General features: G+C 35.0%; 4 protein-coding genes and 1 long non-coding RNA gene across 10 annotated transcripts; 1 reads left to right on the plus strand and 4 right to left on the minus strand.

Annotated features, from left to right (window-relative positions):
• Window positions 1-5512: 5512 nt before the first annotated feature.
• On the minus strand, window positions 5513-78987 carry dtnbb (dystrobrevin, beta b). 5 transcript variants are annotated; one of them, XM_051133089.1, is made up of 22 exons: window positions 78687-78985; window positions 77304-77358; window positions 74649-74701; window positions 74319-74386; window positions 69681-69761; window positions 69315-69528; window positions 65763-65848; window positions 64831-64985; window positions 64603-64708; window positions 64300-64466; window positions 57903-58027; window positions 38925-38999; window positions 24614-24704; window positions 24269-24354; window positions 21826-21939; window positions 20949-21045; window positions 20753-20773; window positions 16396-16555; window positions 11638-11727; window positions 11502-11555; window positions 10169-10202; window positions 5513-10057 (listed from the first exon to the last, which is right to left on the minus strand). In XM_051133089.1, the coding sequence occupies exons 4-21, from the start codon at window positions 74383-74385 to the stop codon at window positions 10189-10191; spliced, it is 1803 nt and encodes a 600-aa protein (XP_050989046.1). In that variant the 5' UTR covers window position 74386; window positions 74649-74701; window positions 77304-77358; window positions 78687-78985; the 3' UTR covers window positions 5513-10057; window positions 10169-10188. The 5 variants fall into 5 exon arrangements, with proteins under 5 accessions (XP_050989046.1, XP_050989045.1, XP_050989043.1 ...); XM_051133088.1 differs by lacking the exon at window positions 10169-10202 and having other exon boundaries at window positions 64603-64705; window positions 78687-78987; XM_051133086.1 differs by lacking the exon at window positions 10169-10202 and having other exon boundaries at window positions 78687-78986.
• Window positions 78988-86851: 7864 nt separating this feature from the next.
• On the minus strand, window positions 86852-112691 carry asxl2 (ASXL transcriptional regulator 2). Of its 2 annotated transcripts, XM_051133092.1 has the most exons (12): window positions 112472-112691; window positions 106493-106575; window positions 102360-102468; window positions 101835-101979; window positions 100054-100172; window positions 98576-98693; window positions 95569-95709; window positions 95329-95489; window positions 95140-95236; window positions 94512-94617; window positions 92325-92961; window positions 86852-89665 (listed from the first exon to the last, which is right to left on the minus strand). In XM_051133092.1, the coding sequence occupies exons 1-12, from the start codon at window positions 112526-112528 to the stop codon at window positions 87827-87829; spliced, it is 3612 nt and encodes a 1203-aa protein (XP_050989049.1). In that variant the 5' UTR covers window positions 112529-112691; the 3' UTR covers window positions 86852-87826. The 2 variants fall into 2 exon arrangements, with proteins under 2 accessions (XP_050989049.1, XP_050989050.1); XM_051133093.1 differs by lacking the exons at window positions 101835-101979; window positions 102360-102468; window positions 106493-106575; window positions 112472-112691 and adding an exon at window positions 100861-100981.
• Window positions 112692-113613: 922 nt separating this feature from the next.
• Window positions 113614-121859, minus strand: kif3cb (kinesin family member 3Cb). The gene is made up of 8 exons (XM_051134115.1): window positions 120117-121859; window positions 119932-120033; window positions 119701-119823; window positions 117668-117786; window positions 117441-117557; window positions 117245-117353; window positions 115995-116152; window positions 113614-115893 (listed from the first exon to the last, which is right to left on the minus strand). The coding sequence occupies exons 1-8, from the start codon at window positions 121554-121556 to the stop codon at window positions 115785-115787; spliced, it is 2277 nt and encodes a 758-aa protein (XP_050990072.1). The 5' UTR covers window positions 121557-121859; the 3' UTR covers window positions 113614-115784.
• Window positions 121860-128460: 6601 nt separating this feature from the next.
• Window positions 128461-129566, minus strand: LOC127179397 (uncharacterized). Its single transcript, XR_007829522.1, has 3 exons — window positions 129518-129566; window positions 128701-128783; window positions 128461-128517 (listed from the first exon to the last, which is right to left on the minus strand). It is a non-coding gene; the product is annotated as an uncharacterized LOC127179397 (long non-coding RNA).
• Window positions 129567-131942: 2376 nt separating this feature from the next.
• On the plus strand, window positions 131943-137071 carry slc30a1b (solute carrier family 30 member 1b). Its single transcript, XM_051132590.1, has 2 exons — window positions 131943-132878; window positions 135793-137071. Exons 1-2 carry the CDS (start codon window positions 132281-132283, stop codon window positions 136647-136649), a joined length of 1455 nt encoding a protein of 484 aa, XP_050988547.1. The 5' UTR covers window positions 131943-132280; the 3' UTR covers window positions 136650-137071.
• Window positions 137072-144179: the final 7108 nt, after the last annotated feature.

A 144179-nucleotide genomic window follows, 5' to 3' on the forward strand; every position in this document is an offset into this window, starting at 1 on the left:
CTAAGTTTTCACTGCTTTCCTACAATCTAAAAAATGCTGTGTTATTTTTTTTTAAACGCAAATGTTGGGTTCAGCCCTTTGGGTCATTTTATTGGGTTATTTATAATATTTTTACCCAGGTGCTGGTTTATTTTTATCTCAGATGCTGGGTTCAACTTGTTGGGTCATTTTATTGGATTATTTTTAATATTTTTAACTCAGGTAATGGGTAGTTTTTCCTGTAACTAAGTTGCTGGGTCATTTTTAAAGCTGGGTTATTTTTTTCTACCCAATCGCTGGAAACGCCTTTTGTCTTGCATAAAATTTTACATTTTGAGGTAAAAATAGAAACCATTGTGTAACTATGTGACGTCATTAAAATAATGGCACCCCCCATAGTTCAAACTTTTTGAAATAACATAAATCTACTACATATTTCAATAGGAGACATCATTTACATTATATTAAGCCATACAAGTCTTAAAACCTGGGGTTCCTTTAATAAACACAATCTGATAGGGAGCAAATTTAATTTATTATTTCATGGCGAGATGTAGCTGTATCCCTTATAGCCACAGCCATTTAGAGGTCGGGTTAAGGGTGGTCCTTCATAAAAATTCCTATGAATCTGCCACTTCATAAAATACATACGATCTTTAACACATTTGAATGAGTGCGGTCGTATGAATTTCACTCTGAGCTGTCGATATAAGACTCGGAATGCCTAAGTGGTAAATAAATGAATGTGCAGTGGTCATGTGGTCGAAGTCGTAGCTCTCAAAACATTCCCGATTGTACAAGGATGTTAATGTTTTAGTATTTGTTAATAGAAACAACATGTGGACAATGTCACAGTGTAGAATGTCACATGTTGTCATCTCAGTAATTACAGCTGTCCTTACAGTAGTGACGACATAATGTGAATGCAGTTACTTCCAATTCATTGTGACTTTGTCTTTTTGGGGGCTACTGTTACATATCATCATACATTAGCAGAATATGGTTGGCTTTTTAATATATGTCCACAGTTGCAGTTTTATAGAAGAAGTTAAAACTATGGAGACCTGGACAATAAGAAGTTATTATGGCCTTGAATTAAGGATTTATTTCTTCACTTAATTTGTTCCCTCATTTTAATTGAGTTAAAGTTAACTACGTTTAACTAAAACAAGGGCTCAAATTAATAAATTGGGGGAACAAATTAATACAACATGGCCATGATTTACTTAAGATGAGGGAACTAATTAATAAATCTTAGGAATTAATTAATGAATGGTGGGGCTCCGTACATCACCTTATTACACATAGCTGTAATAGCGCTAAATAATAGGCCTGAAATTTTTAAGTTTAGTTTGATTTGAGCTAAAGAAACAATTTATAGATGCAGCAGCTGGACTTGCATAACTAGCTGCCTGGGGACATTACAAAGATGGTCGCCAAGTTCATGGACTTGCCTTAAAGGGAAGCCTGGGTATTCAGACTCGTATGGCTTAATATAATGTAAATGATGTCTCTTACCCAAATATGTTGTAGAAAAAAAGGGCTGGGCGATATGGCCAAAAAATTGTCACGATAATTTTTTTCATATCAGTCAATATCAATAATTTTCACAATAAATGTCAATTATTTTCTTTCAAGTTTAAAGGCAGATTTTTGCTACAATGAGAAAGTTGTAAAAACCAGATGGTTAGTTGTGGCTTTAAACTATTGTTCATGGTAAGAACATGACAAACCCTTCATGTTTTTTGAATTCTTTACACTTTTTCCAGTCTTTTAACAAAATAAATATCTTAATAGAAAAAAATAATTTCTTAGATCTGCTTGTTTTAATGAGTAATATTGTTTCAAATCAAGAAACACGTTTGTGTTCCCTCATAATATTACTTTTTTTGTCTCTTAGAAATACACATTTGATAGTAGTTTGAGTTAGGATGTAGATTTATGTCCAATATCAAAATCAGTAATATCTGTAAAAATTGTAGCAACCTCATTTTTATATAGTGAAATTTAATTATTCTGAGTATTTATTTTATTTTTATTTTTTTAAATTAACCATTGCTTTTTCATAGTATCATCCATAGATCATGATAATAACAGTTAAAATCACAAATATAGCACCTCAATACCATGGTAAAAAATGTAATAGGGTTCCTAGGTATTTGTATGAAAAACAGTAGTCTAAATACATTTAGTATAAATGCATAAACGCTATAGTTTAATCATAAAAAAGCTGTAATTATATTCCACTACTCCTTCTTCAATACATTTAATACATGTCTAATGATATAATAAAATTCGACACAAATATACCCATATTTCTGACACAATACCTGTGTAGTTAGTGCTAAATCTATGGAAAATGATGGCGATTTGTAGATTAAAAATCCTTCTGACTGTATCATTGCGTACGGTCTTTCTCCTGTTTGTCAGTGCTGTTTCATCTGGCTATAAACCGAGTCATTTGTGTTCTTTACTGAATTCAAGCGTTTCACACTGGATCTCACAGTACTGTTTAGTGACCGACACTCATCAGCAAGTGAAAGTATCTGCTCTACACTGTAAAAAACAATTTGTTGAGTCAACTTAAAATAATTTGTAACCTGGCTGCCTTAAAATTTTAACTTCAGTCAACTCAAAAAAAGTTTATTCAACTTGAAATGTTAAATTATACTAAGTAACAACTTAGATATTTGAGTTGAATCAACTTAAAATTTTAAGGCAGCTGGGTTACTTACCCATCTGTTAAGTTTAGCAAACACAAATATCTAAGTTGTTACTTAGTACAACTTAACATTTCAAGTTGAATAAACTTATTTTAGTTGACTGAACTTAAAATTTTAAGGCAGCAAGGTAACACATTATTTTAAGCTGACTCAACAAATTGTGTTTTTTATTTTTTACAGTGTATAGTGAGTTCGCTCTGTGCAGCAGCGCTGCCTGTTGCTGTTTTTATCACAACACAACTTGAAAATAAAATACTTATACAATGACCACAGCTACTGAAGGAGCTTACAAGTGGTGATGGATATAAGCCTAGACTTAAACCAAATGGGGTACCATCAATTTTTCCCTACAAAGAGTATAAAAGCCACTGGACATTGAGTGAAATCCACACAGAGAAATTCCTTCAGTGTCTGCGGCGTCATGACAAGCATCAGCATGTTTATATCCTGCCAAGATGGCATCTAGCGTTTCTTGTCTCTGCCGTTTGTAAGCTCTTTCAATAGCTGTAGTCTACTAAAAGCCTCAAAGACATCTGAGCTAAAGTGGAGAGAACATATGCAGGAAAACGGTTTAGACTTACATCACTTCTCTTGTTGCCCTTCAGCTGAAAATGACAACCAAAAGTCGCACAGTGTGGTATGGTATTAGTATTTTATTTTCCAATTTGTGTTGTGGTAAAAATAGCAACAGGTAGCGATAGTAGCACACCAAGCACAACAATTTGACATCATCGAAATAATGGCGCCCCCCATAGTCCAAAATATGTATAAAACAATGTGGATTTTTTAATAAAAGACATCATTTATATTATTTTAAACCATATAAGTCTTAACACCCGGGGTTCCCTTTAAAAGTGCTTTACAAGGTCTTTTTTTGAAGTCCCTTGAAATTTCAGGACATTCTCAGGACAGCCTTATTTCAGTAAATGTACTAGACAACTACACTCTTAAAAATAAAGGTGCTTCAAAAGGTACTTCACAGTGATGCCATGAAGAACCATTTTTGGTTCCACAAAGAACCTTTCAGTCAAATGTTCTTTAAAGAACCATCTCTTTCATACCTTTTTATAATCTGAAGAACTGTCTTTCCACACAAAGAACCTTTTGTGAAACAGAAAGGTTCTTCAGATGTTAAAGGTTCTTTATAGAACCATTTAGACAAAAAGGTTCTTCTATGGCGTCGTGAAGCACCTTTATTTTTAAGAGTGAAGCACACTCAAAAAAATGATTCTACAACACTGTTCAGTTTATTTAAAATAATCATTTTCATTTAACACCGTTGTGTTAGGTTTCCCATTTAAACAATTGCATTGTGTCAAACTGACTTGAAACAGTTGCGTTTTGGTTCAACTCAATATTTTGATTTTGAAAAAAACATGTTTCAATTAAGGAGGCAAAAAATTGATTTTGATGCTTGTTTAATTTACATAAGTAAATTAAGTTAATCCACTTACAGCCACTTTACTTAATTAATTTGAGTTGAGAGTACATTAATTATTTTACTTGTGTAACTAGGAAGTGGATTTTCCCTTCCCATCATGCTTTGCACACGGTTGGATAAGGAGAGTAAATGTTGAAATAAAATGTTATTTATTAAGATGATAAAATTGGGAAACTTGTTCATGTTTAATGTTTTTTTATGTTTGTACTTAAAACAGTTTCTGGTATGTTAGTGTTTTTGGGGGTTACCATTTTGGTGAAGTGTAGAGCATGTGCTTGGGTTGAGGACCTCCTAACATGAGTTAAAGTTGTTTTAATAATAAAATAAACAACTACTTTGGGCATGCCATGGATATAACAAAGCCATTTTATGGCTAATGCCTGACAAGTTGGTTGCTAAGTTATTTGTTTACCAGTTTACCATGTTTTAGTTTGAGTTCAACAAGCATAAAATAATCACTTCATAAATGTATCAATTTCATTGAAACTATATTTGATCAAATTGAGTTGGCCCAACCTAATTACATTTTATTGCATGAATTTGTTTCTTATGAGTTGGGGTTACACATATTTATTGGATGGAAATCCTGCCCTCAATTAAATTGAGTTCATCTAATGAATTATTTTTCTGAGCGCACTCTGAATACAGCTAATATACAAATACAAATAAAAGTAGACCCTTTAGAGATTCTAATAATGTATTGCACTTCAAAAAGTTTAAGTTCCTTTAGACGTTATCGGGAAGAAATGCCACAAAACGCGCCAGCGTTTGTCAACCACAGAGGGTTAAGGGACAGTTCACCTAAAAATGAAAATTGTCATCATTTATTCTCTCTCAGATTGTTCCAAACCTGCATGAATGTCTTGCTTTTGTTGAACACAGAACAATACTATGGAATCAATAGCTACCGTCAACTGTTTGGTTAAAACATTCTTCAGAATATTCTTTTGTGTAGGTTGTGTTTGGAACAACTTGAGAGCGAGTAAATGATGACAGAATTTAACTTTTTTGGGTGAACTATCCCTTTAAAATGTCTCATGTTTTAAATGTTTTCATGCTGGGATCCGAAAACTCGTTTTTTGCACACAGTACAAGCATTTCTGCCTAACTTTTACTTCTCTGCTACGCTAAACACAGCAAGTCATATGCACTTGGAATGACCTGAGATTAAGGAGTTAGGAAAGGTACAATTTTCATGGTTGTTCATGACATAAAGGTAAATAACTCAAACGCTGATTCTGTAACTCAATCAGGGCTGCCATAATTCACTTTAAAATTGTATGGGTGGCCCCGTCATCACAGGATCCCCTTGATGACAGCCCTAATGTAGCTGTGATATATTCTCTGGACACACACACACACACAACACTCATTGTCCATATATTTTACCCTTTAATAGTATACAAAAAGACATAGGGGAGACGTAAACGCAAATATGGACGTAAACCATTGCAATCAGTGATTGTATACAGCAGCAAAACCATCAAATGAAATAATTAAACAACGTTTGTAGCTTCAACTGACAGTTTGGGTGTTTGAACACAATAAAATCACCAAAGAGTTGCCAAAGAAATGAAAACCTGATGGTACAGATTTCGTTTCTGAAATATTGTCTATTCGTCTAACTTTGAGGACATAGGAGGTCCTCCGTTGGAGGCCCATCTGTAACATATAAATTCGCAATGATGCTTGAAATTGATTTCAAGCAGGGTTCCTTCCGCTTAAACTGTATTGTGTTTCAACCATTTAAGGCACCCCGTTATTAGTTATCCTCTCGGTGGACTGCTTCGGTAAATTCATAATCAATAAATTGTGGTTTAACACGCACAAATACACAGAACGAATACCTAAAGGACACACTACAGGTTGGCAAACAGTTTGGCACAACTTTTAAAGGCAGAACAATATTTTTTTTTTCCAAAGATCACAGGTAAATAAAGACTGCATTCCGACTAAGTCACATACTAAAACTCCTATCTAAGGGCTGAAGAATATTTTATTTTATACAGCACTTTATACAGTACATCTAGGCACACACCTACATCAGAAGATTGCATTCATATTTGTAGCAAATGTTGGAACATAATCAAACGTTCAAACTTGCCATCTGAGAGTTTTCGTACGTTGTCGTCCAAGCTGCAAATTTAAGCAATGACAATATTTTCCCAACTACACTGAATATTCTTTCCTTCAACACAGAACAAGCATTATGATCATGTAAAATCTGATTTGAAAAGCAAATATACTGTATGATTGCTTTCACTATAACAGAAGCGACACTTTTTTCCAATGAGACCTCACTTGTTCGTACTGTAGCCATTCGAAAGACTCCCTAATGCAGAATTACAAGCATTTTAGAAAAGTAATAAACAGTGAATGAATCATTCGATCAAATGACCCTCATAAATATTAAAGAATCTTAATATTCTACATCAAAACTCACTTCAAACTGCTCAATGGATTTACAGTATCTAATTTAACATTCAAATGTTAGCAGTCATAAACAAAACTTTTTTTAAATAATGGATATTATTATTCCTTATTTAAAACCCATTTCTTATTTCAAAACCAAACTAACGAAGAACAAATCACGAGTGTAACACAAGTACGTACTTATAATCATTAGATAAATGTAATTATTGAACCTGAATTCCTTCTGATTCAAGTACAGTAAGTCAAACTGTCTTCCTCACGACAATAAAGCTTTAGACTCTAATCATGTCCTTTTCTTAACACCGCTTTTTCACGTCTGATACGCAACACTGTCACACAAGAAAAAAATCCTGCTTTTGTCAATCATGATTGTGACGTAAAAAGTGGAATCTATGATATGCTTAGTCATAATTATGATAAAAAGTCTAACTTTTGAGATAAAATTTATCAGTCATGAATTTTTTCTCATAAGTTTGACTGTCAGTTTCATCTTTGTAATAATCTGAACTATTTTCTTATAATTATGTCATAATTTAGACTTTTTTGTCAATTATAACTTCTCATAATTTTTTATGTTTTTTATTTTTATCTCGTAATTGTGACTTTATCTATGATTTATTTATCAATTTCTACTTTTTATGTCATTTGTTTTTTTTATGATATTATTGAGTTTTTATGGGGTATTTATGACTTTTTCATCTCACTTTTGACTTTTTGTCATAATTTTGACTGTCAATTTCAACTGTCATAATTTTGACTATCAATCTCAACTTAGTTTGAGTTTTGAACATTTTTTCTTATAATTATGACTTAATTTAATGTCATAATTTAGACTTTCTATCAATTATAACCTTATAATTTTGACTTTTTTCTCATAATTCTGAGTTTTTATCTACATGATTTATTTATGACCATTTAGCTTGCCAGTTTCTGCTCTTTTATGTCATTTATGTTTTTATGAGTTTTATGGGATAATTATGATTTTTTTTATCTTTTATCTTTTATCTCTTGATTTTTTTTTTTTTTTGACTTTTTTGTCATAATTTTGACTGTCAGTTTCTACTTTGTCATAATTTGAACTTTTTTGCCTATAATTATGACTTAGTAAGCCATAATTTAGACCTGTTGTCAATTATAACTTTTTTTTCTTGTGATTTTGACATTTTATCTATATGACTTACTCATGATCAATTTCTACCCTTTTATGTAATTTGTTTATGAGTTTTTATGGGATAATTATGCCTTTTTATCTCAATTTTGACTTTTTGTCAAATTATGATTTAGTATGTCATAATTTAGTTTTGTCTATTTTAACTTTGAATAATTTTGATTTTTTTTTAAATCTCATAATTGGGACTTATTCATGACTTCATGTCAATTTCTACCTTTTTGTCATTTAAGTTTTTTATGTTATGAGTTTTTATGGGATAATTATGACGTTTTTCATCTCTGTTTTGACTTTTTGTCATAATTTTGACTACCAGTTTCAACTTTGTCATAATTTAAACTTTTTTTCCTCAAAATTATGATTTAGTATGCCATAATTTAGACTTTTTGTCAGTTATACCTTCTCATAATTTCGATTTTTTATCTCATAATTTTGACAATTTAACTATATGACTTATGTCAGTTTTTATGTAATTTATGTTTTTGTCATAATTTTGACTGTCAATTTCAACTTTGTCATAATCTAAACTTTCTTTCAAATTATAACTTAGTTTGTCATAATTTAGACTTTAGGTAAATTATAACTTGTCAGAATTTTGATGTTTTAATGTCATAATTTTGACGTTTTATCTACAGTATATGATTTATGACTTAGTATGTCAATTTCTACCCTTTTTTCATAATTTATGTTTTTATGGGATAATTATGACTTTTTTAATCTAAATGTTTACTTTTTGTCATAATTTTGACTGTCAATTTCAACTTTGTCAATTTCAACTTTTCTCACAAATATGACTTAGTATGTCAGAATTTAGACCTTTTGTCAATTATAACCTCAATTTTGACTTTTCATATGACTTATTTATGACTTGGTATGTCTACCTCTTTATGTCGTTTTTTTTATGGTATTTATGGAGTTTTTCTGGCATAATTATGACTTTTTTTATTTCAAGTTGGACTTGTCATAACTATTTTTCTCAGAATTATGACTTAGTATGTCATAATTTAGACTTTTTGTCCTAATTTTGACTTCTCATGATGACTTAGTATGTCATAACTGCATCTTCTGTCCTAATTTTGACTTTTTTTGCTTTTATGGCATAATTATAATTTTTTTACCTACATTTCGACTATTTATTACACACTTTTGACTTTTTATCTTCTAGTTATGACTTAGTTTGTCCTAATTTCATGTTTTCATGTCTTAATTATAATTTACCAAAGCACTTTTTTTTCTTATGCGGCAGAGACGGACAATCCTGGTTTTCATCACTCAGTCGTTCCATAAAGTTTTTATGACCTGTGCTAATCTTTGACATTTGACCTTCGTGGTGTCAAAGTAAATTCCACTCATTTGTTCACAAGCGTTGCTACCGCATTCCTCTCTCAACAGTCCCTGAGCACTGGTTTCATTTATTTCACACAAGTATACACAAGAACTGAACTCAATAAAGCTTTTGAAGTAACTTTTACAGAGACGTGTGCACTCAAAGATGGCTGGCTAAGCTGGTTTATGGATGCACGGAATATATATCCGTGTTCCATTAAAGTCCCTTTATGCTCTCCAAAAATACAGAGAGATACATACTCTAAACTAAGAGGCGATACCAAAGCGCTAAAACAACGGTCACAGCGACGGGCTAAACTGAACACAGTAGCGGAAATCCCAGACAAACGGCGAGCTCTACGAGACGTCCCTGATATATGGTGGTTCTGATGCGTGTGATGCAGAAGCAGCAGTTTGATGATCAGAAGACTACAAGGAGCGACGGAGCAGGCATCACTCGAGTAGTTCGGAATGAATGTCACATGCAGAGCAAATACGAGCCCTCTCCACCCATCCAGGGATAGAGCCACTCCATGCATTAAAACACAAAAAATCATCACTAGTTATACAAAAAAGCTTCTTGTGTGGGGAAAAAATAGCTACAGCATAGATCGATTTGAGTGACGTCATGAAGATGCACAGTGCGTTCGTTTCGGAGAGTAGTAATCACAAATTCATAAAGGTTTTTAAGAAAGCACAAACAAGCCATTCTCATGGGCAACGTGATAACAATGGGTTTATACAGATAGACATAGAGCTATATTTATATATATATATATATGTATATATTTATATACTTCCTAATAAATACAACTTGCTCTGTGCAAGATGTGATGAAGAGTTTGTTTCACATAGTGAAACCCAGTTGGGGAAGAGCATGCATTTGTCAATGTGCGAATGCCAGGAGGTTCTGATGTCGCTGGTTCTTTCCTGGGGCTTAGAATGAAGGGGTGGAGTGCCTTTTCCCAGAATGCTTCAGCGATGACACTGGACAAAACACAAATTTAAGGTTAGGGGGTCATGATGGCTTCACGGTACACTGCACATTTAACTTTGGCATTAAGGGCATGACTAGACAATGTTCTCATGTATACTTACATGAAATATTCTATATTCTTTTACTCTGACTCAGCTAGAAGAAAGAAAAGAGGCCTCAATCAAACCGGGAAACTACGGTCAACTAATGACTACATTCTATAGGCTGGAAAGTGTGGAAGTTTAATATCTTTAATAATTAGGGATGCACTGATATTAAAATTCCAATAATAACAATAATTTTTTTTTTCCAAGAATCGATTAAATGGCCGATATTATGATTTATACTATTTATGCTACTTTGTCTATATAAATAGAAAATAAGTAAAAAATGTAACTGCTACAATTTAGGCAGTTTAATGTACAGTATGAAAACGGATATTAATTTTGCTGAAGATTAACAGTGTTTTTTATGTGTGTTTTTAATTTTTTTTTTTTTTTTTTTTTAAATAACCAGTATCAGCCAATGTGTTACTGTTCCAACGTTTTTGAATAATGTTTTAAATGCTTCATTTGTTTGAAAAATACGTTTAAAACAGTAATGCTGAATTGTGAAAAAGAAATTATATTTTAATGTGATTTATTACTCCAGTCTTCAGTGCCACATGATCCTTCAAAAATCATCACTAATATACTGATTTGGTGCTCAAAAACATTTCATGTTATTATTTATGTTTAAAACTGTTGTGATGCTTAATATTTTTGTGGAAATTTTTTTTTAGGATTATTTAATAAATAGAAATTAGAGCTGTCAAATGATTAATTACAATTACTCACATCCAAAATACATGTTTGTGTTTTCATATATATTTCGTATATATAAATACACACACATACACATATATATTTTTTCAAAATATTTATATGTGTAATATGTGTATAATATTTTATATATACATATGACATTTTTTCTTAAATATATATAACATGCATGTGTATGTATATTGTATATACATAATAAATATACACAGTGCACACACATATTAATTGCAATTAATTATTTGGCAGGCCTAATGGAAAGCGTAAAAAATGACACTGAAATCTTTTGCATCATTATAAATGTGTTTTGTCACTTTTGAGCAATTTGTGTCATTACAAAATTAATTACTTTAAAATTTAAATTAAATGTCTTTAAAATATTTCACCCGAAACTTTTTAATGGTGGTGAATGCAAAATGTATATCTATGTAAAATCACCAGTATCGGCTGAAAACATGTAAGGTACTGATATATCGTGCATCCCTATAAACAAAAGCTTGGAAGCTTATTACAAGAGAAATGGACTTTGGGCCTTTACTGTTTTAATGACTATATCAGTTGTCATTTTGAGAGAACAGAAGTAAAGTAAGAAGTAAGAAGTAAGGGTACAATGGAAAACAAGGACTTTGGGACTTACCCTTCTCTCTTCCGTTTCGCATGTTCTCCTCTTCATCATCCAAACCGTCGTCCACTGCAAAATTTACAAACATTACAATTACCATTGAAAGCATGAAGTGGGTACTTAGAGGACAGAAGTGAGTGTACAAGAGTACCTGAGTGAAGTTCTTTCACTAGTGACGACATAGTGTTTGTGATTGAGTCTGCAGCCACTAAAAGATCATTACGGAGATTTCTTGGTACACCTGGAAAAAAGAGAGTCGTTTTCAGATCACGATATACAGCTTAAAGGAATATAATAATCCAAAATTAATTTAGCAACTTAAATTTCAGTCTGTTCCTCACTCAGAACTATCACATGGCATTAGATGTTTTGGAATATAGTCAGTTGTAAAATAACAGTTATATAGACTACATTTACAGTATTTTTAGTGCTTAAAAGGGGCAGTCTTCATTTATGGAAAAAATCAGTTTGGACATTTTTCCCTTAAACATCTTCAAGTCTCTTGAAACTTGTTATCAACATCTTATAATCATCTAATGATATTCTAAACAATTTCTAAGCACCATCTAAACATACCTACTAAACATCTAATTATATTGTAAACATCTTTTAAACATATTCTAACCATCTTCAATCATCTTATAAACATGTTCTAAACATGTTCGAAACATCTTCTAATAATCTTCTAAACATCTTCTAATCATATTCTGAAAATGTTCCAATCTTCTTCTAAATATCATCTTCCAAACATCATCTAATGATATTTTAAACAAGTTCTAAGCACAGTCTAAACATATTCTACACATCTTCAAAATATGTCTTAAACATCTTTAATCATCTTCTAAACATCTTCTAACCATCTTTAAAAACAAGTTCTAAACATCTTTTATTCATCTTCTAAAGATCTTCTGATGATCTTTTAAACATCTTCTAATCATGTTCTAAACATTTTCTAACCTTCTTCTAAACAACTTCCAAACATCATCTCATCATATTCTGAAAATCTTATTCTAAATATCTTCTAATCATCTTCTAATGATATTCTATACATGTTCTAAGTACTGTTTAAACATATTCTACACATCAACTAAACATCTTCTAATCATCTTTAATCATCTTCTAAACATCTAATCATCTTGTCATCCAATCATCTAAACATGTTCTAATCATCTTCCAAACTTGTTCTAAACATTTTCTATACATGTTCTAGCCATCTTTAAAAACATGTTCTAAACATCTTTTATTTATCTTCTAAACAACTTCTAATCATCTTCTTATCATATTCTGAACATTTTCTCCCAGATAGCACATGTACGTCTGCAAGATGTCTTTTAAAGATCACTTGATCTGGAAAGCATCTGTTGCATGACAAACGTCTTTAAGATGTATTTTACATACATTCTAAGTCATACACATCTTAAAGACATCTAATAAACATCTATTTGACATCTGATAGAAAATATCCTATAGACGTATCCCAGATGAGCAAACACTCAAAAAAAAAGAAAAAATATGCCTTGCAGATGTAAATGCAGATGCTAAATAGACGTCTCTCTGTGATGTATGTGTGCTATCAGGGTTATCATCTTCTAAACATCTTTTAACCATCTTCTAAACATTTTCTAATCTTTTTCTAAACATCTTCTAATCATCTTCCAAACATCTTCTAAACACCTTCTTATCACATTCTAAACATCTTCTAAACCAGTGGTTCCCAACCTAGGGGTCGCTAGAGATTTTCAAGGGGTCGCCAAGCTCACTGTAATTTGGGGGTCACAAACAGGGCAGTTACAGTTTCACCATAACCAAGATGAAATTCCCAACAGTTAGTACCGTTTAATATAGGGTGACCACACATCCTCTTTTCCCCTGACATGTCCTCTTTTTGGACCTAAAAAAAAATGCGTCCAGCGCCCAAAATGTCCGGGATTCAGCTTTTGCTTTCTACAGTCTCCATTCATTGTGTGCGTTTTGTATGTGTGTGCCCTATGCAGGACTGTTTTCTTGATCCCACTCCCACTGAATTTCAGGCCATTAACGCCTCCTCACGCAATCATAATACTGAGTATAATTTTGCTGCATCAGGAAGCCGCTATCTTATGCAGAGTATTTAAATATCTTAATTATCATTATTTAAATCTCCCATTATCAGTTAAATATGATTCCTGAAGCTTGTGTTGGATGCAGGGTTTTCTGCATTTTTTGCATGGAATTGGGCTGATTTTAAACTGTTGTGAAGGGTTGATTTTCTACCGTGGGTTAAATGTTTGAAATATTGCACAAATTACATTTGACTGAAATGCTTGTATTGACACATTTTGCATTCTACCTGTGATAAATCTGAGCAAGATGTTAAGTTTTGTAATGGCCACTTGTAGAAAGCCTTTTATCTGTGTTTATGATCAATCTGCACAAGGGTGACTATAAAATGTACTACATTTTAGGTATGAAAATTAAATATTAAGTGTTGATATGGGATATGGTCATTATAAGTGTTGATATGGGATATGGTCATTGCCCTACTTTAGGGGCTTTTTAACCCCCCCTCATACATACATATATATATATTAGGGGTGTAACGGTTCACAAAAATCACGGTTCGGTTCGATACGACACAGTGGTGTCACGGTTCGGTATGTTTTCGATACAGCAAAAAAAAAAAAAAAATGCCAGATAATTTCTTTGATTTTTTTCACTTTTTTATTTATTAAAACATCAAAAAAGTATGATCTTGTTTTTTTCTTTTACTTTAAACAATGATGGAGCTATTCTTCACCCATCTTCTGGGGTTTCTTTTTAGCAGCATATAAAACAAAACCTCCTTTATAACCAAAACCAAAAAGCTCCTGATAAAAAAATTATTGTAATATTGTAGTAGTTATAAACTAATAGAAAGACGTCCAGCTGTCTGTTGTCAGAGCAATCGCTGGTGCTTCGGCCAACTGGTTCTGTATTTGGGCTTTTGTTTTTCTGTACAAAGCAGGAATTATTAGCCGCTTTTCCACTATCGGGCCGAACCGTTCTCTTCGCTTAACCGTTCCGTGCCGATCCGGGCCAGTCAGCACGGATACGGTTTCATTTTCCACTGTGGTGCTGATAACAGAACTCTTTGGAATGTAAATACAAATGCCTTAGTCGTTGCCTTGTTAATGCAATTGTAATATAAACAGAGATATGATAAGATATTTCTGTTTTTGGGACTTCGTTAAATAACAGAAAAAAAGGACACAACTATAAACAACGCAAAAAATAAAATAAACAGAAGGCGACGACAGGTATAACGTTACCAACAAATGCTGAGGGGATGTGCATGCCAACGGAGACAAACACAGAAGGTAAAACCTTTCTAAAAACTAACACATTTATTGACAGTATTAATGCATGAGCTATGAATGCAGCGTAACAGCTGTTTACTTGGCTGTTTGATCATACAGCGCGCTTTCGCTTAGCACTCACATTCTATCAGCACGGTTTGGCACGGTTGTCTATCTGTGGCGAGAATTCCGGGCCGAGAACAGTTTGTAATCGTGCCGTGCCGTACCAGGCTCAGGTGGAAACACAACTGGAACCGTACCTGACCGTTATAAGAACCGTTCGGCACGATAGTGGAAAAGCGGCTATATTACACACTTTATTCTCTTTTATTTTTTTCAAATATAAAAGTATTTTTCTGAATCGTTCGGTTCGTAATGCGTACCGAACCGAAAGCCTTGTACCGAACGGTTCAATACGAATACGCGTATCGTTACACCCCTAAAATATATATACGGTACACGGATGTCATGGTTTGGTACGTACCTCGGTTCAGGGGGTCACGGTTCGATACGATTTCGGTACAACAGAAAAAAAACCCTACTATACTAGGTTTCTTTTCATTTATTTTAAACAGACAGTGGTACAAATTACTATTTTTTCCACCTACATATGAAAATACTAAATATTATATCAAATTAATGTCATATATAGGCTATAAAATCTGCAGTGCATATATACATACAAGGAATAAATACTTGAAATATATTTAATTCAGTTAACTGTTAGATCAGGGAGAAAACTGTGCGACACGTAACGAAGCATATATTTGCTGAGTTTCAGTTCAGTTTTGTGACAGAAAGGAAACTCAAATGGCAGAAAGCGACATTCTATTTGTTTTTTGTTTAAGTTGATTTTGCTGGTATGAGGAAACTTGAAATAATTGCGCCGGCATACACAAACACAAAACATAACAGTTCCAGGCTTTGGACTTCATCAAACTAAAACACAGTGAACGAAACATCAGTGCGCCCGCCTCACCGTTAGAACGCGACTGAAGTACAAAGTCTATGTTACATAATAAATAATAGTTTAGCATTTGGATGCATCGCAAATATGGAAATATTATGGATTATTTAGATTTGTGCCGAATGAGAGAGGTAGGATACGAGAGCACAAAGCTCCATTTCGCAGACAGTTGAGTGCGCAAGCCTTTAATGTAACGTTATACTCCTTTGTCAGTGAGAGACGTGTTCAGAATCAGCACATGGTCACAGTCTAGTGGGCTTTGTTTTTTAAGTGCGTAATTCCTGGCATTCACTGTTCTGTTATCAAACAGAGTTGCATTACTGCCAGCGCCCCTTCTGGATTGAGGGTGAATTGCCTGTATTCGTTGTAAAGCCTCATGCACCGAACCGAGATGCCCATACCATGACGGTTCGGTACGAATACATGTATCGTTACACCCCTAATATATATATATATATATATATATATATGTATATGGGGTCATTGAAAATTTTGAACGTTAAAATAGTAAAAAAGGTTGGGAACCACTGTTCTAAACTTCTTCTAAACATCATCTAATCATCTTCCAAACATATTCTAAACATCTTGTGTGGGTCATAATGTCAATGCAAAGCTTCAGACTTCTCACCCTGAGAGAAGGCATCCAGCACGTCATCTCCGACCCCTGCCAGGCAGTCCTGTGGCGTGTGTGTGGGGGTTGAGCCGGCTGAGGTGGAGCGGATGGGCATAGGCATGGTGCAGCTGGCACTGTGGCTGGGAGATGAGTGGGGTGAACTCCCCGTTTGAGCCTGTAGGAGGGAGAAGAAAAATTACAATAAAAATGTACCAACCCGAACCTCCATCGGTCCCTCGCTCCCCAAGAAACACTCATAAAAACCCACTACTGCAGACACACCTATAGATATCTGATCTGTTTCTTTAGATTGTAGCGCATTCATTTTTGGCCTGAGAGCTCGCTGAGCAGCATGCAAGTGCCATTAGAGAAGCAAAAGGATGGTAGAAAAGGGCCACACTGTCCCACAGATTGATGCTGGGCCCAGGGCCTGTGGCCCACTGCCAGGCAGCAGATGGCTGGCCAGACTGCAGTCACATTAGACGTGAGGTGCTTAGCCCTGATGAAAGGAGAGCAGGTCTCTGATATTTGGCAGGGAGACATGCGGCTCGTGGTCCCTCCCTGGGTCACAGGAACAAAGCAGCGGGACTTAACTGGAAATGGGAGCTTCATGTCCTCGTTATGAGAAGCAGACGTGACAGAGATCGCCCACAGAGATAGTCTGCGATAAGCTCATGAGATATCCATGCTTTGTAGTTCTTATTAAGCAACTTTCACTTGTCAGTCATTTTTAAAGATTAGTAGTAGTAAATTATTGAACATTCTCTGTTAAAAAAAGAACAGCAGTTCTGTCAGCACTTACTCATCCTTATATAATTTCAAGCCTAAATGACTTTCTTTCTTTTGTGGAACACAATGGACTGATGCTCCAAAAATGACATAAAGAGTAGGGATGCACCACTGATGACCATTTTCCACAAGTTACAGTAGTATGATTTTTTAGGTCTTCATAAAATGTCTGCAAAATACTTTTGTTAAATTTCCTCAATGGTGATGTAAAACAACACCCTTTTTACAGGGTTTATACAGATACTGTAAAATGAAATTCCAGCACTTTTAAGGACTTTTCAAGCACTACTTCTTTGATTTTCAAGGACTTCAATCAGAGATCTCACTTTTTTAATACCTTATCTTTTAAATTCTAAAAAAAGATAACTGATTTGTCCCAAACTGAATCAAGTGATTTGCAAACCCATGCTGAAGTCACGTTCTAAATCCAATAATTCATGATCCATGCTCCGAATCTGAATAATTATATGTGAACCATTATTTCAATTCGAATCATTCAATTTGCAAAATGATTCACAAACCCAGTCTGAAGTTCTGATCTGAATCAAATGATTTGCAATACGAGTTCCAATCTAAATCAAATGATTCATGAAACAACTCTGAAGCCCTGATCTAAATCTAACGATTTGAAGATACGCAATAATATGCATTAATTGATTAATGATACACGATCTGACTGGAGCGTTTCGAAACAGTGAATCATTTTGCGATGGTTTAACTGATTCAGAGTTTTGAAAAGCTTCGTTTGACCCATCACTATACTTGCTTTGCGTATACTTACATTCTTTTTTCTTTGTTTTGTTTTACTCTACTGCCTTAATGGTTTATTGTTTTCTACTGTCTAATAAAAAAAGAAAAATAAATTTGCAAACCTGTTTCGAAATCCTGATCTGAAACAAATGATTCACAATGATGCATGATCTAAATCAAATGATTCGCGATTAATGTTCCGAAGTTCTGATCTGAATCAAATAATTTGCGATATGAGAAGTTACGATTTAAATCAAAGGATTTGTGAACCCACTCTGAAGTCCCGATCTAAATCAAATGATTGGAGCATTGCGAAACAGTGATGGTTGAACTGATTTGGAGTTTTAAAAACCTAGCAAACAAACAAACAAAAAAAAACACACTCCAAAATCCTGATCTGAAACAAATGATTTGCGATACATGCTCTGAAGTCACGTACTGAAACAAGTGATTTGCGAAGCTGCACCACAGTCCTGATCTGAATCAAATGATTCATGATTAATGCTCCGAAGTTACGATCTGAAACAAAAGATTTGAGTACTCACTCTGAAATTCCGATCTAAAATCCAATTATTCGCGATCTGCACTCCGATCTGAAAAGTCCCATCTGAATAATGATTCGCTAACCATCAGCGTTTTGAAATCCCGGTCTGAATCATTTGATTCATGATATGTGATCTGATTGGAGTGAATCATTTTGCGACGGTTTAACTGATTCTGAGTTTTGAAAAGCTTGGTTTGACCCATCACTTTGTGAATACTTTCATTCTTTCTGCTTTGTTTTGTTTTTAAAAATGAACTGCCTTAATGGGTTATTTTTTTCTACTGTCCAATGAAAAAAAACTGTTCAGAAATCCTGATCTGAAACAAATGATTTTTTGTGATACGCCCTCCAAAGTACCGAACTGAGCAGCAAAGTCCCATCTAAAAAGGTTCACTAACTATCATTTCAGGATCAGTGCAGATTGTGAATTATTCAATTTGCGATCTGAGTCAAACGATTCGCAATACAAGAAGTTCCGATCTAAATCAAATGATTCGCGACACGCGATTTGAAATCCCGATCTGAATCTAGTGATTCACGATACGAGAAGCCCCGATCTTAATCAAATGATTCGCGACGCGCGATTTGAAATCCCGATCTGAATCTAGTGATTCACGATACGAGAAGCCCCGATCTAAATCAAATGATTCGCGACGCGCGATTTGAAATCCCGATCTGAATCTAGCGATTCACGATACGAGAAGCCCCGATCTAAATCAAATGAATCGCGACGCGCGATTTGAAATCCCGATCTGAATCTAGCGATTCACGATACGAGAAGCCCCGATCTAAATCAAATGAATCGCGACGCGCGATTTGAAATCCCGATCTGAATCTAGCGATTCACGATACGAGAAGCCCCGATCTAAATCAAATGAATCGCGACGCGCGATTTGAAATCCCGATCTGAATCTAGCGATTCACGATACGAGAAGCCCCGATCTAAATCAAATGAATCGCGACGCGCGATTTGAAATCCCGATCTGAATCTAGCGATTCACGATACGAGAAGCCCCGATCTAAATCAAATGAATCGCGACGCGCGATTTGAAATCCCGATCTGAATCTAGCGATTCACGATACGAGAAGCCCCGATCTAAATCAAATGAATCGCGACGCGCGATTTGAAATCCCGATCTGAATCTAGCGATTCACGATACGAGAAGCCCCGATCTAAATCAAATGAATCGCGACACGCGATTTGAAATCCCGATCTGAATCTAGCGATTCACGATACGAGAAGCCCCGATCTAAATCAAATGAATCGCGACACGCGATTTGAAATCCCGATCTGAATCTAGTGATTCACGATACGAGAAGCCCCGATCTAAATCAAATGATTTGGGACACGCGATTTGAAATCCTGATCTGAATGTGCGATCCGATTGGAGCGCTTCAAAACAGTGAATCATTTTGTGACGCAATGTTTTTTGACATTAACTGATTCAGAGTTTAAAAAAAAATTGTTTGACCCATCACTATACATGCTTTTTTTAAAATCATTACTAGCCAAAATTAGATAATAAATGTCTCTTTTAATTTTATCTGATTTTTGCTAGTGAATTGCCTGAAATGAATCATTGAGTCTGAATCAGTCTGGGAGAGGTTCCAGCGTGAATGCATTACTCAACTGATTCGGTTCATCTGTTCCTCTTTTCATGTCTTCGGCCATGTTTACACAACACAGTCAGTACTACTACTGGTTTAGCTCGCTAGTTTTATCTCATTAACTGAAATAAGCAAAAAAAATATTTCTTGTATATATTGCTGTATTGAATATTGCTATTTTCAAGCATTTTCCAAGTCTACATCAAGTACTTTAGGCACCTTGTACGAACCTTGTTTTTACCTTTGTTTACAGTGACCTATTTTGGTGCATGTCTCTTTAAATGATAATGAGCTACTGCTCACTTTACCCCCTCTTCCTTTATTTTGTGTATCTGCGGCACGTTACCTTCAAAAACAAAACTAATAAAGACTTTTATGTTTATTTTTACATCCAGCTACAAAACACTGGCATTGCTCATGCTACAGCTGCTCGAGTGCGGAGAAAATGGCGGACAGCGTCCAACTGGCTGAGGGTGGAAATATGCTAATACGGTAGTCCGTCAGCATTTGTGGGCGAAGATCAAAGTGGCTTGATAATTAAGGCTGTTTAGGTTTTTTGGGGATTAAAAAGAAAGGAGTGAATGTCTGTATTTTGCCACACATATGCTAGATCAAACTTTTGCAGCCGTGACCCAACGTGTTTACTCCAGAATTTCTGAGCTGTATTAAAGGAACACTTACTGCCTGTTTCTGCTCTTCATCCTGTCAGCCAGAAGATGAGAGATGACAGTGAGCAAAAGCAGACAAGTCAGAGAGACAGCGGTGGGAGAGAGAAAGGTGAAGGAAAAAAAGTGAGCATACAGCGAGAAAACAAATGAAGGTTTCATACATGCCGTGGGAAATGAAAAGCCAAATTGTTGCCCAACAAGTTTCGTACCTTCAGCAGCCTCATGAGACCTTCCAGCTGGACCATGAGCTCTCTCCTGCTCTCCTGCAGGGCCGACATGCGCCTCTCCAGCTCGTCTTTTCTGTGCCTGAACCAAACGACAAACAAAATGAATAAATGAATCACCATATGAATCATAAAAATCAATGACTGCCAAATATACGCGACTTAAAGGGCACATATGATGGAAAACAGGATTTTCTCTGCTCTTCTGAAATAAAAAGCTCCTTGTACTACATTCATAATGCAAAGATCCCTCCACAACCCACTCATACAATTTATAAAAACTAAGTGGGAAAATGTTAAGATGGTATTGAACAACAAGTGGAGAATATTCGCATATACTATTCTTAAAGGTACAGAACAGAAACATAGATTTTAAGGATTAAAATGATGCTGGAAAATGATAAAATGTAAAAGTAAATTAAAAAATCTTGACAAATGTGTAAAATACGACCCCTTTCAACATAGCACTGCTCCGAAATGCACTAAATGTGGCTAAATCTCCATGAAACTAAAACAAAGAGAGTAAAAACAGCTCATAATGGAAATATGCACATTGACTCTAATGAGAGCAACTTATTATTATGAAAACTAATTTGGCTCCTACATGCCCTCTGGTGCCCATGAAAGGTACTCCGTTTAAATGACTTGAACAATGACTACGGGGAGTGAAATCCCACTCAGTCCATTCAAAGCTTGTTATGTTTCTAACAACCTCAGATGTTCTGAAACGCTCCGGTTAATTGAAGTTATGGGTAATTTAAAGTTGAATTTTTCCTCTTTACAGGTCTGATTAACACTACATCTGTTCTACTGTTTTCTGTGTGTGCGTGTATAAAGGCTGTGCGTGAATGTGTCTGTGTACCGTAGCAGTCGCAGCTCTGCCAGTAGAGTGGGGTTTTGCTGTGCTTTCTCAGGAGTGGGTTGAGAAGCCTGTTCATGCTCTAGACGTAGACGCTGGATTTCCTGCAGTATCTCCCTGTAAACACCAAACACAGGAAACAAAATGAGCTTCACCGGCACCTATTGAAAACACTCAATTCTAATGTAAAACAGACTCTGTAATCACTCTTGCCCTTAATAATAGTAATAATAATTAGTAGCAGTAGTAAAACATTAAATATTTAAATATACTATATAATGTCAGGGTTTGAACTTTTGTTCCCATGTTTTCCCTCCAGCCTTAGTTCCTGTTTTCCTTATTTGGTCATTTTCCTGTTCTTGTTTAGTTTGATTGTTAATTAGCCCCGCACCTGTGTCTGTTTTCACTGATTACACTCCAATCTTTATAAGCCTTGTGTTTTCCTCTGTTCCTTTGTCTCACGTTGATGTCAGTGTCACCTCTGTTTATTTACCTGTTGTATTTTCCGTGGATTATATTAAAGTTATTGTCTTCCTTGGACTACCCGTGACATATAACTATATAATAATAATAATAATAATAATAATACTAATAACAGACACTGAAATCACTCAATTCTACTGTAACGGTCTCTGTAATCACTCTTGTCTTTTATAATTATAATAATAATAATAATAATAACAATTATAATTATAATAATATTTGTATTATTATGTATAGTAAAACACGAAATATTTTAAAGTTATATTAAATTATATTATATTACATATATTTAAATATATTAAAGTTAAATAATAAACTGCATAGCTATAAAATAACAACAATAATAATAATTAAATAAATAATAATTATTATTATTTATAGAAAAAACTAAAAATGTAAATTAAGAAAATAATATACTATATAACTACAATAATAACAACAATAATAATAATAATAATAATAATAATTAGTAGTAGTAGTAAAACATTAATAATTATTTAAATATACTATATAACTATATAATAATAGACAATGAAAGCACCCAATTCTAATGTAACAGTCTCTGTAATCACTCCTGTCTTTTATAATAATAATAATAATATGATTAATATATTTATAATAATTAATACAAATATTTTATTTGCATTATGATTATTATTATTTATAGTAAAACTTGACATATTTTAAATTAATAATATACTATATAACTATAAAATAATAATAATAATAATAATAATAATAATAATAGTTAAAAATACATAATAATAATAATAATAATAATACTATTTGTAGTAAAACATTTTAAATTAATAATATACTAACTATAATAATAATAAATTTATATTATTGTTATTATTATAATTTATATTATTGTTATTATTACTATATAATAACAATAATAATAACAATAATAATAATTAATAACAATAATAATAGACACTGAAAACACTCAATTCTATTGTAACAGTCTCTGTAATCACTCGTCTTTAATAATAATAATAATCATTGTCATCATCATTAATAAAACAATAAATATTTAAATAATACACTACATAACTATATATACATATATATATATAAAAGATTCATTTTTTATTGTAACAGTCTCTGTAATCTCTTGTCTTTAATAATAATAATAATAATAACAATAATTAAAAAACATTAATTTTAAATTTTATTTAAATTAATAATACACTAAATAACTATACATATACTATACAATAATATTAATTATATATATTACTTATAATTATAATTATTAATAAAAGATTAAATATTTAAATTAATAATACACCAAATAACTATACATATACTATATAATAACAATAGTAATTATTATTATTATTAGTATTATTATTATTATTAATAATAATAATAAAACATTGAAGATTTAAATTAATAATACATTATATAACTATACATATACTACATAATAATAATAATAACAATAATAATAATAATAATAATAATAATAATAACTAACTAACTATTAACTCTGACGTTCGCCTCAATAAACTCCTGATTACTGCTTATTAATAGTTAGTGAGGTAGTTGTTAAGTTTAGGTATTGGGTAGAATTTAGGATGTAGAATATGGTAGAATATGTGCTTTATTAGTACTAATAAACAGGCAATATGCTAGTAATATGCATGCTTAATAAACAACTAGTTGATAATGAGATTTGGTCCCTATAAGTGTTACCATAATAGTTATAATAATTTGAAATTTAATATTTCATTTCATTTTTGATTAAATTGAATATATTACAATAATAATAATAATACTGCTATTACTATAGAATTTAATTAACTGTTTATTAAAATTAAATATTGAATATTTGTATTGGTTGAATAATTAAATAAATATTATTACAGCATTTCAATTATGGTTATTCGTTTACGGGACAGTAAACATGAATACATAATGACTATACTAAGAAATATCCAACTGTTCAAAACCGCACCTGTTTTTATTCTCCAGTTCTGCGATGAGCTGCCTCTGTTGCTTATTAGCATCAAAGTTGAAACTCAGATCAGTTGGAGGGCATTGCTGAAAGACAAAATAATTAGTATTACTGATTATGCACAAAACTAATTAGAAAGATGCCGATAAATGAACACATAAAAAAAAAATATGTTGCCTAGTTATAGAGAATAAAAGCCAGATGTACACCACAATGAACATAAACTAAACATGCTGTTGATTTTCAATAAATTCCACACAAAAAGTGTCCTCTGAAAACTTCACAAACAAGGCGTTTTTTCTTTCTTGAGGTGTAGTTTGAGTGTGTTTGTGAATAGAGTCTCACGGTGGAGTTGCTGGCCTCCGCCGCCAGACGAGCAGCGTATCGAGCGATAAGACGATGCTCTTCATCCAGTCTGCTGGGACTCTCAAGGGTGCTGCAGTCCAGACAGACAGACAGAATAAGAAGAAATACATAGAGCAGAAAGAAGAGAGGCAAAGAGCGTGATGAAGCATGAGACGGATGATGGCAGATGTGAACTCCAGAAATCACCATGAGTAATGAAACATCTGAGATGATAGATGAGCATCAGGAAACAGTTTGGGGAAGATACTCCAAAACGTGGCTGCGCGAGCTACAAGCTACTCATTGTTCAAAGCAGCGTAACTATAGCCATGATACATCATTTATTATAACACTATTAAACTTCACTACTAATAATATAATATAATATAATAATAATATAATATAATATTAACCTTTACTACTAATAATATAATATAATATAATATATTAAACTTTACTACTAATAATGCAATATAATATAATATGTTAAACTTTACTAACAATATAATATAATAATCACAAAGATACTCTAAAATCATGACTTCCAAAGCTACAGGCTACTTTTAATCTTCAGGTTATGATACATAATATGTGACCCTGCACCACAAAACCAGTAACAAGGGTAAATTTTGTGAAATTGAGATTTACACAACATTTGAAACATTTGATCTGGAATCTGAGGGTGCAAAAAAAAAAGAAAAAAAAAAAAAATCGAAATATTGAGAAAATCACATTTAAAGTCTAATCTGATTTATTTATTCAAATTTTGTAAGAAATTTCAAGTAAATTATTTTTTTATTAATTTCAGCAGCTGTATATTTATTTATTACACACAAAGTATAATAATAGAATATTTAACATTTTTGTATTTAATTTCAGCAAATATTTTGAAAATGTAATTTTATTTTATTTTTTATTTTTTTGAAAATGCAATTTAATTATGGCAATTTTATATAGATTTGTTACACACAAAGATATATAATATAATATAATATAATATAATATAACATAACATAATATAATATAATAATGCATTTTTTTTAATAATTTGTAAATGTTAATTTAACAAATTTTATATACATTTACTGTAAAAAAAAGTAGATATAATATAATATAATATAAATTTGAGTCAATATTTTGTAAATGTTTAATAGCTGCAATTTTATATACATTTGTTACACACAAAATCAAGAAATAATATAATAATATAATATCATATAATAATGCATTTTCCAAATTTTTGTAGTGAATTTTGAGTAAATATTTTGCACGTTATTTATTGTGAACAAAGTTAAGATATATAATATTTAAAAAATCTAATTTTTGCTGTGAATTTTTAGTATTTTATTTCGTGTTAACTTACTTTAAGCAATGTATATAAATATGTATATTATACACATATAATATAAAGCATTTTCCAAAATTTTTGTAGTAAATTGAGCAAAAATTTGCATGTTTTTTTATTGTAAACAAAGTGAAGAAATATAATAAGCAGTGTATATAAATACGTATATTATAATATAGTATATATAATATAATGCATTTTCCAAATTTTTTAGTGAATTTTGAGTAAATGTTTTTTATTGTAAACAAAGTCAAGATATATAACATTTATATATATATATATATATTTTAAAATTAATATAACATTTCTAAAATATTTAAAATATTTCTATTATATTACATATTATATTAATTTGAGTAAATATTTTTGTTTTCTACATTTTTTGTAGTGAATTTTGAGGAAATATTTTGAAAATGTTTATTTAATTACAGCAATTTTATGTATAGTTATTGTAAACAAAGTCCAGATCTATAATAGAATACAGATATCTTTTCAGATATATAATTTTATTTAAGTTTTCACTTACTTTAAGTAATATATATATATATATAAATATAGTTTATTTTACACAAAGTCAATATAATACAATGTAAAATAATATAATGTAATTTTTAGATTTTAGACATTAGATTATTTATCTAATGATTTATCTAATTAAGGATTATTAATATATCAGTCTCAGGTATGTTGTGTCTGAATGGACGTGTGCAGTGAATGCATAGGCTGTGGTAGAGTGTCTGGCTCTTATGTTATAGGGTTTGGCATATGGCTGGAGCAGATGATGGAGCATATGTTTTCCTTCCTCATTAAGTGCTCTACAATTAGGAGTGAATCACGTGTGCATATGTGTGAATGTGTATGTTCTGTGACTCAGACACCACACACACCGGTCAAAACGCATGCACCGCATTCATCAATCAAACTTAACACAAATATTATATTAGTGTGATAATACAATAGGATAACAAATGAGTGTAGCGCTGTGTCAGTCCCTGCGGCCCCGCCGCCGTGACCTGCCTGAACTCTCACGCTCTCAGCGGAGCGATTCATTAAGAGGCTTGTTTTCATGCCAGACGTCTCACAGACACACATGCTGTTTATAATAATCAGTGTCACGCTGAGATTGATCCACTGGAATCCACTTATTGATATGGCACCCTGACAGCGACTCTTAGACCCTTATATTGACACTTAAAGGTGCTCTGGCTAATTTTTTCTCATTAAAAAGCTTTACACAAAGAAATGAGGAGCACTTTAGACAAATATGTTTAAAATTATGTGCACTTATTCAAGATAAATACCAGTGCATAGCAAGGGACAAAAAAAACCCTCACTAGGCAGAAAAGCTAAGGGTGAATAACTATGTCCTAGGAGAAACAAAGTGGTCTTCCTAAAACTATTATTTAATAAATAAATAAATCATTTATTATTTTGATAATTACATTACAACAATATTCAATTATTAAAAATAATATTTAATTACATTAAACTGCATTCAAAATTTTAAACATTACTAAAATTAAAAGAATAAAATATAATTATTATTCATTATTATTTCAACAACACAGTAATATGCAATTATTCAAATGTTATTCAGAATATGTACATTTTTATTCTAAATATTAAACTACAAAAATTAAAATAAATTAATAATAATAATAATAATAATTAATTAATTAATTAATTTGTATTATCACATTACAGCAATGTTCAGTTATTACAAATAATGATATTTAATTGTTAAACTGTATTTGAAACTGTAAACAATGCTAAAATTAAAATAATAATATTAAAATGATTAATATTCATTATTAGAACAGCATTACATGTAATATTAGAGTAATATGTAGTTATTCAAATGTTATTCCGAATATGTATATTTTATTCAAAACATAGAACTACTAAAATTAATAATTATAGTTATTCATAGTCATCAATTTTATTCCAAATATTGATTTACTTAAATTATATTATTATTATTATTAATTATAATAATATTTTATTATTTTTATTTTTACATTACAACAATATTTTTTAAAATAAAATTATTAAAAATAAAATTATTCAATTACATTAAATTGTATTAGAAATTTTAAACACTACTAAAATGTAGATAATAATAATTATTACATTACAACAATATTCAATTATTACAATTGCCAGTTTACAAATAATATTATATATAATATTATAATAACAATAATAACAACAACAATAATAAAAACATTACATGTAACATGTAAATTATGTACACTTTATTCCAAGTATCAAATTACCAAAATTCAAGTTATTGTAAATAAATATGATAATAATAATGATGATGATGATGATATTTAATTTTTTTAAAAGTGCATTTGAAATATTACAAATTACTAAAATTAAAATGATATTAATAATTATAATTCTTTATTATTATCAATAACAATATTACATTTAACATTGCAACTTGTTAGCACTTTCCTATGCTTATATTGCATCCAAACAAAACAAAGCAACCCAAACAATACAATAACAAAAAACAATCTAAATTTTATAGACTGACCATAACAATGGAGTCCCGTGTGTGAACCACCAGCCACACAACGAGAACAAGAAAATACAAACTGTTAGAAACATGCTCCAAACATGCAGTCTCTTGTGGAAAATTAAAGATCAGTTGAACATAGCTTCCATGCCTCCTCTTTACAGTCCAAAACAAGGAAAAATACCATCAAAAACAGATCACACCACCTCAAATTTACTACCAAAACAAAATTATATATGGTTGCTAGAAGCAAAGTGAGAACATCTGCCATTCATAATAAATATTAACAAAAAAAACACTTTATATCCTAAGCGTCAAAGAGAGGATAGACAATAGCCATTAAAAAAAATGTCATCATTTTACATTCTAAATGGACGTGAAGGAAAAAAAAAAAGTAAAATAAAAATAAAAAGTACACTCTGACCCTTTCCAACGCAAAAGTCAATAAAGGACATGGAGAGCATATCAGCACTCTCTGTACGGCGAGACTGTGATAGAGGTGGAGTCTATGATTTCATATCCAGTGACAGGTGGTCAATACTCACTTAACTTCGAATTAAAAACTCATTCGGAGCAAATGGAAAATGATATTTCTGTTCTGGCAGCAAGACTGGCCATGACCCAGCAGACGATAAATTCTACACAAGGCCACTTGTCCTTGAAGGCCCGACCCGGTAAATGAACGCGTGCCTGAGAGGTGCACTGTCAGCAAAGAGACTCGTTCGTGCTCATTGTCCCACCTACAGCTCTGATGTTCCTACAAGGCCATGCAATTACACCCAAAATGAGTTAGAGAGAGAAGTTGAAAGAGAGAAGTAAAAACGTCTTATGAAGGTTCATAAGGCACAGAATCTTGCTGCTGATGTTTTGAAATCAAGGGCCTCTTGTAATATATTTATTTATTTACGCATGTATGTATTTATATATTCAGGGCTCAACGCTAAGGATTTTTTCTGCTGGCCCGGTCGGGTCAGTGGTTCAAATTTTTGCTTGCCCGCTCAAAATTTTCACTGGCCCTGCCACAAAAAAATAAAATAGTTGTTTTTAGCATTATTTTTGACCCATGTTATCTTTTATTTTAATAAATAAACTTATTTGACACCAAAATTTTACATATCAATTAAATTGTACAATTTTCAATTCCTATTTTGATACCACAGCAAAACCTACTAGCCTAACAACTATAAAGTTCAAACATTGTTTGTTTGTTTGTTAAAAAAATCTTTAATTATTATTAATATTTTATTACAAATGAAAAGATGATTTAGGGAAAAACAGCACAGACTGAAAGAATGCAAACTCAGCAGGTGGCGCTAATGGAAAAATAGTGATATTACGTTTCCTTGATTACCAATGTAAACAAAGCAGCGCTGTGCTTATGAACACTACTTTAAATGCATTAAAAGAGAAGGCCACATCCAGAACAACAATTCACAAATAATTTACTCACCCTCTTGTCATCCAAGATGTTCATGTCTTTGTCTTCAATCGTGAAGAAATTATGGTATTTGAGGAAAACATTTCAAGATTTTTCTACATAAATGGACTTCAGTGGTGCCCCGAATTTGAACTTCCAAAATGTTGTTTAAATGCAGCTTCAAAGGGCTCTAAATGATCCCAGCCAAGGAAGAAGGGTCTTATCTAGTGAAACGATTGGTCATTTTTTTCAGAAAATAAAAATTTGTATACTTTTTAAGCGCAAAAGCTCGTGTAGCACAGGCTCTGGGATGCGCATTCATGTACTATTAAATCACGTCTAAAGGTCACGCCGAACGTAGGCGGAACTACAGACCCAGTGTTTACAAAGTGAACGCGCAAAGACTAAGAAAGTGCAAGTAAGTCAAACGCTGTTTACAAACAAAAAGCTACAACGATGTCGGACGATTCTGAAGTTGTAGGAGAAAATAACACGGAATTTTTCGACATACTCTACCTTTTTGAGCCGGAGTACACAGACGATGTGTGATTCAAAGACGTGATTCGTAGTAGTGATGGGAAGTTCAGATCATTTTACAGACTCGGACCTTTGAGTCTCATTCAGCAAAATGAACGAATCTTTTTTTCGAGTCATTTCGTTCATTTTAGCAAAATCAGCATCATGTGACAGCCCCATAAGATGAACGAACGACTCGAAAAACCCAAAGACTCGAAACAGGTGAACTACTTAGTACTGTACTGTACTGCGCAACTGAACGAATCACTCCTCGAGACGACTCGTTCTTCCCAAGTCAAAATGAATGAATCTTTCAAGAACGACCTGTGGACTCGCATTCCAGAGCCTGTGCTACACGAGCTTTTGTGCTTAAAAAGTATACAATTTTTTATTTTTTGAAAACAATGACTGATCGTTTTGTTAGATAAGACCCTTCTTCCTCTGCTGGGATCATTTAGAGCCCTTTGAAGCTGCATTTAAACTACATTTTGGAAGTTTAAATTCGGGGCACCACTGAAGTCCATTTATGTAGAAAAATCCTGAAATGTTTTCCTCAAAAACCATAATTTCTTTACGACTGAAGATAGAAAGACATGAACATCTTGGATGACAAGGGGGTGAGTAAATTATTTGTAAATTGGTTTTCTTGGAAGTGGACTTCCCCTTTAAACAGAGGCAAATGAAAAGAAAACAACATGTAAACTTTTCTTAAAACAGTCAGTTCCTCTCAGAGATACATTCATATAAACCCCCGTTTCAATATTTAGAATAATATTCCCAGTATTTCGCGCATTGTGAACCGTGATCTTGCTCTGCCTGCTACATTATTTTTTCCTATTTGCGTTCGTCTTTAGCGTCTCTTGGCTCTGTTAACTATTGTGTAAAGAGTTCATAATATTTACGCACATGACATTTTTAAAAATGATTACTTGCAGTTCGTGTGCAAACCTGGAAAAGAAATCGGTTGAAATATGTCAGTTCGATCAATGCATCTGTACTCCACTGTATGAATTAAATATAGGTTCATCATTGTTAAAGCCACAAAGTTACTCGTCAAGACGGGTATTTTGACATTCTGTTGTAGGCTATTTGTCCGTCAGAGTCTCTATGTGATCGCTTGAAATGTTAAATTAACAAGGCTTAAAAACACATGCAAAAGATAAACTTTCGTGACAACGCGGCAATGGCCCGATTGGGCCAGTGACCAATTCGTCAACTGTCCTGAGCGTCTTTCACACTGGCCCTGGCCCATCAGGCACTTTTTATTGACAAGCCCTGATATTTATACCACAGTTCTTTCTGGTCCTTGAATCTGATTGGCTGAGAGGAGTGCAATATTCTAGTGATAACAGAATTCCAACCATTTCACTGTTTGTATCACTCCATTTGCGGTATTTCTCGAGTGTCATGGCGGATGCCCAAATCCGCTATAATTTTATAAATTATACTGTTTTTGTATTATGGAATGTAGTTTTAAAAGTTTTTAGGTGAGAATGTACTTGTTTAGACTCCAACTATGCAGTTTGTTGATAAAGATAGCGTCTATATGAAAATTTGCTTCGATGTTTTCATAGATGTGAGCTCCAGGGCATCAGTGGCTGTTCAGCGCTCAAGAACCCGTCGAGAGCAGCCTCACCTCAACCAGATATTCTGAAATCTGCCGCTGGCTCTGATGTCTCTATAGTGGTTAAATAATTCATTTCTAACAGGCAGTCTTTGGTCTCGTTAATCTATTTATCGAAAATAAAAACTACTGCAGTTATTTCTCTTGTGCCTTCTCTTTAATCGGGCTGTTAGATTGAGAATTGTCCATAAGGTTTATAGATGTGGCTGTCTGCCACTTGTGTGCCACCCAGATCACGTCCCAGGTTTGTACCAAGTGTCACTACTGAAGTGGAACAGGATGATTATTTTGTAACAGTGTGCAAGAGTACATAAAGCTGTCTGTTTTATAAATTGCATGAGCAATGTCATTTTGGAAAGTCATCTTCATCAAGCTATAATACACAGCATTACTGTCCAAACAAAATCATCACGGCTTACAAAACAGCAGACATCAGCAATGTCAAAAGTTCTGGTACTTCAGTACTTAGATAATATAATTAAAAGAAAAAAAATTAAAAAACAAACTTTGGTAATACAGAGGCTCATTTTTCACAGCCAAGCACAGGCAGACAGCTACTTTCCAAAGCTGTATTTCTTTGTCATTTATTACCATTCAAAAGTTTGGGGTCAGAAACTTTTTTTTTAGGAATCTGATACTTTTATTCAGCAAGGACACATTAAAAATATTTAGAAGTTACAGTAAAGATATTTCCAATGATTTCTATTTCAAATAAATACTGTTTAACTTGCTATTCTTTAAAAATCCTGAGAAATAGTGTATCAAGGTTTCCACAAAAATATTTAAAGGACTCACCCTCATGTCAATCCAAGATATATACAATTAAGAAGTTTTCTTTGCGCACAGAAAGTATTCTCATAGCTTCATAAAATGATGGTTGTGTTGCTGTCTGTGCAGGGTCAGAAAGCTCTTGGATTTCATCAAAAATATCTTAATTTGTGTTCTGAAGATGAACGATGGTCTAACCCTAACCCTAAGCTTTGTAATGACATGAGGTTGAGTAATTAATGACAGAATTTTCATTTTTGGGTGATCTATCCCTTTAAGTAGCACAACAGTTTACAATTCATGTTTTTCAATTCTTTACACTTTTTCAAGTCATTTTTCCTTAACAAAATAAATATCTTTATAGAAAAAAAAAAAATTTCTTAGTTCTGCATGTTTTAACGAGTAATGTTATTTCAAATCAAGAAACAGGTTTGTGTTACCTAATAATATTAATAATAATATAACATTTTTTTTGTCTCTTAGTAGCTTGAGTTAGGATGCAGATGTAGATTTATGTTCATTATCAAAATCAGTAATATCTGTAAAAATTGCAGCAACTTCATTTTTATATGGTGAAATTTAATTATTCTGGCTGGTTGAGGATTTTTATCTATTTATTTTTTTTAATTAACCATTGGTCTTCCATACATTTAGATCATGATAATAATGGTTAAAACCACAAATATAGCACCTCAATACCATGGTAAAAATGTAATATGGTTATTTGTATGAAAAACAGTAGTTTAAATACATTTAGCATAAATGCTATAGCTTAAACACACACACACACAAAAAAAAAAAAAAACACTGTAATTATATTCCATTACTCCTCCTTCAATACATTTAAAGTGGGTCATCAGATGCCCATTTTCCACAAGTTGATATGATTCTTTAGGGTCTTAATGAAAAGTCTATAATATACTTTGGTTAAAAATTCTCAATGGTTGTGTAAAACAACACTCTTTTTACCTTGTCAAAATGAACTCTGTAAAAATCATCCCATTCTAAGGGATGGTTCCTTTAAATGCAAATGAGCTCTGCTCGCCCCGCCCCTCTCTTCTCTCTGCTGCTCTGAGAGATTGTTTACTTTAGCCACGTTTAGCGCGTTTAGCCGTGAAACTTGCTAACTAGCATGCTATTAGGAAAGGTGCAGAGATTCATAAAAAAAACCCTTACACTCACTTCTGCTGTAGATGAAGCTGGATCATGAATGATTTGCATGAACATAGACACGTTTATGTAGATCGGGAGGAGCATTCCCTTCACAAACAAACGTAATCCACTGCATCTTCAGCGGCTCAGATGTCGGGAATAAATAACCACCACTATGTTAATTATTACATCCAGCAACACAACACTTCAACTGATCACAATGGACTTCAAAACAATGGAGGTCGGACTGTTACAGCTGATCTGAGGTAAGACGCTCATGTCAATCAACTGTCATGGGAGCGGGTGAACTTTGCTTCCGATGACCACCTTAATACATGTCTACATTAACAATATAGTAAAATTCGACACAAATACCCACATTTCTGACACAATACTACTGTGCAGTTGGTGCTAATACAGTAAATCCATGGTAAATTATGGTGATTTGTAGATTAAAAAGCCTTTAGACTGTATTGTTGCGCACAGTGTTTCTCCTGCTAGTCAGCGCTGTTTCATCTGGCTTTAAACCAAGTCATTTGTGTTCTTAACTGAATTCAAGCGCTTCACACTGGATCTCACAGCATTATTTAGTGAGACTCATCAGCGAATAAACGCATCTGCTCTAGTAAGTTTGTGCACATCGCCGTTTGAACTTTAATCACAGCGGATAAACGGTCCGAGTGGCGCGCTTGACTAGCGCTCTTTCGTTCCGCCTTTGTCGCATAAACATTGTATCGAACATCTATCGAAATTTATATCACGTGATAATTATCGTTACTGATTTATCGTCCAGCCATCTGGAAGTGAACTTCTTTAATAATAACCGTTTTAAATCCGTGGAAGAAAAAAGCTAACTAGAATTGTGAAAATCTACTCGTGTTGATATAAAATTGTAGGTTAATCACTAACCACCCACAATCTAACTGAACCTGTTGCTAAATGGACTGAAATAGTGCTGGAGTCCCAGTAAAGTGTTATTTGCCAGATCACAGTCTGCTGCATCTTCCATATAACAAACTATTTATATCCAGCCTGAAAAACGGGAATTGCATTCATACAGATTTTGTTGATGCACTTGCAGCTTCACTTGATTTGCATAATTCATTCAGCGAACGAGGTGCTAAAACAAGGCAGATAGCACGTACAAATAAACCATCACTGGATCACCTTGGGCTGTAACCCAGCCTGAGATGCACCAAGGGTTCACAGACAGCAGCCAATTTCTCGACTGAATGCTTTTAGTAATCCACGTAATTTCACCGGTATTGGTATCGACTACTGAAAATCATCACGACCCTAACAGACGTAATCAAGTGTGGCGGGTTAAACCTGGCATAATTACATAAGAATGCTAAGGAGCACTTCTTGCATCCCTAACATCTCCATTTTGGCAGACTCCAGTAAGCAAGAGTCGAGACAAGAATTAAGTGCATTGTAATTCCGCATAAATTTTTGGCGCCGCAGGCATTACCAGCACTTGACATTGTACTCACACAAACAGTGTGTTGTAACGTAAGACTGTGATGTTGGGTGAAAGGTTCAAGCAGAGAGACTGACAGTCTGTGTCCTTGATTTCATAACCAGTGGCGCGTTATTGATGGAAGCGGAGATGAAACTAACATCTACAATCTCCCTCGACCACAGACCTCATTTAAATGCGTCGCTTCTGCGATCGCCTGAGGTTAAAGAGTCGAGTAAAGTCAGCTCCTTTTAGATTGACTCGTGAGGGACTTTATGTAGGGTGAAGTGTTTACCCGTCCACTAGTCCTGCCTCGACGCTAGGCTATATTTAGAGCAGAATACACACAAACCAACCGATCTCTGCGCAAAACATGCCACATCTGGTGCATTTAAGTGATTTGCCATCACGACACGAGTCGCTGTGAGACTCAATACGTTTTTTAGTATTCACCCGATATTAAGTACTGTCAGCGCCCTGACACAACGACAACAAATGTAACAACTTACTTTCCAATATGTGTTCAAATGAAGGTGTGCGGCACAAGAAATCCTGTGAGGAATGGCTGCTTTGGCAGCGGCTGTAAATAAACGGCGAATGGTGGATCTTATAAAAAGTGGGACTGAGATTTTCGGCTGATGGAGATGTTTGCACCAGAGTGCACCAGTGTAATAAAATACAAATTGTTGCGCAATAAAGCGTGGGTTTCTGCAAGCATTTTTCTGAAAGAAATTCATCAAACCAGGGTGCGAATTATGAGTTTGGAGGGTCTGGTCCCCCTGAGCAAGGTTTGAACACAGAAGACGTTGAAATAAAAGGCAAGGTTATTATAGTTAATAAAAATTAAAGCCATAAAAACATGTTACTTGAAATCAAATAAGTTTTAAATGATATAAAATTTCAAAATTGTTTCATTTCTGCTAGTTGGCAAGGAAACATCTCATTTTCATTTAGTTTAGCTTGATTAAAATAACTAAAACTAAAACTTCGAAAAAAAATAAATAAAAACTGTATAAAAACAGAACAGTGAATAAAATAGTGAATAAATATGACAAAAACAGCAAAATTACTAAACATTTTACAAAAATTAAAAAGAAAATGGAAAATGGAAAAATAAAAACGAATGAATTAAGTCATTAAGTCAATGATACTAAAATAACCCTGAAAAACTGGTTAAATTTTTTTTCCCACATACAAGTGTACTGTATATTTTTTTCAACAAAGTGTCAGAATGTACAACAGACATCAAACTATAAACAGTAGTTTTTCAAGTTTCATCTCTGTAGCTCAAAAAGTAGAGTACAGCTCTAGCAATGCCAAGGTCATGGGTCTATTCCCAGGAATTGCATGAATTGATCAAATATATACAGTTGAGGTCAAAACTTTACATACACCTTGCAGAATCTGCAAAATGTTAATTATTTTACCGAAATGAGAGGGATCATACAAAATGTATGCTATTTTTTATTCAGCACAGACCTGAATAATATATTCATCATAAAAGATGTTTACATATAGTCCACAAGAGAACATAACAGTTTAATTTACAAAAATGACCCTGTTCAAAAGTTTACATACGCTTGATTTATTTGTACATTTGATCAGTGATAGTCGTTAATGAGTCCCTTGTTTGTCCTGAACAGTTAAACTGCCTGCAGTTCTTCAGAAAAGTCTTTCAGGTCCCACAAATTCTTTGGCTTTTCAGCATTTTTGTGTCCTTTTTGTGTCCATTTTTTGTATCCTTTCCAACAATGACTATATGATTTTGAGATCCATCTTTTCACACCGAGGACAACTGAGGGACTCATATGCAACTATTACAGAACGGCTGAGGGGTGAAAACTTTTGAACAGAATGAAAAAGTGTACATTTTTCTTTTTTTGCCTAAATATCATATTTTTTCCATTTATTACAGCCCTTCAGAAGCTACAGAAGATAATTACATGCTTCCCAAAAGACAAAATAAGCCATATTTACCCTGATCCTCACATTCAAAAAGTTTTCACCCCCCGGCACTTAATGCATTGTGTTTTCCTCTGAAGCATCAATGAGCATCTGAACCTTCTGTAATAGTTGCATATGAGTCCCTCAGTTGTCCTCAGTGAGAAAAGATGGATCTCAAATCATACAGTCATTGTTGGAAAGGGTTCAAATACACAAAAATGCTGAAAAATCAAAGAATTCGTGGGACCTTCAGGACAAACAAGGGACTCATGAACAACTATCACTAAACAAAAAAACACAGCTGTGGATCATTCAGGTAACAACACGGTATTAAGAATTTTTGAACAGGGTAATTTTTTTATAAATTAAACTATAATTTTCTTCTTATTGTATTCAGGTCAGTACTAAATAAAAAATAACATGCATTTTGTATGATCCCTCTTATTTTGGTAAAATAACTAACATTTTGCAGATTCTGAAAATTCTATGTAAACTTTTGACCTCAACTGTACCTATAATGCAATGCAAGTCACTTCGGTTAAAAACATTTACCCAAATGTCCAAATATAAATCATAAACGTAATTTAGTTTAACAGTAAAACAGCTTACAGTGCTAGGGACAATTTTGGTTGTGCAGGAAACTTCTGCCAAAACTCTGAAGTCAATCCCTCTGAAAGTTTTGTTGTAATTCACACACTGCATCAAACCATCTCTTATAAATGTCATGTTATGAAATACTGCTGGAGTGACGGCATGATCATTTTTCAGCTGCTGAAAACCTTTGTGTGAGAACTTGCCACAAGAATGTAAAACAAACTCATAACTGCTGTACATTTTTTGCCACCACGTTCATCTAACCATCGTTTTCTTCATAAATCATCACATAAATTAAATGAACCACTGATGTCACATGGACTATTTTATCGATGTCCTTACTACCTTTCTGGGCCTTGAACGTATCAGTTGTGTTGCTGTCTATGCAGGGTCAGAAAGCTCTTGGAATTCTTCAAAAATATCTTAATTTGTGTTCTGAAGATGAACGAAGGTCTTACAGGTTTGGAACGACATAATGGTGAGTAATTAATGACAGAATTTTCATTTTTGGGTGAACTACCCCTTTAAGTGACTACAAGCAAAAGCATTTATCTTGGGAATCCGGGTTAATGTCAACAGCACAAAACTGAAAAAGCCAACCTGACTAACTCTTTATTTACAAGATAAGGCTCTGGTTCCATCAGAGTTTATCTTCCGGATCACCTTGGGCTGCAGCCCAGCCCGGGAAGCGCAGAGGGTTCGGAGACAGCAGGCCAATTTCTCGATTCAGTGCTTTTAGTCATCTGCTTTTGAAAGGCAAACATTCAACCTAATTCTGCAGCGATGCAATAAACATGGAAAATATTCCGCCCAGAGAAAGATGCTACAATCTTCTACTCATCCGCGCGCAGCATAATTTCAAAACAAGCCATTTTACATAACAGGCTTAAGTGGAGGAGCTTAAAAACACACACACACACACACACACACAATCAGCATGCAGACAGAAGTCTGTGTGGAACGCTTACCTTTTTGAAGGCGTGGGCGCCCCGGAGGAAATGAGAACGGTATCGTTCATGTCGTTGGCCACTGGCCTCAGCTGACTGCGAAATCACAGAGTTTTGAGTCAAGCCTAGACACAAACCTACGGTTGACGCTCTAAGCTTTTCAGAGGGACATCAAACCGCTCTAAGGAGCGATGTTATTTTTGAAGTACACCGTTTGAGCGCACATTAAACTTCCTCGTCATAATCGCCTTCCAGATGTACGCGTTTTAATTTAATGCTATTTGCTCAAACTTAATTAAGTTGACAAGACGACAAAAGGGTCTGGAGAAATTCTAATTAAAGCTGCAGAAATCTGAGAAGGTTGGGAGAAACGGGAGGGGGTGACATTGCAGGAGGTAATTTGTGTGAGTAAACAGTGCCGCGGGATCCATCTGGACTTGATGCCCGCCAGTCCTGATGGACACACGTTACAGAACTTTTCGCTTCATTTGATAAGGGTACTTTCAAATTTTGGCGTTATACACCGTTTTTTGCCGACTCATTATTTTTGGTTTTTGCAAACTGGTCATTAATTCCTATTAATTCACAACATCCCATCTTTCAATTTTGCTTATGCAAATCTGCTTATGACCCACTGAGGGTTAGGTGTTGACCTTCATGCTTATTTAATTTCTTTAAAATTTGATGTATCATTCAATGTGTTACTTACAGTTTCTTTGTAATTACTTAACTGAATTGAATTAATTGGAAACTGTCTATACCTTTTTAAAATATTTTTTGTCTAGTTCCAACTTTTTAGCTCTGGTTTAATACATTTTTTATAATTTTCCTATCATTTCTCTAGTTATTTTTAATTAACAAATAGGGATTTTAAGATCCCTAAGCGCAACTAGAAAAATCTATATTAAAAACTTTTTAGTCTGAAAATCATCATTTCAAAATTCCCTGACATTTTCAGGTTTTTCATGACTCTGGGATGGAAATCACATTCAGTGTGTTACTTATTTTCTTTGTAATTAATTGTGGAATTTGCTTGCAATTTCTGAGTTAAAACTGTTTCTATACCAACATTTGTTAGTCTAGTTTTTTCATGTTTATTTTTCTATCTATTTTTACATCGTTTAATAAATGTTCATATTTTTTCCATAATTTTTCTAGTTATTTATAAATTATAAATACGGGGTTTTAAAACCTGAAATTTACAGTTCAGCACAACTAGAAAAAATGTATATTAACAATAGGAATTTCCATAACTTTTCAGTGACCTTTTTAGTTTGAAAATCATAATTTCAAAATTCCCTGCTATTCCCAGGATTTCCCGACTCTGGGATTGAAATCCGAGACTAACAAAGACTAAAAAATAAAACAAAGTAAAAAAAAAAAAAATAAAAAAAAACACATTTTAGTAGAAAATACAATTTCATTCTTTCTACTTTAACATTTGATGTATAATTCAATGTGAAATTTGCTAGCAACTTCTGAGTGAAAACCATTTTTTAGTCTAGTTATTATTTTTTTTACCTCATTTAATAAATTTCCACACATTTTCCATTATTTTCTAGTTATTTATACATAATGAATAGGTTTTTTTTTTTTAAATCTGGAATTTAAGCTCAGCACAACTAGAAAAATATGTATTAACAATAGAAATGTCCATATCTTTTCAGTGACCTTTTATTTTGAAAATCATAATTTAACAATTCCCTAATATTCCTAGGTTTTCCATGACTCTGGGATTGAAATCCGAGGCGTTTGTCTACTACAATCTAAAATACTGAAAGTACAATTTTGTACTTTTGATAAAAAAAAAAAAAAAAACTCTAAATAAAACAAAGATTATTGGAGTACATTTGACAAGAAAATACAATTTAATGTTTATACTTTAAATAATTCAATATGTTAATTACAGTTTCATTGTAAGTTTTCATTGTTAATGGTGAAATTTGCTAATCTGAGTGAAAACTGTCTAGTTCGTTCCTATTTTTTACCTTATCTTTAATAAATTTTCATAGTTTTCCCTTTGTTTTGTTATTTATGATTAATTAATAAAGATTCTTTTAAAATCTAAAATTAGAGTTCAGCACAACTAGAAAAATCTATATTAATGATAAAAATTCAACTTTTCGTGGACTTTTTAGTCTGAAAATTATCATTTTAATATTCTCTGACATTCCGAGGTTTTCCATGTCTGTGGGATGGAAATCCGAAGCGTTTGTCTACTACGATCCAAAACAAAATCTCTTCAAATGAAAGGAATCATCCAAAGAATGTGGTTTCTTAGTTCAGTCGCTCAGAGGTTCGGCGCATTTGCATTTCTGAGACGTCCTAATGTTAATGTTCCCCAAGGCTGCTAGCATCATGTCACACGACTCGTGAAACGCCGTCATATTGCAATCCGAGCAGCCGAGCTGTGGCATCCTTCTGAGACCTTGAAGGAAACAGTTACCAGGATCGAGCAAAGTGATCCAACACATGGCCAGAAAATCCCCAACAACATGCTAGACGTTTACTACAACTGCACGTTAAAAACACAAAAGACTCATTTTTGAATGAGCAAAGCGCTTCTGTTCTATGCAATCACTCACTCACCTCCCGCAAGGCAAAGAGTGGCCGTCTGTCAAGCGCTGAGACGTAAGCGGTGACCGCTCTGTCCAGCTGCCTGTCCTGTTCTGTGCTCAACTGAAGGAGCATCTCAATGCACAACACTGCTGCTGTCTCCAAGGAAACCTGACAGTCACGTGACACGGTGACGATCCAGACACACTCTTACTCTCTCCTCTCTCTCTTTCTCTCTTTCAGGCTCGCGGCTCCTCGGTTGAGACGCACGTACAGTACTTTCAGCCACTCAGAAATACATGCTATATTCTTCCCTTTAGATTTCTTCAATCTTTGTTTCCAGCCACCCACATTAGTCATAATCCAGAGCAAACAATCCTCCCTTTCCCTTCATTTACAACACAATTACTATACACAATGCAGCTTACACACAAACAATAGTCTAATACTTTCCATGCAAATCTACATATTTTCAAGACTGACTAGTTGGAAGTTTGTCTGAATTAGTTCTGTAAAATTAGACAGGTTTCACACAGCCATTTCCACACACTTTTCAGCCAATTACAACGTTTTGAAAGAGCTGATGCAGATACTCCGTGTGAACCTGTGAAAATGCGATAATCTACGCTGTGGAAAGAAATGTTACCAAAATAACCAGACGCTTAATGGTACAACTGTTTAAAGGTCATTTCCGGCTAATGACATTTTGGCGCTGATGTGTGAATGGAAGCAATACAAGTAAAGAACGGAAAGCCATTGTGGGTGTGAATAGCAATGTACTACATTTACCGGATGAGGCAATCTTGCATACTTACTAAATATAATGGGTTTCATGTGTGAAAAGAGCTGGTAGTAAATGTCCTGAAATGTGTGTTGAGGAGGTGGTGGTGCAAAAACAGTTGTTTCTAGGGATAAATTCAGAAATGTTAGAGAGAGTTGGTGTCACAGCTTGGTTATTAAAAGTGCACAAAAAGAAGATTCCAGAAGAAGTGCTCCTATTATGCCATTTTAAAGGTTGCTAATATTGTTTTACGAGACTACTAAAACAGGTTTACATGTATGCAAGGTCAAAAATCACTTTAGTCTTCTCCAAAAAATAGATTTAATTTTACCTCATTTCTAAATGATTCATAAACGACTCTGAAGCAGTTCGAAGAATCAGTCTCTCTAAACCCCTCCTTTCCGTGAGCCCTCACTGCTGTGATTGGTCAGATGGCGCAGTCCTGGATGACTGATTTACCGCGTACAGCACGTGTCGGAAAACGAAACGCCCATTGCCATAACTGATTGACAGGCCTGGATACTTGTCAATACATAGAAAAGATGGTATCGATTTGACCTTACCAATTCGAGCCGGAGTCTGACGATGAAACGGCTGAAGTGGCTGATCGACAAGTTAGCACGGACTACTGTGGAAAGTGCTCGCAATTTGCTTATGTAAGTGAACCGGGCACACCTCTATGTTGTAAACTTCAACACTGTATAATGCATTAAGGCAACTTTCATACCGAACGCGGAAAGTTCAACTCATTTGAACTGGCGGCATGCGCGCCAGTGGTGCGCTCCGTTGTGCGTGCGCTTTGGTCAACGCAGAAACAAGCCGTCCTCACGCGGTGCAAACAATTGAAATGAATGGGTTTCATAGTGCAGAGCTTTCCACATCCGTTGTGAAAGCCGCTTCGTGCGCCATCCTTTATCATTACTCCAACTTATGAGACAGAGAGACAGTCAAGCTGCATCAGTCACAAATTGTCAGACTACAGTGGGTCCAGCCGAACAACAGAACTACAGAAGCATTAGTTAGCTGGTTAGCAAGACGTGTGCAGGATTGTTACACAACATAACATACACAACTATGTATTTTGATAGATCGCTAGAAAATACAATCTTTGTAGATTCATCTTTTGGAAGTGAATATAAAACAAATTTACTCTCACAGCGTAGGATACAGCGTCTTCTCGACATGATGTAAACCACATGGAAATTTTACTGTGTTTGTGGGCGGGCAAGTTGTTTGCTACGTAGAACGTGGGCGGACATTATGCAAATGTGTTACTTTGTGACGTATAACCGTAACAGAATAAGATTCAAATTCCTGACGACTCGTTGAGGCGATTGTGAGCCGACTCTTTTTTTATTGATACACAATAACTTTATTTATTGTGCACTGTCGGCTTCACAACTTTGCAGATAGTTTATGTTCACATACAGCTACATGACACACTGCACGAAAGGTCATATTTGAAAAGGCATAAAAGGAGCACTTTAAAGATCCACACTGAAGGGAATCCAAACAAACCGAACGCAACCATAACACTGACAGGACCAGACAAATGAAGGCTTAGTCCACGAGTGTTTTATAAACAGAGTTTTTCCTCTTTAATACATCACTGAGACGTCTATTTGACGTCTGCATTTACATCTGGTAGACATTTGCTCATGTTGCTCATCTGCAATATATCTATAGGATGTTTCCTATCAGATGTCAAACAGATGTCTATTAGATGTCTTTAAGATGATTTAGAATGGATGTAAAACTGACATCTTACAGACGTCAGTCAGATGTTTGTACAAAGCAGATGCTTTCCAGATCAAGTGATCTTTAACAGACATCTTGCAGACGTACGTGTGCTATCTGGGACAAATCTCAACCAAATAAAAACCCTGATAGCACACGTACATCACGGAGACGTCTATTTGACGTCTGCATTTACATCTACAAGATGTATTTTTTAGATTGTTTGCTCATCTGCAATACATCTATAGGACGTTTCCTATGAGATGTCAAAAAGACGTCTATTAGATGTCTTTAAGATGTTTATAATTTAGATCTTACAGACGTCAGTCAGATGCTTGTACGCAGCAAATGCTTTCCAGATCAATTGCTCTTTAACAGACATCTTGCAGACATACGTGTGCTATCTGGGACAAATCTCGACCACATGAAAACCCTGATAGCACATGTACATCTCGGAGACGTCTATGTGACCATGGCCATGTTGGCCAATCAGAAGCCTGAAAAAAAACGCACACTCCGACGTCACAAGCCAAAATCTCTGGTTTCAATGGCTACATGACAACACTGCAACCAGAGTGTCTGTTTCGTTTCAATGACCTTATACTGCCTTTGATTGTAGGCGAACGATTTCAGATACAGCCCATGTCAACTAAATACTGGCGGGAACTAGAACCAATGAAAAGCAAACTAAATCAAAACAAACTAAAAGTATGTTAAATTAATCCAAGACAAAAATTAACTGAATATCGGTAACAGCTGGGTTCATTCACAGACATAAAAAAATACAAATCAATTGCAATTAACATGTTTATGTTTATTCAGTTATGTGTTTACTGAACTATACATAATTTATACATCTAACATTAATAGCAAGTAGAAAAAGATACATTGTGAACTTCAGTGAGCATCGCCGCATTTGTGTGTGTGGCTGACAGGACAGGAAAATTAGTTTTTAGTGAAATATGGCCCCACAACATCTCATCTCACCACAGTTCACTGTTATTCTACTGTAGCTCCCTCATCATCTGTACCTTTGCCACACTCGTTTGACTAGGGCCTGGTGCTGAAATAAAGTTGTAGTGCACGTCTGAAAACTCTCCCATTTGATGTGGTCATAAAGATGTTCTGCATCTACAGTCATGGCCAAAAATATCGGCACCCTTGCAATTCTGTCAGAAATTGCAACCCTTCTCTCAGAAAATTGATGCAAATGTTTTGGTATTCACATGTATATTTATCTTGTTTGCATTGGAACATTACCCCTTGCAACACCCTTGCATTGGTAGCATCCCCTTTGGAAAAAAATAACTGAAATCAATTGCTTCCTGTAACCATGAATGAGTTTCCTCTCTCCTGGAATTTTGGACGAGTCTTCTTTTGCAAACTGCTCCAGTTCATTCAGATTTGAAGGATGCCTTCTCCCAACTGCTGTTTTGAGATCTCTCCACAGGTGTTCTAGGGGAATCAGATCTGGACTCATTGCTGGCCATTTCAGAACTCTCCAGTGCTTTGTTTGTAACCATTTCTGAGTGCTTTTTGAAGTGTGTTTTGGGTAATTGTCCTGCCGGAACACCCATGACCTCTGGTGGAGACGCAGCTTTCAGACACTGGCCACTATGTTGCGCCCCAACATTCTTTGGTAATCATCAGATTTCATGGTACTGTTCACACAGTCAAGACATCCAGTGCCAGAAGCAGCAAAGAAACCCCAAAACATCTTTGAACCGCCACCATGTTTGACTGTAGGGATTGTGTTTTTTTCTTTGAAGCCCTTATTTCTTTTTGTGTAAACAATGCCATGATCTCCTTTACCAAAAAGCTCTACTTTTGTCTCATCTGTCCACAGTACGTTCTCCCAGAAAGATTGTGGTTTTGTCACAGAAGTTTTGGCAAACACCAGTCTTGCTTTTTTATGCCTTTGTGTCAGCAGTGGTGTCCTCCTGGGTCTCCTACCATAGCGTCCCTTTTCATTCAGATGGTGACGGATAGTGCGAGCTGACACTGTTGTACCCTGCGTCTGCAAATCAGCTTGAATTTGTTTGAAAGTTAATTCTTTATCCACCATTCGAACAATCCTTTGTTGTAATTTTTCATTAATTTTGCTCTTCCGTCCACGTCCAGGGAAGTTAGGTACGGTGCTATAGGCTGTAAACCTCTCGATGATATCGCGCACAGTGGACACAGGAACATTAAGATCTCTGGAGATGGACTTTTAGCCTTGAGATTTTCCGTGTTTTTCCACAATTTTTTTCCCTCAAACCCACAGACAACTCTTTACACTTCTTTCTTTTCTCCATGCTGTGTGATACACAACACAAAGGTTGAGTTGTCTTTTCTCCATTTTAACTGGTTGCAAATTATTTCTTACAATTTTGACAAGGTGCCAATAATTTTGTCCAGTCCATTTTTGAGTTCTGTGAAATTTTATCAAGTTTGACTTTTCTTCTCTGTTTTTTTGTGTTGTTGCAGTGCAGACAAAAACAATAATCATGTGAATAACAAAACATTTGCAATTGGAACAATTTTCTGAGAAAAGTGTTGCATTTTCTGACAGAATTGCAAGGGTGCTCATATTTTTGGCCATGACTGTAAATAAATGTAATTCTTGACAGAAGCAGCAGTTGTCAGTGGGGTTGGCTAATCATAGCCCCGCTGTTTTTTAACGCTGTTAAAATGGAAAAATTAACATGGTTATTTTGACCAGTCAAAATTGTTTCAACACTACACAGTTTGTTGTCAGACGACAAATCATCTGTCCTAACCTGTCCCACATAAGCACAGTCACTAAAGAGAGCTGTAAACTACTGTATTCCTCCATGCTAGATTTATGCGATAACTTGAGAAACTCTGATGCCTTTCTAGTTAGATGTATCTCTATAATCAATGTGCATATGGTGCAATATGATCCTAAAATGTAACCCACTGCTAGCAGGTGCCACCCAATCACTTCCATCAGTCTTTGGATCCGGATTCTTCAGCTCTAATTTGAACCTCAAATGCTACATTTTAGCTAATCTTCAACCACTCAAATTCGTCAAGCAGATCAAACCAGGATGAAACCGTCTCCTAAACTTTGATTAGCAAACTCCTCTAGATTCAAAGCCGGAGAGTGACAAGTCTTAGATGTCGGACGTGCTACGAATGTAGATTTATTCATCCCGATGTTCAGAGAGGAAGGCGAAAATCACGCTCACATCTTTTTTATGAGGTCAAATGAATTACATCGAGGGCCGTTCACAGGCGCTCTTCTCCTCTGGTTAATTACAGTGAAGTGAGTACTTTCACAGAGCCCGAGCGGGAGAAATATGGAGCATCTAATATCCCGTCTCAGCTGAAAGTTATCAATGCATGTCCTGCCTTCCACCCGGTTTATGCCTCTGGTGCCTCTGGTTCTGGGCCCATGCTGCACATCTGCAGTGAACACATTAGTGTTATATGACCTTGGCTGTTTTTAACAGTCACTGTCTATTTCAGCTACATTACATTGATTCATACTGATTAAGCAAAAAGATAGAGGAATGGCATATGCACATTTGGTAAACAAGTTTCTAATTAAATAAACATGAAATCACAATCGACCTTATTGACTTTCTACATCCCTGCTCTTATTTTTCATGACTCATTTTATTCCAAACAAGGTTTAGTATTAGTATTAGTATTAGTATTAGTGCTGTCAAAACGATTAATCGTGATTAATCACATCCAAAATAAAAGTTTGTGTTTACATTATATGTTTGTGTACGGTGTATATATATATATATATATATATACACATATAGATTATATAAAATACACACACGTACATATTTATGAAATATTTACATGCATATATATTCATATTTATATGATTTAGATTATATACATTTGTATATATATATAAATATATATAAATATATATTTCATATATTTCTTAAACATGTATTCTTAAATGTATGTGTGTATATATACAAATAAATATACACAATACACACACATAAATTACGTAAACACAAACTTTTATTTTTGATGCAATTAATCACGATTAATCGATTTGACAGCACTAATTGGTATATTTCATTTTTCAAAATTTTATTTTTCTAAACCATAGTTAAAACAGGAACAATTGTATTTCGGTCAATGACATCTTAATAAATTATATATACTTATTATTTATTTATTTATTTATGCATTTTTTTCTTTAAACAAATATAATGAATTCATAAATATGAATTATTAAAAAAGTATTTCAATGCTTTTAATATTATAAACATTTTTTCACATATTTACATAACATATTTCACATATTGTTTTTACATATTAATACATTTTTGATATATTATGGATAAAAATAAAGAATAAATAAAGACTATAACACTACTTTTTAGAATAATTACTTGCTCTTAATTATAGGGCAGTTGTATCAATTTTCTGACAAGATTATTGGAGTATGTTTTACAAGAAAATACAGTTTCAGTTTCATTTATATATTAATATATATTATATATTTTTCAAAATAATAATTATATATATATATATATATATATATACACATATATATATATATATATATATAATTCATATAATCAATAAATTAAAATTGTTCATATTAACATATCTCACACATCACATATTAATAACAGATTTTACATATTTTAGTTTTTCTACTTTTTACTTCTACTACTACTTCTACTTTTTTCATTTAATGTTTAATTCAGTTTGTTACTTGCCATTTCTTTGTACTTGTTTGTCAAATGCACTAGAAATTTCTGAGCTTTTTCAAAGTTTTTCAGTTTTTTCATGCCCTCCAAAATATCACAATGATTTTTAGTCCAGAAATAAGAAGAGTTTCATCATACAAGACGTGTAATCAAGTCATTTTACGTATGTATGTATTTTTGAATGATTTAACAGATCTTAAGTGTTAGTCACTGACCTATTTAACATACATACAACCCACAAACATTCTGTCTGTGGATCAAGAAACGATATGCTTTGTGCCATTTGTTTCATTTATATCCACTGCAAATTAGTCACAGACATCTGTCCCTGCCTATGGTTCAGCATGTCCTAAAGAACTCCATCTGTCAAACAGAAAAAGATCTGAAAGGCATGCCTTCACATGCCATCAGCTGTCAGATAAAAACAACACTCCAGTAGTTCATCAGAGAAATTCATCTCACTTTAAACAACAACAACAATTCTGTCCACAGAGTTCTTATGTCCGTCTGATTCATGGGGCTGAGTAGACACGATTTTCCATTTCTCTGACTCTGCCACGAGGCCCACGACCAATCAGAACGAGGCGGCCTGCAGCTTGTGACAGTGGGATGTAGAGGATCATGTTGATGGATGTCACCTAGAGGTCAAAGCCAACAGGAACACTATGCTGACCAATTGTGAGGGACAGTAACGGGCAGTCAGACATGTTTACGCTGATCTGCCAGCTACCCAAGAGATGGTCATGATGGGGCAGAGCTCTAATAATAAGGATGCTGATTTGTATGATCTTCTGTTCCTAACCAAAACTGATGCAACCGATGGCAGTATCAAATAACAGAAATCATGAGATTAGATATATGCACATTTTGTGACAAGGTGAAATCCAGTCCAATTAGTGGTAATGTCGCACCACACAAATGTGAGTGACACAAGTGTAAGATTTATTATGTGGTCACTATTTCTTTGTCTGTTATTACAGATCATTTGATATGTCCTGAGTATTTATGTGTTTTTAACCTAAATCATAGCAGTGTCCATCTGTGAAGGATGTAGGCTGTCAAACATATGCAACTGTTAGCCAATCATAGCAGTGGGTGTTTACTTCTGAGTTTACAATCAGCCATGACTATTTAAACAGAGCGTTCTAATGAGAGGAGTTAAAAACAGGACAGAAAATAGCCTGTGACCACCTAAACAAACCCTAACAGTGTTAACAAAAGCAAACATGAGTCTAAACACATTTTCTGAAGAAATCATCCCTTTTTAATCTTCCTTCAAGTCTTTGAGTCCTTTCTTTAGTGACTCATGACTCTGCATAGCAAATGCAAAGCTGTACCAGGTGCGCTACCAAGCAAGTTTACTGTTTACAGTAGGCGTTTATTTCCGAGTCTACAATCCACCATGCCTATTCAAACAGAGCGTTCTGATGAGGGGGTCAAAATAGGACAGAAAACAGCCTATTACTTCTAAATTATGATGTTTTCAGTGTAAAAACCTTGATAACATTATTAGGGCTGTGAATTGACAAGAATCTGGAGATACGATACGTATCACGATACAGGGGTTGTGATACGATATGTTACGATACTGTAAACAAGGTGATATATTGGGACATTTCTTATTCTATGAATAGGACATCATTTTAGGAAAGCTGTAATTAAGAATACAACCATATGCAAACCATTCAATGTTATTGAATCATATTTTGTGTAGTACGAGTAAAGGGGGAAAATAATGTGCTCAAAATGAAGCTCAAAATGAAGCAACTGTCATGAATAAATATCGATAAATATCGATATTCCATTTTTGAGAATCGATACAGTATCGCCAAACAAAATATCGCAATACAGACGTGTACCGATATTTTCTTACACCCCTAAACATTGTAAGTGGATCTCAGAGAACAGTACAAAATACAAAAAAAACAAAGGCAGTTCATTACTGCTTTAATGCTCTGTCGCATGAAAACAACCACCTACCGCCTCCACAAAACCTAGCAGATAGTGTCAACAAAAGCAAACGTGAATCAAAAAAACATTTGCTGAAGAAACCAAGCATTTTTATCTTGCTTTAAGTCTTTGAGACCTTTCTTTAGTGACTCATGACTCTGCATAGCAAATGCAAAGCTGTACCAGGTGCGCTACCGAGCAAGTTTACCGTGTCAGAATAGTATTATACATAAAGCTGGTTATGTGATGCAAATGTCAAAATTATTTAATTTACAAATTAAGCACCAAGGTCAAAGTATTTAGGTGTATAAAAGATTGAAAGTAAAAGATGATGCTGTGCCGACTACACTGAATCTGACAGTAATTTCACACAAAATGTGAGTAACTGTTTTCATTATGTGGCCACTATTGCTTTGTCTGTTATGACAGATTGTTTAATATATACTGAGCATTTATGCATTTTTAACTTAAATCACAGTAGCATCCATTTGTATAGGATGTAGGCTGTTAAACATATACAACTGTTAGCCAATCACAGTAGTGGACATTTATTTCCAAGTCTACAATCCACCATGCCTATTCAAACAGAGCGTTCTGATGACAGGGCTTAAAAACAGAACAGAAAATAACCTATTACTTCTAAATTATGATGTTTTTATGTAAAAACCTTGATAACATTCTAAAAGTGGACATTAGAGAACAGTACAAAATACATAAAGACAGTTCATGGCTGTGTTAATGCCCTGTTGCTTGAAAACAACTACTTACCACCTAAACAAAACCCGACAGATAGTGTTTACAAAAGCAAACGTGAGTCAAAAACACATTTTCTGAAGAAACCATCCCTTTTTAATCTTGCTTCAAGTCTTTGAGCCTTTTCTTTATTGACTCATGACTCTGCATAGCAAAAGCAATGCTGTACCAGGTGCGCTAATGAGCAAGTTTACTTTGTCAGAAAAGGCCATTTACTTCAAAGTCTACAACAGCACAGAAAATAGTTTATTACTTGTAAACTATGATGTTTTTGATGTAAAAATCTTCATAACATTATACATTATAAGTGGACCTCGAAGAACAAAATAATAAAAAAGGCAGTCAAAAAAAGTCCACTTACCACCTAAACTAAACCTAACAGACAGTGTTAACAAAAGCAAATGTGAGTTAAAAGCATTTGCTGAAGAAACCAAGATTCTTTTATCTTGCTTTACGTCTTTGAGACGTTATTTAGTAACTCATGACAGTGCATAGCAAATGCAGTGCTGTATCAAGGTGCATTACCAAGCAGAAAAGCCATATATATGGAGCTGGTTATGTGATGCAAATGTCAAAATTATTTAATTTACAAATTATGCACCAAATTCAAAGTGTTTAAGAGTATTTTCAGAAAGACTGAAACTAAAAGACAATGCAGTGCCGACTATATTGGATCCAACATTAAAGTCGCACCACACAAGTGTAAATAACTTTTTATTACTGTATGTGGTCACTATTGCTTTGTCTGTTACTACAGATCATTTAATATGTACTGAGTATTTATGCGTTTTTAACCTAAATCACAGCAGTGTCCATCTATGAAGGATGTAGGCTGTCAAACATACACAACTGTTAGCCAATCATACCAGAGGGCATTCACTTCGAAGTCTACAACAGAGCGTTCAGATGAGGGGGGTCAAAACAGGACAGAAAATAGCTTATTACTTGTAAATTTTGATGTTTTTGATGTAAAAATCTAGATAACATTATACATTATAAGTGAACCTCAAAGAACAGTACAAAATAATAAAAAAGGCAGTTTTATGCTCTGTCGCATTTAAAAACAAACACTTACCACTTAAACTAAACCTAAAAGATAGTGTTAACAAAAGCAAAAGTGAATCAAAAACACATTTGCAAAAGAAATCATCCCTTTCTGATCTTGATTCAAGTCTTTAAGACCTTTCTTTAGTGACTTATGCCTCTGTATAGCAAATGCAGTGGTGTACTAGGTGCGCTACCGAGCAAGTTTACCATGTAAGAAAAGCCATAAATGGAGCTGGTTATGTGATGCAAATGTCAAAATTATTTAATTTACAAATTATGCACCAAGGTCAGTGTTTTGAGGTCATAACATAATATTTTGCAGGGTCTTTATTAATTGATACTTTATTAATTATGACCTCTAGTCATAATTTGTGTAAAAAGGAATAAAATCTGTTTATTTCAGCTACGTTTTCTGCCAAAATGTTTAGGTGTAATGCAGATGGTGTGTTATTTTAAAATGTCACGGAGCATTAGAGTTCCAGCGCCACTCAAGAGACATTTCAAGTCAGAACTGTGGAGACACGTACAAAACCAACATCACATAAAACGTAACATATGTCTCAAGAAAAAAAACACTCCTTAAGTGGACATTTCACATTGAATATGTCACGAAACATACATGTCGGTATGTATTTTGCATCTTGCGTAAAAAGTTCCCAGAGGTACAGAACATCTTTGTCATGAGATCAGGTTGGTATTTCCAGCCTAGGTTGGTAATATGTGCATTAGCAAGTATAACTAATAATATAATATGACTACTGATGAGATTTATCACAACAGAACCACTTTCTTCAATACTCATTATATGAATGCATAATTCTCTATCTGTGCTGAGGAAGACGAATGAAACAGACTAATAATATCTGTTAGACTCCATAAAAGTGGCATTGTTACATTCCAGAGTCATAGTAAACAGAAAACGCTGGAGGCTTGAGATTGATTTAGCACTAAAGAGATGGAGTGGCCCACAGGCAGATCAAACTGCATTTAGATAAGTTGAGAAGACAATCTGTGACAGAAGGGGAGGAGTCAAACAGCTGAGTATTCATGTTTAATGCACTCTTTTTATTACACGTTAACGCTCTTATTGTAAATGATTTATCTGTGCACATTAAAGAAGAAAAATGTATGTCTTTGTAGTCTTTAATCAAAATGCGCTAACTTGCTCAACCTCTGAAATGATTTTCCCTGTCACTTACAAAATTTTCTCATTTAAATCCTGATTGATTCTGAAACATGTCATATTAGAGAAGTTAAATGGGTTGTGAATGGCATTTCATGTCTTTAAATGTGTGAAAATGTGCTTTGCATTGTAATCAAGGTCTGATATTCATCTATTCCAATTCAGCTCTTTCATTTCTCGAATTGTTGCGTGGCCAATTAAAGAAAGCATTACGAAAGCCTCTTGCTCTCTTTATCCATAAATAGGAAGTGCTATTTGAAAATAAATTTCTACAAGTCTTTCACACGAGGACTATTTGAAGCTGATGCTATTCGAGTGGTACAAAGGGATATTTCAAGAGCAGTTTTAATTGCTTAGCAATCTGAATTTGGGAACTAAAAATAGATGATGCTGGCAGCAGAACACGAGCTGGCAAATGTGCCCTTCGGTCACAGTGAGTTCAGGGGCAATTTCATCATTAAGTCTGAATCTATTCTAGGTGGGAATAAGACGGTAAAATTTAAACACTCTTTCATAAGATGTATTATTTCAGCATTAATTTACACGCAAAACTGCATTTAGAATTCAATTTCTAGGGAAACATTTAAATACATATTTGATCTTAAATACATCTTAACAGCATGTTTTAAAAACAAATGGAGTTTAGCTGTTGAACACAAAGCACAAAATCTGCATGTATTAATAAACCAACATGAAAAGCAAAGATTAATCATGTGGAGCCTTTGAAATTGGCAACTTAAAGATATTCAGAAAATATACAAGCTAAATATCTATAACCTTTCATTGCACAAAACCAAAGTCAACACAAAAAAAATTAAATGCTACACTTTATGCCCACACTACCAGTAAAACATTTTTGAACAGTACGATTTTTAATGTTGTTAAATAATTATTTATTTGATCCAAAGTACAGCAAAAACTAAAAAATGTTACTATTTAAAATAACTGTTTTCTATTTGAATATTTTCAAAACGTAATTTATTCCTGTGGTCAAAGCTAAATTTTCAGCATCATTACACCAGTCTTCAGTGTCACATGATCCTTCATAAATCATTCTAATATGCTGAGTTATTGTTCAAGAATCATTTTTTATTATCATTATTATCAATATTCACAGTTGAGTTCTTTTTTTTCCCAGTATTTTTTGGTGAATAAAAAGATTCAAAGATCAGCATTTATCCGAAATAAAATCTTTCATAACATTATGCACTATACCATTCAAAAGCATAGAGTGTGTGTATATATATATATATATATATATATATTATAGTAGTTAATACTTTTTATAGAAAGGATGCTTTAAATTGATCAGAAGTGATGATGAAGACATTTATAATGTTACAAAAGATTTCTATTTCAAAAAAAGCTGTTCTTCTGAACTTTTTGTTCAACAAAGAAACCCAAAAAAATTCTGCTCAGATGTTTTCAACATAATAATTATAAATGTTTTTGAGCAGCAAATCTGAATATTAGAATGATTTCTGAAGGATCATGTGACTGGAGTAATGATGCTAAAAATTCAGCTTTGAAATCACAGGAATAAATTACATTTTACAATATATTAAAATAGAAAACCGTTATTTAAAATAGTAAAAATATTTCAAAATGTTACTGTTTTTGCTGTACTTTGGATCAAATAAATGCAGACTTGGTGAGCAGAAGAGACTTCTTTAAAAAACATTAAAAATCTTACTGTTCAAAAACTTTTGACTGGTAGAGTATAATAGGAATAATAATAGCAAACAACTTAAAATCTGGCATTAATTGACTTGAAATTTATTGTTGAAGCCAGTGAATGTTACTCAAGTGCTGCCTTTTGTGTAAGTGCAACTGTCTCTTAAATTGGATGAATTTATAAACATCTTTATAAGAGTTTTTCTGCACTGAACACAGTACACTTTTCTCTGCAAAGCTGCATTTCTTAATGTATTCCCTTTAGGGCACTGTCAATAAAAATATTAAAGCTAAAATAATGTAAAAATAAAATCAATAGTTTCTTCAATAAGTAAATACAACTAGAAATCCAAAAACTTGGGAAACTGTGATTTTACCTCCAGGTGTCAGTATAAAGCCCAAGATCATTGTTTATCAGGCAGCGATGAATTATTGCAGTTTTAATGTGTATAGTTGCCTCTGTAGATAACATGTTGCATCATTCGCAGCATATTTATTTTTATAATGTGGCATAATGAATGAAACAGGACAAAATGACATACTGTGCTTAATTTTATCCATCAGAAATTGATTGGATTGTTAAAGTATGCATTTTATACCAGAACGATGATTGGAGACTGGGGGGAGAAAGTTAAAAAATAAGTATTTATGACATCAGTTAAAAACTAAAGTCATTTAAGAGGCAGAGAAAATTATTACATTTAAAGGATTTCAAAGACAAACATTAAAAAATAAATAAATAATGTGCGACCTCGTTCAATAAGACCAGGAATGTTATGTGCACTAAAAAAATAATCAATTTTGGTATGGATTAAGGTGACTCAAATGTTGAAAAAGTCCAAAAATATGTTAAGTTGTTTCAGAGGCAGTCATCCACCATCCTTTGCTTCAGACAAAAAAGGGTCAGAGGGAATGTCTGAGAGAAGCATTTGGTTTTAAAAAGCTTGTATATCTCTATAAAGATACAGAGCGGGATCCCCGAGGGTATGTGCCTCAGGTACTATCAGCGGCCTCCATTAAATTTAAAACTCCATCAGTTTTAGTGCAGTTATTCTCTGCCAACTCAGAAATGCCACTGGAGCATGACTGTGCACTTCAGCTATTATTTTAGTTCCCACAGGAGACTGTCTGTCTGCATGGAATCTAAGGACCGGTAAATCTTATTTTTTATATCACATTTTTTCACTTCATAAACAGCACAATGCACTTTGTTTTGACTGCCGTGATCCCGGTGACACATCTTCCTCCTCAAGGTCAGATTTTAATGCTGATCATCAATGCACAATACTGAAGTCCAGGAATTAAACGGATTAACTGACAATTTTTAGCATGTAAAATAAAATATTACTTGTTTTTTTGTTGCTGTTGTTGTTTTATAAAAATAATATTTCAAAATGTCATTTAATTGTGCGATCAAAGCTGAATTTTCAGCATCATTAATGTCTCATAATCGTTTAGAAATAATTTTAATATGCAGATTAAAGCTTAAGAAATATTTCTCATTATCACTGCTAAAAGCAGTTGTGCTGCTTAATGTTATTGTGTAAACCGTGATGATTTTTCCAGGATTATTTGATGAAAACAAAGATCAAAGGACCAAAAAAAATATTTGAAGCATAAATCTGCAATATTATACATGTCTTTACTGTCACTGTTGATCAATTTAGTGCATCAGCATTGAATAAAGTATTATTTCTTTCTATAAACATACATTATTTTAAATGTATTGTTTATTAATTTTTTAATATTTGGTTATTTTGAACATTTTCAGTCATTAAAAGTATATGTCATGAAAATCAAGACTAAAATTGATGAATGAAACAAAATACTGACTAAATTAAAACAACAATCCCATCAAAAGACTATGACTAAAATTAATTTTCAAAAGATGCAGTCTTACATTCATATTGAAACATGCTTTACTGCGGTTCATTTTCCTCACCCACACTTCAAACGCTATAAGCATGATGATATACAATCATGCAACTGTTTTCCGAGCTGTTAATACTTTATCTGGTTCATAATCAAATAACGCTGGTTTTTTATTAGAAAAATAAATTAACACAGTAAATCTGCTACACTTTCCCTCCAGTGGAGGGCACATATGTTCAGCAATTTTATGGTCTTCATCAATCCCCGAGTTCATGTGTCAGTTAATAAAAGTACTGATAGACCAGGGCCTGTTCCTTAGAGCGAAGGTCTGGCAAGATTGATTCAGCTCCCAGATATTTATAATTCAGTAAATGAGAAAACTGTACCCATATATTTTTACACACAATATCTTTCTTCTTGGCATTTCCTAATTACATTTCTTTCCCATGACAGATCTGCAGATCAATATTCGCTCTCGCTATAGAAATAAGAAACAAATACTGTGCAATTTCAGACAAGAGGACGTGATTACAATTACAACCTGACTGTTATATAAATTTAAAACGTTCATAGTCTTATGAAGTAACAGACCTGTCTGGATTAACTTTGCGTTCTTATAATGTAGCAAATGCGAGCTGTTTGTTCAAAACTACTCAGAAATGAGGTGAATGAATGGTTTAAGATGGGTATGTCATAGAGCTGAGATAGCAGTGAGAAAAACGATTGGATAAGCAATCCAGAGGACTTACGTGGTGTGTGCGAGGTCCTGAGGTCTTTCCGCTGCCTCTGGAAACACAGGGTGAGGCGGCTCTCCGATCGGCATGCAGCCCAGAGATTTACTGATGGCATGGCTGAGCTTCTTTGCTGGAGACTTCTGTAAAACGAGTAAAAAAAAAATCTGAGAAGTTAAAAATAAGTACAAAATACAACCCCAAAATACCTTACATGTACTTAAATGTATTACTGAAATCAAATGTAATTCAAATACAGTCATGGCCAAAAATATCGGCACCCTTGCAATTCTGTCAGAAAATGCAACACTTCTCTCAGAAAATTGTTCCAATTGCAAATGTTTTGGTATTCACGTATTGGTACTGTTTTTGTTTGCACTGCAACAATACAAAAAACTTAATAAAATTTCACACAGAACTCAAAAATGGACTGGACAAAATTATTGGCACCTTGTCAAAACTGTAAGAAATAATTGCTTGTCAAGCATGTGATGCTCCTGTAATTTGTATTTAGACACACCTGTGGCAAGTAAGAGGTGTGGGCAATATAGTAATCACACTTGCAACCAGTTAAAATGGAGAAAAGTTCTGTTGTGTGTCACACTGAGCATGGAGCAAAGAAAGAAGTGTAAAGAGTTGTCTGTGGATTTAAGAGAATGTGGAAAAAACGTGGACAATATCAAAGCTACAAGTCCATCTCCAGAGATCTTAATGTTTCTGTGTCCACTGTGCTCAATATCATCAAAAGGTTTACAGCCCACGGCACTGTAGCTAACCTCCCTGGACGTGGACGGAAGAGGAAAATTAATAAAAAATTACAACGAAGGATTGTTTGAATGGTGGATAAAGAACCCCAAATAACTTTCAAACAAATTCAAGCTGATCTGCAGACACAGGGTACAACAGTGTCAGCTCACACTATCCTACACCATCTGAATGAAAAGGGACACTATGGTAGGAGACCCAGGAGGACACCACTGCTGACACAAAGGCATAAAAAAGCAAGACTGGAGTTTGCCAAAACTTATGTGACAAAACCACACTCCTTCTGGGAGAACGTACTGTGGACAGATGAGACAAAAGTAGAGCTTTTTGGTAAAGGACATCATGGCACTGTTTACAGAAAAAGAAATGAAGCCTTCAAAGAAAAGAGCACAGTCCCTACAGTCAAACATGGTGGAGGTTCAAAGATGTTTTGGGGTTTCTTTGCTGCTTCTGGCACTGGATGTCTTGACTGTGTGAACGGTATCATGAAATCTGATGATTACCACAGAATTTTGGGGCTCAACATAGTAGTCAGTATCAGAAAGCAGCATCTCTATCAGAGGTCATGGGTCTTCCAGCAGGACAATTACCCAAAACACACTTCAAAAAGCACTCAGAAATGGTTACAAACAAAGCGCTGGAGAGTTCTGAAATGGCCAACAATGAGTCCAGATCTGATTCCCCTAGAACACCTGTGGAGAGATCTCAAAACAGCAGTTGGGAGAAGGCATCCTTCAAATCTGAATGGCCTGGAGCAGTTTGCAAAAGAAGACTCGTCCAAAATTCCAGTAGAGAGGAAACTCATTCATGGTTACAGGAAGCGATTGATTTCAGTTATTTTTTCCAAAGAGGGTGCTACCAAATACTAAGTTAAGGGTGCCAATAATTTTGTCCAGTACATTTTTAGAGTTCTGTGTGGAATTGTATCAGATTTGACTTTTCTTCTCTGTTCTTTGTGTTGTTCCAATGCAAACAAAAAAAATATAAACATGTAAGAACCAAAACATTTTCTGAGAGAAGGGTTGCATTTTCTGACAGAATTGCAAGGGTGCCGATATTTTTGGCCATGACTGTAGATGCAGTTTGTGGCATAATTGGGAATGAATGCACATTTGATCTGTACATAAAAGTTGCCTTGACTTACTTCCCATGTAAAGCTGGAACATTTCATGCAATTTAATGTAGATGTATAAGTGATATGTTTCATTTAAAGTTAATGAAAAATTCTCTTTGATTCAGCAAAATCCTTGCTCTGTGGTTGGAAAAAAAAAAAATCTTTATCGAGGTGGTGAGAATGAGGGGGAAAAACTCTTATAATTGGATTTGGGAGGCTGTGTGAAATCGTTTCCCAAGCTGTAATTTTCAGCAGTGTGACTGAGCTTTGGAACAACGTTTGAGTAATAAAATTTAATCAATATAACTCATTTGCTGAAAAACACCAACCCCTTGAAATCCTGAATTAGAGACGAATGACGTTTAACGGGAAACAAAACACTTGCTGCTCATCCATCCCTCACCCACTGACAAACAATTTTGCTATAAACAAGTACACTACTATTTAAACGTTTGAGGTCCCCCCACCCCTTTTTTTTAAAATAATTATGTTTATTCAGCAAGGATGCATTAAATTGATCAAAAGTGTCAGTAAAGACATTTATACGTTACAAAACATTCCTCTTTCAAATAAATGATGTTCTTTTGAATTTTTATAATCATCAAAGGATCTACCAACCCAGAAATCATCAAGAATTATAACCCAGTAACTTTGTTTTGGTAATCCTTTTGCTGCAAGCATTTGAAAAAATTAGCGTGTCAGATTTCGCTCCACTGTGACGTAGTAAGGGGAACTTATCATAATATTATTGCCTCTTAATGTGCATGTTTCCACCCATAGTGACGTCATTTTTTTGGTGTACCAGTTCTAACGCCATTGCGAAAGTTCACCTTTCTGTTTAACTGTTCTGTCTTTGGCTGCACAGACAAGCACAGAACATTATTTAGAGTCCCAGCCTCAGAGGAGACAAGAGAACAATAGATTTACTGTATATTACACTTCTTCCGCACAGATCTAATATAAAGATCCAATTTCTTTCCCAGCTGTTTACCTTCAAAGACATAACTGACTATTTCTGCAACTGGTGTGTTTTTAACATAACTTGTGTGTATTTGACAGTTTAAGCGCAATAAGACATGAAAGAGAACTAGTACTCACATGACTAACTCAAAGAGTTTAGTACTCACGTGGCATGTGACAGCCGCTTTCTGTGTGCATGCTTTGGAAGTGTGTGCTCAGAAAACCTTATATCAGAACTTTAAATTAATATGCTTTAAAAGCATGATTTCAGCACACTAAACAAACAGATGTATTTTAGCAGAGTATCTGAGGTACCAGTTGTAAAAGCAGAGTTCTATTCTGGAAAAGGAGGCGGGGAGCAGCAGCTCATTTGCATTTAAAGAGACATGCACGAAAACAGTGTTTCTGCTTCCACTCAAAACAGGCTTTTTAAAAATGATATAATAAATTATCTGTGGGCTATTTTGAGCTGAAACTTCACAGACACATTCTGGGGACACCTGAGACTTATATATCATATTGTAAAATGGGGCATAATAGGTGCCCTTAACACTGATAATAATAAGAAATGTTATATATATATATGTCAGCATATGAGAATGATTTCTGAAGGATCATGTGACACTGAAGTCACAGGAATAAATTACATTTTTAAGAAAAAAAAAGCTATTTAAAATTATAATAATATAATATTAATAATAAATAATAATAAAATAATATATTATATAAAATAATATTATATAATATATCATAAATAATATTTCACATTACATTATTTCATTAAAAATACAGTATTCTTCAGTAGACTTCATTACTCAAGACTCATTTTTGAATAGCAGTATGTAAATATTTATACATTTCTACCTAGTATTATTATATTATTAAATAAAATGTCATGTTTCTGATCTGTTTTCTGTTCTATCGTGTCGTCTGTTTCTCTATCATTTGACCTAGTTTTCCTGTGCGCCTAGTTAATCGATTCGTTCTCACCTGTTCCCATTCAGTAAATATCTGTCCATGCATTTAAGCCCTGTGTTTCCTGCAAAGTTTGCTTCTGTGGTTGTATTGCATTAGCTCCTAATATCTCCAGTGTATTCCTGTTTGATTTATTATTAAAGAAAGATTGCTTAGATTCTTCTGTCTTGTGCACTTTATCCAGCACATAACAGTAAAGCAGTATATAAATTATTAACAATATGTATAAGTAATATTAATATTAATTAATATTTAAAATGTGTCTAGTTCTAAACAAATTTTAATCAGTGTTTCCCCTAGGTTTACGGCCCCTAAAGGCTTTTTACCTTTTATAGGCATTTTTACCTTTATAAAGCCATTTTTTCTTAAAGTTTGCATCATCTTTTGAGTCAAATTTTTACATTTAACCAGTCAGTTAGAATAATAAGACATTTGGGCTGTTACTAAACAAATTCTATCAGTATCAACAAAATTAATCTGTGCAATGCAGAGGAAACACAGAGGCTGCATCTGAAGTGGCATTTAGATGTATTTACACAGTGTTTAATACAGCTCAGAGAGACATGTAATGCTTTAACCTGTAGTTACAAATGCATAAATAATGTTTAGATATTTTAAACATATTTGAAATTGTTTAAAAATGAAAAGAAAGGCTACTTTAAATGTGAAATTAAAACCGCCAATAAGTGGCAGCAAATCGTTGTTAAGTGAGTCACTGCGATTGAAGCGAATCATTTAAACGATTGATTCATTCAGGAACGAAACACGTCATGTTGCTCAGAGACACAAAACAGTGCTGTGGCTGTGTTTGGAATGATTTTAGTTGGCAAAATTGAGCAAAAACAGGAAATATGCTGTCTAAAACGTAAGTCTCTTAATATTAACATCTTGTTTATTGAACTGTTGTATACAATATATTCATGTAGAGACAGAAATGCCGTTGTGTAAATAAGATAAATAACACTATTTAGTGTTATTTATCTTATTTAAGACTATTTAGTGTGTTTAATAAAAGAACAAGGTATGGACCTGTTCTATAGGAAAGGTGACCTTAAATGAACTGTTGTGATCTGGTGCTATGTATAAAATAAAATGAATTAAAATTAACTTAACCTTCAATAGGGGTGCGGGGCGCCCCCCTAATATAATGGTAGGGGAAACATTGCTAATATAAAAAGATCATTTTGGCTCTTGGAGAAGAATTTAGCTTTTAATGCAGAACTATATCAAACCTTACAGGGATAGTTTACCCAAAAATTAAAATTCTTTCATTAATCACTCACCCTCATGTCGTTCCAAACCCATGAAACCTTTGTCCATCTTCAGAACACAAATTAAGATATTTTTGATGAAATCCAACATTTTTCTGAGCCTGCATAGACAACAATGCAACTGACACGTTCAAGGCCCAGAAAGGTAGTAAAGACAAAGAAATTGTTAAATAAAGTCATTATTTTTGTTTTCTTTGGACACAAAAAGTATTCTTGTAGCTTCATAATATTAAAGTTGAACCACTGATGTCACATGGACTGTTTTAACGATGTCCTTACTACCTGTGCTTACTACAGTTGTGTTGCTGTCTGTTCAGGGGTAGAAAGTTTGTATTTCTTCAAAAATATCCTAAATTGCATTCTGAAGATGAACAAAGTTCTTATGGGTTTGTAAGGACATGAGGGTGAGTAATTAATGACTGAATTTTCATTTTTGGGTGAACTATCCCTTTAAACTGCATAACTTAGATCTGTTGTGATTAATGACTTCAATGTACCTCACTGTTTCCCCTGCTATTATATTAGGGGGCACCCATTTCATGTGAATTTTACCGTTTTATTTGAGAAAAATAGCATCATATCATACTGTATACACACAGAAACTCCACGGCAACCCGTCAAAATAAAAGTACAGTTTAACGTGTAACAGAAATATATTACTCTTGTATTACTTTTGTACAGTATAATGTAAGTCTTTATATATTTCTATTTCTGGCCAATTTAAATAAAACAATTAAATGATAAAAAATAAATATTACAACCAGATTAACCTCTTAATTGTAGAAAAATTCTACAATTATTATTAAAACTTTTTTAACAGAATATTCACACAAAATTTCTTCCATGTATTAATTTTAACAGTAAACCTCTGTTTGTTTGCCAAAAAAAATAATAGGGTTTAATTTTCATTTGATTAAAAATAAATTAATTAATTGCCTTCATTTGATTATCAGAAAAATTAAAACACAAAAATTTCTGAAAAAAAAAGAAAGAAAAAGACTGTATGATGAAAAATGTTGAAATTGAGATTTTTGGACCTTTTTTTTCACTGAAATAAATGTTTTTGTTATTATACAGGGAGTAAAGTACCGAAAAAGGTGTGCACCTAGGGGAAATACTGTACCTTTAATGATTAATGTACCTTTATAGTATATTTTTGTTATTTTAGAGTATTTTAAATCACAATTCACTATGATTATAAGCTAAATAAACAGCTTGGATATTTCACATAACATCTTTTGCATTTCATTGAACTGTATTTTTTGGAACAACATTAGGGTGAGTAAATGAAGGCTAAATTTTCATTTTTGGGTGAACTAACGCTACATACCCATGAGGAGTGCTCCTTCATCTGGTGCTGGTTGCTATGGGGACCGCTGGCATGACCACGCCAGAAGCAGCTCTGACAAAGCTGGTAGCCATGGCACTGCTGGCAGCGGTACCGGAAACCCATCATGCTCTCACTCCGGCAATACGAACATTCCACTGGATGGAAGACTGTGGGACGGCAGCACAAAGGGTTTCAGACACTCGCAAACCTTGAGCCGTATTTTGTAAGTGAGGTGTCCAGACGGAGTGGGCGACGGGAAACGAGATATAAAAAACCCACGTACAATCCGCTCGCAGCACGTACCATTCTCTACATTAGCGAGTCGGTGCATGAGAGGTAGCCATACGAGGCACTGCGGGGGTGGATCTGCCATCAACACATCCAAAAACGTATTCAGCAAGATCTTCTTCTGGCAAAGCACAGATAAGACACTCTTAGTGAAAGCCTCTAAGAGTCCGAGACAGGTTGAACGAGATCCTGATCGTTTTAAAGGGACTCTCGCTGCTATTTGAAGCAGATTAGTGTACTCACCTGCTGAGGGAAGCATGTTCTCACAGAGTGCTCGGTGTAGCCGAAGGACGGGCCCTCGAACACTGCCGTGGGGAGCTTCAACACTTCCCTCAGGAACTGGTCAAATTTGGCAAAGACCATCACCCCATTTGAGTCTGATATCTGGGAAAATATATCTTAAAGAGACAGAAGTGATTTTGAGTTATGACATGTCATGGATACTTTTTAAAGAACAAAAAATTCAGAATCAGTGCTTAATTTACATGTTATTTACAATGCATGAGGATTTATAATAATTTGCATTAGTCTTTTTTTATTATAATAATAAGAATGATAAAATGATACTCATAGCTGTGAATGTGGAGTGATAGAAATGATAAATTTGCACCATTTAAATATACAATATGTAACTATTCGAAAAAACTAAATCTGTGAAATGGAACAATTATCTTGGTAAAATTAATTATTATTTCACACACACACAAAAAAATCAAGATAATGTGAAGAACTGCACTTTTGATGACAGAATTCTGACCAAACCTGTACATAGAGCTAAAAGGCACTTGTGGGATGAAAACAAACCTTTATTGTTATTATTAAACTGTAATGTAATTTTAAGTTCAGTACAGAAGGGGGAGCCAAACTCTCAGTGAAACTTTTTTTCGCCATAAAAGCCCTTTCTGTGTATTATTTTAAAATAAAGCCTGTGGATTTCACTCCAGCAGACTTGTTTTATATCACATAACATTTAAACTGAGTAATACTGATAGTTTAGCAGAGAGAACTGTAAAAATTTAGCAAAAAGAAGAGCTCAAAATGACTACTTAGATTCAGTGCTAATAAACAACAGTTTTGCCTTTTACAGCATATGAACTTCTCCTTATGATGGAAAATATCTATTTTGTCTTTGTGAAATAACTGCTCAATTGCTGTATAATAAGCATTATACTTACAACGTAATTTGTCCAGTATTTTACCGCCACACATTGTAGCTAGCATTGCCTTCATAGCAAACACTGTAAGTTTCCCATGGCCTTCACTGAAACACAAACAACACATTATCAGAAGAAGTTCTGTTATAGCAATCCTAAGATTCTTTAAATTACATTTAGTGTTTGGATTACACCAAATTTCATACTTTTCTAGGCAGTATGTTGGAAATATATGTGTAAACAAAATATGTTTGACTACATAATGTTGATAGTGTTAGAAGGCCCACAACCATATAGCCAAAACATCCTATTAGTACTTTTCTCTGTTTTGTTAACTTTTAAAGTAAGTAGATACTACATTCCGTTTTCTGTAGCTGTTTTTGTATACATTTTTCAGTTGATAGCTACTTTTTCCAACAGGCAGAAGTGTAGCATTACAAAAATCTACATCACCCTTTTTGTCATGTTGTACAGGAAGCTAAAATGTCCTCTAGCTCAGTGGTTCTCAACTCCAGTCTTTGAGACTGCTCTGCACATTTTGTATGTTTCTGAATCTGACATACCCAGTTCAGTTCATGGATCTTTCTCCTAACGAGCTGATGATCTGAATCAGGTGCGTTACATGAGGGAGACATACAAAATGTGCAGAGCAGTGAGCCCAGAGGACCTGAGAACCACTGCTCTAGCTCATTTGCAGTGTTGAAAAGTCTGATTCATTTTAGTGAATTGGTTCGTTTGAATGATTCATGTAAATGAACCAGTTCAAAAACGACTCACCAAATCAGTTCATTCATTCAGTCCCTGTGCACCATCTTCTTTTCTTGTGTGTGTGTGAGTGTGTGTGTGTGTGTTTAACAGTTTGTTACTTCTTGACTTTCATTAGGTGTTAGCTGTGTTTAGCGAAAAATATTAAAATATTGGTGCAGCCAATCATAACTGAGATCGCTTTGGAGCCATCGTATTTACATCTATGACAGTGATGCTAACCTAAATGCTTAATTTTCAAAAGTATTTGAAGTTTATGCAATACATTTTTGTTTGAATTGTTTGAGTAAACGTTGGAGTAAACTTAAATTATTGTTTTATTGGTTTCACACTGATGTTATTGTAGGGACAATGACTTGACATAATGCCCTCCTAGGCGGCCCTTAGCCAATGAAATCTGCGATGGAGTACAGACATGCAGAAGCGACATTCATCTGCTCTTGACACAGCAACACACTCTGACCTCTTAAAATCATCAAATCAATGAGTTTAGATGCAACCCTAATTAAACACACCTGATCCAACTAATCAAGTCCTTAAGGCTTAATTGAAAACTGCATAGTATGTGTGTTGGAGCAAGGATGGAACAAAACTCTGCAGGGCTGCGGCCCTCAAGGAACTGAGTTTAACACCCATGGCTTATACTGTAAGTGACCAATCTAATACACTCTACATAGGCAGCAACACTAATGCAAGAAGAACATTTGGGGGGAAATAGTCAATAATTTTAAACTATTTTAATCACTGCCTGCCAGTACTAAATCAATTGGAAGCATATTTAACTTTTTCTTCTTTTTTTTCAGTTAGATATGAAAGCCTCTTTCCACCACTTAACAAAACATTTTTTAAAAAAGGTAATTGCAACTTTTTATTTCACAATTCAGACTTTTTTCTAGCAATTGCAAGTTCATATCCTGCAGTTCTGACTTTTTTATCAGAATTGCAAGCTATAAAGTCAGAACTGCAAGTTATAAAATCAGTATTATGAGATATAAAGTCAAAATTGTGGGATATAAATTCACAATTGTGAGTTATAAATCAGAATTATGAGTTTATATTGCAATTCTGAAAAAACAAAAGGCAGAATTGCGAGATAGAAACTTGGAATTGAGAAATTCTGACTTTATAGCTTGCAAATTTGATTTTATATCATGCAATTCTGAGAAAAAAGTACAAATTGCAAGTTTTTATTATATTTATAGGATATAAACTTGCAATTGCAGTTTATAACTCATAATTCTGAGAAAAAAGAATTGCGAGATATAAACTCTGAACAGATTCTGACTTTATAACTTGCAATTGTGAGTTTATATCAGGCAATTCTGAGAAAAAAAGTACAAACTGCAAGTTTATATCTTGCAATTCTGACTTTATAACTCGTAATTGTGAGTTTATACCATGAAATTCTGAAGAAAAAAAGCCAGAATTGCGAGATGTAAAGTCAGAATTGCCGAATATAAACTCGCAATTGCAAATTATAAAGTTAGAACTGAGGGGTAGATTTAGAATTTAGAATTCCGAGATAAAAATTTAGAACAGATTCTGACTTTATAACTTGCAATTGTGATTTTATATCAAGCAATTCTGAGACAAAAAGTACAAACTGCAAGTTTATATCTCACAATTCTGACTTTATAACTCGCAATTGCGAGTTTATATAGTGACTCTGAGAAAAAATCAAAATTGCAGGACATAAATTTGCAATTGTGAGTTATAAAGTCAGAATTGTGAGTTTATATCTCGTAATTCTGAGAAAAGGTTAGAATTGCGAGATATAAACTCAAAATAAATTCTGATATTATATCTCGCAATTATGAGTTTATATCATGCAGTTCTGAGAAAAAGTACATACTGCAAGTTTATATCTTGCAATTCTGACTTTATAATGTGTAATTGCGAGTTTATATCATACAATTCTGAGAAAAAAAGTTTTGCGAGATATACAGTAAAGTCAGAATTGCATGATATAAACTCCCAATTGCAAGTTATAAACTCAGAAATGTGAGTTTATATCTTGTAATTCTGAGAAAGTCAAAATTGGAACATAAACTCGCACTTGCGAGATTCTGATATTATAACTCACAAATGCGAGTTCATATCATGCAATTTTGAGAAAAAAATCTGAACTGCAAGTTTATATCTCACAATTCTAACTTCATTTCTCAGAATTTTGGGTTAATGTTCTGACTTTATAACTCACAATTGTTAGTTTATATTACAAAATTCAGAGAAAAAAGTCGGTTTGTATTATGCAATTCTGAGAAAAAAAAAAATTCAAAATGTAACTTCGCAACAGTGAGAAAAAAAGTTGCAATTACCTTTTTTATTCAGTGACAGAAACGGGCTTACATCACAATGCATATTAGCAAAATTTTGACAAAATCTTGCATGCATTGTCTACTGTCAATAGTATAGCTATGTATGCAGCACAAAATCTGCATGGGGAAATCTTTCACCTTCAATCGAAATTCCAGACTGAGTGGATCTCCATTTAACTGTCTGGATTTTGCTTGTGAAATTTCACCAAACAATGTTAAATGTGATTGCACTTTTAGAATTTTGCCAAAATGAAGTGTGGTATCTTAATAAGCAATATAATTAGGTTGCCTTCACCTTGGCAGTGTATTCACAATGTCTTGAAATGCTGCCTCCGTAGGCAGCCCACTATGTTTTGGAACAGAGCCTATGCCATCCTAACACTCACTCTTGTCACGATGCATATGACTCACAGTCCATCAGGTTTGCAGGGACATACTGCCACAAGGGACCCCCTGAGAGAAAAACAAATCTCCTGCACTAACAACACACCTGTCATAAGTGGCCACGATGAAGTTGAGCAGCAGGCCGATGGACTGCTCCACGTTTATCTGGTGGGTGGTGGGCAGCCGCTTGTTGAGCTGGTAGAAGATGGAGGACAAAATGGTCTCCAGGCGTGACACATTAATCTCCGCGTTGTGGTCTAGTGTGCTCAACCCATTGTCACGGAAAGCTTCGATCATGTTCCACACGTCCACTAAATGAACTACGATAGGAAAAGTACACCAGTGAGATCATTAAAAATAATGGAAATGTTTTTCATATACAAGAAGAAAATTTACATGATATACAACCAAACTGACTTTGTACGTCACAAAATGTTTTTTTTAAAATAAGTAGCATGGAGACAGGACTTACGGTTGCATCGTTTCTGAACAAATCGTAGCTTACATGCCGTCCTATATGTTGAGAGACGAATAACATCAAAGTTTTGTGCCCCTGGAGAAAATAAAATGCATCAGTTTTGTTACTTTCACATTTTCAGTTCCCTTTAACTAAATGTTTGCCCTAAAATTAAAATTCTGTCATTATTTACTAGGGGTGGACTCACAGTCTGATTCAATTCTGATTCTGGGAATCACAATCTGATTCCAAAATAATTCTTGGATTTAATTGTGCATTTTTATTAAATTACTTAATGTAAGTACATTTACATTTACATTTAAATGCAATATAAATACTAGTCTACAGTATAATATTCCTGCTGTCTGTCATTCATGTTAATCAAACAACAAAAGAGAAAATCTCTTACTGCTCTTGACTAAATTAGAAAAAATATTTACTTTACACAGTGAATAAAATGCAGTGTTTTAATTCATTTGATTACTTTATACAATGTATGTAGCATTTCTTTTTTATTTGTTCTAATGTAGTTTTTTTTTGTTGTTGTTTGTCCTGTTGCTTATAATTAGTTTCTTATTCTTATCTAATAAGTTAGTAAACTAACTGTTTAATACTAATTAACTTGTCTTCAGTGAGCTTGAGTTTTTACGTTGTTTTTTTAGGCTAGTATTAGTTTTTTTTTGTGATATTGACAAGAATTGTGAAATTTCTATGGTATCAAAAACTATGATATCATAAAGACCTTATTTTTGGTCATATTGCCCACCCCTAAGTGCAAGATACAAGTGCACTGAGTTGTACTGAATTTATATTGCATTCCAAAAAGCAAAAATGATGCCTTCATAGAGCATTTGGAAGAGAAACCGATGAGATACCACTGAGTGAAACCGCATACTGTCAAGCAAAGTACACATCCTATAATAATCGCAATATATCTGAGAATCGATTTTTTTCTCCCACCCATATTATTTACTTAGCCTCATGTTGTTCCAAACCTGTATGACGTTCTTTTTTAAATGGAACACAGAAATGTTAAAGAATGCACTGTCTGCTCATGTAAAGAACATTTTAAAGGAGTCATGACATGAGAAAACAAATTTGCCTTGATCATTTGGCATATAAGAGGTCTTTGTGCCATTAAAACATCCTTCAAGTTTCATAGCTTAAAACATATTCTCAATATAAACAAAGCATTCATTTAATCAAGCTCTAAAAACGGCTTGTTTTGGATCTGAGGGGCAAGGTGACGTCTCTTGTCTTATTTGTTTTGGACAGATATCAGAAGGATTCCAGCATCAGGAACAAGCTGATAGATTATTTTTAATGACATCCCAGATCATGTCAGAGCATTGTTCTGAGCTTTTTGTTTTGTAAACGAGGCACAGTGTCATGGAGATTTGTTGAAAGATGAAGCGGTACTAGATCTGACCGCAGCTGCATCACAAATCGTAAGTAAATGATTTCATACTGCTTTGTCTGGAAATGTCCATTTATTTTGATTTTGTTGTCAAAACACTCACATGTAATAGCGAGGGGACGTTGATACGGTTTCCTATGCAACGATGTTAGCAAATCATAACAGTGGCCAATTACTGAGAAGCCTTAAAGGACAAGCCCCTTAAAAACAAGTTGTTTCAGACAGAGGGTCAGAATAAGGGTTGAAATAATAATTTTTCCATATGTTTATTTATTATTATTATTATTATTCTAAGTAAAACTCAAGTATCCTATTCAAATATTTTTTTAAATCCAAGTCATGACCTCTCTAATAATCTGAAGAACCTTTTTGTATAAAGAACCTGTACTATGAAGAAGTTTCCTTGTATGTTAAAGGTTTATCTTTAAGAATGTAGGGATCCAAGCTGTCGAGATCTAAAATGACAGAAATCCCTCACTAAAAAGGGTGTCACATTTAGTCACATTAACAAATTTTTGTGGCCAAAACATATTCATGATTTATTGTCAGTAGTGTAATGATATATGAAGCACATCTTACACAGAAGTCCCTGCAAACCAAGCAGCGTTCTGTTGGTCAATGCACGACCTAGCAGTCGACCGTTTATCGGCCTGGCAGACTATCGGTGTCAATGTTGGAGATGCGCCGATCGATCGGCCAGGCATCGGAATAAGCCGCCACTCAAGCATAGACTCAAGCCGCCTTTCCACTGCACACGACATTCGGACACAACTGTCGCATTTCTCCCCCAGATGAAGCTTGTGCAGCTTAAAATGAGTATGTGAGAGAGACTCGTGCAGAAATCAAAACATATGAGTGCAACAGCACTCACAGAAAGTTATAGATACTGCAGTAGAAAAAACGTATTTATAATATGATTTAGGTACCCAACATTGCATGACCAATATGATCCCTAAATATTAACATGACTGCAATGTGACACTGATTTTATACCATAGTAGTTCAATAAACAAGAAGTTTAAATTAAGTGACTTACATTTTAGACACAATATTGAATGTTTTTGCTCAATTTCGTTGCAGAAAATAGTTCCAGTCAAAGCCACAGCAAAATTGCTGCATGTCTCCGAGCAACACAGAGGTGTTTACATTTTTTGGCATTGGAAAAAAATATATATTTGTGTTTGTATATGCTGTCAATTATACTTCTTAGAAAGAAAATCAGTATCGGCAGGTCACACTTACAAAAAAATCGGCCAAGAAAACTGCAATCGGTGCATCTCTAATATTAAGCATTTGTACAGTTGTCGGTATTGGTCATTTTAAAAACCGATTTGCAGATAAAATAATTAAGTATTTAAAGTAAAATAAGTATTTAAAGTAGAGATTGACTGATGTATCAATTCACTGATCATTTTCCCAATATTTAAGCATTTTACCATAATCGGATATCGGTTTCGTAATATTGGATTCACCGATAAACACCGCCATCTTGTGGGTGTTGCGCGCAGAATCGCCATTGCAGCTCATCTGAGGGGAGATGAGATATAAACAATGGCGTTCACAAGTAAAGTATACTTATTTGCTTTGCTGTAATTAGTAAACTTTTTTTAACATAACAGTTATTAATGCACCAATTAGATGTGTTACATAAATGCCTGATATGTAGGCTAGTTTATGCAGCTTGTCTTCTAAGAAATAGAGAACTCACAGAGCCACAAAAGCTAAGATAATCAAGTCCCAATAAAGACATGACTTTACATTAATTAAATAATACAGCCATGAATGAGCTCATGTTGGAAATTAAAGCGCTTAATATGATTTTTAAGTCACTTTCATTTTGCTGTTCACTCACCGAGTTGATGCTCAGGAAATGCACCAGCACGGCCACCGCATGTAACTTTTAACAAGGTTCACTAAATTCTATTTACTATATAACCATTATTTCGCTAATAAGCATCTAAATAAATACAACTCAATGGAAATTAATTATTATCTCCATGAATGATTGCAGTTTGAATATAGTTCTGTGTAAATGCATAGTAAACAGTGCTTTGTCAACAGGCGTTTCATAATTTAGAACTAGAAAAACATTGTTAATAATTCTTATATAGCATACCAGTTGAGAAATGCAATAAAATCTGATGTTTTGTTTGTTATATTCCAATAATCCAGCAAATATTATTCAGTTAATTAACATTATCCTGCAAATTATTTTTCACTCTTTAGCCTATTAAAGTGCTTATAAATCTACTAAAACTGTAGTTTAAAATGAAGTATTACATTTCTGCAAAGTTGATATGACTCCCCTGTCCTTTATTTTCTCCACTTGAAAACCTTAGACAGTCTACATTTATTTTGCTTATTGTTAATAGTGTTGCTGCTGATGCTTTTTATAAATATGTTTTTGTATGCAATGAGGGAGTGATTGTTATAAATAAAATGGTTTGTTCAGTTCAGTGGTGTTGTAATCATTGTGTCAAAAACAGAAGTATAACAATAAATACTGTAAATATCGGATATCGGGCACATAAACATGCAACTTATTGGTATCGATTATAAAAAAATCAATATTAGTCGATCAATAATTTAAAAGAACATTTTTTTGCCAGAGACCTTGTTATTCTTAATTTTGACAATCATTTTCATTTTTACAGCAGACATATATCGGTTCAAAATATCGGTTATCGGTTTACTTGATCTGTAATAATCGGGCTCTGAAAAACACATATCCGTCGACCCCTATTTGTCACCAACTTGAACATGAGCAAAATCTGCTTGTGAAACTTTTTTGCCCTCACGCGAAACTCCTGGTTCCACAGATTCCTATAGAAATGACCAGATTTCACCCATGAAAAGCTAAAACAGTGACCTTCAAACTTTCATAAAACCATGATTTGTACACCATTTGTGTCCCATAAAAGAAAAAATACAACACAGGTTTGGAACAACATCAGGGTGAGTATTTTTGAGTTAACTACACCTTTTAAGAATGTATAATCTATGACATGCACAAAAATACTCTGAATATATAAAGCAACTATGTGACATTCACACAGCAGTTTTACTTGGACCATCAGCCTGATTCTCAAAATCAGTTTTGCCTTCCAACTCGAGACACTAGTTTGTGCCACTCTACTGCCCTGTGGCAGTGAAGAGCGAATAGATTTCGACAAGGCCTTTGTGTATGTGTGTGGCTCATTGTGCAGGAAATGTTGTTAACTCTGAAAGCAACTCACTCATCTCCATGAAGAGCTGCCTCTTCTCCACCATGGACTTGCTGCTTTTACTTCCCTCTTCAATCATTCTACACAACACAAAAAGGTCCATTTAATACCACAGCTTACCCACGGCCACATTAAGACGACACAACTCATAATATCCGCAAAAAATCACAAGATTTTGCAAATATTTCATAAAGAAATTGATAGAGAAATTACAACAGCTGTCTATCTATATATGTGTATATTCCACATTCCTTTAATCAACAGACTTTCAGAACGATCTTTTGCAAACTCATGGTGCATATCTTCAATCCACAGGAAACTCCTTAAGACTCTATTACTCACCTGTCAGGTTGGCTGGGACTCAGATAAGGTGATGCAAAGGGACCAGGAAGCTCCTACGAAAGGAAAAACATTTTGATGTTGACATCTGGGGAAATACCCCTCCCCCCAATCCAGCCCACACACAAATACAAAAATAAACCCTGGAATAAATCCCCCGTTCACAAAAGGCCATTTGAGTTCGCTTGCTCTGTGCTAGCGCTGATTATGTGTGACAACAGTGTCTGCACAGACTGCATCCTGCGAGCTAATGAAACAAGAGCCGCTAAGGAGCCACTTAATAGTGACAAGAAGAGAATGAAGACGCTGTGAAGGAAGAATTCTGAGTATGATGACACATGCATATTATACATTAAAATGAGTAAAAATAACGTGCAGGGACAAAAGACAATGAAGACAATGAAAGAAGAATTATGAGTTTAAAAATATATACATAATACTTGATATTATAGCAATGTGTAGAGTTATTACTGTTGTGCAACTGTAGTTCTTACATCATCACCATTAAACATTACATCAGCTGTCAACAAATCACTTCACTGAGATGATCTCTTCTGATTCATTCACTGATTCAGTGACCTTTTCTGCAGGTTACAACGTTATAAATTGTTATGCAGCAAGCTGTGAGTGATTCATTACAGATAAAAACACCAGAATAATCCACAAGTAATCCATATGACTCCAGTCCATCAATTAATTTCTTAAGACGTGAAAAGCTGCGTGTTTGTACAAAATGAATCCATCATCAAGGGATATTGACATTAAACCATCACTTAATCCATAATAATGCTTTCTCTAGTGAAAAAGCTCATCCACTGTTGTCCTCTCACATCAAAATCCACTGACCTATTTGTTTTGATTTGTGAATATTTCTCACCTTATTCAGGTGAGACGACTTATTGTGTTTTCTATTCACTGCAGAGGATCCACTGATGTTGCCCTCAACTAAAGATAATTCTGGTCGACTTGTAGTCGTTCATTTTAAGCATTTTACTCGGCTATTATGTATATTAATAAACCATATAAATTATAATAATGAGTCTTTAATTGTCTACATAGCCTAATAAGCGCTCAAGCGAATGCAACAAAAGCTTGCCACAGCGGACAGGCAGATATAACAATTATGAATGTGTCAGGTAAAAACAGTAAGTAGCATTTATTTACGTTTTAATAATTTATTGATAAACTAGTGCTTTCTTTGTTTTCAGTTTAAGAGACTAAGTCGGCGACACTGACTCGTCATCTCTGCATCTATGCGCCTATATGCATGTTTTATACAGATTACATAATCTGAGAATATTTGTTTTCTATTTGAATCAGTTCATTTAAAAGTAGACATTTCATTCTCTATAGATACATTTTGCAAGTCTGTAAGTACAGGCAAGGCAAGTACGCACAGAGTTTCGAAGTTTCACACTTAAGTTCACAGAGATCGAGACGGCAGAAAGCACATGCTTTCTTTATTTTACAAAAGCACAACGTTTCGTTGTTATTCTGAGTGCACACAAATAAACAGAGTCTTTGCAGATTCAAAAGATGTATTACTTTTATCTGCATGAGCAAAAATGACTAGAGCGAGTGACCGCACTGGTGCTTCCATCTGTTATGCAGTGAGCACGCTACTATTCAGCTTCCACACTCCGCACAGACACTTGAATAGCGCACATTTTTCTAGGTTAACATTAGATTGAGCTGCCATGTAAAGTTGCTACTATATATATCTTTTAGATGAAAAGCCATATTTGAGGTCGATGAATGATAGGTGAGCGTTTGGATGTCCTGCCAGATCTACTATATTACCACATAGACCAGCCGTTAATGATCTATCCGTCACATCCTGTGGATTTTTTTTTTTTTTTTTGCTCTGACTAAGCGACTAATAAAATTTTGATCGACCAAGCCTCTTCTCATCGACTAACGCTAAGTCGACTATTAGGGGGCAGCCCTAATTTTTAGAAAAGAAACTTTAAAAAACAAAAAAGAAAAATTAGGGAGAATAAATGAATTATAAATAATCTGCCACTGTATGAATAATATGTAATATGTAATCATGTAATCCATAAAAAAGTAACTGTAATCTGATGAGCATTTTAAAATGTAATATGTAATTACAAGTACTTTTGAAATCTGATTACGTAATCCAAATTACAAGTAATCGGTTACTACCCAGCACTGTTTGTTTTAATGAAGAAACAAACTTTACATCTTTGTATGATCTGAGGCTGAGTAAATTTTTTTGGGCTGAACTACTTATTTAATCATTCACTCGACAATTTAGTAATAAACAAGCTGTTTATGACCTAAACTTGACTTTTTATACTTTTTAAATGTTTGTGTCTGATCTAAAAAGAGATTTGTAGAAAAGAGTGAGACAAATATTACAGACTGCAGATCTTTTTTCCAAAACTGCAGAGCATTACTCAAATCAGATGACTGATTTAGTGATTTTTCCATACATTTTTACCATTGGGATTTTAAAAAAGTCTATATTAAAGCATTTTAAGCCACAAACAAAGACAAATAGCTACAAGGTGAATCATAACATTATAAACTTTTACTTCAAGTATTGAAGACTTAACGGTTTTAGTGAAAAAATAGCTAAAATCCCAAGATGTATTGCGAACATAATCAAATGAAAAACAATGGTGAAATATCCACCTTTTTCCTCAATGTGGAAGTATGCCTATGGATGAGACTTCCGGATCATAAGCCGCTATAGGGAAAAAACGAGAAGAATAACATTGTGCAGTAAACGGTAAAATTGTTTGCACTACAAACCAAAGTGTTCATAATTAAGATAACACATTAAAATAATATGGTAAGACACATCAATTTGCAATATCAAGCAGCAAAACAAGATGTTTTGTAGAGCTAAAAATAGCTGGACGCGGGTGAGACCGGAAGCCACACCCATAAAATTTACAAATGGTCGCACCTCACTCACAGGAAGAATAAGGTGGATAAAATTCTGCATTTAAAGTTGTTGAGGGTGTTCCCTGCAGAGATCTTTTGGCCCACTTTGATTCTCTAATTGGTGGAAATTCATCTTGGTTAATGTAGTTTCCCATCACAAATTCAGCTGTTAACCATTTATTTTAAAAATAAGTTTTAAACAAATGCACATGCCATTGATTAACAACGTCGAAGCTCACAAACTTCGTACGTTATTGTTAAAAATCAATTTCCCAATTGAATTTTACTTCCGTAACCCAACTGTTGCACATCAAAAATTAGGCCTAACTAGTTTTATTCAGGTCACAAATATTATTTCACATGACTGAACCAACCTATATGCATTAATTTACTCAAATACTAAATGTAAAAGATGAAATCAGGTGGAGAGGCAAAAACTGCTGGTTTTTACAGTGCTAATCCGAATTTAGCTAGAAGCTTGTTTTGATAAACTGACTAATTTGTTTATTAACGAACCGTTCTTCACAGGACGCCCTCAAATGCTGGGCCTATTGGATCTTAATGACTGAAAGGCAGCGGGAGGCACTTCAGTGAACCAAAAAATACGAGTCAGTGAACAAGATTCGTTCACTTAAAAAAAGATTCGCTCAAAAGCATTGATTCGAAACACCACTAGAAAGCATTATGTCATTCCTGCCCGTTAAAGACAGTGCTGACGTTATGACTTCTGGCTTCAAATTCGTTTTGCTAATCTAGTCGCATGTTGCAGGGTTACTACTAAGTGAACATAAGGCCCACTAAGGTAGAACCTTAGTATAATGACTCGCGTTTGACGTGACTCAACGTGAGGATTTTTTTACTAACCAAAGGAAATACACACTGTGCAAACACTCCCGTGTTTAAACCAGTATGCGTTTATATGACAGCGTCTTATCTTAATGCATACGGCCATATTATCTTTATTTAACTCCCTATGTACCTGGTGTGTTAAATAAATAAGATGCTACATGATGCACAAAACAGTTGGATCCGTAAGATGATATTCTGAGGACATGTTTGCTTGTGCGCCCTTTGCTTGTGTTTGCATTTGCATGTGAATGTGAAAGCATCATTAGCGGATGATCTTACCAGCGGGAGGAAATCACGCAGGTTGCGCGACCATCATCAGCATCTGATGAGAGCGATCAACGATCTCGCACTCGATTCCTGGCGTATCATCATCATCTTCATCACAGCTCTCTTTCGTTTCACTTTTTTAATACAGGCTGACAAATACCGAGCCAATAATCCGCAGTTTGCTAGCGCTGCGCTCCCCCATCGTCATATTTGTGCCGTGGTTACCGTTCCGTTTGATTCGGTCTTGTAAGAACTGCAGTACGAGCGCTTCTCTGAGCATCAGCCAACAGCAGAGGACAGCAGAGCACTCCTGCCTTTCCCATCACTGAGCAGCACTATTGCTCTTCATGTGCACGATTATTACCAAGCCATTAAAAGACTGCTAGTTTAATGTAATGCAGTGCAATATGCTTGAATATGCTGAGTAACTGTTCATATAGTATGTCGAAAATGCATAAAGGCGTTTATTATTTATTTTGCATTTCAACATTAACATTATAGGCTAACATAAGTAAAACTGTAAGTCCATACAATCTGAAATATACTTAATAATACAAAGTGCATTAGAGAAACAAAAAGCAAAAGTAAGAAATAGATTCTTAAAAGATTACATTTTGAACAAGTCAAGCAAATCTTATTTTAAGGCCCCAGTATACAGGGCTAGATGCTTATAATATATATATATAAACATAGATAGATAAAAAAATATCTGTGGTTCTTTTATGTGTGTCACACCATAGGACATTAGGTCACACTAAAGGACAGAAATGGTAGCTATTAAAGTATTTCTATTTAATTTAACAAAATTCTGTCTCATTCAATCGGTATGCTACTGAAAATCTTCTACTCTTCTGTAAAAACATCAGAAAATAGTTTAATGTAATTATTGCATTTGAGAACACTGAAAATAATAATAATAATAATAATAATAATAATAATAATAATAATAAAGGAGTTAACAAATTTTACTTAATTGTTTAAAATGCTTCTTCAAGAAACCTTGTCCACTGGTGTGACATTTTTTGTCCTATGTGGTGTGACAGTACAGGCGTCACACCATAGGACATTTTAGCCTTTTGTGTCAATTATTAATCTTGCTATTTCAAGCTAACCTGTTATTAGCAGTTAGCAAGACACATTTGCATAATTTTCCATTATTATGTCGTTTAACATACTTTTTTTTTTTTTTATTAAAAAATATAATTTAGGGGTGTCACACTAAAGGGACAACAAAGCATAACGGTTTTGTAGTGGTTTCAAAAAAGTTAAATATTTGAACAATTGTGAGACAAAAAGTGGCCATGTGCACACGTCATGGGGTTGACAGAGGAATAGCAGATTTAGAATCAGGATATGGTGTCACACCAGAGACAAAATGTATTAAGTTCCTACACTTTTTACTCAAAAATTATTGCCATTTACTAAAATAGACACTTGTACAATTATTCTGGATGTATTTATTAACATTTTTATGCTTTTCCGATTTATAAAAGTTGTAATTTACTGAACCATGCTTGAGACAGTCAAAAAATAAAAAAAATCAAATAACATTGCAGCTTTTTTAACAACAGTTCCATGTAGGATGAAAAATGTTAAACAATTAACAGAATTTTAAATAACGACAATATTAAGTATATTCATTTTTATCTTGTGGGACAGTGAAAATGTCATGTCATGTAAATGAAAATGTCATGTCACATCAACAACCCATATATATATATATATATATATATATATATATATATATATATACATATATATATATATATATATATATATATATATATATATTTATATATATCCAATTAAATATCTAGGTTCAAATTTACATGAAAAAAAAAAAAACCCTCATTATTACATATCAATCTTATAAACTCCTTAGCTGGGTAAATATATCATTTTAAATTGCACTTATTTACATTTTGCTGCAAGGATAAGTGAACAGAATAAAAAAAAATCTTTAAAATTTTATTCAAAATACCATATACACACACACACATATTCACACATATATATAGCAATATACTGTATAACATATGAGGAGGCAAAGTCCTCCAAGTTGTTGTATTTATGATCATCAGTCATCAAAGCAGACAGAGATTTACTTTAAATTACTCACTAAAAACTCCCACAGATCATGTTTTCATGGCATTTTAAGTAATTTTGATGTAACAAAGTGTTTATATTTAAGTGTGTGACTAGTTTACTTACTTTTTTTTAAAGGGGTGCTATTATGCTTTTTCACTTTTTGAACTTTAGTCAGTATGTGGTTTGTATCTTTGGGTATAAAAAAGATCTACGAAGTTACATTTATTCATCATACAGTGTAGATAGGTTCACTTATAACGTGAGTTTTTTTTTAAATACATGAACTTGCACTAGAATAGGCTAGGCTAATCATTGATGATGTTTTTTGATAATGTTAGGCTGCTTTTAGCCTTATTCTGGAGCTGCTTTCGGGCAATGAAACTAAGTATGTAAATAATTAAATACATAAGCACGATATTATCATGTATTGGTGATCTCACAGGCTGACAACAGGACCCAACACTACTGTAGCCTATTATTTACTCACCCTCCATGCGTCCTAGGTGTATATGACTTTGTTCTTTCGGAGTTATATTAAAATTGACCCCTTCAATCAGAGTTATATTAAAATTTATCCTGGCACTCCCAAGCTTTAGAACGGCATAGACGGGTGTTTCTCCTCATCAGTCCAAAACAAGTCCAATAATGTGCATCAATCCATAATAAAAAATGCCTCACACGGCTCCGGGGGGGTTAATAAAGGACTCCTGTAGCGAATCGATGTATTTTTGTAGGAAAAATTTCCATTTAAAACGTAAGAATCACTTTAATCTAGCTTGCGCTAACAGTTGTACACGGAACTTGCGTCTTCAACAAGGGGCGTGGCAGTACTGAAACACCATCTAAGCCGTTCGCCAATCGCAATGCAGTGGGACAGCTAACCAATCACAACACATTTCGTTTTTCGGAAGGCGGGCCTTCATTAAACCCGGAACTAATCGAGCCTTATGTGCCAGGCTGGGAGAAATGTATTGTACTAATGTAAATTATATTAAAAATAATGCGTTTTTTTCGAACCACCAAGCATGAAAGCATGTTCTAGTACACCCCCAAAACAAAATCAAGACTTTGTAAAAGAGCATCATAGGACCCCTCAAATGAGTCTTCCCGTTAACACCATTACATTGTTCATTCATACTGATTCGCGAACACAAGAGGCGGGATTTATTGCATGAACCAGTCACAGCGGAACATAACCAGTCATATCCAATCATATCGTGATGGAGGCATTGCCTCCTATCACATGTTTCCTCATAGAGACAGAGCACATTTAGGCCACGCCCACACCAGGGTGGAAAGCAATCCAACGCTTTCTATTGACTTTGTATTGCGGGACAATAACAAAAAACAGAACAATGTCTAAAAGCTGCTATGTGACAAGGTGTACAGTAAACAAGCTAAAAACCCAGAACTATGTTTTTATAAGTTGTCTAACCCAAAAAACGAGTGTTTAAGGACACAAATAGTTGATGTCAGGGTATTTCACATTGGGCCATTCAGTTGAGTAAAAAAAAGGAGCACTGACATAGACCAATAAAATTTAGTTTCTCAATATATCTCTTCCTCTCAGGTTTACATAGGATGGTGAAATAATCCTTTAAAGTGGTTAAAAATAATGATTGTTTCCTGTCGCGATTAAGTTTTCCTCCAGTGGGCGTAGTTCTTAGAGTAATATGATACTTGAGTTCTACTTTTGTCCTTAAATACTCATTTTAAGGACAAAATTATTTTTTGGGGGGGGGAACAGCTTATAAAAACATAGTTCTGTTTTTTTTTTAGCTTGTTTACTGTACACCTTTGTCACATAGCAGCTTTTAGACATTGTTCTGTTTTTGTTATAAGACAGAAATGACAAGGAGGCAGCTTCCCGCAATACAAAGTCAATGGAAAGCGTTGGATTGCCACCGGTGGGCGTGGTTTTCAGATTATGACGCATGTCGCTCGGTCTCTATTCATTCTCATTTACCCCCACCAAACTCACCACTTGCTTTTATGATGACGTGCAATTGCCTTATAGTATGTTGGATGTAAATGGATGCTATAACTGGGTTTATAGTTCCAGTCCTGGCTTCAGAATGGTCAATACAGTGCTCCATTGCTTAAAAATTCAGCTATGATGCAAACACCTGTTCACCTTTTCAAAAACAGCCCACAGCAGATCACTTTTGTTGCATAGCAACATTCCGTCATGGTGAAAATTTGAACTCTTAATTTTTTAATACGTAGTAAAAGCCGTGTATCACTAGTTTTATTTATTTAAATAATTAGATGAAATCAACTGAGTTATATAAAAAACACCTCATCACTGCATTTGTTTGACTGCGTTTTATTCATACTGTTTCTTGATAAAATACACTTTTGCTTACAAGTGCTGATTACAATTACTATATTACATTCACCTTTATTTTACATAAAGTATTTGACTTTTAAAACAGAAAACAACACAAATTGTGGAAGCCACTCTAAGTTCTGGAATACCAACACCTCCTGCACTAAGCCTTCCGGAGGGGAAAACATCGCCTCATTAATTAAAAATCCAAGTGTTTTGTAAAATGTCACAGGCATATAAGGTTGGCGATAGAGAGGCAGTGGTAGGTCATGCGTTGCAACTCTATCAAAGGAAACAAAAGCAGTAAATAACCAACAACAGTTAACCGCTGCTCTTTACAGCTCTGACAAATTAAAACATTTCCAAGAACTGAGTTAATCCAAATATCATTTTTTAAATTCAAATTCTAAGGCCCGATATAAAAAGTACAATGGAGGTATCACAGTTATATTCTACGAGTCTCTTGTATGTTTAAATGCTGCATATGTATATGTATGTAAATGAAAGCGACAGTTTACCCATGACAAAAGTCAATGAAAGCCATTTACCTTGAAAACAACCTCTCACCCAAAGACATTCAGCACAACCCAACCACCACGCTAGTTAATTTTATTCATACAACACAAACACTATAACCTGATGGGTTTTGTTTTCCTGTCAGAAGCTAGACTTTCAGTAATCAATAAAGTGAGCTGCAAGTTTCACACAGATATTATTAGTCAATTAAAAATCCACTGAGGACACATCAATTCATCGCAGGCAAAACTAGCCACACAAAAAGATCAACAGATCAGATCACAAGGGCCCTGGTACGAAAAAAAGGTGTAAAAAGTTTATGTACACCTTAGACAAAGGTATACCAAAATGGGACAGCCAATATAAAGATAGTAAATACCCTGTTTCTTAAATGTTTTGTAAAATGATTTGTAAATAGACTTCTTTTTATTAAAATATATTACTTAAAATATATTACTTTGCTTAACTAGACAGACATTAAAAACAAAATCTGATTATCTAGTCCCCATAAATCGACTTTGGTATATTACCAAGCAAATATCTAATTTTTTTTAACATTTCTATTGCCTGGAAGGCAGATGATTAAAAAAAAAGACTAATTCAGAATGCAACTATCGGTATCAAAATGTTTAGCAGAATTGTTTCAGGACAGAAATTAAGCCACGACATGATTAAAATTGATGTGCTGGACAGTATTTCACAAATAAAAACCTTTAGTTATCAGACAATTGGATATGTTTAGGCAAGATACAAGAATGCTTTGTAGAAATTTTTGTACATCTAAAAGAAAGTCAGTATTTACAATACTAAACAAAACAGTATCTTCATAAAATCTCCCTTCTGAGTGTTTAACTTCATTGCTCATATAGTTTTGCTGTTGATACTCTGCGTTATTTTTCCTATTCCTAAAAGCTAAGGTTACACAGAGTATCTGCTATTCCAATTAGAGGCAATGTGGCGTAAACGACTCGAATGATTAGACACAGGCTATTGAAATGATTAAGACCTGGTTTTGCTCCTGAGAGGGTATACAATAGATTGTTTAAGAAGTGCTTTAATTCTTTCATCCTTAAAAATCATAATTTTTTAAGATATAGATCATTAGCAAAGTCATTTTCCGAACATAAAAAAGTGCAACCCTAATAAATCCTTTTTTTTTTTTTTGAAGAAAAATGAGATGTAAGGGACTAATGCTCAATTTTATAAATATTGTAAATATACAAATTATTGCCATTATCAGTATAAACCTGTTCTTACATTCTTCTCTCAAGTAAAACCCACCAATCTAAGAGAAGTGCTAGCCTGTTAACATATTTGACAAAACTCCCTTAAATCCCATAAATAACTTTGAACAGTACCATATAAACCTAGTAACAAGGCAGGTTAACGTTTTAGGTTTACATATTCACAGTAATTCTGCAAAGTAATTGGTATTTCAGTTGTGTGGTTCTTTGCTTGTGTCACAAAGGCTTAAACCAACCAACAAATAGCTTTGCAGGATATGCAAAGACTAAATATTGATGTTATCTCTTTCTAATCCAGCAAACTAATATAGAAGCCTTTTTCCACCACTAAATAAATAACAGAAAAAGGTAATAGTGACTTTTTATCCCACAATTCTGACTTTTTTTCTCGATTTACATCTTGCAAAAACTTGCAATTCTGACTATTTCTCGCAACTCAGTTTATTTCCCGCTATTCTGACTTTATAACTCACAATTGCTGGTTTATATCACGCAATTCTGAGGAAAAAAAGGAATTGCGAGTATATATCTCGTAATTCTGACTTTATAGCTCGTAATTGCGAGTTCATACCACGCAATTGTGAAAAAAAAAAGTCAGAATTGACATAATTCCAATTTTTATTAACAGAAATGAATGAAATAAACTCGCAGTTGTGAGTTATAAAGTCAGTATTGCGTGACACATATTCGCATTTGCAAGAAAAAAATCAGAATTGCGAGATTTCAACTTGCAATTCTGAGAAATAAAGTCACAATTCTGAGAAATTTTAGAAAACTCGCAATTCTGACTTTCTAGCATTTGTGAGTTTATATCCCGCTATTCTGACTTTATAACATGCATTTGTGGGTTATATCATGTAATTCTGAAAAAAAAGTTAGAATTTGGAGTATATCTCGCAATTCTGACTTAATTTCTCAGAATTACGCGTTTATATCTTGCAATTTTGACTTTATAGCTCGCAATTGTGAGTTTATATCATTCTATTCTGAGAAAAAAAGTCATTTGACATAATTCTGGCTTTTCTCAGAAATGCATGATATAAACTCGCAGTTGTGAGTTCTAAAGTCAGTATTGCATGATACTGACTTGAAATTGCAAGAGAAAATCAGAATTGCGAGATTTAAACACATTTCTGAGAAATAAAATTGCAACTATGAAATTTTTTTTATTCAAAAACTTGCAATTCTAAATATTTCTTGCAACTGCGAGTTTATATTCCTCTACTCTGATTTTATAACTCGTAATTGTGGGTTTATATCATGCAATTCTGAGGAAAAAAGGGAATTGTGAGTATATAGCTTGTAATTATAAGTTTGTATCATACAATTCTGAGAAAAAAAGTCATAACTGATATAATTCCAATTTTTTTCTCAGAATTGCAGGATATAAACTCACAGTTGCAAGTTATAAAGTCAGTATTGCGTAACATATACTCGAAATTGCAACTCGCGATTCTTAGAAATAAAGTCGCATTTCTGAGAAATTTCAAAAACATGCAATTCTGACTTTCGCGCTATTGCGAGTATATATCCCGCTATTCTGCCTTTATAACTCGCATTTGTGGGTTAATATCATGCAATTTGGAGAAAAAAAAGTCAGAACTGGGAGTGTATATCTCTCAATTCTAACTCTTTTTTTCAGAATTATGCATTTAGATCTCGCAATTCAGACTTTATAGCTCTTTTTATAGAGTTTATAGAGTGTGTCAAGGTATTCTGAAAAAAAGTCACAACTGCGAGTTTGTATTACGCAATTCTGAGAAAACAGAATTGTGAGATGTAAACTCGCAATTGCAAGAAAAAGTCAGTATTGCGTTATATAAACTCACAACTGTGAAAAAAAAACTTGCAATCCTGAGAAATAAAGTCGCAATTCTGAGAAATAAAGTCAAAATTGTGAAATATAAACACACAATTCCGACTTTGTTCCCTCAGAATTGTGAGTTTATATCCCGCTATTCTGACTTCAGAGCTCGCAACTGCAAGTTTATATCATGCGATTCTAAAAAAAAAAAGTCATAATTGTAATATGTAAACTTGCAATTGCGAGAAATAAAAGTCAGAATTATCAGATAAAAACTCGCAACTACCTTTTTTATTTTTATTCAGTGGTGGAAACGAGCTTCCATAAACTAATGTGAGTTACGTGTAAAAGATCCAAAATTTGAAGGGTGGGGGAATCATGATTTTTAACATCTACAAAAATAGTAGTATATTCATTTCCATTTCTAAAATTATATTAAAAAAATAGAACAGAAATAGAACAAGCCTTAAATATTGCCACTATTCAATATTGAGTCTTGAGTCTAAAACAAGGTGCTCAATAAACGAGAGGAAGTATTACTCGGCATTGCACGTTTTTCATACCTCATCTTCTAGCATGTTATTTGTTTGTGCTGTAAGAAAAACAAAGGGGCGAATTCACTAAACAGTTGCACGCTGCAATTTAGCGCAAAACCCTTCGGCGTCTTCACTAAGCACCCGCAATCCAGTTTAACCAGGCGCTTAAAGCGCAGAAACTGCAAATGATAAAGAAAAGCACGGCACATATCCAGACATACAGTGTAGTCGAGCGCAATTTCGGCACTTTAAAGAGCCAAAGTCTGGATTGCATTAGCACAGCCATACTGAACAGTCCCAGTAAAGTATGCCAGATAACGGTAGTCTGCTGTATTCGCCACAACTAAGTACTAAGAACTGCAAGAATAACATAGACTTGCAGGCCATGTAACCTGATTTGCATAACTCCTGAATAGGCCGCTAAAACAAAGCAGAAGGTACGTGCAAATAAACAGCACTATTAGCGGGCACAATTCATTCTTAGTGAATTCCCCCATATAGCAACAGCGTGCCGCTCAAATGACAACGGATACATGAACAGTCACCACAGCGACCGTGTCACTGTTGTACTCTCTGCAGCGATTGCTTCCTTTTGAATGAATGAATGAACAAGTCTCAGTTTATCCTCATGACCATTATCGTACCACCAAACACGAGACACACAGTTTGGATGGACCAATGCAATCATCGTGACAGAATGCGCCACAACCCTTGCACATAATCATGGCCTTCAGCCGACAGTAGCACTTTGATTGGACGTCCTCCATCCCAGAGGTTTCCATGAAGGCTTGCTCAGGTGAGTTTTCACCCTGACTGTTTTGATCCAGCAGGTGACCGGCAGGTATGGCAGTGACGGTGACGGAAAAAGACATCACACCTCCAGCAGTTTCACCATCACCGCTGCAGGACACAGTGGGAGACGTCGGAGTGTCAGCCAGTGCATGAGGGACAGACATGCTGATAGTGCCACCATACTGAGGTCCATTATGGGCTTTCTGAGACAAGAACGTGCGCTGGTGACAGTCACCTAATTGATATGGCTCTGTTTTACCCTGTATACTGTTGCACATATCAAGCTGCGCTCTTGAGCATGTTTCTTTGGTTCTAATAGAAGTGCTGCCTTCGTCTTTGCTGGACAGACAACTCAGCAATTGAGATTCAGACTTTATAGCAGAGCAGGGTTGGGGTGTCAAACCATCATCTGGTTTATTTATGACACATCCCTGCTGTTCTACTTTGACCCTTGGGAAATCCGGATGTCCTTGAGACCCTGCAAGTGATTCCATCTTCCCTTTCACACTCTCCTCCGCTTCGATTTTCTCTTTCTTCAGGTTGGCAAGGGCAGTGCTTGTATTACTGGTTAGGTGGGGGCGTTTGCTGCTCTCGGATGTTCTACCATACGTGGAGACGTTGAGGAGGTAGTGTCCTGTCATGGCTGGCTTGGATACCCTTTTCCGTCCAAAGATGCCTAGATGGACACTCTGCTCAAGGCTACTCTCAAGGTGACCTAACTGACAGGACTGAAATTGGGAAGGTTGACAAGTGGAGCTGGTGTTCTTCTGCTCACATTTGTGCCTTAGTGGATGGAGCATCTGGTCCTGAGTGCCAACTTTGACCAACTTGTCCACACTTCTGACTTGTATGCCGAAAGGAACCTGGTTCCCAAGTTTGTTGGCATCTTCTTCTTTTTTTAACCCAGCAGTGCTGGTACCAAGATTCCCTTTATCTCTTGTAGAAATGGCGGTGGATTGAACCTCCACCTGGGCTAGTGGCTTTGAGAGGATCTTTTCTAAGGGAACCTCTTTACCTTGAAGAAGCTGGGTGACCAGAGGATTATTTGCTGGGATTGAAGAGCTAGGCTTGGTTGCTGAAAAAGGTGTCTGCTGTGGTCTCTGGTTTTGTGCAATTGCGTTGGAGACAGTCACGTTTCCTGCCTGACTTGAAGGTGCTAGCGTCCCCCCAGGACTGAGGAGGTTATGCTGATCCTTGCCCGTCGGGTTCAACGTACACCGAGTGGTTTGAAACCCCATCGAAGAGCGATTATCTTTTAAAAAACCCTGGCTTGCACTGAAGGCTTGTGCAAGGTCTGTATGTCCAGTGGAACCTGAGGAAGGAGAGGTTTGTGAGATAGTCACTGTGCCTTCAGGAGCTGGAGATCCAGAGCTTAGCTTTATAGGCGACACAGATTGACTTCTGCTGCTTGCTGGTGAAAAATCTTCGGACAGGGACCGAGCTGGAGAGGGTGTCGAGGTACCTCCAACTGAGCCGGTTCCAATTGAGGAAGACGAACCGGCTGCTGCTGCTGCAGCGTGCTGTGCACGGGCTAACTGGGCTTTTGCCTTGATGTCAGCTAGGGTGCGTGCACCGGTGCGACCGGGTCGAACGCTAGGGGGTGTCAACGGAACGGGAACGGGAGTCCTTGGAGATACCTGCTCAGTAGATGCAGGGGCAGAGAAAAGTCTTGACACTGGGATCTGCAAAAAGAGAGTTTCAGTGTTACTTTAAGAGTGAAAGTTCCATTGAAGTTAGGGTTAGTTCACAAAAAAAATTAAGTTCTGTCATTAATTACTCACCTTCATGTTGTTCCAAACCTGTAAGACCTCATAAGAAAGACCCGTAAAACCCGTAAGAAGGTCTTATGGGTTTGGAAGAACATGAGGGTGAGTAAATAATGACAGAATTTTCATTTTTGGGTGAACTGTCCCTTTAATGCAGCAAAAAAAAGTGCTTTGTACAGAAAAATTCCCTACCATGATATTAGGGTGCTTTGGGTGGATGCTAAAGGGTTCTGATTGTTTTTTGTTAGAATTGGTATTGTGTTCTTGAGAATTGCTTAGGTATTCCAAGGTGATTGCTAGAGTGTTCTAGGTGGTTGTACACAAGTCTGCTTAGAGAAGTGCAAATCCTCTCAACAAATCACACAATACAACAGCCACACCTTAATTCATATACTGTAGTACAAATGACAAGTAATATCATGTCTACACTGGGTGTGACCATTGTCAACAGATTAAAGCTGTCTACACTGGAAACATCAAAGCAAAACAAAATCCAATTATCGTTTGTGTCAGAAGTAGCACAAATGATTCTAATGGGTTCTATGGGTTCTGATGCATTGAATTACTCTTAAATGGTTAGACAGGTTTGCAACACTGCTTCAAGGGATAATTCACCCAAAAATATAAATTCTGTCATTAATTACTCACCCTCATGTCGTTCCAAACCTGTAAGACCTTTGTTCATCTTCAAACAAAAATTAAGATATTTTTGATAAAATCCGAGAGCTTTCTGACCCTGCATACACAGCAATGCAACGGACATGTTCAAGGCCCAGAAAGGTAGTAAGGACAATGTTAAAACAGTCCAAAAATTAATCGTAAAATAGTCTCTACTGTGTCAGTCTTCGACCTGTGTTCACTAGTCGATTAGTTGACTTTAATGCTCTGCTGTGACGCTATAAGCTTGACGTCGACTAGTCGCTGATCCTATATATAGAGGGTGCAACAGGACAAGGAATCTTTGAAGTCCACATTTATGCTTCATTTCCAAACAGATAAAATGGCAAATAATTTCATATTTCGAAAGCGTTAGTAATAAAAATGTTATGTAAAAATGTTAATAGTAATAGGTTTAAATAATATTTCATGCTGTAACCGTAGGGCTAATACAATATGTCCCCTATGAACAGTATATGTGAATATTAAATGACTTTATGAATTAAGTGAATATCAAATTTATGCTTTAAAAGTATAATCATAGCAGTTTTCATCCATAGTATGTCCATTTAGCTTTAAAAGGCGTCTTTGACGGCAGTATTCTATAAAAATTATTTGCATTCCGATTTTGAAATCAAAAGGCACAAAAATATATTTTTCTCTTATTCCATGGATTTTCCCTGTTTACCTCCACTTGCTACCAGTGTTTTTCCGCAACCTTTTCTGTGCGTGCGGCTGCAAGTGACGTCACTGTGACGTCTACTCAAAATTGGTCTATGTATACATAATAAATAAACACAGTACACACATATATTAGGTAAACAAAACTTTTGGTTTTTGGTCAAAATTTTTGATGCAATTAATCACGATTAATTGTTTGACAGCACTAACGGAAATGTATTGTCAAAACTGTTCTGTGAATTCTTAATAATATAGCTTAGAAACTGCAAGGTTCTAGCACATATTAGTATATAACTAAAGCGCACAGCTTCAGTATTAGTTGAGACACTCCCATAGAATTAATTCACAAACGAAAACGCTCTCTCACTAATTCATTCATATAAACGTAATCCTCACATTGCTACTTTATCTGTATCTGATTTAGAACAAGCAGGAATCTGTGAGAAATATAACGACTTGAAGACGAAAGAACTGATAAAAAAGCATGGGTAGCGCTGCGTCATATGCCATAGCTGTACACAAGGTGTTCAAGTCTCGAGTTCAGGCTTATTTGTTAATTAATAACATCAACAGCGACTGTCAATGTCGACTCAACTTTCATCACATAAATGTCGACTTTAAAATATCTGAATGAACGTTCTGATGTAGAAACCGGATTCGCTGTGGCTTGTTTACAAGGAGAGGAAGATGCATGCTGTCTTTGTCAACGTGTTTTAAGATTTCGACAGAGAGGATGACTTGCAATTTTTTGCCTAGCCTTACTTATTTATACCAGAATATACAGACGATGAATTAACAGAGATGGATGTTGGAATGTCAGAACGCTGATTCCTGCATGCGTCGTATAGTCTACTCTTATAAACACTCGTCGAAGACTGACACAGAAGAGAAGAAATTGCTGAATAAAGTCGCTATTTTTGTTTTCTTTCCACACAAAAAGTATTCTTGTAACTTTATAAAATGATAGTTGAACCACTGATGTCACATGGACGATTTTAATGATGTCTTTACTACCTTTCTGGGCCTTGAACGTGTCAGTTGTGTTGCTGTTAATGCAGGGTCAGAAAGCTTTTGGATTTAATCAAAAATATCTTAATTTGTGTCCTGAAGATGAACAAAGCTCTTACGGGTTTGGAACGACATGAGGGTGAGTAATTAATGACAGAATTTTTATTTTTGGGTGATCTGTACCTTTAAGGCACAGGGTTTCTTCAAAAGAAAGAAACCTAAAACTTACTTTGAGAGGCGGTACTCTCTGCTCTACTTTTTCTTTAGCTGTCACTGTGGATGACGCTTCTGATGAAGCAACACGGGGCTTCTTCTCTGTTCTGAGCTCTGTGTCCTCTTCACTAGAGAGTTTTCTTTTTAGAGGCTCAGATGTGACAGCAGTTACTGGAGATCCAGGCTTATTCATTTCCATTACTGTTTGTCCACCCTCACTAACGGGACTTTCATCTTTAGGGGTCTGTGTCTCTTTTCCTTTCAAACAGGTGACTGCTGCTTCCGAAGGAGATGCTGGGCTCTTACATGTGATTTCATTCTCCAGTGCTTTTTCACTGTCAGGTTTGTGATCCACTGATTTTTGAGCAGAGGACTCTGGAATCAGTTCTTCCTTTGCATCCTTTTTCGTGTCTAAGGATAAATGTGATTGCTCTGGAGCAGGAGGTTTGACTGGCTCTTCAGCTGAGACGTGTGTTACTGTTGATTTTACATCTCTGGATCTCAACTCCATGTGACACACCTCCGTCACTGGGTTTACCTTCTGAGACTCTTTGACAGTCTCTGGCTTTTCAGAGAGGACTGTGCTTTTAGCTGGTTCAGGAACACTCCTATCCTCTGTCAGCTCTCTGGATTCCTCTATACTCAGTCCAGATCTGAAATTAAAAACAAGAAGAGAAAGAACATCAGGAAAAAGGACCTCAAAAACAAAACATCATCTTTGATACATTAAACTAGTGACCCACCTTTTCCATTAATTTTCAGGCTTCACAATGCTAAAATAGGGCATGAAAGGGTAGTGCAATCCTGCTCCTGGATGGCCACATTATGCTATAGTTTAGCACCAGCCCTAATTACAGTTGAGGTCAAAAGTTTACATCCCCCTTTCAGAATCTGCAAAATGTGAACTATTTTACCAAAATAAGAGGGATCATACAATATGCATGTTGTTGTTTATTTAGTACTGACCTGAATAAAAGATGTTTACATATAGTCCACAGGAGAAAATAATAGTTGAATTTATAAAAATGACCCTGTTCAAAAGTTTACATCCCCTTGATTCTTAATACTGTGTTGTTAACTTAAAGATCCACAGCTGGGTTATTTGTTCAGTCATAGTTGTTCATGAGTCCCTTTGTTTGTTCTGAACAGTTAAACTGCCTTATGTTCTTCAGAAAAATCCTTCAGATCCCACAAATTCTTTGGTTTTCCAGCATGTTTGTGTATGTGAACCCTTTCCAACAATGACTGTATGATTTTGAGATCCATCTTTTCACAGGACAACTGAGGACAACTGAGAGACTCATATGCAACTATTACAGAAGATTCAAGTACTCACTGATGCATAAACATGATGCAAAATTTTTTTTGAATTTGAAGATCAGGGTAAATTTAACTTATTTTGTCTTCTGGGAAACGCGTAACTTTCTTCTGTAGCTTCTGAAGGGCAGTACTAAATGAAAAAAAAAAGATATTTAGGCAAAAGAAAAATGGACACATCTCCATTATGTTCAAAAGTTTAACCCCCCCCCGGCTCTTAATACATGGCTTTTCCTTCTGGAACATAAGTGAGTGTTTTAACCTTCTGTAATAGTTGCATATGAGTCCCTCAGTTGTTCTCAGTGTGAAAAGATGGATCTTAAAATCATACAGTCATTGTTGGAAAGGGTTCAAACACACAAAAATGCTGAAAAACCAAAGGATTTGTGGGACCTGAATGAATTTTTGAAGAACAGCAGGCAGTTTAACTGTTCAAGACAAACAAGGGACTCATGAACAACTATCACTAAACAAAAAACACACAGCTGTGGATCATTCAGGTAACAACATAGTATTAAGAATTAAGGGGATGTAAACTTTTGAACGTCATTTTTTTTTTTTATAAATTCAACTATTATTTTCTCTTGTGGTCTATATGTAAACATCTTTTATGTGAAATATCTTATTCAGTTCAGTACTAAATAAACAATAACATGCATTTTGTATGATCCCTCTTATTTTGGTAAAATAATTAACATTTTGCAGATTCTGAAAGGGGGACGTAAACTTTTGACCTCAATTGTAGGTAACCTAAACCAGCTAATCAATGCCTTCAGGATCACTAGAAACTAAAAAAGCGACCCTCCAGAACTGGACACCCCAAACTAGACCATACTGTATGTTTTTCTTTTGTCAGTATTTCCATAATGCGTAGTGGCTGACTTACTGTTCACCATAGTAGCTCTCAAAGAAATGCTCTTTCCAAAGCTCCACCTTTTTTTCCTTCTCAATTTCTTGCCGCATTCTCAGTCTCAGCTCTGGTGTAAACTCCCCTAAGAACACAGTCTTGCATAAGTCACACAAATAATAAGGAAGAATTGCTTATTAACAGCACACTAAGTAAATTTTTTCCACTGTAAAAATATGTTGATACTAAAGAATTGTACTTTTTTTATAAAAATATATAGTTTGTTGAAAAATATTTAAAGGGATAGTTCACCCAAAAATGAAAATTCTGTCATGTTGTTCCAAACCGGTAAGATCTTTGTTCATCTTCAGAACACAAATGAAGACATTTTTGATGAAATCCGAGAGCTTTCTGACCCTACGGGGTCAGAATACTCTGAGATTTAATCAAAAATACCTTCATTTGTGTTCCGAAGATAAACAAAGGTCTTATGGGTTTAGAAAGACATTAGGGTGAGTAATTAATGACAGCACTTTCATTTTTGGGTGAACTATCCCTTTAAATTTCAAGACCACTGGTGTTCAAGAGCAATGCCAGCAAAACAACAAATTACTTTGTCCACATTTAAGCTTTTAGCTACTTTCAATCAATGAGGACTACAACTGACCCTCTGACAACCTCTCCTTCCAAGATTGTGCTGCTGATGTGAAGAATTCATTGTTCAAGGCAGAGCTGGTCACCTTCAGTGCACCATCCATACTAGCCTGCGAAGTATCATTAATAACAATCAGAGATTCATGATCTGCAAAATCATACTGTATGTTCAACACCGCAGGGTTCTTCTGTCTTTCACTACCTGCTGGTCAACCTCTGGCAGCATCTTAAGAAGCTTCTGTTGACACTCCGTAGGCAGCATTGAGAATGTGTGTTTGTTAATGAGCGCTCTCAGGTTGGTGTTGACAAGGATGGAATCTGGCGTCTCAACATCTATCTCACACTTGGTACGCCTCAGTTGTCCTGAAAAACCAAGGCGGCGGGATCAGTTACGGCATCTTGTGTGCTGACACGAATTGCATTGATCTGTGACGATACTCACTTGCACTGAGCCGGCTGGAGCGCTGGGATACCTTACGGGCGCCAGTCGTGTGGCACACATCTGCTTTGACAGAGGAGGACGAGCTGGAGGTAGAGTTCTGTGGACTGGCAGGGCAGCGCTCTGTCTGTTTCAGCTCCCAGGCTAGGGCAAACAGAGACATACTTTTTCATATTTCTTCTGTATTTACATGAATATAACGTACAATATAAAATGCATGTTTTAAATTGCTTAAAGGGAACCTTGAGTATTAAGACTTGTATGGTTTAATATAATGTAAATGATGTCTCTCACTGAAATATGTAGTAGAAAACTCATGAAAGATTTACGTTTTTAAAAAACCCACATTGTTTTATACATATTTTGGACTATGGGGGGCGCCATTATTTCGATGACATCAAATGGATGCACTCGGTGAGCCACTGGCGCTCCTTCTTGCTATTTATACCGCAACACAACTCGAATAATAAAACACTTATAACAATGACCACACCAGTGATAAGAAGAGGAGAAAAGAATGGGAAGATGCCTGTGGACGAATACATTTCCTAAAGACCTGCATCTTTGTTCTTTCCACTTTAGACCTGAATCCTCTGAGGCTTTTAGTAGACCACAGCTACTGAAAGAGCTTACAAACTGCAGAGACAAGAAACGCTGGATGCCATCCTGGCAGGTTGTAAACTTGCCGACACTTGATGATGATGGCACAGCCACTGAAGGAGATTGTGGTGATTTCACTTGACATCTGGGGGCATTTAGACTCCTTGTGGGGAGAATCAATGGTACAGCATTTGCTTTAAGCCTACGCTTATATCTGTAAGGTCCACGCAATTGGCCCAAGGAAGGTATCCAATGGTGGCCTAAGGTTTCTTGCGTGTTTGGTCTTTTTAGTGTTCTTTTATTTAATTTAGGTTAAATTCAAATCTGATTTTCAATTCAGAATTTTATTATGACCTCAGAAGGAACACTCCACTTTTTTTGAAAATAAGCTCATTTTCCAACTCCCCTAAAGTTAAACAGTTGAGTTTTACCGTTTTCGAATCCATTCAGCCGATCTCCGGGTCTGGGGGTAGAACTTTTAGCATAGCTTATCATAGATCATTGAATCAGATTAGACCGTTAGCATCTCCCTCAAAAATGACCAAAGAGTTTTGATATTTTTCCTATTTAAAATTTGACTCTTCTGTAGTTACATTGTGTACAAAGACAGATGAAAAATAAAAAGTTGCGATTTTCTAGGTCGATATGACTAGGAACTATACTCTCATTTCGGCGTAATAATCAAGGAACTTTGCTGCCATACCATGGGTGCAGCAGGCGCAATGATATTACGCAGCCGTCAACTCTGTCCGATCTGCATCTACACAAACTTAGTTCCGGTCACTTTCAGGCGCTGCGTAATATTATTGCGCCTGCTGCACCCATGGTACTGGAGCAAAGTTCCTTGATTATTACGCCGAAATGAGAGTATAGTTCCTAGTCATATCAGCCTAGAAAATCGCAACTTTTTATTTTTCGTCTGTCTTAGTAACTACAGAAGAGTCAAGTTTTAAATAGGAAAAATATTGTCATTATATATGGTCATTTTTGAGCAAGATGCTAAAAGTGCTACCGCCAGACCTGGAGATCGGCTGAATGGATTCGAAAATGGTAAATCTCAACTGTTTAACTCTAGGGGGGGTTGGACAATGAGCCTATTTTCAAAAAAAGTGGAAAGTTCCTCTAAAGCTCAAACTGAATCAGAGGTTATGGCTAGCACTATGAAATATGCTAATACTTCAATGGTGTTTTATCTAGCCCCCTATAGTTAGTCTAACTATACAACAACTTGAATAAATCTTAGACAATAATCAGAGGTTATGGCTAGCACTATGAAGTATGCTAATACTTCAATAGTGTTTTTATCTAGCCTCCTATAGTTAATCTAACTAGGTAACAACTTGAATAAAAGCTGAGACAACAACCAGAGGTTATGGCTAGTACTATGAAATATGTCCGAACCATGCTAGTACTCCAATAGTATTTTGTCTAGGTCCCCCATAGTTAATGCAACGGCATAACAACTTAATTAAAGTCAAGCAGCTAGTCAGAAATCTAGAATCTCACCTGATGTGCCCTATGCTCCATCTAACCATAGTATGGGTTCATTCTGGCTACAGAAAGCGCCCTGATCTTCTTGCTACACTTCTTTAAATACCTCAGACCCACACAGGCATCCCCCAAAATGGAGACAGGAACTAACAATTTGAATTTGCATTGATCAAGTCCTAGACTTGATTGACTTTTTGGGGACAGATGGTAATTTGCATGAAAGACACTGGGAGATAGTACACCCTCAACAGTGAGCAAAATATCTCTAAACTCTTAGGATCTGTTTACCTTTTAGTTTACTTCTTGTGAGAATGAGACCATTGTACCAGACACACAGACACACAAATCATACCAAACACGACTATGAATATCACTTGTATTCATGTACAACCTTATATTATGTTATTGACCTTTCTGAGTGAGAGGAGATGGGTGAGGGGAAGTGGATGGAAAGAACAGGTGAAAAGGGACTTTACTCACATCTTCTCTCAGTGAGATGTGGAAACAGATGTCTGTATCTTAATACACTGTGTGAGTATTGTCTGTCTCAGAAGATCAAAGTGTCTGATGTTCTGTAAACCTTTCTTATCCATCGCCATCTGTAGGCTCTTTCAGTATCTGTCGTCATCATATCAGTATTTTATTTTCTAAGTTGTATTGCGGTATAAATAGTAACAGGTAGCGCCAGAAACTCACCGAATTATACCATTTGACGTCATCGAAATAATGGCGCCCCCCCATGGTCCAAACGTGTATAAAACGATGTGGATTTTTCAGATAATGTAAATCCTTCATGGGTTTTCTACTACATATTTCAGTAAGAGACATCATTTACATTATATTAAGACACAAGTCTTAATACCCAGGGTTCCCTTTAAAATTCACATTGAAAAATTGTAACATCAAATACTGTATGTACAGGATTTGGAGGAGTCGTGAGCCATGTCTTTGACAGTCTTGATAAGCAGTCGTGGGCTGGAGGCGCTGGGGATTCCACACTGCCGCCGTTGATTCCTCTGCTGCTGCTGTTTCAGTGCCTATAAATGCAGCACAGTCAAAACAAAAATGTCCATAAACCCACCGGTTACATAACATAGCTTACTGCTATGTTGCAGAGAGCACAGGGGGTCTCAACAGCTCAAGGTTTAAACTAGCTAACAGTGATACTGTGATAATATCACAGCAGGTCTGGGTGTTATGACAGTTTATATTGTGCAACAGCAGAATTGTGTAATTCAATAAAGATTTCAATATACCACGGTAGATACACCCATGTGGCATCAGTAATGCTTTACTGTATTTATACATGAGAGCAAACACAACAGCAAAAAAAGAACTTCTATTTTTAATTTAGTGATTATATATGTTTGACCTGTAACTAATTATTTTAATTTTTCCATCAATTAAGTTCCACTCGCAAAAAAAGGAAATAATAACATTAGATTAATTACCTCTAATTTGTTTTTAATTCCCTGATTATCTAATTAAGTGTTAGTTCACCCAAAAATAAAAATTATGTCATTAATTACTCACCCTCATGTCGTTTCAAACCCGTAAGACCTTCGTTCATCTTCAGAACACAAATTAAGATATTTTTAATGAAATTCAACAGCTTTTTGACCCTGCATAGACAACAACGCAACTGACATGTTTAAGGCCCCGAAAGGTAGTAAGGACATCATTAAAATAGTCCATGTGACATCAGTGGTTCAACTGTAATGTTATGAAGCTACAAGAATACTTTCTGTGTTCAAGAAAATAATTACTTTATTCAACAATTTCTTCTTTTCTGTGTCAGTCTTCGACATGCATTCACGAGAGTACCATGACGTATGCGTGTGGTGCTGCTGACGCAGGAGCCGGCGTTCTCACAACGAACGTCCATCTCTCTTAGTTCATCGTCTGTATGTTCAAATTCAAATAAGTAAGGCTGGGCAAAATATTGCAAGTCATCCTCTCTGTCAAAATCTTCATATATATTTACGAAGAATGTTTTATGTAAAGCATGCATCTTCTGCTTGTAGCCGCAGCACATCCTGTCGTATCTCATAGCTTCATAACATTTTGGTTGAACCTGATGTCACATGGACTATTTTATCTGTGTCCTTACTATCTTTCTGGGCCTTGAACATGTCAGTTGTCTATGCAGGGTCAGAAAGCTCTCTGATTTTATCAAAAATATCTTAATGACATGAGGGTGAGAATTACTGACAGAATCTTCATTTTGCGTAACCTATCTGTTTAATATGTAAAGCATTTTTTGTAGAATGTTTAGCAAAAACTATCATAATGTGATATATATTGTAATATAAAATATGCCATGACAATAAGATGCCTGTGTTACAGTAATTATTATTTATAATCTAGTAACTAAGCAGAAGTAATAAGTGACAATACCTGTTTGAGGGCCTTCTTGCTGTGTTTCTGCGACGGGGACATGAGTTTGCTGCTGGAGACTGACGGAGATGAACAGCGAGACTGTGGTGAGGACGGCTGAGATTGCAGTTTTGCTGGCACTGAGAATGATAGGAAAGCAAAACATTAGTTGCATGTTTGCACATCAGTACCACAAACACACTTATACTCACACACATAATCGAAGAGGCATATGCACAACTTTAATTGCAATAAATTACTTATATTTCCATATATATACACACATTTAAAAATGTATTTTAAAATATTCGTTTTTTTTAGTGTTTTATATTTTAAAAAGTTTTTAATTTGCACCTGGATAGTACATTGCTGTTACATTGTTACATGACAACTTTAAAATACACTTTTTCAACTCTCCTTCGTGACATATTTAAATTAGCAGAATTTGCACAACATTGTTTAGTACATAACAGATCGTCTGCAATGCATAAAAACACATTTACGTATTCAGCAAATGTAACATGTAGTAACAACACAACATGGGTCCAATAGTAAACTAAAAACCAGGTACTGAGATCGGAACCTTTGAAAATGAAAACACAATGTGTTTCACTGTATACAGTCATCCAAGCATATTTATAAAAGGATGGGTGCTTTTAAAAAAAACGAACACTTGATGAAACTAACTCCTATGAATAATATGCCGCCACAGCAATAATTATTTCCTGGTTTTTGCAGAGTTAGTTTCTTTTTCTCTGACACAACAGTATTTTCTCAATCCTCAGTTTGAAAGTTTCACCAGCTTATTAAGATGAAAGTCTTACTTACAGTACTTGATTCTGCATGAATTCACTCTGTTAGAGTGCATTATTCTCAAATACTTAGTTTCTGCAAGATGAACTAAAGAAAGACCGGCATTTGTTTAGTTCGCTTCGTACTACTCTGTCATATACATGAGGAAGTGGTATCAAAAAAAAAGTAGAATTTCCTGTTTAAAGGGTGTTTTGCATTCAAAGTTTATTTTGACTCGAACAGGGCACACCTAAAACAAGATGTGAGGTCATTTATATATCACAGTCAGCATATGAGTTACGCATTCATGGTTCAGAATCTAATCTACATAGTCCATCCCACAACACATGGCACCAGTCATGATATCTGATAGTGATTTAATTAAACTACAATTTTTAGATTTATTCAAATCAATAAATATCAGTGATATAAATTGTTGAATTTATAAAAGATAATTTGTGTCTATTGTTAAATTCAACTTCTAATTAATATATCAATCTACTTTTACAATGTGTCAATGTTACAAACTGCCATAACACAATACACCCTCTTAAAAAAATGTTCTCATAAACAATTACATGATATTTCAAGAGGCACAACCATAACAAACAGCCATAAATTATATTTTATTTAATGAAAATTTAAAAAAGCAATAGCCGTTTCTATTACTAGTATTATTATATTTTAATATATTTGTAAATAAATATTTAACTATACACTGCTGTTCAAAACTTTGACGCGAGTATGTTTTTTTAAAGAAATTAATAGTTTTTTTGCAGAAGGAATGCATTACAGCAATGATGTTTTCAACATAAATATATATAAATAATAAATGTTTTTTAAACACCAAATCAGCACATTAGAATGATTTCTGAATGATCATGTGATACTGATGCCTGGAGTAATGATGCTGAAAATGCTGCTTTTTCATCACAGGAATAAATTACATTTGAAAGTATATTAAGATTCATTTCCAAGTATGGCTATTCAGAATTCATAAATTGTGTTACCTCTCCTTTTCCATCTTCCTCTGCGTCCATCTTTGCTGTAGGTAGTGGTGCTGGTATTTTCTGTGCATCTTGTATCAGACATGTTATCACTGCTGTCCTCTGAAGCATCTTCTGATAGTTCCTTCACCGCATCTCCAATGTCCTTCTGCTCACATACAAACACAAACCATATACGTCACGTGCCCAATACTCATTTCCATAAAACAGCTCATTTGAATCTTATCAAACAGTTAATGTTAACTAACACATTTAATAGATCATGTACAGCATAAATATGCAAAAATTTGCTACATATTTGAATCTCGTTGACAGATGCGGCCAAACTTACCATTAATTATAATAGTTGTACAATAAATATTCATGTTAGTCAGCAGAACCGTATGAACAAACCAATAGAAAACCCATATTTAAATTTACTTTAGTTTGTAATTAGTAATTTTTTTAAATGCAACTTACAATGCATTCAAGGTAGACATGGTAGCATTATATAAGAGTATAAAGTGCTTTAGCGTTAAGCACATTTACCTTCAGTGTATAGACTCCCATTCTACCGGGGACCTTGTAGAAGATCCCCTCCTCTCCGCGTGAGTTTGTATGGAGCATGGCATTGAGACAGGCAAGAGGCGACGTCCCACTGAAAAATAAAAAATCAGCAGGTTAAATCAATCACTGCCTTCACACTGAAAAGCTGCAACAAAGATCACAGTTCAGTAGTTGATTTCCAGATATTTGTGCATGTTGTGTCAATATAAATTTAAAAGAAGTAACATTTTGTATGAAAAAACTAAAAACATGCTCCTGTACTAGAAGTACGAATGACTGAATATGAATAAAATAACCAAAAAATAAATCCTGGCTTTTGATCTGGGAATGGAAAACATAATAACGGTGTCACTTGTTATGTCTTGTTTTCCATTTCTAATTGTGCAACAAAATGCAAAAATGTGTAAACTTCAGGTAAATTATACTATAGTGCAAACTACTACAAAACATTTTATACACTGCCCTGTAAAGGTCTGTAAATGCCCTGTGGGGTTTTGAACAATATTGGCATGAATCTTTTTTAATCTGTGATCATTTTTGCACTGATAAGGGACAAGCACAAACTACAAAAAATACATTTTATTACATAAACAGTTTTAAACATAGAAAAAACGTAAATTTTCAATTCATCAAAATATCCACCATTAGCAGCTATTACAGCTCTACATAATCTGGGCGTAAATTCATTGTATTCTAAACTTAATTGGCAATCAACTGTTGAAGCTATTAAGGTGTGCTGACCCAAAAATCTTTTAAAAACCTGGGCCAAGTTTAAACCAGTAACCTGGCATCACAGCTGGCAAAGGGGCATGTCTGACTTTGACATGTATATATGTAATCAAAATGAAATTTATTATTGCTGGTCTTCAATGATAATGTCAAGTTACTTTAATGTATTTGCACCAAAAAATGATAGGGATTTATGCTAATACCGTCCAAAATCACACTTTGCCGGGGTGTTTCCAAACTTTTGGAGGGCCGTGTATAATATTTTGATATGCATCTATACACAAACATTATACACAAACGATTAAAATTATACAATATACACAAACATTACAATTCAGTACTTTAAGGTGCTTTTTCAGTTCAACAAATATTTCAACTGTATGCAAATAAAATACAAATGTAATTGTAAGGCCAAAAATAAATAAATCAATAACTTAAGTAAATTATAGTTTGCATGTGAAAGGAAGTTGTTATTTAGTATTATTTCTATACTACTAAAGTTTAAAGGAGTCCTATTATGCTCTTTTACAAAGTCTTGATTTTGTCTTGGGGGTGTACTAGAACATGCTTTCATTTATGTAATAATTTACATTATTACAATACATTTCTCTCAGCCTGGCCATGGCTCGATTAGTTCCGGGTTTAATGAAGACCCGCCTTCCGAAAAACAAAATGTGTTGTGATTGGTTAGCTGTTCCACTGAGTTGCGATTGGCGAACAGCTTAGACGGTGTTTCAGTACTGCCATGCCCCTTGTCAAAAAAGCAAGTTCTGTATACAACTGTTAGCGTAAGCTAGATTAAATTGATTCTTACATTTTAAATATGGGTATTTTTCTTACAGAAACGCATCGATTCACTACAGAAGGCCTTTAATGACCCCCCAGAGCTATGTAAGACACTTTTAATTATGGCTGGATGCACTTTATTAGACTTGTTTTGGACTGATGAAGAGAAACACCTATCTGTGCTAATCTTGGGAGTGCCAGGATAAATTTTAATATAACTGCGATTGCATTCGTCTGACAAAAGGAAGTCATATACACCTAGGATGCATGGAGGGTGAGTAAATAATAGGCTACAGTAGTGTTGGGTCCTATCGTCAGCCTATGACATTTACATTTACATTTACATTTATTCATTTAGCAGACGCTTTTATCCAAAGCGACTTACAGGTGGGGTAATGAGTTCGCCAATACATGATATTATCGTGCTAACTTATTTAATTATTTACAAACTTAGTTTCATTGCCCAAAACCAGCTCCAGTAAAAGGCTAAAAGCAGCCTAACATTATCAAAGAACATCACTGATTAGCCTAGCCTATTCTAGTGCAAGTTTATGCTTTTTAAAAAAACACTCGCATTATAAGTGAATGTATCTACACTGTATGATGAATAAATGTCCTACCACACACTGCACACGTCTGCAGCGCGTTACTGCGCCAACACGGCAACTGGTGTAGATCGCGGCTTCGGCATGTGTTTCGAGCCCCTGTACTGCACACGTCTGCGGCACATTACTGCTCTGAAGCGGCCACTCTAGTCAATGCTTGACTAATTCCTCACCTCGTCCCTACACACCCCCCAACAATTCGAATTTCCGGATTTATTTTATCAGGTTTATTTAATGATATTCTAACGGACCGCGTTGTGACATCATTGCATAAGGAAAACAAACACTGTAGTCCAAAGGAGCCGTTCGTTGTAGTTCTTGAGATTTTTTGTGCTTTTGTCATTTTATTTGTTTTTTACTACTATTTAGGTTAAATATATTTTATTTTTATTTAGTTTTGGTTTAAGACAGTTCAGTTTTAATTATTATTTATTCACGGTTAGTGATTTAGCGCTTGAACTTATAAACATACTCCGCCTTCAAATGTTTGGGATCAGTAATATTTTTAATGTTTTTAAAGAAGTCTCTCATGCTCATCAAAGCTCCATTTATTTGATCAAAAATACACACACAAAAAAAATTATATAATGACATATTATTGCAATTTAAAATAAGGTTTCTATTTTAATATACTTTAATATACATTTTATTTCTGTGATCAAATCTGAATTTTCAGCATCATTACTCCAGTCCTCAGTGTCACATGATCCTTCAGAAACCATTCAAATATGCCGATTTATTATCAATGTTGATTTTTTTGTAGGTTTTTTTTTTGTTGTTTTTTTTGGAAACAGTGATAGTTGTGAAACAGCATTCATTTAAAATAGAAATCTTTTCTAACAATATAAGTCTTTAATATCACTTTTTATCAATTTAACACATCCTTGCTGAATAAAAGTATTAATTTCTTTCAAACAAAGAAAGAAAGTAAAAATTTACTGACCCCAAACTTGGAACGATAGTATATATTGTTACTGTAAATGCTGTTCTTTTGAACATTTTATTCATCAAAGAATACTGAAAAAAGAATTACAGTATCTTAATAATAAATCAGCATATCAGAATGACTTCTGAGGGATCATGTGACACTGAAGACTGGAGTAATGATGCTGAAAATGCTGTTTTAATCACAGGAATAAATTACATTTTAAAGTATATTACAATAGAAAACCACTATTTTAAATTGTAAACATATTCCACAATATTACAGTTTTTTCTGTATTTTTAATCAAATAAATCCAGCCTTGATGAGCAAAAAAAGTCTTCTTTACAAAACATCAAAAATCTTACTGATTCCAATCTTTTGAACGGCAGGGTATTTCGATTTCGAGTTGTCAATGCAACATTTTCATTTTCAGTTTTTCATCCAATTTATATTTTAGCTTATGTCAGCTTTATTTCAATTAACAAAATGTTGGTTTTTTTTAAGTGTTGGTTGAAGATAACACTGAGGAAGTTATATTTTCTACAATTATTGTTTTGTACTATTTGTCTTTTTAAGAAGTCTACTTATTAGAATTTAGTCTATAACAATACATCGCAATGATAAATAGGTTAATAAACACATTTAGTATGTAACCATCATGTCGCATGTTTTAACAGAGCAAATCTGGCAGAAGCAGAAGCCACTAGCCATTTCTGAGGACTAGCACTATGGTCAAAGCCACGGCCATTAGGTCCTCGCTCTTAGGAGCCCCTTTGCATGCTGTGTCAACTGGGGACATGTTAATACCATGCACAGGGATCAGCTAATGGATTTCAGTTAGTTGAAAGGGAAGGGTGTACTACTGTATAATCTTACCTTCTGGAAGACAACAGAGAAATGAAACAAAAAAAAGAGATGTGATAATTAGAAATGTGATAAATCAAGAAATAAAAACAAACTAAAAAATGTATATGACGTGGTAAAGTTCAGGGGCAGCCTGCACAATCTGAACGATAACTAGTAGAGTGTGTGTGATAAAGAAACAGCTATTTTAATAAAGAAATACTCACCTTATTTCCTTAAGCCTTTCTCTCTGAATCACTTGCAGGATCTCTTTATGACTCATCGGTGTGTTGGGGTACTTCTCAAGCACCTGTGAACAGTATTACAGGAACAAGTGAACAACTCAGCAGTGACTCACGCTACAGCAGCAGCCGCAGAGAAAGAATGAGGTAGATACAGTGGTCAGTCCAAAATGAGGTTTGGTTAAAGAGTAATGCTTTTGAATTCTATCACTAGTTGACCTCAGCGAAGCAGACAACACCCTCTGTGCAACTGACCTACTTTTGATTGGGTCAGGGAAATGTGTTTGTTAGAATGAGATACTTTTAGTTTAGTTTGGGAAATGCAAACAGACTCCAGACATTCCAAGAAATCTGTGGCTTTTAGCCACACATGAAGTCAGCTGCTGAATGGAGGGCCAAGAGCTGCTTTAGCTCTGCTGTGTCACGCTGACGATGTGATCTCACATCCTGCAATCAATTCAGACATTCTTTGGTCAGGAAAGTGAAACTCAGTTTCTCAGACAAAAGGCACATACAGTGGCACCATACAGCGTTATTTCAGTGATCACTGATTTTCAATTTAAAGTTTCAGTAATTTTAGTAATCATTGTAGCACTGAAACCCTATTAGGAATGGTTATGGATCTGCGATCTCCATGTAAATTGCATCATGCAGACCAAACTGTAAGTTGTAGAGACTTGAAATTTGGAGGGAGGGAAGTACTCAAAATGCCGACAACATGACCAAGGCTCACCTTAATCGACCTGACAGGGGCGCCAAAGCGAACAAAAGTACAAAATTGCTCATAACTCCTAAAACGTCAGTCGCAGGCTCAAGTGTCACACATCAGATTCGATTGTGAGAATTGTGAGATTTTCAGGGGTTTTTTTATTTATTTTATTTTTTTTAAATCGGAACCAAACCAGAGCAGGAAGATTCTCTGGAGAGTGAATATCAGTAATAATCAAAAAAAAGTTTAACTTTCGACTCACCGTCCCAAAGGGACGGCAAAACGCTCTAAAGGGGCGGGGCCACTTTTAGTAAAATGCCTATAACTCCTGAACAGAATGAGATATCGTCACCAAACTCAGAACACTCATGCAAGAGCTCCATCTGAGAGTACTGGACCACTTGCTGGCGCTATAAAAAGGAAAAACATAAAAATGGCTATACCTATGCAGCCATTTGTCCTATCAATATGAAAACTGCTGTCCACAGCCTTCCTCCAAAGTTCCAAAGTGTATATTTATAAAAAATGTATAAAAAAACATGGTCACCATTGGCCGATAAGGTTTGAGCACCTGTTAGACGAGGTTACTAGAGGCTGATCGGTACGAAACTCGGTGAGCCTGTTCGACTCATGGCCCCAAAGTTCTGTGAGAAATTTGAAAAAAAGATATCGGCCACTGGGGGGCAATATGGCATTTTTCAAAGACGTAAATGATTGTACATTGACACGCGACATTAGTATCATATGATTAGCGTTGGGTATCGTTTGAATTTTACCAATTACGATTCTGCTTATCGATTCAGATTCTTAACGTTTCCTAGTTTCGATTCCAATAACATAAAAAAGTCAATAAAAAAATTAGGTCAAACATTTTTATTCTGTATTTTAACAAAGCTTTCTGTTGCAGCTGAATAACATGAGCAAAAATCAGCAGCCTACAGAACACTTAGGTCTAAGAGAAACCTTTGCCTACGGTTTTAAAAAATACCATAGCAAAAACACCTAATAAACGACTAATATAAATTTCAAACATTAAATTGTTAAAGGCAAGTAAACAGTCAGTAATACAATAGGAACAAGCAAATAAATTAACAGTAGCTTAAATAAATACAATTGAACAAATTACAGAAATGTAAATCAAACAGCATAGTTTTCTTTTCATAAATAAAATATAGATTAACTCATTAAAGTTACGAAATATATTTAGTCAAAATCAGTGAATGATTTTTTGTTCTTGCAATAACATCACAATAGCAGCACGTTTATTAGGCTGCTGTCTCTTTAACACCGAATGCACATGGATTTAAAAATACTGTTACATGATTTCTTTCTTATCTGTTTACTTTCACTTTCACTTTAGACAAAAAAACGGCTGTGTTTACAATGGTATACTGACGTATTTGTGCATATTGGACGGTAAATGTGAAAGACAAGTCAGATCCGGCCCCGAACGACCTTTCTTGCAGTGGAAATGCACAGAATGGTTCGAGAACGGACACAGGCCAGGAACCCATACCGGGACCACTGTTCACTGTGCTTGTGCTTCAGAAGTGTGCGCAAGTTTTTTTTCTCTTTCTGCGCTTAAAACGTTTAATTTTTAACTTTAAATCATATTAAAATGCGAAGGCAGAAATCCTTAAGTGGAACCGAAATGTACGTGACTTATCAAATACCCGGCTCTTGGAAATTTGGAACCGGTTCTCGATACCCAACGCTAGATATGATAGACCTCCTCATTCCGGACAGCTTTGCCTCTAGAACTACTGCTGTCAATTAAATGATTGAGAAGATGAGAAAAACCTACTTTTGTGAACTAGTCCTAGGTTTTTCGCTCAGTCTGGAAAAAAAAAAAACTGCAGTACAATTTTCTGGACTCTCTAGGATGATAATTATCCAAAAAAAATAATTTAATTTACCCTTTGGGAAGCTATAATGGGGATCTCCATTTAAATTAAATGAAAATATGAAATGTTGGCTTGGCAACCAGCTGAAATAAAATTGTTTTTTTTTAAATGTTTTATTTCATTTTAAATGATGACTTTTTATGGTTTTAGTTTTAGTTAGCAAAAGTAACTCTTATGAACTCTTTAGTCACTCTTACAAATCTATGAGTTTCACCATCTGCAATGAAATGATGTCAGACCTTTTCTCAGAAACAACTTTTCTTTTCCGAGGCATTTTTGCACAACATGCCAGATGTAAGTCATTTTCAAGTTCCCACATGTGTCCTTAGAGACATTTTTTAAAAAAAAAAAACGCATTTTAATAAGGTTTGATATTTGTTATTTAATGCAAAGACATGTGCATTTTAGGGGTCCATTTCAAGATTCCACTTATCTTTTGTGGCCACTGTATTGTTTGATTGCTTTAGTTTTAGTACAGTAAAGTATATTATAATATGTCGGAAATAGCAGATATAAAGGCAAAACGCTGTCATGGCACACCTGCACATCTGTAGTTTCCCCATTAGCTTCTTTTGTATAGATCAGTTTGAATGAAACAATGCCCACCTGTGACAGCTATTAGTCTGTGTGCTTTATTTTTTACTAATAATGGAAAGTCTGACTCATTTCCTCAAATGAGTATAGGCCTATCTTTTGTAGGCACCTACAGTTTATTACATTTTTTTTTTCAGTTGAAGCCACAGTGAAGTAACGACAGATCTTTTGTTCTGTATTTTGATTTATGTACAAGTGCAATGGATTATTGAAAAAGAAAAACCAAGTGGACATTTGGTATATGCATTGGTTGTTTGGATTTTGAGATGTGGGTGCTGCACTCAAAAATTGAGGCAGATAAATGCTTTAAGCTTGCATTACACAACAATACTAAAAACGAAAAAAGCTTCATTTTTTTTAAAGTTTTCTGTATCGAAGACATTGTCAAAACGATCCTGGTTCAAACAGATGTGCGAAAACTACTAAAAATGCTATATTATGTATTTCAGAAGAGTAGATGGCGATATCCACCTTATTCTTTAACGTGGAAGTAGGCCTATGGGTGAGACTTTCGGTTCCTTATTCGCTATAGGGAAATAACGAAAAGAATAACGTTTAGTAAATGGTAAAACTGTTTGCACTACAAACCAGTGTGTTCATAATTAAAATAATGCATTAAAATAATACGGTAAGACACACCAATTTGCAATATCAAGTATCAAAATTGAAAAAAAAAAAACACATAAAAATAGCTGGATGCAGATGAGAAGCCAGACCCATAAAATATACAAATAGCCACTCTTATGGGAAGAAAAAGGTGGATAAACTGAACATGCAATGACATCACCTTTTTTTTTTCTTATAAATTAGCGTTTTGTAGTTTAGATGGAGATGATAAGAATATTGTTTTGAAAAACTATTCAGGCCCCCAGACTGCCACTGTTGTGTAAATTAAATGTCCAAAACGCATACAAATGTTTCAGTTTTTAGTTGTCGTATAAATGCTGCTAAATGATTGGAGACATCCTGCATACCTTCCTAAAGAGAAGACTGTCATTTCCATCATAAGATCGAGGGTTTTTTGTATCGATTGTTGGTTATTACTCTGTTATTGTATATTTATTTGTCGGCTGATTAATAAAAAAAAAAAAAGTCAGAGTCATTACATTTTGATTAAACGAGGTCAAATTTTAGGCTAACTTACGTACATATAAACTATTCACAATAACATATATAACATGCATTTATAAAACATGCACTCTTAAAAATAATTTTATTTTTATTTATTTTTTTACAGTGATGCCATAGAAGAACCATTAATTTAAGAACGGTTCTTAAATTAACCATTTTGAAGAACATTTTAAAAATCTAAATAAAATAAACAAACTTTTTCCACTGTAAAGAACCTTTTCTGCATTTGAAATGTTCCATGAATGTTCAAGGTTCTTAATAGAACCATCAACGCCAATAAAGAACTTTTATTTTTAAGACTGTGGTTAATTTTCATTTCCTGCCAACTTTCAGTTTTATGAATTATCTTATTTATTGTAATCGTCCTAGTTCAACATACTGCAAACTTGTTATAACGTTCTTTTTTTAAACTTCCGGTAACACTTTACAATAAGGTGTTAACTTGCTGGTAACATTAGTTAATGTATGAACTAACATGAATGAACAAATGAATGAACAAAGAACAACACATTTATTACACTAAAAAATAATGTTTGTTAATGTAAGTTAATAAAAACACAGTCATTCATTGTTTGCTCATGTTAGTTCACAGTGCATTTACTAATGTTAACAAACAACTTGTGATTTTACTATTGCATTAGTAAATGCTAAAATTAACATTAAGATTAATAAATGTTAATAAGGTTTACCTAACTTTCTTTCATTACGAATTAGATGTACGAATGTTCTTCGTCAAATGTGTGGGTTAGCTGTTGATCACTTGGAGGTAGACATGTACAAATAATGTTTGATTCAGAACAATTCGAAAACAAACATGTAGTTAACAGATTCACTAAAAGATCCGACTGAAGATCGGTTCACAAATCGGACTTCACAAAACAGGTGCAGAAGCAGAAGCTGTAAATATGTGAAACTTTAGTTTTAAGTCCTGAAGGGACACTTGTATCTCTTTAGACATACGCTGTTCAATTACAGTGTAATAACTTAATGTGTCGCATATTACAACCTTGGTTTAAAGTTATATTCAACAGCAGTGCGGAAAGTTCCGCTAATTCAAGATATCATACAAAAATACGGACGTCCAAAAGTAAACAAGCTGCGTTTGACAAGCTGGCGGTGTCTACAAACACAACATGCTCAAGCAAACAATAAATATGGTCTTTAACAGCAGAAAAGACAGGCGAATTCAAAAGTGTGGTAATATTGTTGTGTCCCCCGTAGGTTAAAGACAATACTGGGTTGTTTGTGCGGGTTTAGGCGAGCTAAGCTAACTGGCTAACAAGCGAAGTGTCACTAGTCTGTATACGCGCGCTAAGCTGCCTCGCTCGAGCTAGCAACTGACGCAAACGTCATGCTACAGACGCTTCGTGAAATCACTACCTGGATCAAAAGTTGCCAAATGGTACGTAAATACAAAGAAAATCGTTTCATGCATGCGTTATGTCACGCTTGGCAGTGTATGGATGTAAATGCACTTTGACAACACCAACCGAAACCAGGCCCAGAAATGCATACGCAATACTTCGCCTACACCAAGCGGGTCATGAACTCATAAACACAGTTGTACAAGTGGGAGCACAAGGCGAAAACAAGCTAAACAAACGCTCAAGAAGTCTTCGGTTTTACCGTTTTGGCGGCCTCTGCCCACGTCCTCCCCTTTTTCTTCTTCTGTCGTTCCCTCATGTCTGCAGTCGGTCGCGAAAAATCGACCTGGGTGCTGTACAAAGTGTTGATGTTGCTTTAGTTACCGTGCAAGACCTGCCATCTCTGCCATATTGGGTTTTTACTGTAAGAGACTAATCATGTGACCCTCAGGGAAACGTCATCTTACTGTACGATGACAGTTCGGGGGAAAACCACCTACCCAAAGCTGCTCTCTGTCCATTGTTTTCATTTGTATAAACGTTTCAAACTCCAAACCAGAAGCACACGCTTACTCATAGTATCAGTTTGAAATGTTTTTACCGGTCAAATGACAAGCAGTGCATTTAACAGATGCTATTTATAATCGTGGGCTTAAAACAAGAGCTTTACTTTCACATATTAGATCACAGATGGATAATATATAATCAAAAGTTATATGTGCTTAGTTTTCGATGCATTTAGCCTGGCATTGCACTAAACAACACAATGCAAACCTAGTGGCAGACTTGAAGATGTCACAAGCAGACGTTTCAATTCAACATAAAAAAAAACAAACAAAAAAAACTAGTTTCTGGAGTTTTAAATTATAATACAACATTAAACTATTTGGGCACTTTATAGTGACACTTAATAAAACAAAAAGCACGTTTAAAGTTAAAGGTTCATTTAAGCATTCAAAAGTGGTCTTTTGCAAGTTAAAAATGTTTTACACAGGAAATTAATAGCACTTTTGTTATCAAACATTTTACCACAGCATTTATGTTATAAAACATACTGAGAGATATGAAGACTCATAAAAATACTCATATTAGTCTTTAAAAAACTAAACAAACTTGTTTTATTCTACATAGTGCAGGTCGCCCCCTCATGACCGGTGCCATGTTGACACCTCATGACCAAGCATTATGCCTTTTCACTTTTAGTGCTATTTATAGTTGATAAAATATGAACAGTTTTGGTTATTAGATGAATTATGTTAAGTAGATTTAAAATGATTAAATACGTGAGAGCAACTTGTTTATTTATTTTGATAAATGACAGAACATTACAGAAACTCATCTAACAGAACTAAACATTAAACACTGGCTTTTCCTTTTTGAAAGAGAAAAACACTCATTTCTAAATTTACTCACTTATAATTCAATTCTTTGCAAAGCATGCTGGGAACTACAGTTTTACTGCCCAGTTATGTCAATGATTCATGTAGCTTTAACCCAAATTAATTAAAGGGATAGTTCACCCAAAAATGAAAATTCCCCTATGATTCACTGGCCCTCAAGCCATTCTAGGTGTATATGACTTTCTTCTTTCAGATGAATACAATCAGAGTTATATTAAAACATGTCCTGGCTCTTCCAAGCTTTATAATGGCAGTGAATGGGTGTTGAGAAGTGCATCCATCCATCATTAAAAGCACTCCACGTGGCTCCGAGGGGTTAAAGGAGAAGTCCACTTCCAGAACAGCAATTTACAAATAATTTACTGACCCCGTTGTCATTCAAGATGTCACTTTCTGTCTTCAATCGTGAAGAAATTATAGTTTTTGAGGAAAGCATTTCAGGATTTTTCTCCGTATAATGGATTTTATTGGTGCCCCGATTTTGAACTTCCAAAATGTAGTTTAAATGCAGCTTCAAAGGGCTCTAAACGATCCCAGCCGAGGAAGAAGGGTCTTATCTAGCGAAACAATCGGTCATTTTTGCGTGTCCATGACACTACGTCTTCGTTGTCTGTGTACTCTGGCTCAAAAAGGTAGAGTATGGCGAAAAACTCCATCTCATTTTCTCCTAAAACTTCAAAATTGTCCGACATCGTTGTACCTTTTTGTTTGTAAACAGCGTTTACAAACTTACTTGCACTTCCTTACTCTTTGCGCGTTCGCTTTGTAAACACTGGGTCTGTAGTTCCGCGTGATCTTTCGATGTGATTCAATAGTACGTAGCGTTGTGGACGTGCATCCCAGAGCTAGTGCTAGTACACAAGCTTTTGTGCTTAAAAAGTATACAAATTTATACACCAATGAAGTCCATTATATGGAGAAAAATCCTGAAATGCTTTCCTTAAAAACCATAATTTCTTTACAACTGACGACAGAAAGACATGAACATCTTGGATCACAAAGGGGTGAGTAAATTATTTGTAAATTGTTGTTCTGAAAGTGGAGTTCTCCTTTATTAAAGGCCTTCTGATGCATTTGTGTAAGAAAAATACTTAAAACTTTAATAATCGTAATCCCTAGCTTCCGCTAACTGTTGTACATGCGTTCATGAGAGAGTGGTGCTCCAGCGGATAAAGTAAAACGTAGCGTAGCACAAGCTCCGGCAAAAATATGGTAGTCTCGTCACCGCATTCATCTACATCCTACATTATCCGTTGGAGCGCCACTCTCTCGTGAACGTGAGTATGACAGTTAACGTTATTGAACTTCAAAATCTCAACAGCCATTCACTGCCATTATACAGCTTGGAAGAGCCAGGACATTTTTTAATACAACTCTGATTGTATTCGTCTGAAAGAAGAAAGTCATATACATCTAGGATGGCTTGAGGGTATGTAAATTATGGGGTGATTTTAATTTTTGGGTGAGTTATAGCTTTAAGCAGCCATAGGTGGAGCAAACAGAATGAAATTAAATTCATTTTTTGTGGCATAACATGCATCAACTAAATAAACAAGAACATTCATCAAGAAAGTAAATAAGGACAGTTTGGACTGGATGGTGACCTTTAGCGCCCAAATAATATGTAAGTACATCTATGTGCATGAAAGGTTAATTCTTGCCCCTTGGCCTAATCCAAACTTGTGATCAACCTCCCAAAGCAATGAAGCTAAAGTGGCCTACAGTGGTATGTAGCCAACAGTCATGTGAGCTATGGTATACTAGCATCCTTGTTCAAACTCCCCTCGTCCCCTTGTGTTTTTTTTTTTTCAGATGCTGTGTATATGAAGTAATGGTTTGATATTTACGTTTGCACAGTTCAAGATTGCATTTCTACTTTATTAAACTGTGGTAAATGTGTGGTAACGTGGTAAATGTTGAGAAATTGTTTGTTTATGATCCATTTATTGTCTGCATTGCTGTTCAAGAATGACATCAAACAAGCTTAAACAGGATACACTAGCGTTTTCAAGTATACAGGAGACAATTGTGCTTAAAAGGACTAAGCTTTGATGCTAAAAAATCAAGATGATGAAAAAGACAAATGGCATCGTTTAAAGCTCATGGAAAGAGTGCAAAGAATAATTAAGTGCTTTCTATGCTTCTATGCTTGCAGGCGGAACACACTGTACAGGCTCAAGGCTGGTAGGCTGCCGCACAAGCCCCCATTGCTGAGGCTGAGCATTCGGGCCCAGAGGCCATAGAGCTGGCTGATGAAGAAGCAGATTGACTTGGCCCTTGGTACCTTGAGGAGGAATAAATAAGGAAGGTTAAAATGCGGACATTCAAGTTCATTTTAGCTTTCTGGGTAGCAGCTGAACATTGGATGTTGTGCAGGGGGCTCACCACGATCTGGCTTTCATGACCCGCGATGCGGTCGTCCGCTTTCTATAATGGCCAAAGTCACGTATCAAGTCTTGGGTCCTTATATCTGACCTCTGAAGGTCCAACGGCACCATGGTGGGTGGAGAAATGTCCAGTTCCAGAAGCATAACATTCTCAGCCTGGAACAACAAATTATTTTTTTCAATATTTCAAAATATTATACACTACAGTTCAAAAGACTGGGGTCAGATTTTTTTTTATATTATTATTATTTAAAAAAAGTAAGAAATGCTTTTATTCAGCAAGGGCACACTGATCAAAAGTGACAAATGTTAAAAAATTTGTGTTTAAAATAAATGTTGTTATTTAGAATTTTATATTAATCAAAGACTCCTGAAAAGGGCTTCCACAAACATTAACTGTTTTAATATAATCATAATAATAAAAATAAATGTTTCTTGAGCACCAAGTTAGCATATCAGAATGATTTCTGAAGGATCATGTGACTGAAGACTGAAGTAATGATGCTGAAATAATGGTAACACTTTACAATAAGGTGTCATTTGTTAACATTAATGTATTAACTAACAATGAACAATACATTTATTATGCTGTTTATTAATCTTTGTTAATGTTAGTTAATAAAAATCCTGTTGCTCATTGTTTATTCATGTTAGTTCACAGTGCATTAACTAATGTTAACAAACACAACTTGTGATTTTAATAATGCATTAGTAAATGCTTAAGTTAACATTAACTAAGATTAATAAATGCTGTATAAGTATTGTTCTTCATAGTTCATGTTAACTAATGTAGCTAACTAATGTTAATAAATAAACCTTATTGTAAAGTGTTACCAAAATAATAAATGACTTGAAAACACCAAAGTTGAATAGGGGTTGAATAATTATGACATTAGAAAAAAATGATACAACTCAAAAATATTACATCATATACTGACATTATGACTTTTAATATGCCAGTATAACTGTTATAGATGCAATTTTTTAACCAAATTTTGGATCTACAGATAAGCTTGTATTTGTAAAATACTACAGTTTCTGGGGTATGAATAATTTTGACTACAACTGCTAATACAGCTTCAGTGAGCATAAGATATTTCAAAAACCTAATAAATCTTATTAACCTCAAATGCTAAATTCATTAAAAACTGTATTATTATCTTAAAACACTGATATATTATATTTAATGTTTAATTCCATAATGATGAAAATGTTTGAAAAATGACTTTATCTCTGTACAATACCAACCCTGTATCTAGAGGGAGACCCGGTTGCAGTGGCAGTTTGCGCATATTGACTAATTGGTCTCTTGTGTCCCACTACAGAAGTTGGTCTTCGTCGGACGAGAGGGGAGTTACTGGAAAATGAGAGAAAATACAATAATCATCAGATAAGAACATTATCATCCTCGTTTTCCTCTAATGTTAGGAATGAAGTTACGTACTTTTCGGAAGGAAGAAGAGGTAAGACTTTCCACTGGTCTTCCTCGCTATCAAAGTGGAGACGATTTATGATTTTATTCTTTTCCTCTGGAGGAATGAAGTTCTCAATGATCAGGTTTCTGGTAAAAAATATAAAGGGACAAATGACAAAACCATCATGCAATGTACAGGAGTTTTGTCTTTTTATAGCTTATTTTAGAATTAAACCATGAGGACATGTGGGACTTACTTGAATTTCATCTCTCTTGTCAGCTCGTTCATTGTCTGCTCCAGTTCCTGCCTCATTGTGACATGTTCATTGATGATATCTCCAATCTCAGACCTCACCAGCTGCAGCTTACTGTAAAACTAAGATGAACAAGCAATGCGGTGTTGACTATTGTAAAAATAAGACTAAAATATAAGAAATAAACATAACTAATGTCAGCTGTATTAAACAGGGTATCAAGTATCAAGTACATATTACAAACATCATTTAAAGTCCATGTAAAGGCAATTTAGAGAATGTACTGCTGAAAACACATTACAAAGACTGTGAACTATGTAGTACTGAATTGTGGAGGTAGACCGGTAAACAGTTTTTCACCCTTTTTGTGTTCAGGATATTTAGGGCGGGCCTGAATTCATGTTACGATGACGTACTGGAGCCAATGAGCATGGCCCCTCCTCTAACACTATAATAACTACAGCGCATTAGCGTCAGTGGTTCGCATGCTCAGTTGTGAGGTACTGCCATTATCATTAGTTACTACACCCTACGGTTTGCTAGCTAGCTAAATGCATTAAACCTGCTTGCAATAATTCACAAAACAGCTCAGTCTCCTTATTTAAATTTATTTGTATTTGGCAGTTAAGAGAGGCGGCAGGTTTCCTGTGGGTGGGCGTTGTTTCAGTGTTGACAATGGACACGCCCCCAAGGTTTGAGGGCAGAGAATACTGCTTTTTTTTTCAAGATTTTGATACCTTATTTGATTTACTTGGTGTTTTTTATCATTAAAATTTGGCTGATTGGTAATAAATACATTTTTATCTGGTGTGACAAACTCAGAGCACATATTCAATATTTATACAGACTTGTGAAGTGAATGAAAAACAGTACACTCCAGTGAACTTTGAAAACACATTGATCAAACTGATTGAAAACACAGGCTAAACTTTTTAAGCAGGCAGTCTAAAGGAAATATGACAGGCCTGAAAAAGATCCATGATGCCTAGAGTAAACCATGATCATGAATAAATATGAATGTGGATAATGTACAATGAGCCAGATATTATCACAAAATAAACCAGGTATCAGGACCTTGCTTATTGTGCCTATTGTACATTATATGATTTATGAACCTACCAAATACACTACCAGTTAAATGTTTTTGAAAGATATATAAATGGCTTTATCATCACTTTTGATCAATTTAAAGCACCCTTGCTAAATAAAAGTATTCATTTCTATAACCCCCCCAAATCCCCCAAAATACGTACTTAAATGTTTTAAATCTGGATAATAATAAAAAATGTTTCTTGAACTACAAATCAGCATATCAGAATGATTTCTGAAGGATCATGTGACACTGAAGACTGGAGTAATGATGCGATGCTGAAAATTTAGCTTTGATCACAGGAATAAACATTAAAAAAAAAAATTAAATATATTAAAATAGAAAGCAGTTATTTTAAATAGTAAAAATATTTCAAAATTCGACTGTTTTTGCTGTACTTTGGATCAAATAAATGCAGGCCTAGTGAGCAGAAGAGACTTTAAAAAACATTAAAAAACATTTGACTGGTAGTATAAATAAATACCTGGCCATAAAATATTGATTTAAGTTGGCATTATTGAATTATATGGGAGAAAAGAGACTGCAGAGTGATATAACAGATACTACCACAGTGTTACAGATGTCAAACATACAGTTTAGCTCTCAAGCTTTTTGCCTCAAGGCCTTCTTTTATCCAAGACAATATTAAAAGAATATTCTGTACTCATAAGATGATATGTAAATTTTAAATATTACATTTAAAAATGCTTTTAAGACTTATTGGGGCCTTGGAACTTTTCTGAGACCCACTAGTGGGTTCTGGCCCCCTGGTTAAGAACCACTTTTACAGAAAAGATAACTGACAACAGAATCCCACAACAAATGACTAATCAGAATCGAGTATTCTTTATACGTAAGTCTAACATATAATGTGCTCGACTAGACTTACACTTCATTTTGCTTCAAAAACAGTGAGGTGTGTGTGGGTTTGTGAGACCTTGCGTACCTTTTTAAGTTTCTTGGTCTTAAATTCCACCTCTTGCTGCAGAGTGGTGAACGTTTCTTTCAGTTCAATTGTTTCTTCATCCTGTTCAAACATCAGCTGCTGCATCTCTCTTTCCATTCTATCCTAAAAGGATTTATCACACACACACAAATGAGATTATGATTTTTAAAGTGTTTTATGTTGCTATGTATTATAATTAATATCTATATGGCTAATTTGTGCTAAAGTCACCTGCTCAGCAATCTCCTGCCTCTTCAGTTCCAGCATTTTCTGCTGTTCATTAGTGTGGTCAATGATGTTTTTCCCTCCAACCAGAAGCTTACTTTCCATAGCCTACAAAAAAAACATGGCACACAGTTTATGATGTGATTTATGAATGATATAGAGTATAATTTGCATGTGTGGAAAGAACAAACCTTGTATTTTTCAATCAAAATTTCCATAGCTTGTTGCTCCTTCAGCAACTCTTCCACACTCTTTGCTTTCTCGTCTACGGTGCCAAGTTTCCTGCTAATATCAGGCTTGTAATTGGCGGAGGTCTTGGCCATCTGCTGCTTCCACCAATAGTCCTCCACAGTCTCCTCCTGAACGGTCTCGACGACCCCCACCTCCCCATCTCTCGGAGTTTCCACCTCTCCGCTACTCATGCTCCTTTTCATCCTCATACTGTTTCTCCTCCGTCTCCTCCTTTCTTTCGCCAGCATCCCTCGTTCCTCGAGCTGCGCCTTCAGGCGGGCTATTTCCTCTTGGAACTCGCGAAGCAGGGCGTCTTTGGGGTCCTCGTTGATCTTTGGCTTGTTCCTGATGTTCTTGGCTCTGTTGGCGTACCTCAATGTGGTGAGCGTCTCTTCGTAGTGGCACGAAGCTGGTCCAACGGTGGCCACCATAACGGTTTTAGCGTTGCCTCCGAGGGAGTCCTGTAACAGCCGGGTGAGTTTGGAATCCCGGTAGGGGACGTGAGTACTCTTCCCATCCACCAAAGCCGAGATAACATTTCCGAGAGCGGAAAGAGACAAGTTTATCTTCATAGCCTCTTTGAATCTCTGTCCCTGGACACCCGTTTTGCTTTGCCGCTCACTGCCGGCCAGATCCACCATGTTTAACTTTCCAACACGAATGTGGTCTTCACCATCAATGCCCATTTCGCTGCACTCAACAGTTATGACAAAAATCGCATGAGATCTCGAGCTTCGCTCGTTCATTTTGGTAAATCCGACAGATCTGGATTGGTTCCCCAAGTTCATGACATGCTCAATCTCCTTTACGTTCTTAGTCACCACAGATGAGAGATCTTTGACATAGACACCCAACTCGGGATTTTCCTTCAGCTCCAGTTTTTTATTGTTGTCCTTGCAGAGGAGGTCTCGTATTTCTTCTTGATATATTTCAATGTAAGACACTCTCACGAGATACTGTTGGTTCTGCGACCTGGATATGTGAGTGAAAATGTGCTGAAATGAATTTGGGATGACTCCCTTCTTCTCGGGGTCTGTGGGCACACCTTCCATTGTATATGTTTTGCCAGTGCCAGTTTGCCCATAGGCAAATATAGTTCCGTTGAACCCGAGCAAAACAGAGTCAATAAGAGGTTTGCATGCATAGTCATACAGCTCGTTTTGTTTCGAACCCGCGTCATAAACCGCATCAAACGTAAATGTTTTTAGGAGGCTTCCGGATGATTTGGGATTGCGCACGCTCACCTGTCCCAGCCTGACATCTACTTCAACAATTCTTTCTTGATTCATTGCCTCTTCCTTCTTGTTTAAAGGGCGGCACCGCACCACCACCTTCACCGCCTCTGATTTCTTGCCGATCGACATGGATCGCGGTCGCACTAGGCTATTATTTCTCTTCATCGTTTTTCTGAAAAAGCCTCTACGTCTGTAATATTCAGCTGTGTTATATATGACTGCGTGGAAGGATGAAATAAAATACGCACATTCACATGCAAGCTACACATACGCATTTGAATGCGGCAAATGTATGTCCATCCTATGAAAACAGGAGCGCAGAACATCTTGGTCCAACGCCATCATTGCATTCCGCTCCATGCACCGAGCCTCTCGCATCTCCTGCTCCGGCGGCACACGCCCTGCTCCTCACAGACAATAGACGGAGCGCGCTCACAGGCGGCGTGCTGCTGATAGGTAGACTAGCTTGTGTTCTCTCTGCGTGAGGTGCTGACGCATTCGGTGTGTGGGTTAGAATGATTGAATCATACGATTACTGGCGATTAAGTTATTAAAAGTAACAAAGCACAAACATTGTATCTGGTTAAAAGAGATGACTAAAAGAAAAATATTATTAATTGAAAATTAGGTTATGTGACTAATCTTTTTGTTTTGAGTTTGAGCGAAGCTCAATCCTTGGACAGCTCAAAAATATAATTTATAAAGTTTAATTCATTTTAAGTTCAATTTAGAAAACGTAAAAAGATCAAAACAGGGAATAAAGTGGCCAAAGGGAAGGAGTGTGTAAAATTAACAGGGGGTCTGGTGAACTCGTTGTGCAGGGTAATTGTAAAGGAGAGGGTCCAGGTAAGGGGTGGGGTCCGGTGGCCGCACGCGTTACTCTCTCTCTGATCCGGGGCGCGGCCTACTCACAGCGGCTCACCCTCCCAGGCCCGTGGCGCTGGAGGAGAATACCGGCCTGGCATCCTAGCCCGTCAGCGGCTTTACTCATGTTTCTCCCATCAGGACCGCCAGTCTGATCATTACCGCGCCTCCTCTCTCACACACGCGCTCGCTGTCACAAAGTACACTGTAAAAAAAATATTTCGTAAAAAACGGAAAAGGTACTGGCAGCTCATTACCTGGACTTTGTGAACAAAAAAAAAAAAAAAAACTTTTTCTGTTTTAATGGTGCATTTATATCTACATCTGTACACTGCCCTCCAAAAGTTTGGAAACGCCCTAGAAAAGTGGGATTTTGGACAATACTGGCATAAATCCTTTTTAGTTTGTGATAATTTTTGCACTAATAAGGGACAACACAAACTACGAAAACATTTTTTATTATATAAACAGTTTATACGTTAAAAAAAAATACATTTTCGATTAATCAAAATATCCACCATTAGCAGCTATTACAGCTCTGCATATTCTGGGCCTCAATTCATTGTTCTAAACTTAATTGGCAATCAGTTGTTGAAGCTATTAAGGTGTGCTGACCCAAAAATCTTTTAAAAACCCGGGCCAAGTTTAAACCAGTAACCAGGCATCACAGCTGGCAAAGGGGCATGCCTGACTTTGACATGTATATATTGCCATTATTATGCAATCAAAATGAAAATTATTATTGCTGGTCTTCAATGATAATGTCAAGTTATTTTAATGTATTTGCACCAAAAAATGATAAGGATTTATGCTGATATCGCCCAAAACCACACTTTGCCAGGGGTGTTTCCAAACTTTTGGAGGGCAGAGTATATATAAAGCAAATAAATCCAGCACAATATACAAATTGAACATGGTTTATTTTTACTTCATGTAAACACTTTTAAAAGTGCATTCAATGGCTTTTGTTTGCCTTAAATTGGTTAGGACAAAATAATATCATCAATCAAATCAATTAATTTAACAATGTGTCAAACACCAAAAATTGTCTGTATTGTAAAAGACAGTTTAGCTTTAAACAGCGACAGACAGAATTAAAAAAAGAAAACGTGAGCACTCGTACAATACTGGTGTTGCACTAAATAGTGGTCACAAAATGTAAACTTCAAACTGTAAAACAGTCAAGATTAAAAACTTTTTTTCTTATAAGAGAAAACAATATTGTTTAGAGTGATTGTTCACACAAAAATGTGAATTCTGTCAATTACTCACCCTCATACCATTCATAACCCATAAGACTTTCATTCATCTTTTCATTTCATTCATCTTTTCATTCATCTTTAGAATAAAGAGTATTTTTAATGAAATCTGGGTACTTTCTATCCCTCTATTGATAGCCTACGCAACTACTACTTTTAAGGTTCAGAAACGTATAAAAACATCAATAAAGTATGTGACTCCAGTGGCTTGACAACAAATTTTTGAAGTTATGCAATTCATTATAACTGAAATATCATTAAAGGGATGCAATTCATTATAAGGGATGTATTATTTTCCTTTTATCTGCACACTGTTATCCCTGAAGTTATTTCAATTCAAAATTATTAAGGACAATAAACATAAACTCTTACACTTTTGCTGTATTACCAGCTTTTTTTAGTTAAATGCACGATTTTCCTGCATTTTCTTATTCTACCTATTGGTTTAAGTTTAATTAACGTACATACGCTTATTTTAATCAGTTGCCAATGGCAACAGGCTGAAAAACGAGACAGAACGGAACACAACATGGCTGCTTGAACGTTTGCTGCACGGTGAGTTGCATTTCTTTACGTTTAACATTTACTTCACAACAAAACTCTGTTAAATGAGAGTTAACAGTTAAATACACATAAATTAAAGGTGCATTTACATCACAGTGTGTTTCATCACTTTTAATTCGCCTGTGCAGACTTGCACATTGTTGTACCAACGCTTGTGTGAACTTTTTTTTGACTAATTTAAATTATTTTTGGTTAATATATGTAAGCGCACGGACATGATAGATGAAACGTTCGATTGTGTTCTTGTTGAACATTTGTTCACCGGTTAATTTTTGTTCGTGTTGTAAATGCAGCGCAGTTTCATAAACGGCTTCTATTAACTTACTTAATAGAGTTAACAATTCGATCTTTTTTCATGCACATAATTGATAATATTCAGAGTTCGATATTAAGAAAGTTCAACCGCGTGGTCATCAGCATGGCGTTTGTGTTTAACAAATGTGAATGACCACAGAAACCATTTATTTCACCAGATTGTTCGTTCAAGGGTTTTAGTAAATGCAGCGCGAACTATTTAACATTTCACATTACTTTTTGTATGTTAAGTATTAACACATATATACAAATCAATATTTTTCATGCATGTGATGGAAAATATTTCAAGTTAGATATTGAAAAAATGCAAGCTAATGCTAATCCACATGGTGTTAGCCAAGATAATTAGTTACTTAAAATATCTTAACAAATAAGTCTGTTCTGCCTTGTCATGCTTGATAGCTTTACAAAATGTTTGTAAAAAACTAAACCGATCTTTCATTTTAAATACAGTTTGCTTTGTGGTTAACCAGATATAACCTATCTAATGTGGATTTTTTTTTATATATACTTTGCAGGTTCCAAGAAAACCACAAGCAAAATGTGGACATGTAAGTACTGTGTGTTTTCGTGTGACAAAAGAGGTCATTTGTTAAAACAGACTCAATTACAGACTCAAACATGGGAGCTATGCAAGAAGCCAACCTTTTCCATGCCTATACCAGGAGTGTTTATGTACTTTCAAGTCTTTTAATAGCCTTAAAATACACTTGTCTCGTTTTCATACAATATCACAGGAACAGCAGTCTGTAAGACCGTTTCAAGTTAAGCTTCGATGCCAGCTTTGTGATTTTCTTGAACCATGTCAGGATACTGAATATTTTGCCCACCTTCGGCGTAGACACCTCAAAGACCACCAAAGTGTTCAGTGTCCATTTCAAGGCTGCAGCTTTGAGAGCAAAGTATATTCTACTTTCAGTTCTCACAAATCTAAGCATCACAGAAATCACAATGAGACCATGTTTAAACCAGAGTTGGTAGTAAGAATAGGAAGTAATGAAAATGATGGCAGTATTAGAGATGCTCAGCAATGTTCCCATCAGATGATATCAGAAGAATTAGACCAGGATAATGTCACAGATGATGTCAGTGGAGAAGCCAGTGAGACAGAAATTCAAGATTTAGCACAACAGTTGGAGCATAACTTTCTCAAAAACTACAAATGGCGACACGTCGATGTCACTTCCCTGGTTTGGGAAAAGCATGTAAAAGTCCACCTAATACGTTGACATGCACACAGACATAGTAGGTGGACTTTTTTGTGCTTTTCCCAAACCAGGGAAGTGACGTCGACGTGTCGCCATTTGTAGTTTTTGAGACTAGTAGGGATCGCGTAAAAGTTGTTTTTAAAACACTCATGGTGGACTTACAAATTTTCCGATGCAGCGTTTTGTGAGTACATACCCTATTTACACTACTGTAGAAGTTTGGTAAGATTACTTGCACGTTTAGTGGTGCAATTTACAAGACACATCACATGTTCCATGTAGGGCAGTAGCAAGCCATTCGAAAAACTCTGATATCTCCCTCAATGTTCGACTAAGGTAGTAAAAAAAAAAACTTCGGATGGGGTATTTACATGGGCTTCGGAGTGCATAGCAATGAAGTCAAATCTACTCCGAACCATCCCTTTAAGCAAAATGGACAGAACAATATTTAGTAGAAATTTTCTGTGACAATTATCTTTCTGCCTCTACTGTACCTCAGACCTCAGACCTTGCTGACATGAGATGCGCTGCTATAAGAGGGCTTCCTGTTATACTTGGTGATGACCCAACAGAGTTCTTCAAAACATGCGTTGTAAGTATTATTTTTCTCTGCCATTTAAAACTTAAATGTACTCTAGAATAATTACATTAAGTTATAGTGATCTCATCATCACTGTGTATATCATTTAAATTAATTTATAATATTTTGATAATACAACATTATTATTACTAAAGGAACACTCCACTTTTTTGGGAAATAGGCTCATTCTCCAACTCCCCAGAGTTAATAAGTTGAGTTTTACCATTTTGAAATCCATTCAGCCGTTCTCCTGTTCTGGCGATATCACTTTTAGCATAGCTTAGCATAGATCATTGAATCCTATTAGACCAGTAGCATCGCGTTCAAAAACGATCAACCTATTTAAAACTTGACCCTTCTGTAGTTATACTGTGTACTAATACGGACGAAAAATGTAAAGCTGCAATTTCCTAGACCGATAAGATTAGGAACTACACTCTCATTCCGGTGTAATAGTCAAGGAAGTTTGCTGCTGTAACATGGTCGAAGCAGTCGGAGTAATATCACACAGCGCCTGAAATTAGTTCCCAGCTAGGTTAGCATTTGCACATGTGCTGTGTGTATTACTCTGCCTGCTTCGGCCATATTACGGCAGCAAACTTCCTTGACTATTACAGCAGAATGCGAGTGTAGTTCCTAATCTTATCGGTCTAGAAAATCACAGCTTTACATTTTTCACTGGTATAAGTACATGATATAACTACAGAAGAGCCAAGTTTTAAATAGGACATATATCGAAACTTGTTGGTCATTTCTGAACGTGATGCTATTGGTCTAATAGGATTCAGTGATCTATGCTAAAAGTGACATCACCAGAACAGGAAAATGGCTGAATGGATTTCAAAACAGTAAAACTCAACTTATTAACCTGGGGGGGGAATGAGCCTATTTCCAAAAAAAAAAAAAGAGTGTTCCTTTAAGAAACAGACAAACATATATTAATATTTACTTTACAGAATTGTATGCACATAATTGACAAAGCATCCCAAATCACTTACACAGTACATGTTTCTCTTTATTTATCCACATGTTTGTTAAAAGTTAATCTTAAAGAATATTAGACGGCTAATTTTTTTATTTAATTTTTTATAATTCCTGCTTCCATATCCAGTCTTCTGCTGATGAGGAGTTTCCGCATGTTCCACTTGGAATCCTAACCAAAGAAAGTGAAGCTGTGGCACAGCATCTCCAGTCTTTCCACCTCCATCCATCCTCTGTGGGAATTATTTTAGAAGGGAATGTGGTGATGGACAATTTGGAGAATCTGCCTCAGGCTATGTGTCTACTCTTTGGATTGACCTACGCCCTGCATCTCGACTATCCCAAGTGTATGACCAAGACATTTCATTTCATTCAGCAGGTGATGCTATGCTTGGGTAAAAAGGAGCTAAAAGGCAAAATTTTGGCACTGTCAAATCAACTCGCCATATGAGACGTTCAAGTCTTCATTTCATGTAAACTATGCCTATTTGTTAAATGTTTAAGCACTTTAATAGTACATTATATGCCTATTCAGAGGTTGTATATTTTTCCTCTTCACAGTTTGGCTAATGTTTACATGTACATTTATGTTGTTTAATATAACATGTTGTGCCTATTCAGGATTAGGCAAATGTTTATGCAACATATTGATGTTTTACAATATGTAAAAGTTTTCAAGTGTAAGTGATCACAGTGTGCCTATTCAGATTTTGGCAAATGCTTATGCCTTATAGTAAAGCAGTAATTCATATTCTGCCTTTAGTTAGGCAAATGTTTATGCAATAGTGTAACTATATATGAGTACATAGTGTGCCTATTTAGAGTTTGGCAAAGATGCATAATAATGCATTGAAAAGTTGGCGAAGTTACTTTTTTGAAATGTTGAATTTGAAAATTCAAATAAATCCTTGTAAGATGCATTTTTTTGGTGGCTTATTGTGCATTGTAGAGTAAATTCTAAAAAAAAAATACAAACTAATTTTGACAACTAAAGCAATTTAGTGTAATTTAGTATTTTAAATTACCTAAACTAATACATTTTAGTTATTATAACAGATTATGTTAGTTCCAATAACTAAAAGTTTTCAATAAAATTATATGTAAAAGTTAAGTTCTTTAAACGTAAGATCTCTTGCTTGTTCAACAAGACAAAATTAACTTTTTTAGGGGAACGAGTTTCCATAATTTTTTTACGTTGAATCAACGTATATGGGCTTACAGTGCATGTTTAATCCAAGTGCTATTTAGAGATTTTAAAAAAAGCTCAAATATTACATGGATTTTTGAAATTGTTCATGCATAGTCACTTGGATGCCTTCACCTCAACCCTCGTTTAGGATTTCTTCAGGAAAATTCTAAAAGAAATGGATATGACAAAAAATTAGATCAACTATGTCTTGATCTTGTCAGATCAACTATGTCTTACAATATACCTCATTATTTTCAACTAAATAAACAGCAACACAACCAAATGCTTTATACACATTTCGTAACATATGTGTTGCTTCTGTATGAATTCCAGTGTAAGTGCTGCCTACTCTGGGTATTTGTAGCTCACAACCTCAACAGGGGATGTGGTCATTAACTTCTTGAACGACAGCAATCTTGAACTGCCCATCACCTTAAAAAAGACATTATAAAATGACCATATACATAACAACAAGCAGTTTGAACACACCTTATACACACAATGATGATAACATGCAAAAGAAATCAATCCAGTCAATTTGGTAAGGTTACTACCACTTTGTCTGTGAAGTGGCTGTGTGAACACAGGCATCTGACGCATCAAACAGCTACCAACTTCACACTGTTGTGAAATTCAACAGAATAAATGACTCAATAACTATTTTCTTTCCAATACTAAACACTAATGTTAAATAAAACTGTTAATAGAACAGAAAACAAACCCATGATAAGAATGCAGGTGTGCTGGAGATTCACCGTACAGCAGCAATCACGTCCTGTCATTAGAAAAGAAAACAAAAGAAACACTATGAATGACCCTTTAAAACATGACGCACGTTTGACGGACATCAGATCTAACCCCGTCTTTACGGTCGGGTCAGATTGTGTTTACGAGGTCACTCGCCAGCAACGGTCATTTTGGCATAATGCCGTGTGCATTTGTCCATTAGAGTGCGAAAGATAACTGGATGAGCTAACGTGGCAAGCTGGCGTGAAGCGGCATTCTGGTGCGGCTGCCGCGCGTCGGATGCCTGTGTTTACACAGTCGTTTCACGGACAGCTAGTAACGTTGTCGAATTATTTTCTGTTTTGCATTTTATCATCCGTGTGTGTGTGTGTGTGTTTGTGTGTGTGTGTGAAACAAGACAATAAAAGGTCTAAGCTTACCTCATTTGGCAGAATCTCCACGAGGAAGATGTGATGATATGCAGAGAATCATCACATTCATTTGCCAAACGTTCATTTGCCAAACAAGCCAGACAGCAACTTAACGTTACGTAAACAATTTATGTGACATTTAACAACATATAATTTGCCACGGAGAGTAAAAATGGGTTTCCCAAATTCAAAAGCAACTTTAATTTTTTGGGGTAGTGGCCTAGTGGTTAGAGCGTCAAACTTGTAACCCAAAAGTTGTGGGTTTGAGTCTCAGGTCTGGCAGGGATTGATGGTGGATGGAGTGAATAACCAGTATAAGGGCAGCTGTGGCCTAATGGTTAGGGAGTAGGGAGCTTGTAACCGAAAGACTGTGGGTTCATGTCCCAGGTCAGGTAGGGATTGAAGGTGGGGGGAGTGAATAACCAGTGCTCCTCCACCCTCAATGCCACAACTGAGGTGAGTCCCTTGAGCAAGACCCAAACAAACCCCCAACTGCTCCTCTTTTGCCGCAGTGATAGCAATACGGCTGCCCGCTGCTTTGGGGGGGTGTGTGTGTTTGTTCACTACTCACTACTATGTGTGCATTTGGATGGGTTAAATGCAGAGCACACCGTTCCTAATTCCTGACACTTTGACCTAGAAACTCTCCGCGTCTTCTCTTCACTGTTTTGGCACTGATAAACCACGCAGGTTTTTGTTCCCACAATGCAAAGCCTAATTCAAAAATACAGAAAAACACCCGTAAAAACCAAATACAGAAAATTCCTTCAAATTATCACAGTATATTATACTATATTTTTACTGATTTTTTTTACAGAGTAGGATATTTCTGTTTTTACTATATTTGTGGGGACATTCTTATATTCTTGTATAAACAAGTATGTGTGTGTGTAGATAGATAGTTTTTACATGTTTTTTTCCCTCTTCTGTTATTTAGACCTTCTCATTGTTATTATTATGTCCCTCCACATACAGTATATCCAAACATTTGGCAATATTGTATTTTTTACAGTCATGCCAATAAGGCATTTTTTTTAATTTTGAATTAGATAGATAGATACATAGATAGATAGATAGATGGACAACAGATAGATAGATACATAGATAGATAGATAGATAGATAGACTGATGGACGGATGATACACGGATTCATAGACAGTCTGACTGACAAGTCAGACAGATAGACAGACAGACAGACAGACAGATAGACAGACAGACAGATAGACAGACAGACAGATAGATAGATAGATAGATAGATATATAGATAGACTGATGGACAACAGATAGACAGACTGATGGACAATAGATAGACGGACAACAGACTGATGGACGAATGATAGACAGATAGATAGATAGATGATAGATAGACAAAACACACACAGATATATAGGTAGGTAGACAGACAGATAGATAGATAGACTGATAGACAACAGATAGACAGACTGGCGGACAACAGATTGATGGACGGATGATACATAGATAAATAGACAGTCTGACTGACAAGACAGACACAGACAGACAGATAGATAGATAGATAGATAGACAGATAGATAGATAGACTGATGGACAATAGATAGACAGACTGATGGACAATAGATAGACGGACAACAGACTGATGGACGGATGATAGATAGACAGATAGACAAAACATACACACAGATAGATAAGTAGGTAGACAGACTGGCGGACAACAGACTGATGGACGGATGATACATAGATAAATAGACAGTCTGACTGACAAGACAGACACAGACAGACAGACAGACAGACAGACAGATAGATAGATAGATAGATAGACAAATAGATAGACTGATGGACAATAGATAGACAGACTGATGGACAATAGATAGACGGACAACAGACTGATGGACGGATGATAGATAGATAAATAGACAGTCTGACTGACAAGACAGACACAGACAGACAGACAGACAGACAGATAGATAGATAGATAGATAGATAGACAAATAGATAGACTGATGGACAATAGATAGACGGACAACAGACTGATGGACGGATAGATAGATAGATAGATAGATAGATAGATAGATAGATAGATAGATAGATAGATAGATTATCTGTTTGTCTATTTGGGTGCAGCGTTTTGGGTGCAAAAATAAGGTACAGTCATTTCGAACATGATTAATGTTACAGTGCAGCACTTTCAGGCTTGGTTATAATACTAATGTGACTCAGAATTATGATTATTAAGTTTATTGGTAATAATAATCTATCTGTATGACCAATGTTACTAATCTGTGCACACCTTGGACTAATTTTCATCCATTTGCACTGATTGCTATGATTTACATTGTTTGAAAGGCTGCAGAATGTGTTCACTGACTCACTGACCATGTGACTCCAGCGTTCAGTGATATTCGGCCAATGGGGCTGCGTGTCCCCGCTCAGACCGTGTGGAGAACTTTACCGGTCCGGGTGCAAAGTCTCAAGTTTCGTTTAACTTGTCCTGGAGATTCATGAGCGTCTTTTATTCCATCATCAGTATATCGCGGCCGGTGTTTCTGTCCACAAGTATGAATGAATGTCTCGGTGTGCTGAATTTTTCTAGTGCGTCGCGTAACTGTCAAGTCGTAAGTTGCCAATAGCAACAGCGTTTACGCGTTTATTTTTATTAGCTTTAATATCTTGTTTATGACAAGCGTTAATGCAGTAGACATCTAAAACCGTTTTGGTTACGAAATGTAAAAATACTTAATACCTAAATAATACTAACAGAAACTAATTATCACTGCTTTGCCGTTGAAGAGAGCCATGGGTTTGGGACAGAATCGGGTGCGTTTGCTGTGCATGCTGTCTTTGACGCTTGTGTTTTTCATAGTTGAAGTTGTGGTAAGCAGGATAACTGCATCTCTCGCAATGTTGTCAGACTCTTTTCACATGCTGTCGGATGTAATAGCTTTGATAGTGGCTTTAATCGCGGTGACATTTGCGGAGACAACTCGTACCACAAGTAAAAACACGTACGGATGGATCCGCGCAGAAGTGATGGGAGCTTTAGTGAACGCCGTGTTTTTGACGGCCCTCTGCTTCACTATTTTATTAGAAGCCATTGAGCGCTATACGATGCCTCACGAGATTGAGAATCCACGCGTGGTCATTTGGGTTGGTGTTGCCGGTCTCCTGGTGAATGTACTCGGTCTTTTCCTGTTCCACGGACACGCAGGGTTTGGTGGACACGGACACTCGCATGGTGGTCACTCTCACGGTGGTCACTCTCATTCTGGACACTCTCATGCTCACAAGACAAATCGCAAAGATTATGAAAAACCAAAGGCACATGAAGAAGCATGCAATCTCATGAGAGAAAGCAACAGTTCTCAAGGAGACCGAACTTCTGAGCTAAAACCAGGTATTCAATTACAATTTTATTTATTTGTAAGCAATATAAATGTTGCATACTTGCTTTTTCATTATTATTTTATTTTTAATTCTTACAGTCCAACCTGGAAATATTAGGGAATTTTGAAATAATTTTCACGCCTAGAAAAAAAGAAAATTCTTGAAATTTCAAAGGTCCTGTTCACACAGTCTTGGAAAACCTTCAAATATCAGGGAATGTCGTAAATCTTGAAAGTACTGGGATCCAGTCCTCACATGACTGGAAAACATGGAATTCAGAAAGTGAATCCTGATTTAAAAAAATCATGGAACATCAGGGAATTTCAGAAGTGTGATTTCCTGCCCTGGAATAGTCATCAAAACTAATAAAATGTTAAATAATTGGGGGAAATGTCTATGGTCAACACCCTTTTTCTAATAGTTAGTATTTCTTTAGCTAGAAATTGGCATCCAGTTCTCACACAACTGAAAAGTATAAAAAACATGGAAATTCAGAAAGTGAACCTTCTCTTAAAACCACTGAACATCAGGGAATTGCAAAAGTGTGATTTCCAGGTACAGTCATCAAAATGAATAAAATATTAAATGGGTCAGAGAAATGTCTATAGTCAACCCTTTTTTTAATAGAAGTTAGTATTTCTTCAGCTAAAAATTTGTATTCAGTCCTCACACAACTGCAAAGTACAAATAAAGGCTCCAAAGGGGTGTTTTTGCAGAAAAAAAAAATCCCCCAAAAAATCTGAAGACCATTTTTTACTATAAGAACATTATCTGCATTTGAAAGGTTTTATGGATGTTCAAGGATCTTCATCGAACCATTGATGCCAATAAGGATCCTTTATTTTTAAGAGTGTAATGGGAAAAACATGGAAGTGAACCATGTCTTAAAATGATGGAACATCAAGGAATTTCTAAAGTGTGATTTCCAGGCCTGGAACAGTCATCAAAATGATTAATATCTTAAAAAGGTCATGGAAATGTCTAGTCAACACTTTTTTAATAGTAGTTAGTATTTCTTGAGCTAGAAACTGGTATCCAGTCCTCACACAACTGGAAACATAATGGGAAAACATGAAAATTCAGAAAGTGAATCCAGTTTAAAAAATCATGGAACATCAGGGAATGTCAAAAGTGTGATTTCCAGACCTGGAACAGTCAACAAAATTATTAAAATCTTAAAAAGGTCAGGGAAATGTCTATAGTCAACACCTGTTTTTTTTTAAATAGTAGTTAGTATTTCTTTAGCTAGAAATTGGTATCCAGTCCTCACACGACTGGAAAAGTAATGGGAAAACATGAAAATTCAGAAAGTGAATCCTGTCTTTAAAAATCATGGAACATCAGGGAATTTTAAAAAGTGATTTCCAGGCCTAGAACAGTCATCACAATTATTACATTCTTAAAAAAGGTCATGGAAATGTCTATAGTTAACACCTTTTTTTTATTAGTACATCTTCAGCTAGAAATTGGTATCCAGTCCTCACATGACTGGCAAAGTAATGAGGAAAAAAACATGGAAATTCAGAAAGTGATCTCTATCTTAAAACCATGTAACATCAGGAAATGTCAAAAGTGTGATTTCCAGGCCTGGACAAGTCATAACTTTTAGTAGTTAGTATTTCTTTAGCTAAAAATTGGTATCCAGTCCCCAAACGGCTGGAAATTCAGAAAGTGAACCCTGTCTTAAAAAATCAGTGAATTTCAAAAGTGCGATTTTCAGGCCTGGAACAGTCATCAAAATTAATAAAATCTTAAAGACAGCATAGAAATATCTATAGTCAACACCATTTTCTCTTCTCATAGTTTTTTTCTTTTATGTTTTTAGTAGTATTTCTCGAGTTAGAAATTGCACCTAAAAAAGGTACAATGTGTCGGACGTTGAAGTTTTAGGAGAAAATAAGATGGAGTTTTTCGCCATACTCTACCTTTTTTAGCCGGAGTACACAGACGGTGAACTTAGACATGATTCGTAGTAGTGATGGGAAGTTTGGGTCATTTTACCGACTTGGACCTTTGAGTCTCGTTCAGCAAAATGAACAAATCTTTTTTTCGAGTCATTTCGTTCATTTTAGCAAAATCAGCATCATGTGACAGCCCCATTAGATGAACGAACAACTCGAAAAACCTGAAGACTCGAAACAGGTGAACTAATTCCAGTACAGAACCTAATAGGATGTTGCACATGCGCGACTGAACGAATCACTCCCTGAGATGACTCGTTCTTCACGAGTCACATCAAAGATTCGTTCAAAATTAACGAATCGTTCAAGAACGACCCATGGACGTGCATCCGAGAGCCTGTGCTACGCAAGCTTTTGTGCTTAAAAAGAATACAAATTTTTATTTTTTGAAAAAAAAATGACAGATCGTTTTGCTAGATAAGACCCTTCTTCCTCGGCTGGGATCGTTTAGAGCCCTTTGAAGCTGCATTTAAACTGCATTTTGGAAGTTCAAAATCGGGGGCACAATTGAAGTCCATTATATGAAGAAAAATCCTGAAATGCTTTCCTCAAAAAAACAATTTTTTTACAACTGAAAACATGAACATCTTGGATGACAAAGGGGTGAGTAAATTATTGGTAAATTGTTGTTTCGGAAGTGGACTTCTCCTTTAAAAAGGTCATGGAAATATTATAGTCACCACCATTTTTTTTAAGATAATATTTCTTCTTTGGCATCCAGTCTTCACACGACTGGAAAAGTAATGTAAAAAAAACATGGAAATTCAGAAAGTGTGGAACAGTGTCTTAAAAGCCAATGCAGTTTTATGAAAAATATTTTTTTCTGTGCAAACTGTGCAAACCCTATAGTCCTGAAACTGTAGCTTGGCTACATTGTTATACACATAACATTTAAGAACATGTATAATTGAAAACAATGTATTCTTCATCTTAATTTTTTTTTGCTGTTTTTGACTTTTTCAGACAGCGTTGACATCAAAATCACTGCTAAGGGCTCGTTGGAGGACCTGGATCACAGTCCCGAGACTGCCTCCCAGATGAACATGCGTGGGGTGTTCCTGCACGTGCTCGGCGATGCATTAGGGTCCGTCATTGTGGTAGTCAACGCCTTGATCTTCACCTTTGTGTGGACGCCATGCCACACCGACGAAATCTGTTTCAACCCCTGCCGTAGCAGCCACATGACTGAACAACAACATGTTAACACCACAGTCCTGAGCATATCCAAAACACCCGACAGGATGCCTAGAAAAGTCTCTGTAGCCGGACCATGCTGGGTGCTTTACCTGGACCCAACCTTGTGTGTAATAATGGTGTGTATTTTGCTCTACACAACTTTCCCTCTCTTAAAGGAGTCGGCCCTGATTCTCCTACAAACAGTACCCAAACAGATCGATATGCACAAGCTGAATAGGAAGCTAAGAAGCTTGGATGGAGTTACGGCCGTTCATGACCTGCATATCTGGCAGTTGGCTGGGTCTCGCATTATTGCGACCGCTCACATCAAATGCGCGGATCCAGCTGCTTACATGGGCATAGCTAAACGTGTTAAAGACATCTTCCACGATGAAGGCATCCATGCTACAACTGTTCAGCCTGAGTTTTCTCCTGTTTCTGAAGGAGCTGCTGACTCTCAGTGTGAGCTTTCCTGTCGAAGTCAGTGCAAACCCAAGCTTTGTTGTAATCCAAATAAAAGGGCGGCTAAGCCAGAGGTGGAGTCGACCAAGAGTAAAGAAAAGTCCTGCAGCCACACTGTAGGACAGGCTGATCAGAAAGAAGTGGAGAATGCTGTACATACGGAGATGGAATCAACGGTTTAGGTTGAGAAGGACATTATTTTGCACACACCTACTTGCTCATAGCTGATTGTTGCAGGAAATGTGTCAAATTAGGGCAATTTTCTGGACTATTTTAAATCTGCTTATTGCAGAAGTATGTGTCAGAGCTGGGTTTGTTAAACCCAACAACATTAGATTTCATACTGTGTTGAATACTTTATTCTTATTATGTATGTTGGTTCTTACAGATTGCTAGATAGATAGATATAAGTCACTGTATGTGTTTACAAATGAGATATATTGATGCATATTAATAGGAGATATTTATTTTTTAGCAATAGTTTTAAGTTCTACTCCAAGAATTTGCATATTCATGGCGTATTAGTGTGTTTTAAAGACTATTTCAAATCTGCTTATTGCAGAAGTATGTCTCAGAGAGTTGGGATTGCTGAATTTGTAACTGAATATAAAAACTGAATGTAACTTTATCCATATCACGTACGTTGGTTTTTGTTGATAGCTAGGTAGATAGATATAAAGGTCGCTTTACATATTTACAAATGAAGATCTATCAATGCATATTAATAGGAGATCATATTCCAAGAATATGCAAATTCATGTTGCATTAGTTTGAGTTTGAGTTTGTGTTTTATTTTAAATGAAACACTTTAAAATACACTTTTGCCAACCAATGCAAGCATACATGTTTTTAAAAAAATCTAAAATAATTCAAATTTTGGCATTGTAAACGTTGTTTTAATTAGACCAATAATAGCCTGTTTTTTTTCCTAACCTTTTATTAATTACATTATACATGTAAAAACAGGAGCTCATAGGGTTGCATTATGAGAAAAACGTTATTGTAGATATAGAAAACAATATACAACGTTTTTGTTTCGTTTAGAGCACGTCACATTCTGGCTTCACAGACAAACATATCGGTCAATGACGTTAGCCAAGTCTAGAACAAGTTCTGCAAAAAGTCCCATTATCACTGAATCACGAAATTAGTCTTTTATATTTACATCGTATCTGCACTGTGTTGTTTATGATGACGATCTAAGCGCCTCTGATTGGCGCGTTTTCAGACAATCTAAGCGCTTCTGATTGGCCAATGCATTCCTAAACTCAATAGAATCACATTTGATTGGTTGTAAGGCTCAACGCTGCACAAAACAACGTTCAGAGTGAGCGAATCTAAATGTAATTTCACAAACTGTCGCTTTTCTTTCATTTTCACATTTCATTTTAATCGTGACAGTCGTAATACATTGTTTAATTGTGCAGGGGCATTTTTTGCCCCTTTGTTTTGAATTTATGGGACATTTTTGTTAATTTTGGTGGTATTTTTTTTGCCACAATTGTGGCTTAAGCCCTAATTTCTGACCCTGATCCACAGAAATATATAATGCTTTATTATATTTTCAAACAATACAATACAATACAATACAGGAATAGTTCACCCAAAAATGAAAATGTGCTGAAAATGTATTCAACCTCAGATGTAGGTGAGTTTGTTTCTTTATTGAACCTGATTTTGGTAATCAGCATTACATCACTTGCTCACCAATGGATCCCAATGGGTGCCATCATAATAAGAGTTAAAACAGCTGCTAAATTAAACGTTCTCCAGTGAAAAACGTTTTCACTGTAATGTAATGTAAACAGATTAAGCACTGTTTACAAGAGCAAACCATTCTTAACAAATATGTAGATTTTTTTTAAAGTATACATTTCTTAAAATATAAAATTATATATATATATATATATATATATATATATATATATAAAAAATTATAAAATTATCACTTGCTCACTAATGGATCTGCTGCAGTAAATGGATGCCATCAGAACGAGGGTTAAAACAGCTGTTAAATTATCTAAAACACTGCTTTCTCCAGTGAAAAAAGTCTTTTCTTCTGAATCAGGAGAGAAATATACACAGATCAACCACTGTTTACAAGAGCAAACTGTTCTAAACAGTTCTAAACAAAAAAAGTATACATTTCTTAAAATATAACATTAGCACTACATCAGTTGCTCACTAATGGATCCTCTGCAGTGAATTGGTGCCGTCAGAACAAGGGTTAAAACAGCTGTTAAATTATCCAAAACATGCTTTCTCCCATGAAAAGTCTTTTCTTCTGAATCAGGAGAGAAATATGCACAGATCAAGCACTGTTTACAAGAGCAAACTGTTCTAAACAGTTCTAAACAAATATGCAGATTTTCAAAAAAAAAAAAAAAAAAAAAAAAAAAGGATACAATTCTTAAAATATAAAATTAGCACTACATCAGTTGCTCACTAATGGATACTTTGCAGTGAATGGGTGCCGTCAGAACGAGGGTTACAACAGCTGTTAAATTATCCAAAACACTGCTTTCTCCAGTGAAAAAAGTATTTTCTTCTGAATCAGGAGAGAAATATGCACAGATCAAGCACTGTTTACAAGAGCAAACCATTCTAAACAGTTCTAAACAAATATGTAGATTTTAAAAAAGTATACATTTCTAAAAATATAATCACCCTCAGGTGTAGATGAGTTTGTTTTTTCATTGGAACTGATTTGGTAAAATTACCACTACATAATTAGCTCACTAATGGATCCTCTGCAGTGAATGGGTGCCATCAGAATGAGAGTTAAAACAGCTGCTAAATTATCCAAAACACTACTTTCTGAAGTGAAAGTCATCACGTCTGAATCAGGAGAGAAATATGCACAGATCAAGCACTGTTTACAAGAGCACATTGTTCTAAACAGTTCTAAACAAATATGTAGATTTTTAAAAAGTATACATTTCTTAAGATATAATGACCCTCAGGCCATCCAAGATGTAGATGAGTTTGTTTCTTTATTGGAACTGATTTGGTAAAGTTAGCACTACATCACTAGCTCACTAATGGATCCTCTGCAATAAATGGGTGCCATCAAAATGAGGGTTAAAACAGCAGCTAAATTATCCAAAACACTACTTTCTCCAGTGAAAGTCATCATGTCTGAATCAGGAGAGAAATATGCACATATCAAGCACTGTTTACAAGAGCAAACTGTTCTAAACAGTTCTAAGCAAATATGTAGATTTTAAAAAATGTACACATTTCTTGAAATATAATCACCCTCAGGTGTAGATGAGTTTGTTTTTTCATTGGAACTGATTTGGTAAAATTATCACTACATCAATGTATGTTTTCACAGGAGGAAGCATTATTATAGATTATTAACTGGTATTTTGGTCAAAGGTTTTGAAGTTAAAACATCTTAATTATGGATTTGTTTCTTACAAACTTACAGCTTTTCATGTCACAAGATGTTAACGGATGCACTGGAGTCATATGAATTACTGGATTATTATGATGGTTTTATCAGCTGATTTGATTCTCATTCTAACAGCACCCATTCACTACAAATGATCCACTGGTGAGCAAGTGATGTGATTACATTCTCCAAATCTGTTCTGCTGATAAAACAAACTCAAATACATCTAGGATGTTCTGAGGGTGGGTAGTATTGGCCAAACTATTCCTTTAAGACATGCTAGAGATTGCTATTGAAATATACATGATTATTATAGGACATTGCTCCAGAAGGAACCTAATATTCTGTTATTTAGTTGAGGAGTCACGCATGTTACTGTCTCTGATTTAAACATGAGATGCAGCAGTCAGTGGCGTCCTCTCACACAATGACAGCTTGCTCCTTGCACAGCTGTACAAACAGATCATGTCTTAAATGGACCTTGGAACCAACTACACTCGCATAAAAACACACAAACACTGAGATAAGTCTTTAGTGACTAGGTTGAATTCTTTAAATAGATTTCTACTCTTGCATGGCCGTGTGGAGGATCAGGGGATGTTTGTTATGAAACAACAGTATTGGGATAAGGGTGGGGAGCACTTAATGAGGGCAGTGTGATGCAATCAGTAAAGCAGTGTATGGGGCCCTGTTTCAGAACAATAGAGAATGGTTCTTATTCAGTCATTGCATAGTCTTCAAATCAATTCTCTAGGATAAGAGACCTGATGTGTGTCTACTATTGTAACAATTCATAATTGATTGACAGTTATTGATAGTTATGCAGCAATCAGTGTTTTGTGCTGTTTGCGTTGCTGCAAATCTGTAAGGAGATTTTTGTGCTTTTTAAGCAGGTTAAATGTGTAAAAGTTCACTTGAGCCCTTTGACTGTTGAACTCAGAGTATGATGAAGGAGCTGGGGATGACCGAGTTTATCATGTGAGAATGGTCCCGAGTGCAGATGGATCCCGTTGTGAAAGTACAAGTCTTACAATGAGACCACTGTAACATGCAAAAACAAAATGTAAGAAAGACAACCTTTCGCCTGATTAGTACAATAAGGCTTCATTATTGATATCACTTTCCAGTTTACACATGACATACCAGCTACATCATTTATTAATACTTTTTAGTCATCACAGGCTGATTCACAGCAAGAGCAATAACTATATTAAAAACAATTTGTAAAGTTAAAAGAATAGCTGAATACACTATAACAGCAATGCCAAAGAGAAACAATATCATTAAAATCCCTTTCAAAATGATGAAGGATAAAAACACTGACACAACTGCAGCATGTGCTTATAATAAACAGAATGTTATCGCGTGTTAGCGCGGACGCTGTTATAGTTATCATTACAGTTATCTTTAAAGTGATTGTCCTTGGTGTGAGTGTGGCCTAATTGGCAATGTTGCAAAAACACAAATTACAATCAAGTTAACAACTCACAACAATATCCTCCCAGTAACCAAGAACATTCTCTTCATATATTATATTAGGAATATTTTGGTAATTTTGAGTTATTTGCAATGTAACTGCAATGTTGTAATCCCACTGTTGCAAGCATTATCACCGAAGAGATCTTATATTTTAAAAAAGTAATAATAAATCTCATGTAAAACTGATTAAAAGGCATATATTAAACCATTGCAATCATATGGATTACTTTTATGGTGCTTTTACGTGAAACTACAAATTTTGGTCACTATTGACTTGCATTGTATAGAGCCAAAATATTTACTAAAAAGAAAGAAAGTCAAAGAGCACATGGCATCGAGGGGGAGACAATTATATGGTCATTTTCGTTTTGGGGTGAACTGTCCCTTTAAAAAGCTTAAGTTGCAACATATGAAATATGGCAAAGTGAAAATAAACACACGTGGGCGAAATGAATATAGGCTTCACAATAATATCTGGAGTAAATTACAAATTCAGTGCAGATTTAATGGCCTATTATACACTGTGTGTCTTACAGGGATGATTTTATTGCGTGTTTGCCATCTTGTGGATGAACATTACATTGCAGGTTTTCAAACAAATGCAAGGATGTTGACAGAACTGCAGGTGATTGCAGGTATCAGGGTTATTATTGTTGACTTGAACTAACGAAATCTATAAAAACATTTACTTGAAATAAATTAAAGTTAACCGAAAAAAAAACAACAACTTTTATTTCAGCTAGATGCCAAGATTTTTATTTTTATTTGAAATGAAAAAGAATAAAAATATAGACAAAAGACATAACAATAACTAAAAACACAACAAAATTACTAAAACTTTAACTAAAATTAAAAATGAAAACATCAAAATATGAAAATATAACAGCAAATTTAAATATAACACATAAAATTAATCCAAAATACTAATAAAAACTATCCTAATAATATTAAAAATACATATATGCATTACATGACCATAAACCACATGCACACTATGCCATATGTATGCTCTGTTGCTCTTTCCCCCCTAATTTGATGCAAAATTATATTTTTGATATAAGTTATTGAGTAAAAAGTTCAAATGTACATGAATTTCAAACATGTTAGTATGTCCGTGTTTTGTTTCATCAATATGATTTGAGAAGCTAATTTAATAAGTAACTATAATTATGCAGAAATATGTAATTCTATAAAATTCATTCATTTAAATATGTAATTAAAATGATAAACCTATCCCTCTATTTTCCAACGTTGTCCTTTTACAAATATATAATTGTAAATGTAATAAATGTGTGTGTGTGTGTGTGTACTTGTTTTTGCTACATTGTGGGGACCAAATGTCCCCACAAGGATAGTAAAACCTGAAATTTTTGACATTGTGGGGACTGGCCTGCGGTCCCCACAATGTTAAAAAATTATTAAAAATAGTAAATGATGTTTATCTGAAAGTGTAACGATACAAACATTTTTTCTGTGAGGGCTAGGTTTAAGGTTAGGGTTGGGTTAGGGGATAGACAATATTGTTTAGTCAGTATAAAAACTATAGAAGTCTGTGGAAAGTCCCCACAATTCACAAAAACAAACGTGTGTGTGTGTGTGTGTGTGTGTATGCAGGATTTTATTTTACATTTAAATCTACAATTATTATTGATTTATATTTACTTGAAAAAATGTTTTCAATATATATTGTATCAATTATATTGTATATCAGTGATATATATCCACATCTTATACTACTACACTACCAGTCAAAAGTTTTTGAACAGCAAGATTTTTAAAGAAAGTACAGTAAAAACAAAATTATAAATATACTTTATATAAATATACTTTAAAATGTAATTTATTCCTGTGATTTCAAAGCTGAATTTTTAGTATCATTACTCCAGTCACATGATCCTTCAGAAATCATTTTAATATTCTGATTTGCTGCTCAAAAACATTTATTATTATTATTATTATTATTATTATTAGTATGTTGAAAGCAGCTTAGTAGAATTTTGTTTTCGGTTTCTTTGATGAACAGAAAGTTCAGAAGAACAGCATTTATCTGAAATAGAAATCTTTTGTAACATTATAAATGTCTTTATCATTATTTATAAACGGTGTAGGTTGTAATAGGTTACAGATTACAAGTTACTCTATTTAAAATGCAATACGTAGTGTAACTTTTCAATTACTTTATTAATGTAACATTACTTTTGATTACTTTTTGATTACTTTTCTAAATTTCTAATATTTTCAACTGTCAATCATTTGAAACATTTAAACCAGAGTTAACCTTACAGTAGCACTCAGACTGATTACTGTCAGACTTAAAATGTCCTTTATCACCTGAATAAAGATTATAAGTAAGGGATAATATACATCTTTATTTTGCGATAACAACTACCTAGATGTACATTATCCCACTTATTACACAGCTGCTTGCCACAAAAGTAAATAATTAGACATGAAACACTGATCTGAGTTGAAATATTTAAACGCAAGCTTCCATGAAGAAATCAGTTGCTAGCAAGTGGCAAGTTAACAAAATAAAGAAATTATACACATAATATTGAATTGAGTTTTTAATATTTAATTAGCTAACCAAATGAGAACGCAAAGCTTCCACCAAAAAAAACTATCAAGCGTATAGCGCCAACTTAAGTTGCCCTGATGTGTCTGTGTTATTAGCTGTTATCTTCTTTTATTAGTTGTTATTGAGGAATAACATACCTTGGAATGTCATGACTGACCAATCAGAATTTCACAGAGCCATGTAAGAATTTAATTTAAAGCACAGCCATACAAATTCAGACTTAACATCTCTTATTTACTTTGAGATGATTCAGAGGTT

Source organism: Labeo rohita, chromosome 17, assembly GCF_022985175.1.
Source record: "Labeo rohita strain BAU-BD-2019 chromosome 17, IGBB_LRoh.1.0, whole genome shotgun sequence".
In the NCBI taxonomy this organism is placed as follows: Eukaryota; Metazoa; Chordata; class Actinopteri; order Cypriniformes; family Cyprinidae; genus Labeo; species Labeo rohita.

Coding starts and splice junctions, on each gene's coding strand:
- kif3cb (XM_051134115.1), bottom strand. CDS start 121,556: ATGAAGAGAAATAATAGCCTAGTGCGACCGCGATCCATGTCGATCGGC. Junction 117,354..117,440: donor CCTCTTCTTCCTTCCGAAAA/GTACGTAACTTC, acceptor CTCATTTTCCAG/TAACTCCCCTCTCGTCCGAC. Junction 116,153..117,244: donor GGTCTCCCTCTAGATACAGG/GTTGGTATTGTA, acceptor TTGTTGTTCCAG/GCTGAGAATGTTATGCTTCT.
- asxl2 (XM_051133092.1), bottom strand. CDS start 112,528: ATGAGGGAACGACAGAAGAAGAAAAAGGGGAGGACGTGGGCAGAGGCC. Junction 92,962..94,511: donor GAGAGCTACTATGGTGAACA/GTAAGTCAGCCA, acceptor TTTTAATTTCAG/ATCTGGACTGAGTATAGAGG. Junction 89,666..92,324: donor AGAGAGTACCGCCTCTCAAA/GTAAGTTTTAGG, acceptor CTCTTTTTGCAG/ATCCCAGTGTCAAGACTTTT.
- slc30a1b (XM_051132590.1), top strand. CDS start 132,281: ATGGGTTTGGGACAGAATCGGGTGCGTTTGCTGTGCATGCTGTCTTTG. Junction 132,879..135,792: donor AACTTCTGAGCTAAAACCAG/GTATTCAATTAC, acceptor TGACTTTTTCAG/ACAGCGTTGACATCAAAATC.
- dtnbb (XM_051133087.1), bottom strand. CDS start 74,385: ATGATTGAAGAGGGAAGTAAAAGCAGCAAGTCCATGGTGGAGAAGAGG. Junction 21,940..24,268: donor GAACTGGAGAATAAAAACAG/GTGCGGTTTTGA, acceptor TGGTGTTTACAG/GGAGATACTGCAGGAAATCC. Junction 10,058..11,501: donor GCGAAACGGAAGAGAGAAGG/GTAAGTCCCAAA, acceptor TGTTTTGTCCAG/TGTCATCGCTGAAGCATTCT.